The sequence below is a fragment of the Pagrus major genome, chromosome 3, assembly GCF_040436345.1.
Source record: "Pagrus major chromosome 3, Pma_NU_1.0".
NCBI lineage: Eukaryota > Metazoa > Chordata > Actinopteri > Spariformes > Sparidae > Pagrus > Pagrus major.
The window spans coordinates 12109599-12221416 of record NC_133217.1 but is presented as its reverse complement, the minus strand read 5'-3'; the positions used below and the strand labels follow the sequence as shown (position 1 = coordinate 12221416).

The window sequence follows — 111818 nt, the reverse complement described above, 5'->3', positions numbered from 1 at the left end:
TAAATGTAGGCTAAACAACTTTAAACGAGGACACTTTCAAAGGGCAGACACAACGCTAGGCTAATTTTTTTAGCTACTTCACCAGTAGTTGTTTATTAGCTAACATAGCTAAACAATGAATGAACAAATTAAGCAAATAGAGGTAAGATAAAGTCAGTCTTCATCATGTAACCAGCTCCAGAAGTAGACCTCAAACAGATTAGAAATGTACCTAACTTATTTTTATTTTTGAGTAACGTAACTATTTTACAGCAACAACCACAACAACCAACACATGTTCCTAAAAGCCCAAGTGATGTCATTAAATTGCTCATTTTGTTTAGAAAACACTCTTAAACCTGATATGTTCAGTTTATTGTCACTAAACACAGAAAAGCAGCCAATAATTCTTTTGTAAATCGACCAGGCGTATATGGTTGATAAATTAATTGTTTCACCGTTGCTCTGAATTCCTTTAAACCTGTTGTGGAATGTAGGAAACAATTTGTTCATTGCTAAAAGAAAAGTAGGAGTACAGATACAGTATGTGTTAATAATCTGTCTGGTCCAGTGACAGATTGTTTGGTGCTTTTTCCTCAGACACTCTGCTTGCAAAAGATGGCTTTACCCACAAGTGCTGACTGTCTGCTGAAACGCTGAGTAAGTGAGAGAAGTCGTGTGATTGCACCCAGACGGATTGAGCGAGTGGGTGAAGCAATGAGCATGTGTTTATGTGTTTTTTTAAACTTAATATCCATCTTTCTCTGATTAAGTTTTGCTTTTCAAGCCCTGCTAAGTCAGTTCACCTCTATTGTCCTTGTAGCTCTCCGAACCACCTTCATGCCTTGGATTTGTTTACCCAACAAAGCAAATTTCCTCCTTTGCATGGGCATGAGGCTGTCACTTCCTGCCTCGGCTTATTTCTATGGCAACAGAGAGAAGGGAAAACATAAAATAGAGGAAAAAATGGCTTTGAAAGGGAGAGTTAGAGTTGGGTGTGTCCAGAAACTTAGAACCGACAAAACTAATCACAGCGTTTGGAGCTTAAAGGAATGTTGGCCTCCTGCGTCAGGACCGACTGAGGGAGAATAGGTATTAATTGCTGACATTGCTGTGGTGTGTTTTTGGAAGTGGAACACACAGATTGCTATCAGGGTTTGCATCACAGATCTTTTCATTGTTAAACTCAGGTGGATTCCCGTGTACTTGTACCTGAGCAGTGCACAATTGTAGCCCAGAGGGGACACTCCCTGGAATACCTGACGCTACACACACAGATACAGTGAGGTAGCAAACCTGAAAACACACCATTCACACACTTATAATGACTTCCAGACATGTTCTACTAATGGCACAATTTTAATCTTATTTTACAAAAGGGGAACGATGGACAGGAGACAATGATACAGTCATAAATAAGATAATGGAACGGAAGACGATACGTGACACTTCTAAGTCTGTGTATGCCAGTCTAGCTATTAATATCCCCTATCACCTTTCTGCTTCACATTCCTCACGAGCAGATAATGTATGATAGTGTCATCTGTAGGTCAGATATGGTTACTGCACACAGAGCAGCTCTGAAACTGAAAAGCTGCTCCCTGCACCACTGTGAGTGAGCTTATGAGGACTTTGGTTTAACAACGGCACAGAGGACATGAATTAGTGCTTTAACTGAAGGTCTGCCACTTGCTTGGCTCTGTGGAATTTGACCTTGTGTGTGTATGGGGGGGAAATGAAGAGAGACGACACCCTTCAACTAGAGGGCCTCAAGAAGTTGAAGTGCCCTTAAGCAAGAAGACACTGACTCGGGTCCCTGTTCTATAGCTAAACGAGACCTCTGGTGCTGGGTTATAACACGCTGGTGTGGGTCCATACCAACTCCTCTGTATCTTCCACTCTGTGTTTACATATTAGTTAGAGATCATTAACTCATTTAAGTTGATTAAGCACCATTTTTTAGTGAAATGCACCATGTAAGCACAAAATAATAATATCTCTTCCACTTCTGTAGGGTAAAAATAAAGATACAGCCAGTAGTGGGGTATTTTAGCTTAGCACAAAAACAGGAAACAGCTGTTTAATCCAGATTATCTGATGCAGGATCAAAACTACCAGCAACTCTAAAGCTCACTAATAAACACATTATTACTGGTTTGTCTAATCCCTTCAATAAACAAAGTGTAAAATTGGCACATTATATTTTTATTAGCTGGGCTTCAGGTTTTGTATGAATTAAACAAAGCCTTTCCCACACATCTTCCACCCCATTCTTGTTCAATAGATTGGTTTTAACAACAAAACTGCTAGCTTAGCTATTTATATATGCTAAGCCGACCTGCTGCTGGCGGTATCTTTGCCATTCAAGAATCAAGATTACATTTTATTATGATTATACAACCACGATTGTACAACAAAATGATAGTTGTATTTCTTTCAAGATACTCACAAAAAACAATTACATAAATGGATGAATAAATATAATAAAATAAAAACATAAAACTACAAGCTACTTATTTCAGGCGAGGTGTGTAGGATAAATCTCCCAACTTGAGGACAGAAGCTACTCCGTAGTCTGGTGGCATAGGTTTCATTTACAACGGGAATAAACTTTTCACCATTTAAAACCATAATTAGTTGAAACTGTGCTGAAAAATAGCACCCACCAACAAATGATTAAATACATTTTGATGGGCCATTATGCAATTTTTTCCCCTGCTTTAATTATCTACTCTTACCTCATTCAATCCCCTCATTACATTGCCTAAAATTGCATACACTGCAGACCGTTTCAAACAGCTTTTCTTCTCGTCTGAACCCTTATGTCCCCACCACTTTTCAACACAAAGTAACAGCCTTGTCTCTTGGTATGGCAGCGAATACTTCTGTATTGCTTGCCAGACGCAGCAGCGTGACATGAGATATTTCTCATCTAATTCAGCCAGAAAGAACATATGCATTTCCCAAAATGTCGAACCATTCCTTTAAAACTTCATTTTAACTTCAGGCCTCAAGATGCGGTCACTCTGTAGCTGCCGTTTCAAGGTTTTAAGATGATATTGTTCACTTTGCCCAGCTGGTTATCAAGCCTTAATCTGGCCTCTCTGTGAAGAAGGAGGCAAGCTTCCCAGAAGAGATCAGTAGCACTTTATTCTGCTATTACTGTACTTTTTACTGTTTTCTCCTCGTGCTATAATGTTCCATGTCTGCAGAGGGCGATGTTGCACAGAAACAATGCAGTGTGGGGACTTGAGTCGACAGCTGCAGATCAGATGTCTCAGCTCTCTAAATTACTGAGTGGCGACTTTGTTTTAATGACTCACAGAGCCCACAGTTTTTGTGCTCTTGTTTGTTACTTGTTTTGCATCGCGTTAGCTTGTATACGTGCGCTTTTGTGCTCGCTTTCATGTTTTGGTGTGCTCGTGCAGCCCTGAATAGCCCGAGTGTTATCTTCTGTGCAGCTCAGTGATCTTAAGATCTCGAGGCATTACATTCTTTTTGTGTCATTATGTGATTGAGGCTGATTATGTGCATGCAGACAGTTTCTATCAAACTCCGTAGATCAAAGGCCCTCCCAATACACACTCACACACTCTATCCTTTACACTACCCTCCTTATTCCTCCTACTTATCTCCCCCTCCACTCTCTCTCCACCCTTTCAACAGGGCAATAGCATGCTCTCTAATTTTTTCCAGATGTCAAGTACCTCCCTTCCTCCTTTTCCCCACTCCATTCCCTCTGTTTTAAACTCTCACAGGCACGCTCGACATATTGGTCTCAACGACAAAACATGACCCCGGGAGGGTCAAGCAGGAGAAGTTGGAGCGCTCCCAAAGGGGAGAGGAATGCCGAAGCGAATGCGTTTCCCACGTCGCATGATGTGTTTGCGTTGCCACGATCGGCCGAGCTGCATTTTCAGGGTGCCGGCTGTTTGTGACACGCTGTTTTGCTCTCACTCTGATGAGATCATCCGTATGTTCTTTAACAAGAGTAGTGATTAGCAGAGAAGTGTCTTGGACTCTTTCTCTCCATCTTGCCCTCCTTTTCTACTTCCTGTGATGGGAACCAACTGTTGGAGCCGAGCAGTGGGAATGTGGACGTTTTCAGGCATGGGGCCCAGGTGTTCCCTCCACTCTTTGTCGATCATTTATATTCATTTCCGTGCACATGAAATGTGGCTTTTTACACATCTTTTGTGTAACATACAGTATGCAAAGCAGCATTTCAGTGGAGCTGCAGTCTCACAAGGGGATCGGGTCTCTTTCGCTGTTTCCCCCTAAGTGCATAAACACTCACTCATCCTCTCACAAACATTCAGGCACACACACACTCACCGTTAATGCATGTGAGCATGGACGAGATCTATGATTCCCAGCTCTAGCTAAAGCCCTTAATGATCCCAGCAGCTGTTGCTCATGTAAACTCTCCTCTCTCTCTCTCTCTCTCACACACACACACACACACACACACACAACCCACCTCCCCATTGCCTATTTTTCCTTCCCTTTGCTTTGCTCTCCCTTCTTTGTCCTTTCATTTTGATTCTGTAAAGCAACAAAAGAAACACTTAAAATAGAGGACTTCACATACTGCTAAACAAACACTCACAGATAGACGCACGTACGCTTTCCATCTCTGCCACACACAGGGATAATCTGTTATGAGTTTGAACCATTTCCTATTGATTAGAGCCCTGATGGAGGGCTAATCTGAGAGACAAAGCTGCTGTTAATCTTCATTGTGGCCCATCCCTTACACTGATTACTATGATAAGCTCCAGATATGTGCTAGTTTCATGCAGGGTCATGTTACCAGGACGTACAGATTGTCTCTCTGATGCATGCTAGGCCCACAGGGAAAAGAGAGCCGCTGAAGCCCCTGCATTCTGACATACAATAGGATGCACATGTTTCCACTAGCGCAACTTCCTGTGAGTTTGTGACTTTGCGTGAGGCTCATTAGTCCCTTACACTGTCAGTCCTGCTGCGTTTGGAGCATTTTGGTATGTCTGTATGGGAGGTATTCATGAGAAATGATCACTTCAAGAGAACCACCTGCTGTGTTTAATTTGATTTAACCTCTTTTTCACATTCATTCACATTCTTAGCATTCACTTACTGCGAAAATACGATGCATTTCATTTGGTCGCCTATTGGAGGAACTTCGGGTGAAACATCAGACGATACATCAGAGAGTAAGGAAGGAAGTTGGCGAAAATGTGACGAAACATAACTTGAATACAACTTTAAAACTTTACCTCGTCCATGTACATTGTGTTTGATTCACGTCAGGTATATTTTCATCGCAAATGCCGGTTGTTTAACAATGAAGACTCCAATGGTCCCGCTACTCTTATTTTCATTGTTGCGATTGAGAGACCTCCTAGCGACACAAATTACATACTGCGATTTTAATAATTAATGCACCAATCTAAGCAGCATTCGTATGTGTTTGCTCCAAGTTAGTTCCAATACCAGCAACCATTTCCACTCGCGGTCTACTTAAAGGAACAGTTAACCCAAAAAATGAAAAATTCAGTCATTATCGACTCACCCTCATTCAGATGGAAAGTCAGGTGAAGTTTCATAGACACTTCTGGAGCTTCACAGTATAAAAGCGTTGCAGCATTATTCTAATCAACTGCATTTACTGGGGGCTTGTTTTAAAAGGTAAAAAACAACTGATAAAATAAACATAAAACGTCTCCATACAACTCGTTCGATGTAATCCAGGTCGCCAGAAGCCCGGAGATCCCAAATTGATTCGAAAAGACATTAATTACACCCTTGTTGCACCTTGTGCACCCACTTCATACAGGGTGCGTTCTAACGCTTCTAGCTTAGCAGCTACAGTGAAGATTTTGGCTACAAAAGGTTTCAAACACCATCTTTTCAAATCCTGGGATCCTGGGGCTTCTGGAGACATACACCAGACAAGCTGTGTGGAGCCTTTTTATTAAATTGTAATTTTTTGGGTGGATTTACAATATAATCACTTGTTCTGGAGCCTACAACTGGATCATGATATCATTTCTCGCTCGTCATCATTGAATCGTAGGTGCTCAAACTGTACGCTACTCTGAGCACTTCCATGTCTTCTCTTCCAGGCTAACATAAAAGTTAAGTTCTTGACATTGGAAACTGCAGTTGACAGAACAGTCTTCACTCAAGGTCCACTTACTCGGAAAGTTTGAACACCTACGGATCCATAACAAACAAGGAAAGGACACTTAATCATCATAAAGTTGTGTCTTGAGTAAATGTATTAAATGCTTTCCAACTATGCTGAGGATACAGACTATGAAATATAAACCATGATGATTAATGATTCTTACTGTTGCTTGTCCAACTGCACATCATAAAAAACTACTTTATTCTTCCCTCTACACACACACACACACACACTTACTCTCCCTCTCTGTCTCTCACTCTCATTCATTGAAAAATGCTGTTTCAACTTCTAAAGATCATGCAGGAGAAACGTAACACTCCTCGTCGACCTACATACGCTGCAGCATCAGCTCGTTTACATGCACACACAAACTTACCTGCGCTGACCTGGATATTCTCTATTTCATGCAGACATACATCTGCGCACACACATAATTTGTCAGTCCCATGAAACAGGCACGTTCAGGTGCAGACAAATATACAAGCCCTTCTCTCCACCGGTTGAATCAGGTTTCTCTCTCCCACACACACACACACACACACTCTTTCTCTCCGCTGAGAGGCTGAAATGTCACATGGCCGGTTGATTGGACAGTGAGAGGCCCGCTGGGAAGGGGAGAGAGGTGATGAAAGGATGGACTGGTGAAACCGTTCTGCTGCCTTTATTGTGTGAAGGCACAGTGGCAGACAGCTCTGTACAGGGTCCTCAATGCCGCCTATTGTGCCAACTTCTCTGTGAATCTGGGTCAACTCCAGCGCACTTTTTTCCCTCACAACAATCTCTGTCTACATTAGTCTAACATTGCACTCACTTCCCTTCTGCTCTGATCCCCTGCTCGCCGATTGTTTTATCTTTCCATATCTCATTTACACTCTTGGAAATGAGTCCTTCGCCCATGTCCTCCTTCAAACGTTACAATACAGTTATGGTCAATTTATTTCTGATTTTACAGTGAAAGCCTGTCTATGCTGATGAAATCAGTACTCCTTTCCACTCTGACACAGACCAGGCGACTGCCATAAAACAACTGGACCGTCCCTCTGTGTCTGAGGCCAGATCAGACAGAGTGTTTTCTCAATGTGTGGGTTCCTCAGAGAAAGAGAAAGAGAGACCAGAAAGACAGAGGGGGGAGAAGAGATGCAGAAATACTATGGAGAAATGGCCCGGCAGGAAATGACCTCCCGGAGAGAGGGGGCTTCCCCAAGGGTTGTATTTCTCTCTGTCTTTCATACACAGACACTCACTCACACACAGCTATAATGTCTGACTATGATGTCTAGCAACAGATATGCATGAGAACGAGGCTGATCTTGCAGCGTGTTTGAGGCTTTTGGTCTGTGCTGGTAATGCAAGGAGCTGTAAGAGTCATCCATTAGCTCGGCTCTGGAAACCATTGCATCACTTGCTTCTCAAGGGAGGCTGCACGTTGTGTATAGGCTACATGAATATGTGTGTGTGACTTTGTGTGCATGAGTAAGTTAACTGCTTATTTTTCCCATGTTTGACAAGTCTCTATTCATAGACATTAACATCATGTGTTGCAATTGAGCATGTGTGTAGTTAAAATACAGAGAAGTTAAAATACTTTTGTGAGCTTAAAGTGATGGAAAAACTGCTGAAATAGTTTAATGAAAATAATAGATAGCTGTTTAAATACTTCACATTGACATTGTTAGCTCGCTAAAATGAATACATACACAGTTAAAATAGTTAGCTTAAATTAATGAATAGTTCACCAAAAGTAGGCTAGTCCGGGCCTAATGGATGAATAGCCTAGTTGAAATAGTTAAAGCTAAAGCTAGCTAGCTAAAAAAGAACAGTTTTAAGTTAAAAGTAGCTGATAGATAAACATTTTAAATAGTTTGCTAGCTAAAAGTAATGGCCTGTTAGGCTAGCTCAACATAGCCGAGGCTTAACGAATAAACAGTTGAAATAGTTTTGTAAAAGTAGGCTAATGAATAAAACGTTGGAACAGTAGCCTCGTCTAAAAGTACACGTAATGGATAAACAATTGCTTATGTATAGTGAATAGCTCAACATAATGAACAAACAGTTGAAATACAATATTCAGCTAAAAATAAAAATACATTTTGAAATGTTTACCAACAATTCTGTTGTATGAAAAAACAAAAGACTCACAAATCATTCCACTTTTATATTATTAAAATAAGGCATACTATATATCATACAGTTAAAAAAACTATAGGCCACATGATAGTCAACCTAGTGTTGATAAAGGGGTACTTGAGCTCTGTTGGGGGAGCTAGCTACTTTGTAAGCATAGCTTTGCAAGCTAGCCTATAGCCTGGGCTACACTGAAAGAAGCTGAACTGCAGCAGGAATACGCTTGAGAAAAATGTAGTTTGGTTAGAAAAAGTAGTTCAAACTACTTTGTGTGAACTGAAGTTAACAATGTGCATGCAAACGTCACGTGCAATCTAAGATTTACACTCAGTTCATGCAAAAATGACCCACTTGTGCAGGTCATACATAAACCAAAAACATCTAAATACCACCTGTTCTCTTGGAGACAGAGGGCAAGAAATGTCAGAGTGTAGTTGAGTCCAGGTGGGAATATTGCAGCAGCCAGGTAACTTCTCAATTAGCATGAACATTGTCAATTAACAGCAATAATAACTAGCACTTATGAGTAAATGGCACCTAATATATTCAAGTGATGAATGGATTGCCTGGGCATTGATAGACAGCGGTCAGGTTGAAGGACAAAGGGTTCAATTAGGTTATAGTAGAGAAGCAATGCTGAATTAGAAATAAAAAATAATTTCTTCACCAAAATAGCAACAAAGAAAAAAAGTAGGCTATAATTTCACTCATTGCATCACATGAAAATGTAGCTGACCTACTGCAAAATAGTTGAAATGTCGCTCACTGCTCTGTGTGACTGCTTGAGCTCATCTAACAGGGCTGCAGTCAGTAAAGGTTCTGATCTATAGATCAGACAGTGTGTATGTCAGCAATCGCTCTGCCTCATGTGCCATAAATGTGCAGATGTCTTGGCAGTAACGTGGCATTTTTGCTTTTCAAACCAGACTGGAACACAAACCTCCGTGCGCACTGCAGATAACCATCCCCTCTCTCTGCCGCACAGCTCTGTACAACACGCTCCATTCACCGCTGCATTTATTCCCCCGCTTTCAAGTTGGAGATCTTTAACTAAGATTTGGCACCTCTCTCCTCGTCGGTCTTAACACACGCTTCACGACCCGAATTCCTCATCTGCAAATGTGAACCATCTGTGCTCCTCGTGGCCCCATGCAGCAGCGCGGGGCGCGTTAATGAGAGGCTGGTAAACTGCAGTTTAGGCTGCGTGATGATGGTGATCCTACTGTACAGAGAGAGAGAGAGAGCGGACTGGTGTGTTGATTGTAGCTTAGAGTTACTTGTATGTATTCAGCGCTCAGATCTGATGTCCCACATCACTGTTCACCAGGCTGCAGCAGCTGTTTCGTGATTCCCACCCCACATCTTAACAAAACCAATGACAATATGAATTTTAAACATTTTTGCTGAGCTCGTTTTATGAGTGACTCTGCTTGGCTCTGTGTGCTCCCTGCTGCGAGGGAATCCAACTCTTCGGGTTTCTCTTGGGCTTCCGTGGGAAGGAGATCTTCCTGTCTGCTTTGTCCATACCAGGGATCCGATCCAGATCTCAGACCCCCGGTGGCTGCGGGGGCGCGCAGAAAACTCGGTCAAAGGGTTTCTCAACCTCTCTCTCCCTCCCTCTGTGTCGCTCTCTCTCTCTCTCTCACTGTAGAGTATCGTGTGTGTGTGTGTGTGTGTGTGTGTGTTTGATTACCTGCGTGAACGCGCAAAGTTCTGGGACTCGTGCGTCAAGGCTTGTGCACATCTGTTTTTGGCAGGGTCGCAGAGTTGCGTGGGAGGGACTATTTCAGTGTGTGTGTGTGTGTGTGTGTGTGTGTGTGTGTGTGTGTGTGTGTGTGTGTGTGTGAGCAGTCTGTAATTCGCAGCAGATGACCACTTGGGGGGATGGAGGCTTTACTGGGAGGTGAGCGTTTCCTCAGACAGCACCAGAGCGCGCTGCACAGATTAAGTCGCTGTGTGGATGATGCTGCTGAGTGATGGAGCCGTGTGCCTGATGTGTGCGCCACTTTTCAGAGCAACAAGTGGATTATGGACGAGTCGATCTCCAGCATGAGAGAGGAGAAGGGCGACTGCGCCTGAGCCACGCAAAGCGAATGTGCCAGCCTGCGCTGTCGGAATGGATAGCGGCAATTTCCCGACGGGGATCTGCTTTTTCCTCCTGGCGCTCAATGGATTTATCTCCTCCTCCTCCTCCTCCTCCTCCTCCTCCTCATCCTCACAAGTGACAAGCTTTTGTCCCGACCGCTGTGACTGTCAGCACCCGCAGCACCTCATGTGCACCAACCGCGGGCTGCGCGCCGTGCCCAAACCCGCCGCGCGTGTCTCCGAGGAGGCGCTCATCTTCAGCCTCGGGGGGAACTTCATCGGAAACATCTCTGCCTTCGACTTCACACGGTACAGTAACCTGGTGAGGTTGAATTTACAGTACAATCAAATCCAAACCATTCAGCCTAAAGCGTTTGAGAAGCTCTCCAAGTTGGAGGAGCTGTACCTGGGGCATAATCTTTTATCAAATATACCCGCCGGGACGTTACAACCCCTGAAGAAGTTAACTATCCTCTATGGGAATAATAATGACATGAAGAAAATCACTCCAGAACTGTTCGCCAATTTGGATAATCTGGTGAAACTGCGTCTGGACGGCAACTCACTAGAAGTCCTGCAGGACTCCGTTTTTAAAAGCTTGACCAGCCTACATTATCTCCACCTGGAATACAACAAGCTGCACCACATCCACAGAAACGCTTTCTCCAAACTCACCAACCTGCGCTTTCTAAACCTGGCGCACAACAAGCAGGCGGCCGTGCGCAGCGCCCTCACCTTCTCCCAGCTCAGAGCTCTGACAACCCTGCTGCTGTCCGAAAACGAGATCCAGCACGTCGGGAACCACGTCTTCCAAAATCTGAAAAAGCTGTCCACGCTGTCCCTCAGCAACAACAGGATCTCTCGCCTGGACAGCGAGGCTCTGAGGGGGCTGTCGAGCCTCAGGGAGCTTCTGATTGACGGCAACGAGCTGGAGGAAATCCCCGCCGGTCTCCTCGACTCCCTGGAGCGCGTCGAGGAGCTGGACTTCAGTCGCAACCGGATTTCCCAAGTGGACCCTTCTGCTTTTTCGCAGCTTAAGCATTTAAAGGTGCTGAAGCTGAAGAACAACATGCTCACCAGCCTGTCAGGAGACATTTTTGGACTCAACAACGCGCTTTACGACCTGGATCTCCATGGCAACAACTGGACGTGCGACTGTCGTCTGGAGGAGCTGAAGAGATGGATGACTGCTGCGCACTCTCAGGGCAAGTTGTTGACTGTTTTTGTGCAATGTCATCACCCGGCAACTCTGAGAGGGAAATATCTGGACTATGTGAATACTTCCCAGCTGCAGCCCCTCGGGAACTTGACCCACTTGTGCAGGAGCCAAGCTGGGCCTGAGGAGAGCCGGGGAGGGGGTGTGTTGGTAAAGGTCAAGGGGGAGGAGGCAAGAGGTGAGGAGAGAGGTGAAGAAGGCCAGGTGGAAGAGACAGAGTTGTTACAGGGAGACAGGGACGGGGTGATAATGAGGAAAGAGGGTGAGAAAACGAAAAGAGAGGGACAGGAGGAGGTGAGAATCCAGGGAGACCAAGGGGGTGTGGAGGTGGCAGCACTGGAAAGGAAGAAACCGAAGAAAGAGTCTCTCAGCCCAAGGTCACGACCTGCTACAGAGGCAACTAGGAAACGTGCCAAAGGCAGACAAAGGTCAAATGTCACTTCCAGAGCTGATCCACCATCTACTTCTTCACCAAGTCATGCTGGAATCCAGGAGAGAAACACCACAGATCCAAACACCGGGCCCACCACCACCACCACCACCATCTCTCCAGTCCAGTCCGGAGCAAGATTTGATCTCCTGAGGTCAGATCAGGACGAGGCTCTACCTGTAATCACAGATCCTTGTGTGTTCAACCGCCATTTCATCACTAATGTTTCAGTGGATCATGTGACATCGAGTACTGTCACCGTCTGCTGGACCACCAGGGATCATCACAGCTACGCACCAGGACCTGGGCCAGGCCTCGATGAAGTCCACTACCGGATTCTGTTCGACCGGTTCGGCACCCAAGATCGTTTCCCCCGCTACGTGTACACTCGTGGCACAGCTCGCTCCATAACCCTCAGAGAACTCAGCTCAGACGTGACCTACATGGTTTGTGTGGAAGGAGTAGTCGGAGGATCCGTGTGTCAAGTCGCACCCCGTGACCACTGCGCAGGGCTGGTCACTCTCCCTGGGGGGTTCAACCGAGGAGGTGTGCTGACCTCCGACCTCCAGCTGGTGACGGTGGCAACGCTGGCTGGGAACGCCGTGCTGCTGCTCGTCATTGGCAGCGTCTGGCTGGGCCGGAGCCTGAAGAGGAGGTTGCAGAAGAGGAAGTCGGCGGTGCACGTGAGGCACATGTACTCCACCAGACGACCATTTCGTCCGACCATGACGACGGCTTCGGTGTCCGCTGACTTCACCAGCTACCAAAGCAGCCGTCCGGCGCGGCTTGCACCCCTGGAGGAGGGGAACCTCATCGAGTTCCCTTGTGACCGCTTTCTGGACAGCAACAGTGTTCGCAGAGACAGTGACATGCAGAGATTCTCTGACTAGAGCCTTAAAAACTTGGGACTGTACAACAGGTTGTCCTCTCTCTTAAAGGAAGGGAGGCAGTTTTGGAGAAAGATAGTTGATTGTTGCATCTCATCCCAAGTTTGTCAAATACAGACAGTACAGTGCGACTCAACAATCAACTATCTTTCTCCAGAACCGTCTTCCCCACCTTTGGAAACATGGGTTTGTGTGGCTGTGAACAAACCAAGCCAACAATCCCACCACTTTGCGTTTCCTCTTTTCACTTGACCACAAGAAAACTTTTAAACGTGACAAAAGAACAGCTGAGCTCATCAGTGCCTTCTCAGACACCAGAGGAAGTCCAATCCCTCTGACTTCCTCTTCCTGCTTTGCGCCTTTCCGCTTTCATTTCCTTGCACCTGCGCTTGTGTTTTCTTGATTTGTTGCGATTGTTCAGTGTGTACGCATGAATAATTGATCACTGATTTCAACTATGGTGCTAATATTGAGTTCATAGACATCATATTGTCTCATATTTGTACAGCGTGTAATGATGGCTGCTGGTTGGCAGGAAAAAAAAGACACTTGTTTTGTATCACATCTATCACGTTTTATACTTTTACATATGATTTTGTATTACATGAAGAAGTAAAATCCCCAACAATGTGATTGATTCGTCTTCTGGATGATCTATTTTGGTGGCTTTTATATATATTTTACATGAGCAACTGATTACGTAAAGCACAAGAGAATTATATTTCTAGAGATGGGGGTAATGATGACGAAATCCTCATACGCCTCAGCTAAGCAGGCGAGACAGGTCAGGATGGACAGCAATATTATCATGTGAGCGAGTGGTACTATACATGTTTTAGGATACTTTATATCAAAAGGGGTCACTGGTAATATTAGCTTTAACATAATATTTTTCTTGCACTTTAAAATGAGGAGTGATTAATGGTATGAAGTGTGTTAAAGGGAGATCTAAACAGTGCGTGAGGGTGAGGAAGACAATAAAAATACTTATGTTAGAGAAGTGTGCATGAGCACCCATGCTTTTGCATGCGTGTCAAGATGAGGTCTGGCAATGGTTAAGCAGTTCCTTTGTTTGAGTAGACAGGGTGGAGTGCCTCCAACACCAAGTCCAAATCATAGACACAAACACACACTGACACACACACTTTCATGCACGTGAACTATTTTCATGTCACCAGTCGAGATGTCAGAATAGAAAGCTTTTGACATAAAAAAACATTCTGCATTGAAGAATTTGTCAAAGTTGGGTAACTTTGGGTAACTTGCGTTTACTGATGGTAAATACAGATGAATTATATATTTAATTAGATTAAATTATATACTGTATGTAATACACAACAAAAAGGCTGTAAATGTTTTGTTGTGTATTATATTAAGGATTTTTGCAAATACTTTTCCTTTCATAGTAGCGAAATATAAACAAGCTATGATGTACTTTGCTGACCACTCCAGTCATTATGGTCAACAGCCACTCACCAAACCAGTCACTAGATGGCAGACTAGACCATACTGTATGTACAGAAACTGACTGATAACTATAATCCTATTGGTTACAGCCAGAGGCTTACAAACAACAATTAAGAAACACAAGGAAATACCAGAATAATCTTTTCTTTTATTAACCCACAGGGATTGAGACAAGAGGTGCAGTTTCTATATGTATATACTGTCTTAGGGCAGTTAGAAAAAAGTGCCTGAAAGGAAATACTGTACAATCACGTTTTTAAATGGCTTTCAGAGACAGACATGGGCTTGATTTGAACAACATTTTTTTGTCTTCCTAGTATTAATTATTTGTAGAAAAATACATAGTTTTGATGAGCTGCTTCTGCATCGAAGAGAAGGCATAAGGTGTGCACTCGCAGATGCCCGGTTAGAAATATAAAACTAATATATATATAGGCTTTGTCAAAATTAGTGCAAGATATAAGAGCAAAAATACCGAAACAATGTGTTATGACTGTTTATGTGCATAGTCAGTGGGCAGCAGGCAATGGTTAGACATTTTCTGAATAAACACAGGATCCAGTTGCCATGTAACCATCACAGTTTTTAACAAGGCTTTCAGATAAGCTCATTTTCTGCACCTATTATGGAAATGTATCAGTATGTGGTTCTGGTCTCCTCTTGAACCAGAAAAGAAGATCGAAAAATACCTCAGTGTTCACATGGATTTATAAAGTCACCTAATCCAGTTCAGTATTTCATCTACAATGCAAAGATCCACAGCTGAGTGAGACTTTAGTGATGTTACGGCAGAAAGTTAATTCAGTCTGGTAGTATTCAGCCATCCAGTCCCCTCTCCCTCCTCTATACGGTTAGCGTCCAGGCTGGGGGTCGTGCCCTGTGTCGCCTCCGGCTGTCGAGGAGGTTGAGATGCTGTTGTGTTGGATGGCCTGCAGATGAGACCCGGACCTACAGGGGTAGGACTTCCTCCAGGGCTCATCCCTGCAGCTGGACACAGAGACAGCTGTCAATCAAAGTCCCTGATCCCTGTGTGGATCGTCCGTTTTTTGTGAGTGCGGTTTGTGAGCGTGCAGATGAATGAAAAGCCCACTACAGCTCAGATTACAGGAAAATATCTCTTTTATTTTAACAAATACAGGTAAAAAGACAACAATAGAAAATAGCACACATGCCAATATTGCATCCATCTTTGTTCTCTGAAGCTCAACACTTGGTTTAAACATAATGGCTGCTTCCATTTAAGCCACAAGGTGCAGTTTCTCTCAATCATTTTAAGTCACATACAGGTTCAGTTATTGTTGAAGGTTAGCTTTAGCCTGCCGGAGTGCAAGATGGGCATGGTCTGCATTTTGTTGCAAGCTAGCTTCATGCAAGGCAAAACAGCCAGTGCCAGAATTTTTAATTGCACTCCAGTATTTCAAACACCATCAAGGTCCGGTTCATTAAATGAGTATGAAAAATGACAAAGAAAAATAGATTCCTTTAAGTGGAGAGTTAAGAGTGCAGTGCTTTCCCCTGATTGGCTCTCCATAGGAATAAAAGTGCATGTACCAACATGTGGAGACAGTGGGGTTAAAAGCAGAGTTTTTACTCTTTAAGTGCTGTTTAGAATGAAACAGTTTAAGGTCCCTGTGTGTGCTGAGAGGTGGTTTGTCGTAACGAGACAAAAATGTAACCATGGCGTATTCCCTTATGTGCACATACAAGGTATCTGAATATACCCTCAGTGGTGGATGGAGATGATTGGTGTCTGGCGTCTGGAAAAGCTGGTGAGATTTCTAGAGAGAGGGTGCAGGGTAGAGGGGTTTTACTCACTGGGGTACCCCTGTGCCTCTCTCTGCCGGGCGGTGACAGGACAGTCCTTGTGGGTGAGCAGAATCTGCTTCAGTTGACCCACCTCCGACCTCAACGACGTCACCTCGTTCTGGAAAGACACAGAAACACTTAGTATCCTCTTAAGAGGTGTGGAGTGTGTCTGTGAGTGTGTGTGCTTGTCAGAGCGCGTCCCACCTGTAGCTGCAGGTTCGTGTGCGTCAGCTCTTCGGCTTTCTTCTCCAGCGATGACACCCATATTTTCCTTTTCTGTCGGCAGCGTGTGGCTGCAGCCCGGTTACGTTCCAGAAACTTTTGCCTGCGCTCGTCGGGGTCATGCTCTGTCGTCCTTCTGCGTCGTCCTCCTCCTGGACCGCTGCAGCTACCACCTGCCTGAAGTGCATGCTGGGAGTGGGAGGGCTGCATCTGCTGTGCAACAGGGGATAACTGCAAACAAAAAACAAACATTTAAAAAGTAAAATATGAAAAATCAGATCACTTGTAGCTTTTGACATTACCGAGTTGTTCAGTAAGTATAAAGTATCGCACCTGTGGTGGCACTGACAGGGGCGGTGCAGGAGGCGAGCCCTGGTGCAAGTGCGGAGGCGGTGATTGGTGAGCCGGTACATTCACATTCCCTGACTGGTGAAGCTGGTGGCTGTGGGCGCTTCCCGGATGCTGCGGAGGTGGAGGTGGAGCATGGCATCGCTGTTGGTTGTAGGTGAGGGGTGGAGCTGGAAGCTGTGAATGATGGTGATGAGGAGGATGAGGATGGTGTTGCAGCGGAGGTGCCTGATGACGCTGCAACATCATCTCCATCATGTGACCCACTGCCGTCGCGGGGTTGTTGATGGCAACCATTCCTGGGTGGTTCTGTTGGAAATGGTGATGGCTCAGTGTCTGTTTGGACCGCTGAGTTGAGATGAAGAGATCAAAAATATATATTAAGTTATGACATAAAACATAACACATTAAATACTACGTTCAGTGCTGGACTCAGAGACAGTGAGTTTTACTTGTCATTTCTTTAAGAACGATGGAGCCTCTAGGAATGTTACAGACAACAGAACTCAACTCTCAGATATGACAAGGACCTTGTATAAGAGGACATAGGAAGCTGAGTGATTGCATCCATCTTTCAAATCATGCTGAGTGCATGCTGAGATATGCAGGCCTAAGAAAGTCCCCACTTACACTAAATAGGAGCATGTTTTTGCAAGTAATGTCTTTACTGTTATTCATGGGAGGTTCAAATTTAAATGCTACACATTACTGGATTTTTTCATTATTAAATTATTATTACTGTTTATTATTGTTATTTGTTGTTAGATTCTGATTATTTTCACAGTTTTCTGCTACTGCTACCTACTAAACACACGGTATGTACTTTCTTCATTGTTAAACAACCACAAAAAAAATAAATAATAATAATTATCTGACATGACTCAGGTAGAAATTATTAGGTAATGTTTTATAGTCGTATTCACGTTGTGCTTAGTCACGTTCACTCCCTACCTCACTATCTCTGATGCATCATCTGGAGTTTCCACAGAAACAGTGAGAGCAACCAAACAAAACACTCTGTTACCCTGAGTAAAATGACCATATGAATAGAACTCAAGAAAATATAACAAGGTCTAGTACATTTAAATGCTGAAATGTTATATATTATATCTTCATTCACAGAATTTCTGGCTAAACTGAGAAAAAAGCTAACTCATGTCTATTTTCTCAAGTCCTTTTAGAAGTTCTTTCTTTAAAGTTTGAACATGAGGAGCAATATGAACATTTTTTACTTCAAAACATATTAAAAAAAAAAAAAGATTATCACCAGAAAGTGAAGAAACACCAGTGCAGACACCTATGTTAATATGCTAACCAGCTAGCCCCAGTTGTCCAAGGCTTCTGTGCTCATGGTGTAAACACCAACACTCTCCTACTGTCCTGAGCTCCTAGTCAAGTCAGTACCTCTACCAAACAGCACCTTTCAGGCCAGATTTACTATTTTAAGTATAAGTTGTAAAATTCAGGACCGTAATATATAACTTATTTCAAGTTATTCCCCTATTTATTGGAGAAAACTGAGAGAACACAAAACCCTGTTTCCAGAAATGTCTTATAAAACATAATATATTATAATATATCATAATATATTTTTGTATTTTACATACACGTATTTCATTTAGATCCTCCCTCTCACTGTCACTATGTTCTTCACAGAGCTATTAAACCATGTTTGAGTTGATATATTAAAACTAAACACTGTATATGAGGAGCTCCACATTAACCATAAATGAGCGGGTTTGACCCCCGATACCAGCTGAATTAGTAAGAGCAAATAAGCTCTGAACCTACAGGCCACTCCAGGTCAAACAACTTAAATAGCCACTTCCCACAGTATCTTATACGTCTATGTAACCAAATGTGTCAAAATTAAACTGATAACTGCTCTCAGACACAATCCAACACTCTGCCCATCACCACCATTTGTCCTAATGATCCACAACCATAAAGACAACTGCAGATAAGAGGGATAACGTGTTCCAATAAATGCTGCTGTCTGCAGCCTGATACCTTCACACTTTATCATTCCTGTGTATCATCTGACTAAACAGACTGTACAAGCTAAATTAAACCTCATCTCACCTTTCTCCTACGCTCAGCAGAGGAGAGGGAGAGGTCATGTTTAGAGCATGACATCACCCCCACCTCCCTGCCTGGCAATATTGCTATCTGTTCCCTGTTACACAATATTTCTTTAAGAGAAGAAGCAGATTTTTTCTCTCCCCCCTTCAACCATTCAGCGCCGAAAAAAAGGGAGTACATTTAGCGGGTGCCAAGGATGAGGTCACCGAGCTGTCTGCGCCAGCTTTACCAGCCAGCCAGGCTGCCAGTCAAACACGCACAGCTCCACACACACTGAACAGGACGGGACACGAGTATTTCAGCTCTGTTTACTACATAGAAACACCCTGACACTGGGGCCTGTGATTACATCATGGATCGCCTCGGACTGGATGACACACCACGTTGATATTTCTGTCTGGAGGGATCAGTGAATGAAGACACGAAACTGTACATGAAACACTGAGCCACTGTCAAACGTTTACTTTTCCACTAGAGCTGAGTGTGGAGTTACGGTACAACGGAGGGATGTTAATACACTGACAGTGGAGTTGTCTTTCACACCTTGGAAATGCAAAACACAACAGCTGATGAGAGTAAATGACAATAGAATAAAATAAAATTGGTCTGGAGAAAAAGAAGTGTATGTGTGTGCGGGTGTGAGAGAGTTTCAGATTTGAACCTGCGAGGCTCTGAAACCCGAAACCACTTTTCATTCGTCACTCTATATACAAGCTCTGCACATGAAGTCATAACCTGTGAGTGTGTGTGTGTGTGTGTGTGTGTGTGTGTGTGTGTGTGTGTGTGTGTGTGTGTTTGCGTGTGGACGCAGGGCAATTTCACAGTTTTCACTTTGAAGTTGCTTTTGATAGCACACATATATTTAACAATTCATACGACATGCCCCTAGAAAGAGGAAATGTAAAATTTACAAGGGGAGAGATTGAGAGCATGTTGACACAAGGAAAATAAAACAACCAAGAAAGCCAGAAAGAACGTGTACATTGTGACTTCCTGTGGCAGTGTATGCGTGTGTGTGTGTGAGTTCATGTGTGCTGAAGTGTAAAGTTACACTCTGTTTCCTGTCCATCCTGATTAGAAGGGAATAAGCCAGAGGCAGAGTGTGGTTTGTGGATTTCATTTAAGAGAAGAGATAACAATAGTGTAATCATAAAACGTTAAAGGGAAAGTTCAACTTTTTTTTGGAAATGCACTTATTTGCTTTCTGGCGCAGAGTTGGATAAGAAGTCTCTCTCATGCTGGTATGTTACATGTAATGCAAACGTGAAGCTACAGCCAGCAGATGGTTAGCTTAGCTTAGCCTAAAGACAGTGGGAAACAGCTAGCCTGGCTCTAAAGTTAACAAAGTCTGCCTGCATGAGTGGTTGTCAGCTGCCACCAGAAAGTTACTGCTCCTATCCAAGAAATAATCTGGCACGTAATCCCTAGTGAAACTGCAAATCATCGTTTTCACACTTTGCTTTTGAACAAATTTAACAAATTAAGTATAACATGTAAATCTGTGAGCTTTAAAGGTGCTGGTAGGCGGGTTTTGTCACCTTTGGCTAGCTGTTCCCCCTTGTTTCCAGTCTTTATGCTAAGCTTCTACTGGTAGCTTCAAGTTTACAGTACAAATATGACCTACATCTCAGCCAAAAAGCAGGTAAGTTCATTTCCCAAAATGTTAAACTATTTCTTTAAAGGGACAGCTCACCCCAAAAATCAAAAATTCATATTTTTCCTCCTACCTGTAGTGCTCTTTATCCATCTAAAATGTTTTGGGGTGAGTTACCGAGTTTTAGAGATACCTGCCGTAAAATGTCTTCCCTCTCTGATTATAATGTGTATAATGGAGCTAGATGGCACGTGGCTTTTGGTGCTCACCATACTTCACCATATCACCGCACAGAAGGAAGCGTGCATCTACTCGTGGATGAAATGCTTGAACTCCTGCAGACTGTAAACATTAATAAACACTTGGCTGAGCTGTAACGTCAGCCAGCTCTTTTTTAGCTTTGTTAGCTAGCCTCTCATCCACGAGTAGATTAACGCTTCCTTCTGCGTGGTGATACAGAAAGAAAATAGTTCCTCCTTCAAACAGCTCACAACATGGTCTGTAGATTATCTCAAGTTACTGGGTCATGACTTCTGGAAAGAGCGTTGCTGTTGAGTAAAATACATTTTTGCCGCTTTGAGCACCACAAGTCGAGTACCATCTAGTTCCGTCATATTTGAGAGAAGACAGACATCTCAACAGCTGATATCTCCATAACTCTGCAACTTGCACCAAAACAATCTAGACGAATGAATAGCAGTACGGTTAAGAGGAAAAATATGCAATTTGTATTTTTAAACTTTCCCTTTAAGACTCAGCTCTAGTTTAAAAACAGTAGCATTGGTATCAGTTTTCACAAAGCTGCAGTGTATGTGTACACAGTCTTTGGCAAGGCGTATTGTTATTCCCAGAGGAGAACGGAATAATCCAAAGACAGAGGAAGAAACTATCAGTGGTTCGAACTGACTGCTCCGTACCTGAGGCGAGGAACAGGAAGGGTTGTGTACAGGACCTGGTATACCCATTACACACGACATCTGCTTCTCTATCTGAAGGAGGGGAGAAAATTGACACAAAAATAACCTTTCAACCATAACAAGAAAAAGCTTCACCTCCGGTATAAAGAGCTCCACACAAGGTCACATCCATTTGGAGTTTGACACTTTTCATTAATTCATTCACAAGAGTGAAGTGAATTCTTCTGTCAGCCATGAATATTTCTAACTCACAGATCTTGACCACTTTCGGCCACTATACCTGCATCTATAAATCATAGTCCACGTGTGTCTGTATGTGAGTGAGGAACCGGTCTCCCATACTTACGGGCATGTGCTGAGCAGATGCCCCTTGCATGGCGGGGTCTGGCAGGGTGCCAGGTAAGGAGGCCGGCAGCGGTTGTCTGTGTCTGTTCCTCATGTGGAGGAGGGAGGACAGCGGCCCGGGAACCGGCCTGTGGTCAGCCACAAAGAGAGAGAGAGGGGCGAGTCATGCCAGAGAGCTATCCACAGCTACAGTTTCACTAATCCGGGTTCAGAGAGAGGTGCAAGTTGCAACATTTATAGCTGGGTCTTAATGGCAGATCGAGGTGAGACTGAGATAGATGGACATGGTTAAAAAAGGTCAATGTGGAAACCAGGGATGGATAAACAGATGACTTAAGTCAAACAGGTGAAAGAAGAGGGATAACTGACTTGATCTGTCACTTTAAATTTGCCCAAAATTTGCAGAACACCCCCTGCATTTTCTGAGTTACCCTAAGAGGTTACGTGTCTTGGAGATTTCTGCCGCAGAATTCTTTGTTTCGGGTGCTCAAAGCATGAAAAACAATGTAAGCTTTGTGTATTTTCAGAAACTATGTCCTATGATAATCCACAAATCTCAATGTGAACAGTTCTGTCTAACAAAAATATTCCCTATGAAAACTATGGTTCTTTGGATAATCCAGAATAACAGGGACATTGTTTTTAGAAAGAGTCGTTTCCAACTCAATGTTCTTTTCACCTGTTGTTCTGAGGTGAAGGCCGTGTTGCCAGGTTTGGTGGTTTACCTCCCAAATGGACTTCTTTTTATTTGATTGGTTGAGTAAGAAGTACTTTTGTGTATCATTTTGGTGTGCTTGAATCTGGATTATTTTCTTTCCCATTCAAATTATTTTTCATTCAGATAAATCTGTTCTATCTGATTAATGTGACAAAATATATTATTTTTAACTATTGTACCTGTGGTGGTTTTGGTTTGTCTGAATTTATACTATGAGAACTGAATACCGGAGGCCTGTCTTAAGAAACCGAATGCTTCATTTTTCTTATCACCTTCCTATTACGCCATAAAATTTAAGGTTAAGGTGAGGTGAAGTGATTAATGTTGTCTAGATGTAGGTATTTTTGCGACTAGGGCAAATAAATTGCACCATCCACCAGCCAAATGCTGGCTGCAAGTGGCTGATATTTTATTCATTTATTTAACCTTTTTTTTTTTTTTTTTTCATGAATGTTCCCATTGAGATTCAAAATCTCCCGGTCAAGACAGCAGCATACAATTTTCACATAAAGGAACAAACAAAAGGCAAAACAAACAGCAAAGACAATTTAAAGATCACTGGATGAAAAAGTTCATTTTGCACCTTGTACGCAAACCAAGCTGTGTGTGTATATGTGTGTGCCTGTTATTAAAAAAATTGCATTACACACCACTGGAGAAAAAAAAGGAGAAGAAAGGTTTGAGGTTCTTTTTGGGCTGTTTGGTGTCAGTCAAATCTGGCAACACTGGGTGGAGGATGTGTGAAATGTGGGCACATAAAACCAAAGCTACAAACCACTAGAAGCAAGTGAGAAAAAATGCTGTTTTATAATGTGGGTCGACAAACACTTCAAATCTGGACAAAAGAACCAACTGAATTAAAAATAGATAAATAAAAATGTTATTGTATGTGACCAAAAAGGCATAAACAGAGGTGTGAGGTGAAGCAATGACAATGGAAACTATGATGAGGTGACAAAAGAAAAAATAAACATAAATTTTGAGGAAAAGGCGACAGACTGAGAGGCAGCAGAGAAGCTCAGGGATCACAGCGGGGGACGTGGAGACCCGGGGTGCCATGTGCTGACCTAACCGCTCTGGCTCTCGTCCAATCGGACAGCGTGGGCCTCCGTGACCATGCTGAGGTCATCGGCAATGATGTCATCACTGAATCTGGGGTATGCGGCCCAACAAAGTACAGACAACAAAGTACAGGCAAACCAAAACAGCATTTCCTAACGTAACCACAACAAGTTCTGCTGGGCCCACAGCCAGACACTCAGAGACCAGGTCGCTATGGAAATCGGTGATAAACATGAGGGGAAACAGTCAGACACTCGATCCATGTTGTTCATGTAGCAACACTTAGCTGGTTTCACTGACCAACATGCTGTCTGGATTCAGCTGGCGCTGATTTACTGTACCATAACTGACTGTCAGCTCTCTCTCCTCTGACCCGTCATGTCCTATCAGGTCCTGGACAGATGTTCGGAGCCTATTATGTCACTGAACTTATTTGTACCTTGAGTCATCTAAACAACATCAGAGATTTGATAGATGCTTTGTTTGGCTTCAATATGTGTTGCGATCATAAGTCAGTTATAGGTCTGTTGATGGATGGTAAGAAGGCTTTAATTTTTTAAGACTGGGAATGAGAGAATGGTTATACAAAATATATATGTGAGGTGTACTGGTGACCTGGGGTGTTAAGGAACTTTGTCCACTGGTTTGAGACCTTTTTCTGGATGTTTATCCCTACCTCGCCTTATTTCCTGTCTGTCTCTACTGTCTACTCTCCAATAAAGGCATAAAATAGTACACAAAATAATAAAGAAAAACAAACAAAAATTTGCAGATGAAATGCTTCAAACAGTTATAATACTGAAAAAAGTTCAACAATTTGGCGATAGAAGCTGAAAAGGCAGAGGAAAATAGAAGAAGTTGATGTGTTAATTTGTGCGTATATATATACCAGTACTGGAAATGCTGCCGATAAGGCCTAAAATACTAGAATCAGTATCGGTATAAACAACCCTAATGATAAGCATGAATAAATTGTTTATTTTTATACAAAATTGATTTCTTTCTGCACAAGTAGTCCAACATTCATAGTCGACTAGCAACTTCAAACTTCAAACACATACTTAACTCACTAGTATATCCATACAGGGTAAGTAGTATACAGTTGCTTAAAAAAATAATCATATCATATCTATCATTAACTATCATAATCCAGTCACAGACATGCTGCCATTGGTGATCTTGCTTAAAATTTCAGATATTTCCAGTTGGAAAATTTGCACATTTCGGACAAAAACTGTGAAATATATAAATGTTGCAAAAGTGTTCTACACTTCTACAAAGTGTTTATTCTTACAGTTTAAAAACCTGCTCGTATTATCGTTAACAGTGCTACTATTTTCATTGCCTAAAGTCATGTGGAATTTTGATTAGTGAATAATTGAATACATTTAAATTCGACATGACTAAAATAGAAAAAAAAATTGTCAACAAACAGAAAGCTGCAAGTACAACTGGTGTGAAATCTTTCATTACACCCACAGTTTATCTAAAGGACATAAACCCAAATCCGAAGCTGAAATGTCAGGAAGAGAAAGAGCAGCTGTTGGTCAGATGAAAGACAGGAACTCCTCTAATCTAACTGGCTGATAACCAGGGAGCCGTGGAAGCTGCACGGGCTGCTGAGAGACTCCAGTCTGGTTCTGGGTCCTAACAGACATAACAGAGGCAGTGTTTGGGTGGCAGGGAGGGTAGTGTCAGTGGGTTTGAGTGGGTGTTGTGCATCTCTTTTGCAACGACTTTGTTCTCTCAGCAAATTGAAGTTAGATTTTTCCTCCTGCTTTCTCTCAGTTCATTAGTGCAGTGATAAATTATGCAGGGGGAAATGCCAGTCTGTGCGAGACAGAATGAGTTATAATACCTCCGAAACCGGATGGGCGAGACAGGGTAGAGGAGAGGAAGACAGAGTGAGAGAAGACAACATTAAAAGGAAATTTGTGTGCGTGTGCGATGAAGAGAATAAGTATCACTGTATACATTCAGATGGCTTTTGGTGAGTTTATATGCAGCCATGACTGTACTCACCCTGAGTGTGTGAGCATGGAAGGAGCCTGTGTGATGACTGAACCAGACTGGGAGGAGGACAGAGCTTGCTGGGCAGCCAGGCTGCAGCTGGAGGCCATCATGGTGCCATGAGACTGGGGATGCTGCAGCGGATGGGTCTGAGGATGGTGCAGCGGTGGCTGGGGGTGTGGGTGCTGGAGCTGAAGCTGGGGTTTGAGCTGGTTCATACAGGATGGCCCATTATGAGAAAGCGTCTGAGGGGGAGAAGTGGGTGGACAATCAGCTGGGAGCACTTAACACTGCTGTCAGTCAGTGTGGGATGTAACTAAGTACATTTACTCAAGTATTACACTTAGGTCCAATTTTGAGATACTTAACTTTAGTCCTTTCTTTTCGAACCACTTTATACTTTCTAATCCACTACATCTCGTGGGGAAATATTATACTTTTTACTCCACTACACTACATTTATCTGATAGCTTTTTGTTATTAGTTGCATTAGAAATTAAGATTTTAAACGCAAAACATATGAAGAGTTTTTAAAATTGTGATGTTTTGTTATAAAATGTACTGGCTACTAGGGACGCAAATTTTCAGCAATTTCTTTAATTGATAGTCGGCTGCTGTAACAATCAATTATTGGTTAATCATTACAAATATATTAACTATGTTGGATATTTTAAATTAGAAAAAACGTTTCAACCTCTGACTTGATCTCTGTTTGATGATAACCAGAGTAGGCTACATTGGGAGTCAAAATAAACAGCACCTCCATACTGAGGCGACAAAATGGCTAAAATGTGATAGCATCAGTTTGTATAAAATGTATTTTTGTGTTTCATAAATTAAAAATTACTTTTGTTTTGATTAAATGCATTTTCACATACCAGCATTGTATTTTATTTTTGATAAATTTGATAACCAAGTATTTGTAACAACATACATTTATGTGTTTGTGCCCATCTCTGACTGTCAGTTAATTCATTTGTAATCAGTTAAATTCTTAACACAGATTAATTAATTAATCATTAACATTCTTACTAGCAACTATTTTAAGTCATTTTCACGTGAAAACATTTCATGGTTCCAGCTTCTCAAATCTAAAAATTCTTTTTAATTATTTTAAATAATTTTTAGGTTATGACTGTTTGTTTGACAAGATAAATGTTTAATTATTTTCAGACTTTTTACAAAGCAAACACTCGATTAATGGCATTAATCAACTTGATTTTTTATACATGCGATTAATACCTGCATAAAAATAATCTAATGATATAATATATAAACGTTTAATCATCACAGAGATCATTTTTCTGCTTTGAGTACCTTTGTTATGTGTATATTTTCCTGATTATATTCACATACTTTTACCTAAAGTGGCAACAGACAACTTTTCCAACCCTAGTGTTTCCAAGTGGTATTATTGTTGGCTGTGCTGTTGCCACAGTTAACAACAACAACACAGGACAAATCGTTTGAGTTTGTTCAGTAATTTAGTCTGTTATAGAAATAGATCACCTGTTAACCGTCCTTTCCCCAAAATTGTACAGTGATATCAGTGTTTATAAGGAACCAATGTAAACGCAGATAGTTTCATTATTCTACATCCATTACATTGTGCAATCAACATTAACTTGTTTTAGTACTTTTATTGAAGTAACGGATCTGAATACTTCTTCCATCACTGGTGTTCAGTGATCTGAGGTGATTTTCATGTGTGTGTGCATGCATGCATGCATTTGTTTAGGTGTGTGTGTGTCTGCGTGTGCATGTGATGTCTAGCTGTTTAATTTACAGGGGAGAATGTGATCGCCCGGTGTGTCTTTCCTTGCAGCAGGTCAGATATCTGTAGCCGTCTAATTGGGTCTGACTACATTAATCTCCATCACATTCAAGTGTCACTCAAAAAGCTGACGGATCTCAGAAGAAAAAACACACCTATCAGCAATACTGCATGTGTCGGGTTGTGTCTTGATTTATGCTTTTTATCCTTCTTTGGTGAAAAGATAAAGAAATTCTTCTTTATTTTCAATTCACCTGTTTGCTCTTTTCCTCTTCTTGTGCTTGAAGAAACTCCTCCTCTATCTCTTTGAACAGACCAACCTCTTCACAGTTCTGCAAAAATCGGGTTGGCGTCGGAGTCTGGTCTGGAAACATCACATACAAATACACACACACACAAGAAGGGAAGACATGTTTAAGGCACAGACAGGCTTATTTGCTTTCTAAGTCGCCCGAGTTGTAATGCTGAGTCTCCTCTTAGCCGTGCTCTCTGTCTCTCTCTGTGATAACATCAGTCTGTCTCTCTGAGCCGTCTAAACATGCAGGGGTCAAAGGTCAGCCGGGCTCTTTGTTTTGACATGAGATTTCCTGCAGGAGGCGTGACAGGCTGCAGAGACAGAGACGCAGAGAGAGAGACGCAGAGGGAGAGTCTGGAGAGGTTAGATGTCACGCTGATGTTTACGTCCAGACACACAGCTGTTGCTATGGTTACAGACTGTCACGTGAAACTGTTCTGATGGCGAGTCTGGATTAAGGTGGTGCTGTCAAAAAAATACTCAGCCACTATCATGCAGTTATCCAGCATCCTTCATTAGCATCATAGAGGCTTTTACGTTTATAACAATAAAGCTGTTACGTACAACTGGATTAGGACACTGAAGCAAAAACATGTCTCAAAGCTGGCTACAAGATCGCTTGTTTTGCCTTCAAATAGCTGCAAATCTGTTTTATTTAAAGTCTCAGAGGAGTTAAGAACCACAGCATTAATAATTTGTAGTTGCATGCGGTGCACTTAAGGGTAAGATTGAGGGTTTTGAAAGCCATTTTTTTGTCTTATTCTTATTTTTGTGATTGCAAAAATGATGCAAAGAAGCATTTATACCATCATGGGACACAAAGTCTCCCTCTAAATCCCGTGATAATTTGATTCTCTTTGGGTTAGCAGCTCTTTGAGCTGGTTGACCCATTTTCTATCCACTTGAAAGAAGTGGAAGAAGATGAGGAATTTACAAAACCGGGTGCAGTTTTTATGTTACTGTGTAATCAAGTGGAAGTGATTCATCTATTTACTGGCTATCGATCGACAAATTTGGAATTATTTTTCAAGTTTAATTTAAATTGTTCTTGTTATTTTTCAAGCAAAAATGCAAAAGATTCACTAGTTCCAGCTTGTCAAATGTGATTATTCGCTGCTTTTCTCTGTATTTCATGATTGTAACCTTTTTTATTTTATTTATTTATGACTCTTTCTGACAAAACAGTTATTCGATTGTTCAAGAAAGTAATCGAAACATGAATGGGTAGTGGAAATTCTGGCTGGTTGCGGCCCTACTGTACTATATTTACATACATTACATACTGTACATACTTACATACAATAAGCCACTGTTCAGTAATGAATTGCACTGACTATCCTTCTGATACTACGATAATCCAGCAAACTAATATACTGTTACATTCACATCCTGGTGCACTAAATGGTGTAGTAAAGTCCTCCTTACATCAATTCTCCCACTATATTGTCTCCTACACCTAACTGCACTCCTGTCCCAAAATCCAAATAAAGAGTAAAATATTTAAGTTGTGTATTTTTAAATCAATGTGGGCCTTCACTGATGACATTTACCAGTTTGTTTGCTCTAATCTGATGGAGTACACTCACTGTACATGTTGCAACATGAGCGGCTCTGTTTCACAGCACAGACTATCTGAGGGAAGGAAGCCTGTATCGAGCTTATCTGATTTCATACTGTATAACGTAGCGTCATCATTTTTTCATCAAGCGCTGATCCTGAAAGGAGGTCACCACACACACACACACACACACACACACACACACACTGCAACATATAGCATGTCTAAGTAGGGAAAGAAAGAGGAGGGATTTTATGGTGAGCTAAGGGGCAAAAACTGCTAATTAAGAGTAAAACATCCCCAGGGGAATGGAGAAACCACATACTGTACACAAACATCACATTACAATGCTCTGCTTAATGTTAAATCAGAGTGAGAATTGTCAGGTTTTTGTTTTTCTTTACATTTGCGCTCCCTCACCTGTGAAAGCCGTATCCGCCTTGATGGAAGAGAACTTGAGGGTCATCTCATGCTTGTGTCTGTGGATGATCAGATGCTCCTCTAACTGGAAGCGCTGCAGCACAACGACAGTGAGAAAGACATGAAGAGATGTGTGCAGCTGTACAACACGACACATGGGATGAGATGTTTAGTTAAATTAGCTGGTACCTCTTAAAGTTGCCTAATCAGAACCTTTTTTTGTTGAATATTATATCACTCCAGGTGAAAAAGGAATGAAAGGGACTGTTTGTAATGTATACAATGTATAGATATTTTAAAAACCTCTTTGGAGCTGCAAAAATCAATCAGTGAATCAATTAGTTGTTTACTATCAATTCAATCAGCAACTATTCTGATAATCGATTAATCGGTTTGAGTAATTTTTTAAGAAGAAAAGACAAAATTCTCTGATTCCAGCTTTTTAAATATAAAGATTTTCTATTTTCTTTACTCTTCTGACAGTAAACTGAATATCTTTGGGTTGTGGACTAAACAAGACAGTTGAGGACATCATCTTGGGCTTTGGGAAACACTTATCGACATTTCTGACTATTTTCTGACATTTTATGGATCAAACAACTAATCAATCGAGAGAGTAATTGAAAAATGAATTGACAATGAAAATAATCATTAGATTCAGCCCTAAACCTCTTTATCTTTTCATTTCATCCCTTGGATCTTTTTCATTTTATCCTTTGGATTTCTTTTTCAGATTCTTATTTCTACTTTTATTCCAATTATAATTCTTTATGACACATCAGTCTTGAGGGTATGCCACCTTGCATTTCATCAAAAAATAAAATGTTAAATTTTGTGAATCCTATAATTATCAGCCAGGAAATATATTGCATCCAGTCTCTTTTCTACCAGTATAAAAAGACCAAGGCTACATGTTGTTCAGTTATACTTTCCACAGTTAATAATCATGTCATAATGACTTTTCTGCTATGTTAAATTATTTTATTTCACTTACAATATACTTTTTTTATTCTGTCAGGATTTATAATCTAGTTTGATAATGATAATCATCTATTTGCCTGCAAAACAATGTATTGCTATTATATTGTTATCATGGTATGAGAATATATATCGCCTTAGATTCTGAATATCAGTTTTATAAGCATTGTCTTTTCCTGGTTTTAAAGGCTGCTTTACAGTAAAGCAATGTCTTTTTCTGAACTTAAGAGACTGTTCTACTTATTCTAATTCTTGCCCTTACTGATTATTTAAAGGTGCACTACGTAGTTTTGGGGAAGAAATTTTAATCAGAAAATAAAAATCTTCATTGATTGATTTTCAAGACTTAGTAAAGTGAATAAACAAACTGTCCTGAAAGGACAACACAATTTCATACTGTTTTACTTTGTTTATATTTGGCGGACCCTGCCACCCTTCTAGCTTCAAACAGTGTTCTAGGGGCCTTATTTTCCTCTGAGGACAGCTTGATTATTCAGTTATAGACACACTGTATATTTATCAGATGAATACTTCTGAGTTAGTATAATTATCTTATTAATGTTGTAAATATTATCTTTGTGGGTTTGAATTACTTTTCCAAAACCACAGAGTGCACCTTTAAAAGAAATCTCATTGTGTTGAAGACCAGTAGTCACCCCTGTAACATTGTTGCAATGTTGATATCAAGGTATTTGGTCAAAAATATTGTGATATTTGGTTTTGTTGCTCACTCGTAGCACTTATGAAGAGCTTGTGAGGAGATTTCAAAGTATCAAGTTATATTATGTATTGCAATATAGCCTAAAATATTGCAATATTATTTTAAGGCCACATCACCCAGCCCTGAGATATAACACACACATATTGTATCCAACTGACCTGAGAGCAGCCCGGGGCGCCGCACACATAAGGCCTGTCCTGTTTGTCATTCATGTCATACACAAGCCTGCAACACAGAAGAAGCAAGAACAACACATTAACCTGCAGCCTCATCATGCTGTATGTAGGGAAGTCTTTCTTTGGTCACAGTTACTGTGCAATGATATCATTCAGCAGGAAGCCAGCAGTTCTCTGTTCTGTATTTTTATTTTCACAGAGACAATGCCCTCAGATACAGTTATCATCCTATTATTATGTCTTTATTGTGGAAGCGGTGTGTAATGAGGTAGATGCCAAAGCTGATGGATGTTTCACCCTGAGACACAACGTTATCTCGAGGAAAATGATCCCTTTGGTGCCAGCGGGAGCGCAGCAGTCATGGCTTCTGACAGCACCGCTATACAACTGCAGGCAGTCGTTTTATTAGGACAAGTGCTATAATACAAGTTGTTTGTGCGTTTCTCTAACTGGTTACTACACATTACTGAAAACATGCCAGCACCAGAAGGGCATCGAGATCTTACAGAGTCAGGATCATCACTCTTTTAGTCGTTGTTATGTAGCGAAGTGTAGTGTGATTGTTTCAGGCTACAATTAGGCTTTCATCTGGGCATCAGTTAATAATACGAGGGTGATGAGAGGATGCATGCTTTCCATGCATAACATAAAGTCATCATGAGGTAAAAATATCAACACAAACACAGAACAGAGCACACATGCGGCGCTAACCCAGGCTTGACCCACTCAGATCCTCACTGGAGATATTAAGCCAGTGATGGGGAGTAATTAGGACTAATTTGAAGTGAGAGCAAAGGAAGAAGCCTTCAACTCCCTGACCTCGGGCATTCCTCTGAGCTGAGTGTCACCAAAACAAGATTCACACACTTGTAGAGAGGACGCAGAGGTCAACAGTGTGACCCTTCCTTGACTTTTCATCCACCGACAACTGCCCAGAGGAGGAAGTGATCGAGAATTGATAAAGGAGGATGAGAACACTTATTCACAGGTACACACACACACACAAACACACACACACACGCTTTGAAACTTTGCGTGAGAGGAAAGCGCTGAGAAGACGCTAAAGTGGGTCCTGATGTTATGGGAAAGAGTGAGAGCGAGGGGAGAGAGAGGGAGAGGGCAAAAGTACACGCTTCCATAAGAAATGGAAAGTGTGTGCGGGGTGGAGGTGGGGGGGGTGGAGAGTGACATCAAGGTGATGGAGAGGGGAATGGAAAGGGCAAGTGGCAGTGTGAGAGAGAGAGAGAGAGAGAGAGAGAGAGAGACAGAGAGAGAAGGAGGGAGGAGGACACAATGGAAGAGAGGAGGAATGAGAGTGGGAGGCGGCAGAGGGAGGGAGGGCTGCACTGTATAGGCCTACTCCTCCTGACAGGTTTGAACCTGCCTCGGCCCCCATTTTCCAACCCCTGGCAAGTAGAGGTGACTTCATAGGTGTGTGTGAGAGTGTGTGTGTGTGTGTTTGTGTGCTAGGAAAAGGGAATGAGCAAGCGAACAAGTGTCCACAACACTACAATTAAAGACAGATAGAGGGATGTAGTTCACAAAAATCAGCTGAACAAAGGTATAAAAGTTTGATAGTTTTATATTTTTTTATGTAAGTGCAATGTACAGTGTGTAGCATTTGCAGTATGATTGACAGTGGCGGTATGAAGTGATATTTCAGAGATAAATGAGATAATTTAAAGACTGCCATCATTATCTTCAACAGTTTTTTTTTTTTTTTTTTTTACCTCTCTGTCCTCCTTTCAGTTGTACGAGATAAGCAGACTCAGCACTTTTCCAGCAAAACCGTCTGTCAGAGCGGTTACATCAATGCAGAGTGACGTCATCCTTAATACATAAATCCAACAACAGAGCGGACAACATGTTGCCAATTCAACACGGATTAATATCTTTGTGGCGACCGAATTAGAAGACTTTTTCCCGCTTTCTTCTCTGTCTGCTCGACACTTTATATCACAGCAGAAGTCGAATGACACAAAACACGCAGAACTTTAACTTAAAGAGAAAAAAAACAACCCAAGTTCAGCTTTTAAAAACGAGCCGACTTCAGCTACTCACTACTCCTCAAAGTTGCCATGTTTGATGGATGAATGTCAACAAAACGCCGCACCGCTCGCGCCGGCTCCGGGGCTCATTCAGCTCAAATGAGGCAGCGGTTCCGACCAGAAAAACTCCTCCGTCAGCGTCTCTGTGTGTCGCAAAAAAACACGCCGGTGCGTATCCTGTCCTTTACCGCTCCGGAGAACAACCTGTTCAACTCATAAACAAGCCCGGCACAGCTGTATGAAGAGTGCTGTCACACCCCCCAAATAGACGCTCTCGCTCAGCCCGTCCGCCGTGTGATGAGACTTCACCGGGACAGCTAGCCATACAAATTTTTTTTTAAAAAACTTCCCCCGTTAACTTTTCTAGCAGCGTGAAATAAATAAAATAACAGCGTGTGGGACACTGTGGTTAGCGTCAGTAAGCGTAAAGTTTTTTGTGAATGAAAGTAAATTGCGGAGGCTTACCTACAAGTAGAGAGGGACGAGCGGCGCTCCAGAGAGGAACCACGTTGGACTGGAGCGGGATTACAATACGATCTATTTACAGAAGCATTACATCACCCTCCCGGTGACGTCACGTGGGATTCCTGAACTTCTAAATCATTGCGGTCCCGTACGGAGAGAGGGGTTGAGAGGGGGGGGGGCGGGGTTATGACACCGGCCGGTAGGGGGATGAAACGGACGGGACAGCGACATGGTGGAGGTGGAGGTGGTGAAGGACCAGGACCAGTACCAGGACAGACGAGCAGAGTCAGACACACCAACCGCAACGTGACGGGACACGGGGCAGACCGGGTGGGCGGATGAAACCCAGGGATTTTTTTCCCCCCTCTCTCCCCACTTTCAGTGTCTGACTGTAAACGGGACGTCCCAGCGTCTGAATCGAGCCTGTATGCGTCAAAATGAGCAATAGCCCCCGAGGTTTTTTTTCTCTTTTTTTCAAAACTTTACACAGGGTGTTGATGTAGTTATATTATTCTTGGAGTAAAACTGGTAGCCTATTGTGAAACATAAACAAGCAATCTGCTGTGTAGAAAATAGGCCACGCTTTGTCCCAAACTGATCCTGATAAAAAAAGAAACTCAGAACATGAAAATGTTACTGCTACTGGTAATGCTAGAATGCAAATAATAATAATAATAATAATAACGTTTCATTATTGCTATTAAATATTCATGTATTATTAATAATAAATAGCTCAATTAGCCCTCTCTTTTAATCTCTGATGACCCCAAAAATTGTTTTGCCCACCTACCTCAAAACTCATTATTTATCTAATTGCGATCAAGATGTAACATTAAAACATTCATTTACCTACAAATTCTAAAAGAAATATTTACAGTTTAAAATGCACACTGTTCTTTAATATAATTATTTTTTATATATATTTCTATATACGTATAGGCCTACATATCATCCATCATTGTGACTGAAATGTCCTGCATGCTGTAGGCCTATACAATCATATAGTGTGCATAACGTCATGTATATAAAGTAATATACTAATTTATCCATTCAATATTAATTCTGTTGTACTATTTGTGTTTGTTTACAATTTACAGGAACATTTTGTATATAGACACTGTGTTATTAATCATTGTTGCTTTTTCATATAGCCTATATGTATATATACACCTACTTTTTATTTTAACCTATTTTATGGATGTAATATTTCCATGTTCATTTACATTTATCCTTATCAGCTTTAGCACCTTGTTTTTAGCTTTATGTCTACTTCTTCCTAGATACTTCTTGGATCTGTCTTTTAGGAACATTGAGAGTCAAATTACTTGTGCACTTATATAGCTGATTCCGATCTCTTTTTCAAAAGAAACCTGAGAATTAAAAAAAACCAAACATTTATTATTAGACAACCAAGCAACCAGCAGACAAGAAATAAACACATTTTATGTCAGGCAACCATCAATCAAGCAACTGAACTGAATTAACAGACATAATTATTCTACATATAGGGATTATAACACTTTAACATCTCCACAGGAGAGAGAATCTTTTTCCAAAGCCGCTTGTAGTTAATTCAGTTTGAAAGATGCATTTACCTGAATGTAGCGTATAGTCTTACTAAGGTTAGAGCAACCATGTGGGATATCTACAGTAACATCAGCTTATTATTGGATCATACATACTGTTGTTACAAGATTTATATGAGAGAAGCTACTTCAAAAGTGTCAGCAGTGGAGCGCCAGTGAGAAAGTGTAACACGTTGTGATAGACTGGGTCTATTGTTACCATCAGTACATCCACAGTCAGTACACACTGGCTGCTATTGTGTGTTTGATATGATGTCATAAGTCATCATCAGGGCAAGGAGTCTCACTTCTTCCTGACACAAGTTTGTGTCATATTTTATAGGAGCAGCTTCACAGTTAAGAAGTTGATTTCCATTGTATTTTGTATTAAAATATGAACTTTTCATACTTTGTATGGTTTGGTGGTTTTGATAGAGATGAGAAACAGATATGATTTGAAACATTCAGGCTTACATGCTTTTGGTTGTCAGTTAAGTGACACCAAAATCAACAATTGTTTTCAAAAACAACTAAATGCCCACTGTTATGAAATTTGATCAGATTGTTAACATGATGCCATGAAATCTCGACAAACTAAAAGGAGGGACTTTGGTCATTCACATCTCCACTGAGCTAATCCATGGAGTAATATCTCTGCCATGTTTGGTCAGCTTTCCGGTGAACAGAGGGATTTGGTTTTGTTGTGGTTGAAGTGCAGAATGGGACCCACCCAACCCTACTGACTCATCGTCCACCAATCGCCTAAGGTATTCAAATCCCAGCAGCCATGGCAACAAGAAGAAACAGGAAGTTGTGATGATGTCACTCTGTGTTTTGAGCTCTTCCCCCGTGTGGATGTGAATCACTGAGATTTGTTTTCAGTGAAGATAAGGGATGTTTTACAGCACGTGTGTGCGCAGAGTCACACTGAAGTGAAGTGTATGACGGCAGCCAGGAAGTCTCCGGCCGTTACCCAGGAGCAGACAATGCCACTGAGATTACAACTGCCTCCATAACTCAGTGGTTATACCAGCCATTACCATCTGGCATCTTTGCCTCGGTATAGCTTTTAACAGCCAGACTGGGAGCTTTAGAGCTGCCTGCCCAGAACCTGATGTCACCTTGTCTGTAAAAATATGGCGTTTCAGGTCAAAGGTCAAACAAACTTACTGACCTGAATCCCCATGTAGCATGATCCTCTCTGCACCTACATCTGGCTCAGCTGCCAAACTGTTAATTTGATGCATGGTGGTTTATGACTATTTCTATCGGTGAGGTGCAGAGTAATGTGGCACTAATGCGTGGCTTAATAAGTAACTGGAAACAGATACTTTAAGCAGCATCCATGTGTACGAGTTATATTCATCTGATTATATAATGAGATGGTTGGTGTTAAATTTGCATCCAGCTCTGCCCTCACATGCAGATCCACGCAAGAGCTGACCAAAAACTGAACATATATGTAAACAGAAATTGTTCGCCTGTCATTGCAATTTTTTTTTTTTTTATCCGAAAGCAGCTGATAATCAGAATATCTGTGCTAGTCTGAAATCAATCCCAAACTGTTACACTGTGCGCCACCCACAGACCTCAGATCAGATGATGTCATGCACCATAAACTCCTCTCTGTATCTCTCCTTCTCTCTCTTGCATTTCACAACACATGCTACCACTTCTCATTTACGTAATGGTGTCAGGAACTGCGTCACTGTCAGAGTTCTGATACAACATGTGTGCGTAATGAGTGTGTTTATGTTGAGTGTGTGTCTGCATGTTTGTGTGTAAGAGAGAACATCTGTGTTGGGCCAATGAAGTCACTGGATTTCTATACTGTACATGTGTAGACGCCGGTGATGTCATGTTGTTTGTGTAAGTGTATGTGTTTGGACTTACTTGAATCTGTGAATTGGAGTTTATTTAATGTTTTAATGTGTGTGTATGTGTTTCATTAGGTTGGGTAGAAAGAGGGCAGTCAGGAAAAGAGCGAGTGTGTTCCCAGGTCTTAAGGCTGTTTGCTGAAGTCACCAGCCAGTGGTTTATGACAGGCCGTTTTAACGCTCGATTAACAGGTCCAACACAGGCCAGCCGGCCCTGGTTAGCCAACCCCAGTGATTTAAGGACATTCTCCTCTCTCTGGGAGCCACACACACACACACACACACACATTACAAAGTCCTCTCCTCACCACTGAGCCATTACAGGGTAACATTAATCCGTTAACTTTATGGATGTAATAGATGCTGTTGTCAATGGGTTATGCAACCACTATAACTTAAACACACACACACACGCACACACACACACACACACACACACACACACACACACACAGGGATAGCTCTACATGAGGAGTTGTGCTGTAATGACACCAATTTATTTAGGGTTATCTGTGTGACTTTCCCAGGGATGGAAAAAGAAGCAACAATAATTTAAAATGCCACAAACACTCTGTATTTTCTGTTTTGGAGTGGTTGCAAGCTAAAGCGCTGACATGTTTTATAAACGTAAAAAGGATGGATCCTGACCATAACATGGCAATAATTTAATCTATTCCGTTAAAACAAAAACAAAAAAGCAAAGCAAGGAATGTATTTATATTGCACATTTCAAAGTGATTATGTAAAAGATATTTTAAAAGAAATACACCAGCGGGTATTTTTGCTAAGCACAAAATGAATGTTTGGAAAAATTGTAATCCACCAGCTATTTACCATCATGACTGTAAAGAGAAGAATGCAGATTGTCAGCAAATGTCCAGCTCACAACCAGTCATTATTCTGGGACTATGATGCTGCCACTCCTGAACTCTCGGTGACTCTGATCCTCCTCACAGTATCTGGATGACAGCTCAGACATGTTTATTAGCAAGCTCTCAGATCCTAATATGACTAATTGGCGCAAGTTAAGCATCAACTTTAAGACAAATGAACAGTATTTTAACTGCTGCCACTGATCTACAGTTAAAGGGGCTCCATGTAATAATTTGCAGCAATTTACATGTATTAATCACATTTTTATTGGCCAAAAGTGAGCAGATTGTAAGGTGACGTGAAAAATAAGAACTCGGACTGTGGATTTCTTTGTGAAGGACTCGGGCTGGATTTTCCGTGAGAGTCCAAAGTATGTGACTTTATGCACGTACTTGAGTGCCTCGTCTCAGTGCCTTTTTCTGTTCAGCTAACAGAGAGCAACCGTAGCTAACGTTAGTTTAGAAATGGAGTCTGCTAACATAAACTAACAACTGGCTTCCAGCACAACACAGAAGCTCCACAGAGCCCCTTTAAATACAATTTTACAGACCTTTGTGAATGTTCTGATACATATATTACTTATATTTAATTTGGATGAATGTAATATATCAAATAACACAGGATTAAATTAATTTACTTTAGTAAATACTGAAATCTTTCTATATTTGCAGGCCTAACTGGCTGGCTCTGATGCTATTAAAGGCTGTTTCACCATAAAGTAGGTCAACATAGTTAAGAAAAGTATGGTGTAATACAAATATAGAGATAAAGGAAAATCAATAAGAAAATATTGCACATCTTTGAATTCACTGACATATACGGAAGCCCTAAAGGGCCATGCATTCATACATTTTATTTCCTCCGTTTTCCAATGATAACGAGTTAATTTCATTTGTTTTCTAGAGATCTCGAGTTATTATCTCGAAATAACAACTGCTGTTTTCCCGAGACAATGGGATAACTTTCTCGAGATCTCGAGTTATTATCTCGAAATAACAACTGCCGTTTTCCCGAGATAACGGGATAATTTTCTCTAGATCTCGAGATAACGAAACTTTGTTTTCCCGAGATAACAATATAATTAATTCGAGATCTCGAGATAATGACTGTGATACGATAGGCCTGAGATTATGGAGATGCCCGGGACCTCGTAGCTGGTCAGCTACGTAGTTAATGACGAAATCAGGCTCACTTAGATTGCACCGTCGATATAGCTGAAGCCTTGCTAACCACCTTTTTAGATTACGCACACTAATGTGTATATTATCTGTAATAGCAAGGCATAATGCTATTTCAGCCTGTGTCAGGCCTTGATTGAAAAGATATGTGACGCGGTGAAAGATATGCTCCTCCTCTGACATTGCTACACTGAATGATGTTTTCTGCAATGATTTAATATACTACACTATGGTTTTGTTTTCTCAAGATCTCAAATTAATTATATCGTTATCTCAGGAAAACAAAGTTTCGTTATCTCGAGATCTAGAGAAAATTATCCCATTATCTCGGGAAAACAAAGTTTCGTTATCTCGAGATCTAGAGAAAATAATCCCGTTATCTCAGGAAAACAGCAGATATTTCAAGATAATATCTCGATAATATCTTGTTATTTCGAGATAATATCTCGATAATATCTTGTTATTTCGAGATAATATCTCGAAATAACAACTGCCGTTTTCTAACTCGAGATCTCGAGAAAACAAATGCAATTAACTCGTTATCACGGGAAAACGGAGGAAATAAAATGTATGAACGCATGGCCCTTTAGGGCTTCCGTAGACATATACAAATTGTGGAATGTATCATTAATTGAGATGTGAGGTATAAAGAAAACACTGAAAAACACATTTTGTTATTAAATTAATATATGTTAACAAACTACATTAGTGCTGCTTGATCAATATAAGCAAGAACACAATAATAGAAAAAAAATCAATAAGTCAGATTATGTTCTTAGCATCTTCCTGCACACTCTTGTTTACTCTGTTTTGCATATGTGTCAGTGTTTATTTGTATAATACATGCAAATGTGCTCAGATTTATTATTTATTATTTGAAATATATTCAAGTATATCTGATGTCATCTATAATGTCACAGGGCACAGATCCAGATCCCAACAGGTAGGCAGGTCGTGACGTAGGCTGCCACCAGCCAGCCCTCCCCCATCCCCACCCCCACCGTCCCGCCTGCCTCCCAGCTGCGTCCGCCGCTGTCCTGTCTGGCCGCCCGGTGTCTGCTCCGCCGCTCCGCGCTCTGCGGCGCTCCCACCCCGAACCCGAAGACTCTGCCTCCGCCTCGTTCACCGCCCCGGTCCCCCCCTCTATCCACCCGGTGAATGCACCAGCGCCGCAAACATGACGGGCATCGCCGCCGCTTCTTTCTTCTCCAATTCCTGCAGGTTCGGGGGCTGCGGTCTCCAGTTCGAGTCTCTCGCCGAGCTCATCGTCCACATCGAGGACAATCACATCGGTGAGTCGGGCCAGAGGGGGGAGACGGAGCTAGGCAGCTAGCTGGTGTTAGCTAGCGTCCTAGCTAGTTAGCCGCACGCATAGAGAGGCTCGGGGTTTGCATTCCGCTATTCCTGCCGCTCGCTCTCCGTCGAGGCTCGTCGGAGTGCGAGTTATATTCAGCAGCACGACTTTAATTGTCTTGGAAAACACTCTTTTCTCATGGAAATGAGTGACCGGCTTGTTTTACGCTGCAGTAGCCGTGATAGTTACCTTTTGCAGCGGTAACTCGAGGGCCGCGTAGGTCTCATAGGTGTAACTAGCATTCCGAGCAGGCAGCGGTTCCACGGCTAACATCGCAGAGCAGCCTGTGTGTGTTTACGTCTCCAGGCCTGATGCAGAGCAGCCGGGCTCCTCTCTCTCTCTCTCTCTCTCTCTCTCCCTCTCACACACACACACACACACATACACACACCGTTTGTGTATTGAGCTGCCAAAAGGTCTGTCAATTTTGTCACCTCAACGCGTTCAGACACCACCTTTTGTAACGCTTTCAGATAATGTCTGTGTCACTTAATTATCACTGACGCCTTTTCTATTCAGTGAAGTTGTGTCAGACGTTCATTGAGATGGTTATTTTCCTCCCACATGCACAAGCTTCAACTTGTTGCTCCGCTTAGTTCAGTAAAGCATGGCACCCGGCTTGTTATTATCACATTGTTAATGTGGAATAGTACAAAATCAGTCATTAAAGCAGCCTAATAAACATATTAGTGGTACTTTATTGAGAAACATAGTGTCTATGTTGGTGATAATTGAATGACAAATGTGGCTCCTCAAGAAAAACAGAGCAAATATTTTATTCGCACTGTTAACTAATGTCTTTACCGTACCTGTATGCCTCTTTTAGATGCACGCACAGTAAATAAATTGTTATTTTGTTATGTCAATTGCATTAGATGCACATTTAATCAAAAATACTACAGAAATTGCAAGAGCAAAACAAAAAACTGCAATTTTTGCCTAAATTTTGCCAGTGTGGTGCTGCAGAAATGCCCTGGACTATAAATCTCATTCTCCAGATGTAAGAAAACATGTTTGTTTGGTACAGACTCCAACAAACGTAGACTTTTCAGTGAAATTGAAAAGTCTAATGCCAAAACGATGATTCCCACTAATTGCGAATCATATCTCAACTGCAATATCTGTAAAAAAAAAAAAATCACACAGTCATTATTTTGTGTACTATACTCTGCAGCCCTAATTAGTATTGCCTAGTTTTGGATGAGGGACTGCTGCTGATTGCCCCCGAAAAGAACATTCAGATGTAGTCTCATTAGTACCCTGCAATGTTATGCTTGTTAAATATTTAACACTTTTTCCAAGCACAGTTCAAATGCTCACTTCTGCGACACACTCTGATAGATTGACCTATAATCCACTGTAGCAAATGACACTGAGGAAGAATCTCGGGAGTCGTGAACCACCAAAACACTCAATAATCGCTAACAAAGTTGATGTGGGCTAATCATTATTTGTGGTGTGTATCCATCCTCAGGAGGCTGTTTGGAGCGGTGGGGGTGAGAGGGGGTAGAATGGGATGCTTCATTGAGCCAGTCTCCATGGCAACGGGCCGTCTCTAAAGGGGTTGGGGGGCAGTATGTTTGGCTGAGTTATTGCACACCTGCTGTCTCGCTAACAAAGCGGCCCCAGAGCAGCCAGCTGTGGTGAGGACGATGTCACATCACATGTGAAGCAGGACTGATGTGCTGCTGAGGTTTAAAAAACGGGGGTTTAAGTTTGTGGGCGAGGAGAAAGTGGAGCAGTGTGGGTGGTGGCAGTGCTGTGGGCCACTCTTGGTCCTACCATATGCTCCATGGATAGCTTGCAAATGAGCCAAAAAAGGCGGGGGGAACATCATTGTGAATGGCCATTTTATTCTTACCTGTGGCAGTGTAGACCCCGATGTTTCCCCAAATCAGCCAGTAAACAAATTAAAGGATGCTAGCTGACTGAAAGGCATGAATAGATTTAGTCTTTTCACCCATGCAGCCAAAACCCCACAGACGCTGATATATGACCCATCTGGCTATTTGACCTTTGACCCCAACCGCCAGCTGAGCAGAATGGCGGTTTCCCACTCAGATCACTTGGATTAATGAGTTTCCCCTCTGCTCGCTTCAAGATCAGTCTAATCAATACCGCTCACAGATCAGTTACCACAGGGATAAATGTGACAGATGGAGGGGATTGAGGTGAGAGTAAGGGAGAGGAGGAGGGGAGGAGGGGTATTGGCATTTAGCTTTGATTTCCCCACTTTTACTTTTGAAATTGCGCAGCAGTGTGTGATCAACAATCAATCAAAAGATAAGTGAATTTGATCTTCTGAGCTGCTCCACATGAGACGTCAGATAAGCAGTTTGAGGCTTTGCAGATAACAGATTGCCGTGATTGTGGTCCGTCCTGCAGTGTGCAAATAGATTATAAAAAAGCAGCAGCTCGCAATGAATCAACTCATCCAGTGGTGACAACAGGCTTGTGGTGTCAGACATAAATAGCGGTGAAAAGTGAGTCAGTGGATCTCAGGTCAGGGTGCAGAAATCAGTGCGGGCCTGTGCTAGAAACAGATTAACATAGACTGTGCTGCCCTCTTGTGGTAGGACCTCCTATGTGCTGCACAGTCGAAAAATGTCTAGTTTTTTGCTCTGACTCTGGTTTGGCACACTGTATATTGTTGTTGTAGGGCTCCAAGTGACGATTATCAGGCCGATTATTTTCGAGATTTATAGTTTAGTCTATAAAATGTCTAAAAATTGTGAATAATGCCAACCAACTCTTCATTTACTGTCATAAATGACAAAGAAAAGAAGCAAGACTTTACATTTAGAAACTGGAACCAGCAAATGTTTGACTTTTTTGCTTGAAAAGTGACACAAATAATAAATCAGTTATCAAAACCAAAATGGAATAATATTCTTTTGAATGACTAATCGACTAAACAACTCACCTCTAGTTTCTTGTATCTTATTTGAAGCACAAAATAGCTGTCAGAAAACAGACCAGTTAACCCTTCGCTGTCTCTTTCATGAGAAAATCAGATAATATGCAAATCCTCATCGCTGACCTCATCCTACAAGAAAAGATAGCAGCCTTCCAATAACATACCTGTAATGTTTAGATTACAGCTGAACACAAAAGGAAGTGGGTTCGGTGAACTGTGTTTAGTGCGATGTTTGGTTGTTGACGAAGTCTTTGTGCGGTGGCTTTAGGTAAGGTCTGAGGAATGTAATGATGTCAGCCTGGCCTGCCCGTGTGCATGGCTGCGCTGCGCTGCACAAGCACATACCTGCCTCTTACCTCACCGAACAGGAGCCGAGAGGGAGGGGGAAAGGTCGAAAGAGATCAAAAGTGGGGAAGAGGTTTGAAAGAGAAGTTCAGAAAGGAAAAATACGGGTGTGAGCGCAGGGAAATCCCAAACACCTCAGCTTTGTTTGGACAGAATTAATGTGTCTTCATTTATTTTTTCCTCTGTATTTTTGGTTTTACAGATGTAATCAAAGGCTGAGGTGTGACCTGACATGAGGAGTCAGGTCATCATCAGGTTGTGATAATGTAGGCTCTGCTGAAGCATGCAGATAATTAACCTACAGTAACTTTTAAAGATGTTATCATTCAGCCCACAGGCAATGCTTGGCTGTGTTCCTCTATCTGCTCAGGAGAAAAGACAAACACAAATACAATATGGTGAAGCAGTTTTGACCTGTCTGTCACTAACAGGATTCTTCCTGTTGAACCTGGTGTTGTGAGGTTTTTTCAATCACAACATAATTGCATAGTTAAGGGGGTTTGGGTGAATTCCCAGAATTTGTCTGTGCACAGTTCCTTGGTTGGTGCCAGTAGGGATGAGTAATTACTGAATATTATTTTTTATTGACTGTATTGACAGGTGAAATCATTTTGTGGGGATTAGATCTTCAAAGCTGAGATGTTTAGTCAATAAATCAAGGAGATGACAAAAAATGACGCGTCAACATCTTTGATAAATGTTCATTGAAGTAATATTTCAAGTAAAAAGTTTCCCCGGTTCCTGTTCTCTCTTGTGAAGTAGAGCCTGACCGATATATTGGTTGGCTGATATTATCAGCTGATATTGGCCTATCACAGATATATTAGAATTCTTTACTCCTTAATACCAGTATCAGCATTGGCCACAAAAATCAAGTATCAGTCAAGCTTGACTGTGAAGATTTGCTGCTTTGTCTTACATTATAGTAAAATCTTTAATTTTGGGAAGGTTCTTAAGAGAAAACAAGGCAGTCGTAGTTGCCACCTTTGACTCTGGGAAGCTGTGGTATTTTAGGAGTGCCTGATATGGATTGCTTTCAGTCTATGCTAATAACTGATAATTACCTGCTTCTCATAGCCGATGTCGACAACCGATAATTAAAGTAAAACTTCCTAACCTGTGGTTTATGAACTCCTGAGGGTAAGAAAGACTAAGATGTAGTGAGCAAAGATGGATGATTTAATATTCCATAGCTCGGATTAGATTTGTTGTTTTAAAACACATTAATGAATCCAAGCCAACTTTAGATATTTAAGTTTAATATAATACGTTTTTTGCCTTTTACAATGGTTTGGCTTCTTGTAATGCATAACATTGGAGTAAGCGCAGGTCATACAAACATATGCTTGATTTTTTTTAATATAAGGCTGCATTATTAATTATTGTTTGGATTGAATGATTCATATATAAGTTGTTTGGTCTATAAAAAGTCATAAAAACCATTATGACAGTCGAGGGTGACGTCTTTAGATTTCTTTTCCGTCTGACCAGCGGTCTAAAATCTCAATTATTCAGTTTACAATCATATATAACAGAGAAAAGCAGCAAAATCCTCCCAATTTAGGAGATATTGTATCTTCAGCAAAAAAATACTTCAATTATTAATTGATAATCAGAATATTTGCTGATATATTATCTGTCAGTGGACTTGTTTATCGGACAACTTATTGTTTCATACATTTACTATATTTTGATTCCTTAAGTCTGTAAAATACCCTTAATACTGACTAAAACCATGTAGTCCAGCCCAAGATTCCAGATTGTTTCCCATCCTACTTTGAGAGGTGTGACACAGGAAGGGGTGTGTGTGTGTGTTTGTGCATGTGAGAGAGTGTGTTCACCATACTTCCCAAATGACCTGTCAGGGTGTAGCGGAGCAATTAGTGGATTGGCATCCCAAACTGGAAACTGCAGACCCTCTCTTTTCACGCTACACATACACACAGTCACACAGTTTGCCTTTCGGAAGTCGCAGGGCCCGAGCGCCCCACCAAGCCCTGGGAAGTGTAATTACAGAGAAGTTTGCCTTTTCCCCCACCCATATCCCCCCTGCTCCTCCTCCGCCTCTCCTCTCTTCTCCTCTCCCTCCATCCGGTTGCCTGCTGCTCTAGAAACACGTTAAAATGCTCTCTGTGGCTTAATTAGCAGGCTGCAAAACAAGCCATGCATTCTTGGCCTGGTTTCCACACATACACACGGACCTATACACATGTGTACATACATGCGGACTTCATGCACACGGTGTGTATTCAGCAGGGGGCAGCAGTGCACTGCTGGTCAGAGATGGATGTCTGTGTTGAAGGGAGTGGAGCGGCTGTTGATTGGTCCCCGCTTTTAATGACAGGAATGCTAATTAGAGAGATATTTATAGACCCCGGAGACCCTGCAATGTCTCAGACATGCAGCACACGTGCACAGAAACATGCACACAGACACACACATGCGGATGGAAAGAGTAGGCTGCTGTCAATGCACTGTGTACTGTAGGTTAAATGCAAAACTTGCGAACTAGACCGGTTAAAATTGGTATTCATGTAGCTTACTCTGTGTGTGTGTGTGTGTGTGTGTGTGTGTGTGTGTGTGTGTTTGTGTGTGGGATCAGCAGTGTGTTAGCTTCCTGTCCTGCTAGGTGAGCGGAAGTCGTAAAGCCGGTGAACATTTACTGCAGCTCTCTCTCTGCACCTGGCTTACTCCATTTCCATCAACACCCCGCCTCCCCTCTTCTCCACACACACGTGCACACACTTACCTCACCTTCAAGCAAAAAACCTGAGCTCCTTGTACATCCCGAGTTATTGACTCTGGCATTGTTTCTTCCTTCTTCTTCCTGCTAATACCTGGCCGTCAGACATTCACCTAAATGACATTTAGCTGACTCCAGCTGGAGTTACAGTGCTCTTGTATGTGTGTACTTACGAATATATCCTATGATTTATAAGGTGGACTCCTGGTTTTTGATTGCAGATATGATGATTACAATGAGTTGAAGATTAGTTGATAAATTAATTGATCAGTCACTGTAATAGATCTGATAACCAATTGTTGAAGTGGCTTATGAAGGAAAAATGGCGGAAATTCAGTGGATCCAGCTATGAGTTGCAACGATTAGTCGTTCTATTCTATTCAATCTACTAGTTGATTGAAAGAAAATGAATTGCCAACTATTTTGTTCTGTTATAATTGATGAATCATTCAGTCATTTTTCAAGCAAAAGAGTCAAACATTTGCTGATTCCAGCTTCTTAAATGAATGAATTTGCTGTTTTTCTTTGTCATTTAAGACAGTAAATGAAGAGTCTTTGGGTTTTGGACAGTTTGTTATACAGAAGAAGCGATTTGAAGACGTCACTGTGGGCTCATGTAAATTGCGACGAGCATTTTTCACATTTCTTTGGTCATTTTATTGAATAAATGATTGACCATGAACATAATCAGCAGAATAATCAATAATGAAAATAATGGCTGGTTGTAGTTGTTGTTGTTATAGTTCTGGCTTCTCAAATGGGATGTCCTGCTTTCCTCTGAGTAATGTGATTCTGAGTTAAACATGTTTGGGATATATACTTTTACTTGGACAAAACAAGCAATTTAAAGATGCCAAGTTAGGCTCTGTTTAAAGATGCACTGATCAACCGGGCAGGGACCAGAACCGGACAGTTTTCGGCATGGGCCCGTGATGACCGACAACCTGCAAATACTGTCAGATAGATCCGATTCTGTGCCGGTCACATTTTTCTGTGCCTGCCCCCCAACTGAACCACCAGCCCTAACTGAAAGAAAGAAAAATAATATGTTATGTTATTGACCCAAAATATGTGCACTTGTTTCATTGTCAGCTCAGCTTGAAGGTCTTCTTCCGTTTTGACCTTTCAAAATAAGAGTCCCAGAATACAAAGTGTAAATGCTTAGGAGAGGAAGTTAATTTTCACTTAAACATTTCAGTTACAGGCCATTCATACAGACTTCAATGTCATGTCTCGTGCCTCGACAGTGATGTAGGTCGATGAGTGTATGTGTGTGTGTGTGTTGTGTGTGTGTGTGCACGTGTACTAATGCATTTGCAGAGAGCTCTGGTCTCTACATCAGAGCAGCAGGTAGGATTATTAAGGCTCAGCTATAAAAGACTGTCAAAGACCTCCTCTGTGGACCACCTCAGTGTGTGTGAGCCTGTGTGTGTGTGTATGTGTTTATTGATGCATTCCCCTGCTATCTTTTTTCATCTCCCTGCCTTTTCCATGTTTTCACGTATATATTCACATGTATAGGAGGACTTGGCGGCAGCAGCAGTGCACATTTTCCTCAAGGTTGTTTTCCTGTTTGCTGTTCTCCTCGGTGTTCTCCTGCGCTGTGGGAAGTCTGCATTCTTTTTTAATTATGAGGTGTGAAAACCTAAAAAAAAACCAAAGGGCTAAGAAGGCCAACACACACTTGGGATTAGCTGGAAGGGAGCGTCCAGGAGTGTGTTGTTAATTGTACAGAGATGATCCAGTTCTTGGATGTGAATTGCAATACATCTGCCAGCTATTACATATAAAGCTGCAATTATACACACACACACACACACACACACACAGTCATAGCCATGCACGCCATGGCCGACTAGTTTTTGAGTGTGTCTCCCCCCTGAATGTTCACTCGTTGAACACTTGATGGCACTGGTACTTCACAGATGCACCCACCCGCAGTGTTTTCATGCACACTTGCCCCTGTTTTCCAGGGGGTGGGAGGTGGGGCTTTGAAGTTAACACTGCTCCCCTCAGGCACTGGAAGTCGCCTACTGTAGTGTGACTGACTTAGCAAGTCAACTGGAAAAAAGCACGTGTGTGTTTCGAGTAATACACTGTGCACATTCATCACGGCGTCCAAGTTGCTCTTTCACTCTCGGACAAGTTTCTCCTTTGCCACATTCAGACTCCAGCAATGATTAAGTAGTCTTGGGAAAGGCATTGGTAGTAAATTACAGAGAGGCTTGGCGCTGGCGTAATAATGCGCTGCTTATGAAAGTATCCGAAATGTATCTGCAGGCTCACGCATACTATGGAGTAATACAGAGGAGGCAGTGTGAGAAACATGCAGTAATCTATCAGCCAGTCTGGCAGGAAGAATAGATCTATGAGTCAGCTCCTTACTGCGAGCATTCACACAATATTTTCCCTCCACACGAAGCAGTGATTAATCTGAATGTCTCTCTCTCTTTCTTTCTCTCTCAGACACAGATCCGCGGGTCCTGGAGAAGCAGGAGCAACAGCAGCCCACCTATCTGGCCCTAAGCTACATCAACAGGTACGCACACATTCACACACACAAGCAAAGGTTTCCGTCCATAGAGGGCAGCATCGCTCCACCAGTGAAAGGCGCGTTTCTGTGTGAGAGTGTGCACATGTGGCTTGCGGAGAGCAGCTCGAATGACTGATGCCTTCCCATAGACACAGCTGTGACTCATCCACAGACCAGCACAGAAAACCACACAAGACAATCACTCCTGACTCCACGCTAATGGCACAGCCAAAGGCGCCTTTTCAGGATTACAGCATATGTGTGTTTTTTGTGCGGTGAACCGATGTGTCACTTGTCACTCAGTCCCCTGCTAAATCACACCAAAGTTGAGAATAATAACGGTAAAACAGAGAGAGCAAGAGAGGACGAGGTTTGTTTTCTGTGGTTATTGTTCAAGTGGCGAGCTTGTAAATGTCAGAGGCATTCGCTGCACAATGTTGTGATGACTGTGTGTATAACTGACTGGTTCATTCGGCAGCTCAGTTATGTCTTGTCCAACCTCAGGCTTCCCACTCAAAGTGTTCAGAACAGCCATAATCAGATGACATAAAACCTTAAATGCTCCCGTTAGAGCAACAAATAACACCATAGAAAGTGAGACAGCAGGGCTTGACAGGGACCAAAAAAAAAAATCAGCCCAGGTTATCAGGTGGCTGTGGAGTACACAATATTTAAACTCGAGCTATTTAGCTGTTCATCAAGTACAAGTAATTAATAAAAAAAAAGCTCTGAAGTCCGAGTATCATTTTAAACTACTTAGCGTGGAAGTAGCCCTGTATAAGCTTAAATTTACTGAAGTCTACAATGTTGTTCAATTCAATGCAAAGAGTAACAATCTAACGTAAAAGTATTATTTCATATTATTCTGTAAAAAGCTTCCAACTGTCTTTTTATACATTCAGGGGTAAAGAAAACAGGACACACATTTGCAGTTAAGGTTTAAATATCAGTAACGACATATATGACTGCATATTTGGACTTTATAATATTACAAAATAAAATTATAGTGGCCCCAAGTTGCGTCAGTCCACTGGGCAAATGTCCTAAATGCCAGTTTAGAAGTCCAGGACTGTTAGAAAGCGCATAAAAAAAGTAGAATATAAAAATACCACAGTAAAAAGGCTTAATTAATTAAAAAACTCTAAATTAGGCTTTAGTATAATGCCAGTTAACAACTGAACTGGGGCCTCATTTTGTAGTTTGGACCTTTATTCCTTTTTTAATAATAATACCAAAGTAATGGCTGAGATCTAGACAGGGCAGGAGACACCTGCAGTCAGCTGATCAGACAGGTTTTTAAACAAACCTGAACTCATTCGGGAGGCAAAACAAACTTGTTTTGTATCCAAACTGTCCGTCGTAAACATCCATCACAGCCTAAGACTGGCTTACTGGTTCAGTTTTCTCTGATCACACTTGCTGTAATTGTAGGTGCATAGTTTTCTTGTGCAGTAAGGGATCGTTACTGTCATCTTTTTCAGCTTTCTGGCATATTTGCAATCCCTCTGATTGTCTCACTGCTTGTTTATTGCCCAATTAGACTCTGCTGTAGCAGCGTCCGTGTGTTCCAAGATCTCAGCATTACAACTAATGATTATTTTCATTTTCGATTAATCTCTTGGTTATTTTCTTGAATAATCGATTAGTTGTTTGGTCTGTAGCATGTCAAAAAGTGGTTGATTAGACCAAAGCCCAAGATGACGCCCTCAAATGTCAAATGTTTTGTCCACAACCCAAAGATATTCAGTTTACTGTCACAGAGGAGTACAGAAACCCAGATGGAATCAGAGAATTTTGACAATTTTTCTTCAAAAATGACTCAAACCCATCAATCAATCATCAGGATATTTGGTGATTAATTTAATAGCTGACAGCTCATTGGTTAATTGATTAATTGTTGTAGCTCCAAAAACAGACATCATGACAGAAACAATGGCCAATGTAAATAAGACCCAATAATTATCCTTTAAGTTATAAATGATGATAATGGATTAAAATATTAAATATATTTTTTGGATAAAGTTTGGCACTGCAGTTGGTTCACTAGCATTGCCACCCTAGCATAAGCTACCCAAGCTGACATCAACATGGTGGTCAGATGGGAGCTTTGTTGTCTTTGCTGATGACTCCAACTTCTGTGTCATCAGGTTCATGACAGATGCGGCGCGCCGGGAACAGGAGACCATGAAGAAGAAGGCCACGCCCAAACTGTCCCTGTCCATCACTGGCGGAGTATCCAGGAACAGCACGGCCACGCCTCCTCGCCACACCAGCGGTAACCTGACGCCTCCCGTCACGCCCCCAATCACCCCCTCCTCCTCCTTCCGCAGCAGCACACCCACAGGTACGACAGGTGTGTGTGTTGAAATGTGTGCTTGAGACGAAGAAAGACGGATTGCTTATACCTGTGGAGTGAATGGGGGTGGTGGAACTGACTAATGCAAATTAAGCCTACTGGCGGTAACAGAAAAGGGCTTCCAGTTGTGATTGCCCCACCAGAAGCACATTTGTCAAATTCATACAGCGTACAGATGAGCAACAGATGAAGATATTTGTAAGGTGAATGGAATGCAGCTTATTTCCCAGCTGGTGACTGAGCAGAAATATTCACAACATAACTGAGAGCACGAGCCAGCTCACCTTTAACTCAGCAACGCAAGCTGGAACTGCTCACTTTAACTTTACTTTTCGTAATAGGTTAAAATATTTCGTCAAATATTTGAATCGAGAAGAGAACCAGAGTCAGGAGTGGATAGTGGAGAAACTTTAAACCCCAGCCCCTCTCTACTGCTGTTTGTGTGTGTGCGTGTGTGTTTGTGTGTTGTTTGTGTGTTGGGTTTGGTGGCCCCTGCAGTGAGCAGACCAGTCAACACTCTGCTAATTACATAGCAGCTGTCACACGGTGTGTTCATTGGGGCCGTGTGTTGCACAGCCCAGAAGCAGATGTCCAATTCCAGCCCAAATGGTTCCAAACGTAGTGTTAGGTCTGGGTACGCACACACACACACACACACGCACACACACTCACACGCACACGCCCTCTTTTGACATGTGCCAGGGTGCCATCCATTTCCTCATGCTGAGGTGCAGCATTTCCTGTGAGATGGTGGGGGGTCAGTGTGGCCTGTGTGTGTGTGTGTGTGTGTGTGTGTGTGTGTGTGTGTGTGTGTGTGTGTGTGTGTGTGTGTGTGTGTGTGTGTGTCTGTGTGTGTGCATACATGCGAGTGGAAAATGTTCTGCACTTAGCAAAGCACTTTTTCCAGGCTGAGCAATGGGGATCACTCCCACTTAATGATCTCTTTCTGAGTGCCAATCCCTGGGTTTTGACTCACAGGCACACACACACACGCTCGCACACACACGCACACCACTGCTGTTTTATCAGAGCCGTGCTTTCAGTGACATGTGGTCTGCTAATGAATCAAAGCCAGAGCAGAATATAGAGAAAACTATTAATAAAAGTCCCATATTGTTTCTGTTTGGTAAATTCCCAAGCCATGATGTGCTACTGGGTATGTCCCCATCCATATTTCATCCGGGCTGACTAGTGGATTTTTTGTTCTGCGTGTCTCCATCGTGCCTCCAGGCAGTGAGTATGATGAGGAGGAGGTAGACTACGAGGAGTCGGACAGTGACGAGTCGTGGACCACAGAAAGCGCCATCAGCTCCGAGTCCATCCTCAGCTCAATGTGCATGAACGGGGGAGAGGAGAAGCCGTTCGCCTGCCCCGTCCCCGGCTGTAAGAAGAGATACAAGGTAAGGCCACTCCGGAGTCAGGAGACGAGGTTTCAGATGAGCCCGCCCAAGTCCACACTGAAGCTTTTGTCTGAGTGTCACATGTTTGCACATAATATTTGGCAAAGTGCAATATAAATCCAGAAAGTCGTGATTAGAAGCAGTGATAAATGTATCAAAGTATATTTGCTTTGGTTGAATTATACTACAGCTGGTAACAAAAGCCTCATTCAGCTTGAAGTCCCCACTCTTTGATGAATGGACACTGTGGGAACATTACTCTCTTCTGCCCTTTTCAGACCAGAACAGTGACGTAGGATAAAGCCGTATTTGTTGTCGATCTGAGTCCACATCAACCGGACTTTTAAATGTGCTTTGTGAGAGTTTTTACTAAATTACAGAAGGATAGTTACCAGTGAAATCAGCAAACAGATACAGGGATGATTAAAAGCTACCACAGATAAAACAAATGGAGATTTAATAAAATTAACAGTCATCCTAAACAGCATAATGATTGTTACCCTACGGTCACACTGTTCTGGATGTTTACAGATCATAAATTCTGCTCCTCTTAAATGTGTCGTTTGAATGTGACTTGTCTGATTTATTTTTCATAAAGTTTTGGTGACCAAAAACTTTGGAAAGCCCCCGTCACACTGTCATGTTTTCTATTGTTAACATTGCAATGACCATTTTAAGTTTCCGAATCCTAATCAGTGTTAAGGCTACTGCACGTTAGCTTAGCTTAGCATGAAGATTAGAAACTGCTAGCCTGGTTCAGTCCAAAAGTAGCAAAATCTGCCCAGCAGCACCTCTAAAGTTCACGAAAAACGTAGCTTGTTTGTTCAGTCCATACAAAAATCAGTGTAACTGGCTATGACAGGCTATGTACTAGACTAACAAGAGCAGCAGGGATGACCTTTGATAGGCTTAGTTGAGGTTAGCAGCAGCCTGGTTCCCTGCCGATGAGGGTTAGCTCTGTGGCAAACACAAGCTCATGATACTTGTTTTTAACATTTTGTTCAGCAAGATAATCTACTGACTGGAACGGCACTATTATGGATTTTGAAGTGTAACTGACGTTTAGTGTCCCCGCCGACCTCTGTCTTCTCATTTAGCCACTTGTTGGGAACCGCCTTTTTAAAGACATAAATGCTTTATAATTCACATGTAGGGTATCTACTGACATACTTAATGTCTGCAGCTGTGTCTCAATTCGGGCGGTGCATCCTTCGAAAGATGCGGTCTACGAATTTGTTGCATTCATATACGGCAGACGAACTGAGCGTTGTAAAATGAGACGGTATAGTTTATGGGGAATTTCCGAATATACGTCACCAGCTCTCCCTGACCTTACCCTTGCTGTTGCCTAGCAAGCTTGACACTTTATGCTAAGCTAACCATCTTATTTGAGAGTGGATTGGGACACCTCAATGTAAAAGATTTGGTTTAATGCTCTGGTTTAGCAGTGTAGACCTGGGTTAATAAAAGATCATCTTGTGACTGCAGTCTGGTATGAAATGGTCAAACAAAGGTCATATTGGTGCTTGTGTGTAAGAAGTGTACTTACAACCCTTCCCTCCTCTCATGATCTGTCTCCTCATCCCCGTCTCTTCAGAATGTGAATGGTATCAAGTACCACGCCAAGAACGGCCACCGCACACAGATCCGTGTGAGGAAACCCTTCAAATGTCGCTGCGGCAAGAGCTACAAGACCTCGCAGGGCCTGAGACACCACACCATCAACTTCCACCCGCCCGTCTCCACCGAGATCCTGCGCAAGATTCAAGGCTAGAGGCCGTGGTCACACAGGTCAACGACCCCAAACATAGCCCTATCCTGACTTTCCTTACCCGACCCTTTTATATACCCATCCCACACACTAAAGGATCAAGTGCATGCTTTAAGTTGTTCTCATTTAGTTATTTTTTTTCCTCATCTTTTTGTTTGTTTTATATATTTTTTTTCTATCCATGTTATATCACTTGTATTTTTGAAAAACAAATGTATCTTTGTAGTATTTTTAATGTTGTACATTTGCACATTCGTATATGCTATCACGTTACTTTTTTTCTATTGTTTGACTTACATAAGGTGCTAACTGTAAAAAACAACAGAAAGAAAAGATAAAAAAACAAACGATATGAAAGAAGAGCGGGGGAAACTTAAAAGAAGGAGATGTGAAACAGGAAGTGCAAACAAGCCCTGCCCCTTTTTGAAGTTGACGACAGCGCTGATCTGAGCTCAGTAGCCGTTACACTCCCTTTCTACTCGCTGAGTTCGCCGAGCTTAGATCTGTTCCTTCGCAGTAACTTCTGGGGCCTAAGCGCAAGAGTTAAGTTATACTTTAAATAGATATATTGATATATAAACAATAGATATGTATGTGTACATAAAAATATATAAAAGTATTCATGAGCATATACATAAATAGTTACACTTTATTTTCAAGCTTTATTTTATATATTTTTGTCAGTGTTTTTAGATAGTGTTTTTTTCTATGTATCAATAAGTGTTCCTTTCATTCCTTTATTTGCTGAGAGGGCCAGTTTCGTCACCTCAGAGGTCAAACAGCTGGCTGACTTTAGGTTCAGAGAGTCACCACTTCCTAGAGATAAGGAGCCTTTAGGTTTTGACCCACTCTGGATCGATATTTTTGCTGTTGATCAGGAAGGGGACGCTCAACGCTGAACGTATTTGAACTCGGCCCAGGCCAGTAATCCAGATCTTCAACATTTCATCCCCACGGGAAGCCATCCATGTATTTCATATCTCCAGTGTTTCCTCATTCAGAGTGCCAGAGCTGTGAGACTTAGCTGTGAAAGCAGGTTAAGCATCATACTGTATTCCAGTTGCCAAGATCTTTGTTTTTGTTTATCCATGATTGTTGCCAACAGCTCTCCACTGCCAAACATTGACCATACCATGTGCCTGATGGGGAGGGAGGGGTGGGTGGGAGGGTAGGGAGGTCGCCAAACGCGCGGCAAAGATTTTCTTCTTCAGTGCGCGTCCAAAACGTGCGGATGTACTTCGACGGAATGTTTTCATGCATGCTTTCTGTGTCGTGTGTGAGAGAAGAGGGTGGATTTGTATTTGAAAGAGATTACCATCTACAACCTGTCATTTGTGTGTGTTGTAGACAAGAGCATTCCAGTTCATTGTGTGTATGTGTGTGTGAGAGCCGTGTATGTGTGCGTGTTTTCAGCAGTATCCAATTCATCAGCCTATAGAGTGTTACTGTATTCTGTGTTTCAGTGCTCAGATCTGTTACGTTTTCAGCACCAGGCCGCCGGTTCGACTCCTGTGGAGCAGGACGACCCGCCGGCTGGTTGCATCATGTAGAGTAGCGCTGGCCAGCGTGTTGCTCCAATCACTGGGGTTTCATCATTCATTGCCTCTAGAAAAACAAAAGCGGTGCAGTGCAGCACCGCGTGCCAAGACACATTGATTCATGACATGATTTCCATCATCATGCACAATGTTTCTTTTTATTCTGCAGAAGGCTCGAAGCCAGAGCTTTTCCTCTTTTGTTCATTTGATGGGTACAGTGATCTCTGACATGCACACACCCTCCTGTCCTCCAAGCTGCTGTTGCCAGGACATCTTTACAAGGCAGATTCCATTTTTTTCTGGCATTTGTTCATTTTAAAGGTGCAGGATGAAGAAATGTTGTTTAAAACGTTAAAAAAGTAACTAACACTATCAAGAGAATGTGAAAAAAAGACATCTGTGTAGTGCTGCAGAGATATCTACTGAAGTTAGCATGCTAACCAGCTAGCCCCGGACTGTACTTTTTCATAATGCCACTCTAAGATCCAGTCTGGACAGCTAGCTGCATGGCTAACTGAGCTGACTAGCAAACAGCATCTACAGTTAGCAGCAGTTAGCGGTTACTCTGGTGATATGCTGCCCCCTATTTGTATGAATTTGAGAGAACACCAATTCTTACATGTAGCACCTTTAAACCTGCAGTCGGTTAATCTACCAGTCGATCACAAGGAATCTACTTGCCAACTATTTTTTGATAATCGATTAATCGTTTTTCAAGCAAAAATGTCAAACATTTGCTAATTCCACCTTCTTAAATGTGAGGATTTGCTGCTTTTCTTTGTCATTTATGATAGTAAATGTAGTGTTGACGGGTTTTTGACTGTTGATTGGACAAAAGAAGCAATTTAAAAATGACACTTCAGACTCTGGTAAACTCTGATTAGCATAATTCACAATTCTTTCACATTTCATAGACCAAAAGATGATGAATAAATGAAAATGAAAATAAATAAATAATATGCAGATTAATGAAAATTAATCATAAGATGATTGCAGCCCCAGTTTACCTCACCCTACCAGTGCTACATAACAAATAAGCACAAATGTTGCCTGAAAGACATCCACGTCATGTTCTGAAGTGAACCAAGATCTCTAAAATCCCAGTATCAGTTTCAAAGTGTGGATGCACTCCCCTGAAAGTAAACCCAGAGATAATGGTTTGTGCGTGTGATAGAAAAGCTTCATTCCTGCCTCTCAGCGTAGGGGAAGTGTTTCCGTGGCTGGGATCAGAGCTGAGATGTGGATGGAGACTGAGAGTCTCCCGTCGTTGGGGAGTTCTGTCAAACACTCGTAAAAACCATCCCCGCTTCACAGACACCGCCGTCGCCATGGCAATAGTTTCAGCGTTTTTTTTTCTTTCAAACAGGGGGCCAATTGCAGTATTACACATATGGGAGAGGAGGAGCGGAGGCTGTGTGCACAAGGAGGAGTTATGTGAGGGCGGGGGTGTCAGTATACCGTGTACAGTGAATGTATTGTAACGTGCATCTGTTGTCAAGTGCTTTTAAATTATATTTTCGTATGTAACGTGGAGACCGAAGTTTCCTTTTTGTATGGGGGGACGACAGGTTCTGAGCAGAGTAACTTGTAAATGATGTCAAACTGTCTTTCTATATAAAAGAGAAGCTGCTTAAATGTAAACAGGAAATGACTGAAAAAAAAAAGAAAAATAAAGTAAAAAGCTCTGCAGCTCTGACTGAAGCTTGTGTTATTTCTTCCCTTCTCCACCCAAATAAAGACTGTATAGCTGAATGCATTTAGACAAGCTTACTTTATTCATAAAGATCTTTGCAATACACACCGTCCTGACATTCTCACATGAAAAGGGCTGCATTGGACACATGACACACACACATTTGCCTTGTGATTACTGGGCATGTGCAATTTTTAAAGCCTGAATACAACACTGTCAGGGGTCACTTTGTAATGACGGAAAATAGACAAGCAGTGGAGCCCTGTGGACACACATAGAAATGACACTCACTCGTGATGTGGACCTGCACACAAAGCATTGACTTTCTCTTCACAAGTCTAGTTTTAAAACGTGGAAGTACATAACAATAAAAGTGTCTGTTACTTTAGTGTCCTGCAGTCTTATTTGCCCAGCTTCTTACCGTCATTCTGTCATCACTAAAACATGAGGGAAGTTACAATGAGGGGGGGAGGCAGGGTCACGACAGTAACTCACAGGTCTCTCCACAACTTATACTCATTTTTCATATGTACAGTACATTCAGAATAAAGCCTTATTTAGTGCAGATACATGAAAACGTAGTGCTGTTTTTTGTTTCAACCATCTGACGTCTTTGCAAAACATCATCATACGTACAGTTGGACTGTAGTTTGGGAGAAATCACTTCCCATTCAAGTCAAAAAAATCTCCACCGCCGCCACCTTTCTTCGATGATATATACACACTTTTTAAGACATCGCATATTAAGATTTCGCTCTTCATTTACACTTAAAAAAATCTTTTTCTTATCTCTTCTGCCTTTCCATGCTCTTTGAATCATGGGGGGGAATTAAAAGATGAAGAAGTGTTGGCTGCTTTATCACAAGAAAATCCTACTTGTAAAGAAATATTCAGGGTTGTTAAAGAAAAGAGACATTAAATGTTTTCCCTTCAAATCCCTGGTTCCGGGGTCCTGCAATTTTGAACTGTTTTGAACAAAGAATAAATGCATGCACTACTAATGGTGCTTTTTGCCTGTTGAAGCAGAAGGATGAGCATGAAAATGATACAAAAACGTAAAGGACCATGGCACTATTCCAGAGTGTTAATGATCCTTTTACACATTGTGTATTAAGGTGAAATCTACCCTACTTCATAAACACCTTGGTGGAGTCACCGCCAAAGGATGAACTTCCTTTCAAAAGTGGACTACATTCTTTCTAACCTTTGTTAAGATTGCAAAAAAGTGCTCATGATTGTATATTAATAAGACGACTTAACCGAACCCCGATCAAAACGAACTAATAGCTGACGACACACATTTACCCATACAGCATATCTTGGTTCGCCCTCTGCGTCCTTCACTCGATCTGGTCGAAGTTGAGCACGTGGCCGTCGAAGTGCGTGAGGACGTGCCTCTCGAAGAGCTGCTGCTGGCAGTTTAGGGGGAACTGCTCGGAGCAGACGGGGCACACCTTCCAGTGGCTCTCCACGTGCTGCTCGAAGCTGCGCTGCTCGAAGTGCGGCGGGAAGATCACCTCGCATAACGGGCAGCGCTTGTGAACGCTGTCGGTCCTGGAGAAAGAAAAGGAGAGGATAAAGGCAGGTGAAACAGGGTAGATATAAATATATTTCCCTTCTTTTGTTACTATCAATCCAGGACTTCTATCCTTTTTTATGTTAAAAATAAAGAAGATCTTAACACTTACTGTGTCTGGGTTAGCACATACCTGGAGTCAAAGCAGAAGCTGCCCCTGGATTCACTACGTCTACTGGCCTGATGATCACAGGGTGGCTGAGCCCCGTCAGCAGCCTAGGAAACACAACACAACACAAACACACATAAAAGGATGGAAAATGATGGCCATCTGTTCACTCAAAGAGCTGTATGTAGGCACAAACAAAACCTCCAAAGATTTTACTAAAAAGGGAGAAAATCAGTTGAAAGGGGTAAGATATGGGTGAGTGGGAACGTGTTATGTTTCCATTTAAAGAACAATGTCACTCTTCAGTTTACTCCCACGCAACCAAAGATATAATCTGACAGACACAAACTGATCTTAGGTCTGTCCCTTTCGCAAAATCTCCCCTAATTACTCTCCAAGCCCTTGTTATCCTCGTCTCTCTTGAGCTCTGAGGGAGTGACGTTAATTAGAGCTTTATGCAAATTAGTTCAAAGCTTCATCTTTTAAGGGCAAGCTACTAATTCCCTTCATGCAGCGAGGAGGAGCACTCCAGAGACGAAGAGGGATTACAGTGACAGCAATTCTTTGGATGCTAAAAATGCAAAGCGAGGGTGGGAAGGCAAATGCTGGGATCACAGCTCGTCATTTCTCTTGCTTTAAAATGTGGATTAAGACCAATATGAGAATTTCCAAACATACTGCTGTACTGAGATCAAACTGATGCTGTGATGACTACTGTTATACTTGAGCATAGAACTTGAGAAAAAACACTAATTTGTTTGTAAGCGCTTACATTTTGTGGCTCCTGCGGTGGATGCTCAGTGCTCTCAGGGGGTGTCGTGGTGCGGGAGGGCTGGATGCAGACCACCTCTTGGTCCCAGCCTGGTGCCCCTGGGCCGGGACTCGGGGGCGTGATTGGGGGTGCACAGGGAGGGGCACAGGGTGGGGCCTCAGGCGGAGGACGGGACATGTGCTCAGGAGATAGCGCAACATCCACCCGGTCTAGAAGGACAGTAAGGCATGGAAGTGATGGAACAGCAGCTAATATAAACTTCCATATTTTTCAACCTGGAACCTATTTTCCCATGTTTTTGTGTCTAAGTGACTAATGGGGACAGCACATTTAGCAAGACCTCTGCAGCAAGCAGCCGCAAACGAGCTGCAAAGACATTTCAGACAGTCAATGTCGAGGTAGTATTTGCCACTGACAGGTTTGGATTGTTTTTTAAGTGTCTGGGAACATTACGAAAAGGATTCAGAGATAGACCTGTTTCTTAAAGAATAAGATCCATTTTGTTTAACCAGACACAGCTGCTGTTGCTCTCGCCAAAGCCACCAGACTCCATTTGCAGAAACAGTAATTTTATCATCGTAAAAAAACACACTTCGTTAAAACTTGACAGAAAAACAAAATTAAACTCACCAAAACCGTCTCGGTTCGTCTTTCCAATGTTCCAACAATCACCAACTCTGGTTTGGTCAAAATAAACCCTTAATTCATTGTGTTAGACTGGAAAATATCGAGGGAGAGTCTGAGCCTGTCAGTGGCAAAAACAAGTACCTAAAGTCGACATACTGTACTTTGACAGTCCACAATTGCCTGCAGGGATTAGATAAAAAAACAGGAAAATAGTATACAGGTTGAAAAATTCCAACGTCACCCTTTACGGAGAACAAACAGATGCAGAGGAAGGAATAATTTATCAGTGTTTTAATCCCTCCCACCTCTCGTAGTGTCAGTGGAGTAGGGATTCCCGTACTGCAGTTCGGCAGGCCTCTGTGGCACCAGCGGCGGAGGAGAGGGGTCCTGGGGGTACGGCAGTGGGTAGCGCAGCACCATCGGCTGCCTCATCTCAGCACACTGAACCCCAGCTTCCTGCTCCCTCTGCCTGGACACAAAGCGCTGCAGCTCCTGGAGGGGGAGACCAGACCCACCCCTGAGTGTCGCGGTACCTCAGAGGTATAAACTACATAAAGCCCTTTTCCATACATTTATCCATTACAACAGGGCTACCTGATTGAAGGTGTGTCTTTAACTGATGACGCGATTGCCTTGAGTCGATGGCGTTTAAAAGCAGCAGCCTACATCTTGCATACACACTTTCCATATCCTCATATGTTCTTACAAAAGATACACTGCAGCTTTAAATTTTCACACTCAACATATTTGTCATTATTTTCTTTATTTCAGATCGATGTCTACCTTTATATAGGCTGTAATTACTTTGTTTTCCAAGAGAAAGGGACTGATGAGAATAGCTGTGTAAAAGAAAGAAAGTCAGCCAGTGTTTCCATGCCACAGTTCCACTGTTGGAACCAGTATTTTCAGCTCAGAGTTAAGTTTCCCTCTACATTGTTCCTGCCCTTTGTGATTATATCTGAAGCAAGAGCATTAGTACCCTACTCATTACTGTAATGGGTGTCAGACTCTGGCTCCCTCTGCTCTGGCTTCGCTGATGGAGGCACTCGCCCTCTCCCTCTTTTTACCTCCCTCCTTCCTCTCGCTACCCCCCCCAACCCGACCTCCTCTTTTGATGACTTCATTAGTGCGATGCTATCAGGTTTAACATTTAAACCAGGGTTGGGAAGGTGAAACAGACACGTCGCTTGGCATTTGCACTGTCTAATGGCACTGTACCGATGGGCGACAGAAGCAAGTATAGATGTATTAATTAGCGGGTGGTGGGGAGTATGGAGAAGGGTAGGAATGGCTACAGAAAGAGTTCAAACGCTGCACTGAGGCACTCATAATTGAATGTGAAGATATTGCCATGGACTTCAATAGAGAGCCTACATTATCTACATTTCTACCATCAGAAGCTGTAAGTTGAGATGCAAATTTTATGTCTTTAAAACCAGATGGCTTTTCTTAAATAAAAACTATATCCTTAACTCACATTTATTGTAAAAACCTGCACGGTTTCAATTGTGCAGAGCTAATAAATCAATAGTGTTCACTCTGTGCTGCTGCTTTACCTCCTGTAGCTGCTCCTTGTCTCTGAGGGCCTGAGCCAGGTTGCGTTTCAGCTCCGTCACCTCGCTGGCTCGCTCTGCCATCTGCACCTACAGACGTGCATGGAAAAGAAAAGAAACACACAGTGACATCAGGGCAGAATTATAACAATGCACCCTGGAATTACTGTCTGTACAACAAATGACATTCATATCAATAATCAAATTCACAATCTGAAGAGGAGGCATGCCAGTAACTATGCCCGAGCTGCATCCATTTTTTTCAGTATTGATTAAAGATATCATATGTAACATTTCTGCATTTAAATGACTAAAAGCGACTTGACCTTTGTCAAATATTATAAGCCAAAGATATTCACTTTACAATGATGTACAACAGAGAAAACCTGCAAATTCTCACATTCTCACACTGAAGTAACTTTAGGATTATCAGCCCTGGCCGATTATCGGGGCTGATTTTCAGCATTTGTCAGATTATCGGTAACAGTCATTTTAAAAATATGCTACTGTGGCTCTGATGCAGCATCACAATTAATAATTTATAAACACTGAATAATATAATTCTGAAGTATATAGTAACAAAATCTATCAAATAAATGTGGTAGTCCACAATGCAAAAATATTCAGTTTATTGTCAAAGAGGAGTAATGAACAAGAATATATTCACATTTAAGCAGCTGGAATCAGAGAATTTGGTCTTTTTTTCCTAAAAATTACTCAAACAGATTAATCAATTATCAAAATATTTGGCAATTAATTTGATAGTTGACAACTAATCGATTAGATGTTACAGAATGTCTCTCTAGAATGTCAGAAAAAGTTGAAATATGCCCATTACTTTCACAAGGCGACGTCTTCAAATGTCTTGTTTTCCAGTCGACAGTACAAAACCAAAGACATTTAATTTTCTTTTATGTTGCCAGTTATTTTTTTTGTCAAATGATTAATGAATTAATAAACTCATGGTTTTAACTCATAACATAACTAAAATAACTCACTATAGCCTCACTCTTGCCTTCTTTTCCCTGCTTGGATTGGATTTTCAGGAAGACGAAGACGAATATCACTAGGCATACACACAGGCAAGCAAGTGAACATAATATTTGGTCAGTTGAGTTTTATTTAAGCTGGAGCGGTGTCAAATGTGTGGTGCTTACTGTAAAACACACAGCGAAAGCCACAGAACCAGGGCAGGCTGGAGGAGCGCTGCAGTCTGGAGTGGAGCGGGGGATCGTAGTAAATCTCTGACTCTCTAACAGGACTGACCCTGTGGGAGAGTTTACATGACTAGTTGCCTGCTCTTCTCTCATTTCATCCCATTACAAAGGTTCCAAATCCCCTCCTCTCTTGGTTTTTCTTTCTGCTTCATGTCTGTCTGTCTATTCTACTTTCTTCCCTCATAAATTCTCCTCCCGTCACTCTCTTTCATCTCCTTTTGTCCTCTCTCGCTCTCCCCTCTTTCATAAATTTACGGCGCAGCATTAGAGGGTTAAGTTCAGGTGAAAGGATTCTGCAACAGTGTATTTCTGTGCCCACCGCTCCCCTCCCACTCCTCTCTCCCTGTCTATTCCCCTCCCTGCTCCATCCTCTGGGTGGCTGATGTAAACAGCCGTAAAGCATGGCGTTCTGCGGCTGCCTCTCCTGTCAGTCTCCCGGGCCATTAAGAGCAGCTCGGGGGCCGGGGCACTCGCCTCAGACAGGAGACTCTATCAAAGACAGGGGAGAGCCTTATTTACAGCGCAGATAAACACACACTCACTCACGGAGATTAAAAGCCGGTAGGAACTTTGGCGGACTTTCGCACGCAAAATGCAACAGACCCAGAAAGACGCACATACCACACACATTGGCTCATGTGTGGCACGGATACGCTGGTTATGTGAGCACGCATGGAGTAACCCGGTAACTCTGGTACAGTAAATGCATGCTCAAGTAAACATTAAGAACATTCACTACTCTGTGATCAACTGCTATACTCAGTACCTTCAAAAAGCAACAGTAACTCTTTTTCAACAGATTTATCTCATTGTTTTTCTGCTTTGTTATAATTATTTGTACCATGTAACACTTATTTAACATTAATTTGCTATTTAACTGATTGAGTGATTTATTGCTGGTTCCAGCCATCAAATGCGAGGACATTGGTGGAAAGTAGCTAGGGACATTTACTTAAGTAGTGTACTTAACTACAATTTTGATGTAATTTACTTGAGTAGTTCCGTTTTCAGCTACTTTATACATAAATAATATGTACATAAATATTTTACTTTTTGTTCTACTACTTTTATCTGACAGTTACTAGTAACTTTACAAATCTGGGGCGACTGCTGGGCAACAAGAGAGAGGGAGATTGGTGGGACCCACTGTCCTCCCTTGCCACACCCCCACTGGGTGCCCTGGTAGTCCTGCTGTACAACCAGAGGGAGGGAGGGATTGCTACTGGCTGCTGTATTGTTTTGCAATTGTACATAGTCCAATCATTCATTGCCAAAGACATGAATTATTTTACAACAGAAGGAAAGCAGAAGTAACTCAAGTAAAAACAAATTGTATATGAATAATAGATGATGTACACATCTGATGTATTGATAACAGACACTGTTCACATCATCTTTTTCTTTGTTTTTTTTTAATATCGTGATAAATATCGTATTGTGGATTATTTATTGATACATGATCATGAGCCATTCAGCCACCTAACCAGTTTTAATACAATACAATACTTTTTGTTGCTAATACTTTTGTACTTTTGCTTAAGTATATTTTTTAAATGCAGGACTTTTACTTGTAAGAGAGTATGATAGTGGTACTGCTACCTTAACTCTGAATATCTTTCACCACTGGGATTTGCTGCATTTTCTCTGTTTTGTCTTATTGTAAATGTAATATCTTTGGTTTTTACACAGTTGTTTGGACATAATAACCTTTTTGAAGATGGCACCCTGGGTTTTGGGAATTTAGGATTAGCATTTCTTGCATCTGTTTTGTGACATATTATGGACTAAATGGACTACATCTAAATAAAAAAAATGGAGGTGAATCAATAATGGAAATAATTAGAATTCAAAGCCCTAATTTTGTATACACTGTTCATAAACATATGTCCTAACAGTGATTGCCACTGTGTACCTTTCACGACAAAATGTATTTATAAATGGAGTCAGAGGGACAAAATAACCTGTTAGGTAAGAAAAAGCTCCAAAACTAGTCCATTCTGGTTGGATTACAGCCTCACCACTTAATTCAAAACACTGGATTTTTTTGTGTATGTAATTACACTCAGTGATGGAAAATATCAAAATCAAATGGAGTGGAAAATTGACTTGTGAAATGGGAGAATGGGGATTACAGAACACTCTGATTCACTAAAAGTGTGTGAGAGTTACTATGTGCAATGAGGATAATAAGGAAAATTAATTTGTGCAGTCTCCTCTCACACTGTAGCATACGTGTAGATTTAACCTATAATCACTATGAAAATGCTGTGCTGCACTAGGGGTACAGTAACTGCCTTGCCTAAGGGCTCATACACAACAGTTGAGGAGCACTGATCCTTCATATTTCCAGCCTTTCTGTGTAAGTGTGTCTCTTACTCTGAACCGCTCCTCCTCATCAGCCAGCCGCTGTTTGAGCGTCTCATTGATCGCACACTGCTCCCTCCATTTCTCCTCCATCATCGCCAGCTCCTCCTCTACCGAGCGAGTCTGTTCCTTCTCTGCCTCCCCCATGCTCCTCCCCTCCAGATTATCCTTCTCCTCCTCGACACCCTCTTTCCCTGACATTTCCTCCTCACTGTTCTCTCGGGCGCTCTGCCCCTCATTCTCCACCTCAACCCAGCTCGTCATCCTCAGGCTCTCCTCCGGCAGGCTGTCCTTCTTCTCCTCCATCTCTTTGTCTTCTCTCTGTCTGTCCTCTCCTTGGTTTGCTTCTACCTCTACCTCTGCCTCCACCTCGGCCCTCTCCTTCTCTGTCTGCCTCTCTTCCTTCTCTGTGCTGATGTATAAATCGGCATGTGTGGATTCCCTGTTATTAAGTTCTGGAGTGATTGTCATCTCGGCGGCTTCTTGTAGGACTGCAGCGGCTATATTCCCTGTAGAGTAAGATTAGAGCACATAACATTACATAGTGAGCAGGACAGTCTTTGATTCAGGTAGTGACACTCAAAATCTAGTACTTTTTAACGATATTTCAGTACAATCACTTTTTGTGATTAGCATATAATATTGGTAATACATTTTTATTAAGAAGAAAATAACTGCGTTTTTTTTTCACTTGAAATAATAGGTTGCGTAATCACTATCCGTCACCAAGGCTCATCTACTTCTGCTTTGATTTACTTCCAACACTTCAAAGAAAGATCTTTGCTTATTTATCACCTTGTGGTTTTAAGATGTGCATGTTGGCATGTCTAGGTGATAAGCGATAGTGACAGCAAAGAAAGAGATTTGTTCAGTCAAGTGAAAGTGAGTCACAACATTTGCTGTTAATGATGTCATGCGACTGCATCGCATCACTGTCAACTGACGATACTGTTAGCAGAATTTCTTGTATTTCTACCTTTTTAATTGCATGATGCTTGATGTTTATCATTACACAACTGTTTTAAATGAGCTCAACTGTTTTTGAAAATATGTAATTACAGTTAACTTATAAGCATAACAACTTTACTACGTTGGTATGTGTGCGTGTACCTGCTGTTGGTGACTCTGGACTCGGGGTCAGTGGCTCCTGTGTTGTCTCGGTGGATGCATTTCTCTTTGGCTCCTGCAGAAAGAAACAATGTATCAACAGCATGTCTATTTCTATTTCTATTATTCAGGCATAAATTGCCACGTGTGTAATATTTCTTTTTATGAGTTTTACTACGCAGTACTCACCCCCTGTGACTCAGTTGTGTTTAGTTTGGCCACCTGCCTGCGGAGGCGCTGACACTCCCGGTACTTCTCCTTGTAGTGCTCAGCCGCCATGTGAAGACGCAGCTTCAGCTCCTCCACCTCTCTCTGCAGCTCGGCCTCAGCCTCTGACACCACCAAAATGCTAGGTGTCACCTCCCCACTGGTCCCAACACCCTAAGACAGAAGGAGAGCGCATTTTGAATATTAATATGAAAATTCCCTCAAGAAAATCCTGTTTCCATAGTTTACTTCAGAATTCCCACAGCATAGAAAATTAAAGACACAGATTCAGAATAAGGAGGTCGGACACTGACCACTTCCTTCTGTGCAGCGCTCCTCATCCGGTCTAGCTGGCTCTCCATGCGCTGGCACTCGGCCTGAGCATCGGCCAGACTGGCACGGAGCTTGTCGGCTTCTAAGCGGGCACGGTACAGCTCAGTCATCGTGTGGTCGCGGGCGCTGGCTGAGTCACGGAGCTCCGAGGCCAGCAGAGAGGCCTGCTGCCGGGATGCCTGGAGCTGCTCCTCTGCCTGACGGAGGAGCTCACGCACACGGGCCAGCTCTGCCTGAAGACAGAGAGGGAAATGATATGAATAGATAAACTGATTTCACCAAACAGACAGATAGAGAAACTTTTTTTTCGTGTGTTTCAATCAACCACTACTACCTTGTCAGCCTTGTGTGTCAGCAGCTCTTTCTCCAGGCTGTCCCGCTGGGCAACACAGGCCCTGAGCCTATCCAGCTCCTCCTGGAACTGGGCGATGGTCACCTCCCGGTTCAGCTCCACTGCCTTCAGCATCTGCAGCTCTGCACTCAGCTTAGTGTTCTCCAGCTCGGTGCTGCGAAGGTGGGCCTACACCCATGAGACAGCAAATAAAAAGAGAAAGAAGGACACACAGAAGAAGGACACACAGGCTTTGTTGATCAGAATGCACCTTTTCATTTTTCCACCCTTAAGAGCTTTTCCCCACCTTGTAGAGGTCTCTCTCATCCTTCTCGTTCTTCAGCTGGCTCTCCAGGCTGTCTCTCTCTGCTGTCAGCTTCTTCAGGCGGTCACGCAAACTGTGACATAAAGTGACGAAAATGCAGCTTCGTTCTTCAAACATATTTATCAACATTATTATATTACCCTGATTCTGTTTAGTAACTAAGTCAGAAGACCTTTATAATTAAACTAATTATACTAATAAAAGAGGGAGAGGCAAGCCAATAAAGCAATGCATGATAATATCTGTGGAATAAATATCCCCTTTGTTAAGCTTATTGAATTTGTACAGCGTCAGGGAGAAGCTGACTCAATTTAATCCTTCTTTTTGAGTCCATGGTATGTGCTTTGCATTATGTTGTCCACCCAGTGCAGACGAGTGGAATGAAGATGTTGAGGAACCAGAAGGCAGACAACTCCTCCGCAAAAGCAGTTATTTTAACAATCATGTCCTTACAGAAATGGATGACTCTGGATGACTGATGCTCACGTGTCCATTTGCACCACTCACCAATCGAGCTCCGTCTCCTTCTGCAGGCCTCTCTGGGTGACTCCCAGCAGGTCCTCCTCCAGCTGGCGGACCCGGTCCGTGGCCTCCGTCAGCCTCCTCCTCACCTCCTCCCTCTCCTCCGACAGGCCCTGCGATGAGCGCAGCAGATCCTGTGGGAGAGAGAAGCAGCTGTGGATCGCGGTGACAGGCGTGATAGCCAATCACAGCCGCTGAATAAGCGGGCTGAGCTCGGAAGAGGAGAAAGAGTGCTGGACAAAGTCAGGAGCTTATGTAATACTCATGATTTATCACAGATGGGAAGATTTAATGGGATGTGTGATGGTCATGTTCACATATGCTGTATGCATTTGTTTTTTATGTTTTATCCACATTGTATTTATCATGTACGTACACTGCCATTTTTTATGTACACCATTATTAAACCAAAGCAGTCTACTTCTTCAACAGCTGTAATGAAGGTCTTAGGTCCAGTTTTGATGATTTTGAATTGTACTGAAAATCTGAACTCAAGTAGAGTACAATCACATTTCTGAAATATTACTAAATTACAAGTAAAACTACTGGTATTGAAATAATACTTATTGTATTCTTCTAAGACACTACTCAGAGTTAAATGTTGATATTTAATTCATTATCAATAACAGGCATTCAGTCAAGTCTTCTCCTGCTGCAGAGTTTTACAGATTCCTTGTACATTAAAACATACTTTGCATTAAAAAAAACTCTGATTCTCATTTTTGTTGAAACTGTTTAGGATTTGCAGAATAATGCATACATTTGTGTAAATAGTGTATGATTTGTAGCTTCTAAATTTTGTTTAATTCATTTTTCATTTAGTTTCATTTTAAATGTCTCTGTTTCCTGCCTCTACAGCCTGTTTCTAGAGCAGCTGTAACGTGTGAATTTTCCCTCTGGCGAACAGTAAAGTCTTATCTCATCAATAACAAACACCAGTTACAAATTATGACTCCTGTGAGCCTTTTGATGGATGCAAAACACAAACAGCACCTGAAATTACTGAAATGTTCAAATCTTTGAGCGAACAGTAATGGTATGTTGTGAATGCATGCAGGAATAACCCGTCTAGTATATGTGAAGTCCTGCAAACAAATTCCTGCTAGCGCCCAACAGATCGTATAAGGTCTGTTTTCTCCATGTGGTTGGCCTGCGAAAGAAAAATGCCCTGTTTGAACTTGCTGCTAATCAGCAGCGAGGGACATTAAATCATCCACAGCTAATATTGGTTGTGACAGAACAACATACCTCTACACACACCCTTCTTTCTATTTGTAGAGCGCACACTCACTCACTCACTCACTCACTCAAGCACATGACAGCTACAGAAAGACAGACCCACAGGTCCACGTTCAAGGACATATGAAGACAGACAGACAGCAGAGTACAGCAATGAATCAGACTGAATGAATCAGTGCACATGCACACACCAATGCATACTCCGGCCTGTCTCCCTCTGGGCTTGGCTCTGCGCAGATTACTGTATGATTTTTACGGCTGGTGTTCGGGAAGCACTTTAGCAGTGCATAAAGACCTTATAAAAAGTGTAGTCGTAAAATTAGCAGCCACAAAATATGTACTTATGTTTTCATGTTAAACTGGAGATATTTTCATCAGCGGAGCAGGGGCTGACGCACCTATTGTAACTGCTCCTCAAAGAGAGACACACACCTACTCACACAAGTCATATATCTGCAGATGGACATGCCTGCTGAATGAAAAGCAGCACGGTAATAACAGTGTGTGAGTGCGTATTACCAGGTAATTTATGGCGATTTTGTCCTTCATAAAAGAAAAAGGAAAAAAAAAAAAAAAGCAGAGCAGCGAACTAACTCAAAGCAGCCTGCTCTTACTCTGAGCCAAGACCGCAGAGCTGCACTAGGGGGCGATAAGAGACTGGATTCAAACCCACCAACCCCTTGGCAAGTTTCACCTCTCCCCCCCTCTCTGATCTCATTGAGATTCCTTCTCATTGAGTTGACTGTTTGTAGGCATGTGTGCCAAGTTACTTCTTATCAAATGAGCAACTCATAAAACAATGAAATCCAAAATGTGACTCATCCTGGTGAATGAGTGAATCAGCAGGAAATAGAGCCAAAAAAGTTGATGAAATAACAAAAAAGATTTAATTCTGATCATGTAAATAATAATGAATGTATTTTGTTTACCTTGCTTTAGCAAAATAACTCATTGAAAATTGAGAGAGAGAAAGAGAGGGACAGACAGACAGACGGAGGAGAAAATAGACAGTGAGAAAGCAGTGGCCACTGAATCGCGTGACTGAGTGGTGTTTGTCCCTGAGGCTGGGCAGGGCTCTTTTTTCAGGCAGGCGGTTTTTGCGGACTACCCTCCTCTCATTCCACACACAGACTAAAAGGGTTTGCGAGCGGGTGGCATAATGAGTGTGTTTGTGTGCGCGCTTGTGCATGTGTGAATGCACATTAGAGGGGGGCCCTGTGGTGTGGAACCTGAATGTGAATGTGAGAGCGAAGGGGGGAGGCGAGTTTGTGTGCGCGTACAAGCGTGTGTGTGTGTTTGTGTGTTTGACGTCATGTTTGTTCACTCTGTGGTCGCGATGGCATCGTCCCTGACGCCAGATGCCCGAGAAAACTGTGTCCCAATTCCGTTCAGGCCCACTGAGCCAGGTCGTTAAAGAGGGAGAGAAAGACTGGCATGCACTGACACACACACACACACACACACACACACACACGGTGCGACTCTTTGTGTGTCTCTCAAACATAGTCACAGATTATTCATAAATTCGGCCCTTTGAAGTTTTCAGACCTGTGATCAATGGTGGGGAACTGGCTCCGCACTCACGTGCAAATAGAAACTGTCTGTTTATGTACAAACACACCCCGAGACATTTGCTTACAAATACACAGAAACTGATCTTGAACTCTTTAACTTTTTTCTGTTAACTGCAAAGTATATTTTTTTCCTAATTTGCTGAATTACTGAAGAATATATATATATATATATTTTTTTTTTACTTCTTTTGGATTAATAACAATTTATTTTTGTCATTTTTCAATCTATTTTGGAGATGATGCGGATTTGGAAGGGCTGGGACAAAGTTTCAAAAGCTGTACATCTCAATTTTGCACACGCTTTTGATTAGTAAGACTAAACCTTTATTTAATTATATTAATGTATTCACAAACTTCATCTACTTCCTGGCGTCACTCTCTCTAACCTGGTTGTGTGTCCGCAGCAGACAGCACGTCTCCCTCTCCTGCTCCCTCTCTCTAGCCAGTCGTTTCTGCTCCTCCTGCAGCTGCTGCTTCTCCTCCTGGAGGAGACGCATGGCCTTCATCAGCTCCCTGCGCTCCTGCTGCGCCTCCTCCACATGCTGCCGGCACAGAGGTAAGTATTGGTTAGAAACACAGAAAAGTAGAGATTTTTTTGGTCATATCTCTCCATTAAGTGTCATTTTAAAAACACCAGAAAAAAAGTTTATCCAAAGTCTCATATAAAATTCAATTTGAGTTGTATGATATGTGTGTGTTGGTCAGAGGTCACAGTTGGGTACAGAACAGAGCCTCTGGATCTGGTTTGCTATAGGAACCTTTCATGAGGGCCCAAGAACCAAAAAGATGGAAAACAAAACAAGAAATATCTTCATCTGGCGGGGTGTACCTCTAGCAGGCCAGTTTTGGTGGTGACGACCAGTATGTCAGAGTTGCTGTCGTCCTCGGTAACAGTCAGCAGCTCTTCGGTGGGTGTGGCTGACCTGAACTGGAAGGGCGTGCTGGCACCCCGAATGTCACCAGCATGCGTGACATAACAAAACTGGTAGAACTCTCCATCAGATTTCGGAACATAATAACCTGCAAAGAGATAAGAATGTGTGTTTGTGCGTTTGTGAAGCACCATTGGGTAGTATTTGAAGTAGGTCTGGCCAAAACATTTCTACAATATATCGACAATTATTATGCTTCAAAATGGAAAAAAGGTAGCGCTCTTAAAGTGGAAACTAGTGTTTCCAAGGGGGCATTATTGCTGCCGTTGTTACCATAAAGACAACTATATAGTTTTCTTTTTCTTCAGTGTAGTAACTACCAACAACACAGAACAAAACGTGGATTTATTCATTCATTTAGTTGTTAATTGAGATATGAAAGCCTGACTGGCCCAGTCAGCCCTTTCCCAGGAAATTTCGTGCCCAGTGGCAGACAAAATTGTATAGTGAAAGCGAAGTTTATGGGGAACCAATCTAATGCCAGTAGTGTCATTATTCAATTGCCATTACAAGGGACCACATGTATTAATTCTTCAACAGAGCGTTGTACATGAAAATGTAAGTGGTAGTCCCTTTATGCTACATAAGAAAAAATATTTTTGATGGTTGAGTGCAGAGTGAGGATGAGTTAAGGAGTTTCTCAGCTTTGTTTTTCAAAAAACAACATTCAATATTTGCATAGATGTCACATCATTTGTCACATGGTAATAAATCAAACAGCCCAAAGCCAAACTGTGAGACCTCACTAGAGCACATCATTCACATGTTAGGCCTGGGTCTCTGGGACGACCAAGGAGTAAGTGCAGAACATCCGGCAGCCAACCGGTTTTACTGACTACTGACACACCACAGCACGCTCTCATATTTTCACTGTGTAATATCTGACCGTTCCAGGCCCAGTAAAACCAGTTTGCAGGCCCTCAACCTGTAAGCGTGTGTGTGTGTGGTTTGAGAGGTGCTCAGGTCCCAGGCCGCCGTTTGCGGTTGTGTTCCCTTATTAAATAAAAGTGCTGGTTTTTATACGCGCCGTAAAATGGAGGAGTTACTTTGGAATACCCTGGGCCTGTAGAGTGGTTTACGTAGCTTGTGTGTGCATGTGTGAGAGTATGTGAGGTTGTGTGTGTGAGTGTGCGTACCTTGAAACACCACAGTCCTGTGCACAGTACTTCCTGGTTCATAGTTTTCAGGCATAGGAGACCAAAGGAAGGTGTAGTAATCTCTGGCTGTGCTCCAACCCACCTGAAGACATAATCCACAACGAAATGTTGATCCACGACAAAAAATAGTGCCCAACTGGACAGTGTAAAATAAGATATTTTGTGGAAAAAACATCATAAATTTCACATTTCCCTTTGCATTAACATAAATTGTTTATAACCAGATGACATTTTATTATTTTTCTTAATCCCGGAGTTTTAGAAACACGCTTAATGAAGAAAAGCTGGAGGATTACATACATGTTCAAGGCAAGAATGGAAACATTTAAACCATGCCCCCTCATTCTTCCACACACCTCCTCTTCCTCCTCTCTGCTTCCCCTCAGTTCCTGCCCCTTTCGGGCTCACACAAAAGAGGGGCAGCGAAGGTGTGAGAATGGGGTGGGGAGGGCACGGGTGTATGTGGCTTTGCGTGCGTGTGTGCACACATGCGCAGACTCGTGAGACGGCCGAGAACGACCCACGAGGAAACGAGAAGACGGGGGGGGGGGGAAAATGAGGGAAGAAAAGGTGAAAATTTTACACGAAATGGCAAGGGAGATGTAATTCCATGGATTTCATGTGTTGTTAGGTGACAGATGATGAAAGGGTGTAGTGAACATCATAACTCAGGTCCAGCGTCGTAAATCTGTCGCACACAACCGCACGCTCACGCACATACACACACCTCGTTTTAACTCACATGTGCCATACATGTTTGTGATGTTGCATAACTGCACTTCAGCTGTGGAGAACTCAACCACCTGTGGGACTTTTTTACGCTTTAAAAACGGAGAAAAAGCGGGCGCAAGAGAAAGTGTCTCGCTTGGACAGCTGCCACATAGTAATCATATTATATTACATGTTTAGACAGTTGGTTGACTGAGCTATACTGAAAATTATAGGATGCACCAGACACTGGGAGGGGCTACTAACGTTTGTTGAATTTTAAATGAGCCATAACTTTCAAAGATTAAATGATAACATGCCTGTAAATGTTTACCATGTTCACATAAAACTGTTTCTGCAGTTAAATATTTAAATAAACAATGATCAAATTGAAAGTTAGATGAATTTGAGAAAGAAAAGATGAAGAAGAATCAAGAAAAAAATAAGAATAGGCTGATAACGCATTTGGAAGCAACAGTAAATCAAATGAGCTACTCAAAACATTTGTCAAAGTGTATGTTTTGATAATGCTGTTGCACGATACATAATTGTAGTGTTTGCCTTATCAACCCATTACGCTGAGTATAATGCTATTCCAAACAAATGGGAGGTGTCAGCATGAAAACCCAGGCCAAGAACATTCTTTCCACATCCAGCAGCATCTCAGTGTGAGAGGTACGGCTGCGATGGCCTCCTGCCAAGTTGTGCTTGTGCTCACGTGTGTTTGCTTAAGACAGAAAAGACATAAATTATTTTGCTAATTGCAGAGTGAAGTTGACTGACATTTGGTTAGGTATGGTGTGGCATTCCAGCACGGTAGTGATGTTATAAAATAATCACAGGCAAGGCAGCTATCAATCATTCAGCCAAGGTGTGAGGGAACAGCATGATGACACGTTAATTATACACTCACACAACGGGTTTCTCCCTGCTGCCTCAACAAACATGCCACAACCAAAAAACCTCCACGGGGCTTTTTTAGGGAGTTGTGTGCGTGTGTGCATGTGTCCGCCATCAAACGCAAACTAACCAAGCTTTCAGTGGACAAACAAAGGAAATCAACAGAGCAGTTTACTGGTAATATGTGGAAAACAAAGAAAACTTGTCTAGCTTGATTAGTGTATACTCTGTTGAAGTTTACTGTGTATACACTGCATGCAAGCACTGTATGAGTGCACTACCATCTATGAGCAAGTTTGTTGTATCAGTATTCTTAATAATGGACTATGAACATTTTTAGCCACTAGGGGGTGTCTGTGCACAACTCAAATGAGCAGTGTCTGTCTGTGCAGTCTGAGTCATCCTCATAGCGAGTCAGCTCTGTTGCTCAGTTTCTCTCTGAGACAGGTAACGCCTATAGATGTACGGTAAGGTAAGAGGGGGAAAATGCTCTCTCCCTGAGTCATCTCTGCACAAAGGTTTTGCCTCCGGGAGGCAAAAAGACTCGCATGACAGAAGAGTAACATTTTCATCAACGTGTTGAACGTCAGTGATCAGTGGGAGAGTCAAATCTAATAAATTATTTTTAATGACACACCAACCTGTTGATTTTGACATTACCATCACCAAGCAGCCTGACAAACTTCAAGCCAAAACAAAGATTGATTAGATGATTATTATTTGTAAAGCAAACATAAATACTGAGCTCTTGACGCATGCCCAACAGACAAAAAATCATGAAATGAATGATGTTTTCTGATAAAATATATACATATAAGGCTGCAAAGATTAGTTGATTAATGGATTAGCCGATTGAAAGAAAGCTAATCACCAACTGTTTTGAAAATCAATTAATCACTTAATAAATCACATTTTTCAAGCAAAAATGTCCAACATTCTCTCATTACAGCTTGTTAAATGTAAGGATTTGCTGCCAGTCTTTTTTCATTTATTAAATCAAATTAAGAGCCTTTGGATGGTTGACTGGACAAAAGAAACAATTTGAACACATCACTTTGAGCTTTAGGAAAGTCTGATAAGCCATTTGCAATTGTTTGTCATTTTATAGACTAAACAATTAATCATGAAAATAATCAGCAGATTAACAGATAATTAAAATAACTGTTAGTTGCAACCCTGTATACACATTACCATGATTTTGCCAGAGATAAAGATCTCTGTGACAACAAAAAAGACAGACAAGTACGTCAAAAGAAGCACAGTCTGCTTGTTCCCTGACATTAAGCACCAACCATCAAACAGGTTTCATTAGCGCGGATTACAACAATTAAATTTTCCAATTGACTTTTTTCCACATAAACCCAGCGTCTTTATTCCTTTTTAATTGAGCTGGTGGATTTGAAGTCAGTTCTTAAACAACAATAAAATGTTTGTCTTTTGACTTTACGAGACATTAAGTTTCCTCGTTCACATTTCCTGTTAATTACGTGTGAGATTTGATGGCCTTGATAAAAGAGTGGAGCGGAGGTTGGTTAGCAGGAAGCAGAGAAAAGACTGATGGAAAGACAGAGGGCAACGAACAAGTGAAGTGGGGGGGGAAAGAGGTCCTAATAAGAATCAGAGTGGTTCGTAAAGAGCACCAAATGTTTGCCCCCCAGCGAGACCTACTGCAACCAGCCCACCATGTACACTCTTCCTCTTTCTGCATGCAGAGCAACCACACCAAAGCTTGTGGTGAGGCATTAGGCATGTAGGGAAGAGATGAACCATTAGTGTCAAGGCGGAAGTATGTGTTAATGTGCCAACTGCAAACCTATGGCCAATTAATAAAACCCTAACACATAATCCATGTTACAAACACTTATGTAATGGGCTGGGAATATTTCCAATCTATAATTATCTCTTAGTAACAAAAATGATTCAGATTAATAAAAGTCTGGTCCTTCATTGATCGTGCTGGACGATGTCTTTGAAGCCGCTGTGCTGTGCGTGACCTACCTTGAAGATGCCCACCCAGTCTTTCGGGTGGGGAGCGATGTAAGGGGTCAGGGTGTAGCGACACTCCAGGGGTGCCTGGGGCAGGAAACTCTTCCCCACATTCTGGAAGATGACGTGGGCAAAGTTGGACGTTTCCATGATGCTGACACTGCTGCCCGGTGATGAGTCCACCACCTGGAACGACGACATTGTTTCCTGTTGGTCACTTCATTTGTCTGTAAGACAAAGGAGATGGATAGACATAAAATTTCAGTATCACAAACACGCACAGCAGAAAGACAAATTGCGTAAAAAATATTAAAAAAGCAGGCTTCCAATAGCAAAGTCTGTAGATTGAGTTTCTATATGTTCTCTAAAAAATTTATATGGATTAAGTAAAGACCAAGTAGAGAAGGGGAACATGTATGCATGTGACAGCATACATCAACCTCCAGGGGGGTACTCCTATTTAAAAACAAGGCTCTAAGGTCTAAGGTGTTGTAAAGCCCTCTGTGGCAACTGACCTAAAATAGATCCATCCACCTGAAGCCGATCATATTACTGTATATCTTGTAATCTGCATTGTTACTGTACAAAGAAAACTTGTTTCACAGCTTCGCCTTTTAAGATAGTGCTCTCACCCAAGCAAGTGGTGCACTGTCCTTATATGCCACCAGGCCTGGGAAGAAGCGCTATGTTAGAGATGATTGATGAGCTTTGTGAAGTGCTGGAAAACAGATGAGTACTTAGATGATTCTGAATTCAAGAATTTAACTTCTAAGGGAGTATTTTTGGTTTTGTTCTTTTATCAAAAAAGGGAAGGACTTTACTTGTGAAAGTCAACTGACTAGTCATAATGACAAAGAATAATTCCAGGTTTCTCTCTACCAACTAAGTTTTTTATGGCACCACCACCTGAGCAAAATGAATGTAAAATCAATGTGGAGAGCATCAAAACTAAAAAATGGAAGATACCCCGTGCACAACACTGCTTTTCTTCTGGGTGTAACTAGCACTGGGCAAACCACAGAGGACCAATAAAGTCTTTATTTCATTCGCACCAGGATACGACTGACACAATTTGATTACCAATTACATTGAAAACAACATGAAGTGAACTACATGTTTTGCATGTTGCTTCATCAGATTCGCTCTGTACTTAATTGCCAACAGGTGTTTCTTTAAATAATCAGCAGAGAATCCAGTAAAGACACATTCAACAACAGGCAATAGCCACCACAATTCCACTGTACAAAACTACAAACGTACATTATTTCGTATTTTACATAAGATGAGGTCCCCAATTTAAAAAAAAAAAATCAAAACTAGATGACTTTTCCCAGATCTAATGGATGTAGTTAGTCCCAAGTAGATTCCTTCAGTAAGTTATCATTAAACTTTTTCATGTGTTATTTATCTGCTCTAGTTTTTCAAATGTTTTGTATACAGAAATAACAATGGTTAAAAATGGTGTGCAATTTCATATTACTATTAAAAAAGGTAACATTTTCTTGGTTTCTTCCACAAACCTAAGGAAAACACTGAGCTCAGCTTGTGACAACAGTGGTATTATGTGGCTCTTGTGGCTCTGGAGGAGCTTTGTCAAGTCAGAGTGACCGGGCAGCGACAATGTTGGGAAAGCTGCTTTATAGGACATAAAATGTCCAGTGTGTTTGGAGCCTGGCACATATTAGAGACTAAAAGGCTGGACATTTCTGCAGCATCACTTGCAAGTCATCCAGTGTTATGAAAATGCAGTACTAAATAGCTAGAGTACCCCTTTCAGTAAAGGATATTCTTCACCAAATTGAGATTGGCCACATCATCATGATTATGTTTGGTACAGATGCCAACAAATGTCACATCGTCATGACGTGAATCATACTGTAACATCTGTCAAAATAATCACAGTATGATGTTTTTTACCTGCCACAGTTGACATACTTAGATGCAGGTACTAAGCAGGTTATAATACTATCATAATAAATATATATTTTATAGATAAATGATAAATAGATAAACCACTAAACAAATCACCAGACTACTGAATGCCTCCAGTGATCTTATACTTCAAAGCTTTAAAGTGCATTTATCCGTGGCACAGTGAACCAGTCCTCCATGACACCACCACACCTCTGTGACTTGTCAGCTTACAGCAAGGCATCTGACTTTTCAGACCACAAACTGAGCCTTTAACGTTGTCAGGAGTATAGAAAGAGCATTTGTGAGTGTGTGTATCTTCTTGCTTTTTATTCAATCTCCCCGTATCACTGTCATGCATTCATATAATCCTGGCTGAGAGTAAAGCTAACACAACACATCCTCCTGCCCTAAATTACCATGTAGACCAACGCTGGACTCCTCAGTGAGACAAGTGAAAGTGAAAGTGACCAAGTCACAGCTGATGCTCGATTCAGCTAACCAGCTAACACAACATCGTCTGTACACCGAGCCACAGCGACCAACACTTAGCATGCGTATCACCAAATAGCTAACACACCGCTACGTCGTATAATACCACCCCAGTTAGCCAGAGGATAATCTTATTTACGGTGGCTAGGCAGCTAACATTAGCTCGTGAACAGGCCATGTCGTGTCAAGTCACTGGCTAGCTAAACATTATTCCAGTCGGTCAGCTAGCTGAGACAAGACACGGACATTACAGGCGTTAGTTTAGCTTGAAATTAAAAGAGTACCCTTTTCTTATGAATTCCACTTGCGAAAAAGAGTGAATTTCTGCCGGACAGGTCGATGTTTTTGCCACTGTCCCCGTTGTTGTCAAAGCTCTGACGATGATGCGTCTTCCTGAAGGAGCAAATGATGCTGAACTTCCGGGATGCTGAGCAGCACCAGTGATGCTGAGGAGGATGCTGAGGGGGGAGCAAGCAGTTGTTTTTATTGCTGGAGGAAACTCTATTAATTACTTAAGCTATTTAAATCAGTTTACCAATACAATTCCCTTGCTTTATAGATGTGTATCCCTGCTGATTTAAAACAACATAGCACGGTTCTTGTGAAGATCTTTTGCAGTCTGTAACTGTATACAATTCACTGCAAAACAAAATGCATACTGTACAGCTATTTTTATTCTGGTCAAGTATATAAATGCTACGGTTTTTGTTCATTTAGAGTGAATACTGTACTCACAGAAGCGGCTAAAGGGCATTAAGTAAAAGCACAGGATGTCCCGCCTTTGCCTCGTTCCCATTGGCTGCGAGAACTCACGGAGCGCTGCGATTGGCGGAAATCACAGGCAATCATAACAGTTCCGTTTGGCTTTCCTGGCTTGACAGCTGTCACTGTACGCCGAGGTCAAGGGGAAAGAAGCATGGCTGCGTTGTTTAGAGGGTCGCGAAATTTATTGCTAAGGTGGAATAAGCATGTCGACCTCGCCTTCGGTAACGTATTAGCTCATGTTGTCAGCCTCCTTGTGTCGTTTCTGTCCGTCAATGAATGCGTGTTCAGAGGGAAAAGCAAGCGGAACAGTCTCTGCTGCAGCCTGTTAGCTAGCTTGTTAGCCCTTTGAAGAAAGTGTGAATACTTGCTGTCCGTGCTTGTTAAGTGTTACAGGCTGGACACAGTGTCCCAGAGGTGGTCACCTGCTGTGTGCTGTTCACTCATGCAGTACATTAGGACAGACTAGACGTGAGCATTGTGAAATTTGGAGCAGTAGCCTGTGACAGCTAATTGTACCTGACAATGACATCTTTATAGACCTCTATGTGACTGTGTAACATCTATACTTGGTTCTGATTGTGTTTGTCTGCTTTAGGTGTTGCTAATGTCAATACAACATTTTGTTTCACACCACACAGCTTCATGGATTAGCCTTACATTGCATCACAGCCACAGCGCCCACACTATCCACTCCTCCCTGCCCATCCTACAAAACCAGACACAACAATGCTTTCTGAATCAGCAGCAGGGATGTTGATCTGACTGATCCGAGTTAAGATGCTACTTGAAATGTAGGGACCACTGACAGGATGCACTGCATGTAACTCTGGTATTGATATAGTCAGTGGTGCTGGTGGTCCACTATATTTTTTAATGTATCCTGGCATTACATTGCATTGTTTAGTTGAGCTAGAGGGAATCATTTATGTGAAGGTCCTTTCTCTAAAGGCCCCATTAGAGTGCTTGACCTTTTCCCTGTAAAACCTTAACAAAGTAGATAAACAGCCAGTTTCAAAGTCCACTGTGAGGTAATGCCAAACGCAGCTTCGAATGGGTTGACATACATGTTTAAAGGTATTAAGCATGGTTATTGTAATGTAAAAATAAATAGATATTTTGTGGATCTCTAGTAGCCAAGTAGTTTGTAATGAACTGATTAAAGGGTAGAAATTGATAAGTCATTGACTGCTTAATGCCTCCAATTGCCTTACACTTCAAAGCTAAGATTTCAAGTTAAATTATCTGTGGCAAAGATAGTTATTTTATTCTTAGCATGTAATGATAGTAAAAGTGCTAAAATGATTGAATTATCAATGGAAAAGGAATGAACAAGAAATCAATTGGTCTATTAATACAAATATTTTCCTGGTTTAGTGTTTTCAAATGTGAGGGTTTTCTCAGTTTTCTAAGTGTAAAATGATTACAATTTAAGTTTTAGACGTTCTCTAACAAAATACAAGATTTGAATACGTTACCTTGGATCTGGACAAATTGTAGAAAAGATAGACAAAACAATTAATCATGTTTTCTGAAACATGTTGTTAGCAGTAGTGTTATTGTCAAAGCTCCCTTTTTTCATCTTGGAAAAGGAAGCATTAGATCCAGACATGTTACAGTTCATGGAAGGCATGTATGTTTTGTAAAGATGATAAGCTAAACTCCTTAAACTCAGTTTAGGGAAAAATTGGTGTGATGACAAATTTTGGCCGCAATATGTCTGTCTGGAGGAGACAATTATTATTTTAATGTCATAGATCTTTGCATTATGGTAGGTACTCATCTTACTAGATGTCATTAACACATAACTTATTCCAAGCAAAGGAAGCAGCACCTGAACAAAATCTTTTTGTTTAACTACTTTTGGGCTAGTAGAGAATACAGTATCTTCCTAATGGTATTTTTTTATCATCTCCAAAACATAAGTAGTGTCAGTGTGGTATCTACCGTATAAGTTGAAGGGTTGAATTGAAGGTAAGGCTATGTGTTTGAGCTTCACAATCCAGGCTTAATCCTGTTGTTTTAGTCTGGTAGCTTCTAGCTCTGTTTAGTCTCTGTTCACCTGGATGGACCTTGGCTGAGCCAGCAGTGTTTAATAGCTTGGCCAGACTTCCCCAAAAGCTGGATACAAGTTAAAGCAGTGAGATTTGCTCTGTTGTTATCGATTCTAATTAAAGCATTTCCTTCTTCAAAATATTAGGATAGCAGCTTTTAACAGTCATTAACCATAGGAACTCAAGTTTTTCATAGCACTACTGATGGTGGAAAGTAGTTTTACTTTGAATTTCATCTGCTCTACAAATAATCTTACCTTGCCTTTATCTAGTAACCAGAATCAAACTAATCAACTGCACTGTCGAGAGTAAAATTACATTATTGATTGTACAAATTTTGTCTGAAATGTTTGTAATGTGTTTGTATTGCTCTGGACAGCAAAACAAAATGCCTCATGTTTTTTTATCACACCTCTAATGGCGTCTTTCTATCCTCCCTCAGTGTCGTCACGATCAATGGCCTCAAAAACCCCCGTGGGGTTTGTTGGTCTGGGAAACATGGGCAGTCCCATGGCCAAAAACCTGTTAAAGAACGGATATCCCGTTATTGCCACTGATGTCTTTCCTGGGTCTTGCAAGGAGCTGCAGGACATTGGTGCCCAGGTAACACTCTGTCAATAAGACAACACATATGGACATATGAACATTTAATAGAATATACTATATAACATATACAAATTATGATGAGTGTTAGCAAGGTTTTGGGGACCCATTCATTGAAATTACTGCAGTTTCTTTAGAGCAGTTAGTAAGTGAACATGTGTGTATAGTTGTTCATTAAGGTGTTTATTTTGTGACTTCTCCAACACTCAGGTAGTAGACTCTCCAGCAGAGGTGGCAGAGAAGGCAGACCGCATTATCACAATGCTTCCCTCTAGTCCCAACGTCATAGAAGTCTACACAGGCCCTAATGGCATCCTCAAGTAAGCAGACTTAAAAACCCCTCATGATAACTTTTTAAAAAGGGAGCAGTTTCAAGGTGTCTTACAAACACAACAGCTTGACGGGACTAAATGCTTTAATGCATTTAATTTGGCTTACTTTAGGAAGGTGAAGAAAGGAACGCTGTTGATTGACTCCTCTACCATCGACCCTTCGGTCTCAAAAGAGATGGCACTCGCGGCGGAGAAGATGGGGGCCGTGTTCATGGATGCTCCAGTGTCAGGAGGTAATGTGTCACCCAAAGAAAGAAAGCCTGCATGTGATTTTATAGCTCGGCTATTATAATTTGCTTTTCATAGTGCCCAACACTTAAGATCAACAAAAGTGAAAGATGATGTGCCTCATGCAAGCTGTATAGACAGTCTTTATTTCTCTCTTGAGGACCTTTGCCACTGGTCAGGGATTATATAAAGGGAGAGTAGGGTGAAGTGGCAGTATCAGAAGCAGGATCATACTGGCTAGTTTGTCCATTTACCAATAGTAGTGTTCGGCCTGTGACCCCTCAGCTTTACTTCTGAACTGTCTAACACTCTTTTGTATATCTAAACTATGGGACCTTTTGGGTTAGTGCTAGGACATGGGTTGTAATTACTGAGCAGGCCAGCCAGTAGGTGCCCTCTTGAGGTTTTATTGCTGCTTTTGACCAGGGGTCTTAAAGGCAAGGTTAAGGTTTGAAGTCCTCATTATGTCGGCGCTGTCTGCTTGTGACGGCTTCTTGACAGAGCACAGGATCGCCAGTCGTCCTTAATGGGCTGAGCCGCGGCGGAGAATCCCGTGTCAGAGCTTTTCATGTTGATGGAGCCGTAATGGCGGGTATCCCATGTTAGTGCCTTTCATGTCAGATAAAGAGTCATAAAGAGGAGAGAAACTGCCCTCACATGGAGTGCAGAAGAGGAGAGGAGAGAGATAAGACATGAAGGAGACACATCGCAGTAAAACTGTCCATCTCCCCGTCTTTCTCTTTCTGCCTTTTTAACTCTCTCATCCACACAATTCCTTCCATTCAGGTATGCAGGTGAGGTATGCTACATCCTGACACTCCTCCACATCTGACTACTACCTGTGATCATACTCTATTTGCTTTTTATTACACAATTCACACACAATGCACACTGTAGTCCCCGCACTCTCCCATACAAACACAGACTTGGCCCACACTGGCATGTTTACCAGCTGGCGTCTGGAGAACAGGCCGAGTGCAGTCAGCGAGATCAGAGCCTTAAGCCTGTTACTCTCTCTTAACACACACACTGTTTACATACTATAGACAGCGCACAGTTTGTGTGTGCAGTCCTCTGTGAAGGTTCTTCCTCTCCTGTCTCTTAACTAAGCCTCTTTTACTAGCCTGAGATGACCAATGATTTACCTGCTACCTCTGGCCTCTGCAACCAGCAGACACTCATGTGCATGTGCCCGCCCACCCAGCGTCACCTCGAGACAGCCATAAGTCATATCCATAAGTGCACTAGTTTCGCGCAGACAATTACACTTATTCAAAAGCAAGAATCAGTTATAATCAATTTATGTCATTTGTGGAGCAGAAATCTCAAACCTTGACTAGCTCCATCCCCTTCTATGTTTTATGTTATTTTAAATGGAAAAATGGGTTTGGACTGTGGGTCAGACAGAATAAGCATTTAAAAGATGTCCCCTAGTTCTTTAGGAACTTGAGATGGGCATTTTTCAATATTTCCTGACATTTTATCGACAAAACAGTAGACCCATTAATCTAGAAATAAGAATCAACTGATTGGTGAATAGATAAAGAAGTAGTCAGTTGCAGCTCTAAATTGCACACAGCAAGATAACAGCCCCACTCTGAGATAAGGAGTGGAAGTTGGTGGTGATGGTGTGACCTTGATAAGCCAGGCTAAACCTGTGGAAGTATCCAGGTCATGACAGAGGACAGCAACCTCATGGGAAATAGCAGAGACCGGATCCCCCCCACCCCCCCACCCCTCTTTCCACATCTCTGGTTGGGATATGAAGTAACATGCTCTCTTCCAACCAGGAGATGGCACCCTCCCCAAATAGGGCATTGTCATACTCATGAGGTTTGTGAGTGTGTGTGTATGAGTTACATCAGCACTTAATAGTTTTCATATTAATACTTCATGTAGCCAAATTAAATACAATATAACTTAAAAGTAAAATAGAAAATACTTCAAAACAGTAGCCGTTGTCTCAGATGGACTCCAGAGACGCACAGTAATCTAACTAAGCATGGCATTTGATAAGATTTTATTGATGCAGATATCATTATCAGTTCTGCTTATCAGTCCAATTCTTTATCGGTAATCTTATTGATTCCTGATCAATTTTTGTACAGTTGGCTGTAGCCTGAGAGCTAGGTGCTGCAGCATCTGTCTGCCATTATCTATAATGGATGAAAACAAATCTGCTGAGCCTGCCTGTGTGTCACTAACGTTATTATAACATAGGATATTTACCCTCAGTAATGTACATGCTGCAGGGAATTGATATGATTTTATTGATACCAGTGGCATTATCAATTGTGCTTATCAGTCTATCATCTATCTTTGTGAAATTAAGCCACACATTGGACCCTTCCTTTGTGTCTGCCATGACTCCTTATTGTTACAAGTTTACAGCGGTGTCGACACACGAGTTTGAAGTCATTGCTTTACAATGTGCAAGTGTCAGTAAATCATGCCAGCATTGATAAAAGGAACTGATTCTGACGGACTGGACAATTTGGAAATGGTTCTTAATGGTTACGGCTCTCCATTCCAATCCCTAAAAATGACAACATAATTCTATTCGATTTTTTCATATTATTTGTTACATCTTTAATGAACTGACTTAAGAAAGGCATCATCCAATTTAAATATTTTTTTCTTCGCTGAGGATAACAATACACTTAGCACAGACTTGTTGTGATCTCTCATACTCTTAAACATTTGCAGACACAGCCTGCTCTTTTTGTGGTTTCTGTATTTGTTCTTATTTTTAATTCAGATTTTTCTTTTGATATAAACTCAATCCTTTTGTGTGTGTGTGTGTGTGTGTGTGTGTGTGTGTGTGTGTGTGTGTGTGTGTGTGTGTGTGTGTGTGTGTGTGTGTGGTGTGAGGTGGCGTTTTTTACTCAGAAATGTCTGCGTGTGTGTGTGTGTGTGCGCGTGTGCGCGTGTGTATGTTGTGTGCGTCACCAGAGGTTTGGCAGCCAACCTTGGGATCTGTACAGCGGAGTCATAACCCTTTTTAAAAAGAGCAATCAAAAAAAACTTTCACTTTCTTCTCATGGGCATCCTGCTGCCTTTCGTTCTTGCACATTGACCAGTGTCTTGGCTTTAATCCTGCATGACCCAGCTGTGTCCTGGTATAAAACACACACACACACACACACACACACACACACATATCCACACATCCACACAGAGTTGTGATCTTTATGCAAACACTTTGCTGCGTAGACACAGTTATATTAACTTAGACACTGGTTCTTCAGGCATGCTAACATTTGCTTGCACACACACACTTCTACCACTGTCTGGTGTCATTAAAAGCGTCCGCATGCAAAGTTGACCCACAACAAAACAAGCTCTGATGTCACAGGCCCAGGGTGTTGGCACAGCGATGGCAAAAATAGGAGGTCTGGCTAGCAAGCGGCGGGGTCGTTAGCAGTAATTACCCAGAATGCATGTGTTTGTGTCTGTGTGCCCATGGTGGGCTGCCACATTGCTAACGGACGATGGCTTTAAAAAAGCCCTAAAAAACCTTTCATTGTGTTTTTCCCAGCGCTGGGAAAGTCAGCTATCGCTGCAAATAAAAGCAAGAAGGAGCCTAGCTGTTGTGGGACCATGGGTACTCAGGCTAATGTTGCTTGTTTGTGAGGTCTTATAATCCTCAGCTAACTACCTACTTAGGCTGAGTCTCAACACCACTCTAATCATATCCATACCACATGAAGTGAAGCCTGAGTGTTGCAGTGTGTCATTTGCCGACAGTTTGAACGTCATCCTCCAGCCTGTAGGAGCTTGTTCAAGCCAAGGCTGGCACCAGTTTGTTTATCAGACAACGCTGCCAATCCACTCCTCTGCCGACTGATAGGCGCTCTATTTCTCCCTCCAGACCCACAGGACCTGGGGCTTCTTTGACAACGATCAACTTTGACTCCAGCTTAAACTAACATTGCAAAGTCATTATTAGTTTTTAGTTCACTGCTTGCCCCAAGCAGTTTAGTTTATCTTTGAAGCTCTAAGTTAATTGTTGGATTAGAACTGATTGTCTGACAAAACAATCCTTTTTCTGGAGAGTTCAAATATTTCACACAGTCTTCACACTATTGTTTCTTAGATTAAGCCTGAACTCTGACGCTTAAAGTCCCCCCTGCATTCCAAAAATGTATTTTACTGCGTGTTCCTACAGTTGAATGTTTTAGTGTGCAGAATGATGTTTGTGCAGAGTTTGATATTAGACGGCTTTTTTATGTGCTCACTTTAAATCTAAAAAAATGTCAGATGTGGGTGTATAAGCAGATTTTTGTGATATCACAACTAGTTTGGAAGCCAATGGATGTCTAGTATACAACTAAACACAAGCATCATTTGGAGACTTGAAGCCTCCAGTGCACATCATGAATGCATTATTTAGAACTGGATACACCTGCACCGCCCAGCCTTGCTTATAATTTTGCCCAGTGGTCACTCATAATATCACAGCAAAAGATTCCCCTGTGGCCCAAAAAGGATTTTCCCCGTAGACTACTATTATAAAAGAGACGTCTGCAAAACTTTTTCCTTGCACCAGTGTGTGCATTACTACTGTTTTTTTGCCATGTGAACCAGGCAAGCAATTCTTATCGGACTGAATAGGAGCCATGTTTGGGTCTGGTTTCCTGTTTTAATTAATGCATCCATGCTCACATGCACTGAAACGTTTTTAGTGAAGTAGGAAACATTTATGTCCAGTATAGGTTTTGAAATGAAATATATTTGTAGATTCTGGATGCAACTTTTGGTGCAGATCCAGGATTTTTTTTTCTCACTATCTTTAACATTGCAAGTATTTCAACTTTTTTGGTAATTTCTCAGGGAATAATGCGTTGATCTAGATTTTTTCTTTTAAATCAGCCATATATAGGTGCCTGGTATCTGTGAGTGAATACAATTTGATGCAGATCCAAATAAAAATGAGAATCTAGTGGATTTAAATATTTTTTTGTTGATATTGGCTTAGGCTTAATTGAATTAAAGGGGACTGTTGGGTTCCATTCTAGCTTTCTCAATTAATATATTTGTTTGGTCTAAAAATGTCTGAAAATTGTCAAAAAAAGGTCTATCATAATTTCCTTAACTCCAAAGTGATACATTAAATTGTTTATTTTGTCAAACCAAATATCCAGAACTCGAAGATATCCAGATAATTATCACAGAACAAGACTAAAAGCAACAAATTCTCACTTTGGAGAACCTGGAACAAGGTAATGGTATTTTTGCTTAAACAGTTAATGGATAGTCTAAATAGTTGCCGATTAACTTCACTAATAGATTAATTGACTTGTCGTTGCAGCTCTAGTATGAACAATGTTCTCTCTTTCCCTCATTCTTCTATTCCATTTTTTCGCTCTATAGTGACCAGTGACATGAGATTTTGGGACTTTAATTGTGGGCTCTCGCAAAAAGTAGTGGACTTGCTATGGTTCCATTGTGGGAATTTTTGACAGGAAGATATAAAACAAGATATAAAACATAAGAAATTTCCCCATTTGCGGGACAAATAAAGGAATTCTGATTCTGATTCTGATAAATTTGACACTGGGCAACTAAATATAGTGGAGTGGTTGTCATAAGTCCAAAGAAAATCCTGCCATGGTACGTCTGGCCATAGGAAGGACCAGGAGAGCACTCAGGCCAACCTAATCCAGTCTGAGAATGGGATTAATTGAGAAGATGAGTCTGAGAGTCTGGAGGCCATTTAGTGAAGGCTGGTGATGATTCTCTGACACTGAGTTAAGGAATCAGGTTGGATGGGCAGAGGGTGGTGCTGTCGCAGTCTGTCATGTTGATGGCTTACCACTACTAGAGAGCGTCAGTGGTCCAAAGACTAGATTAGCATAACAAGCCTCTCACTGACGGGTCTTGGTGACATAGAGGGGGAAGGGGGGAACGAGTGGGAGGGAGGGAGGGAGGAAGGGTGCAGGGCGGTAAAGTGACCAGGGCTGGTGATGATGGAGGGCTGGTGACGGGGGCCTCTAGCTCATGCTCCAGATGGAGTTAGACCCACAGCAGCTGGGGACTGGCTCTCACATCCCTGCCCCATGTCATCTGCTGTGTATGAGTGTGTGTGCAGACAAATAGTCAGCTGGTGTATGAGTCAAGTAAAAGTCTCTGTCCGTCAAACAGAGACCAAACGTCACACTGCATGTCACTCAAACTTAAAGCAAATAAACGCTCTGTCTGTATGAAGGACAGTTTCTGCAACCACATGAGTGTGTGTGTGTGTGTGTGTGTGTGTGTGTGTGTGTGTGTCCGTCCCTTCCTGCTAACAGCCTAATTGGGGATCATTATTAACTTGCTCTATCCTAGATGAGTCTCATTGGACCAGGAAAAGGATTGATTGTGGATCTCTCCTGCTCCCTCCAGCCTCTGTCACCTACCATTGACCAGCCTCTCCCCTACAGAATAGAGCAGTTACTGATGATGATGATGATAATGATGATGATGAGGCCTGGCCTGGTGGTCAATGGACAGACATAGCAAACTAAACCCTTAAAGGGACACTTCACCCCAAAATCAAAAATACATATTTTTTCCTCTTACCTGTTGTGCTGTTTACCCACCTAGATTGTTTTGGTTTGAGATATCAGCCGTGGAGATGTCTGCCTTCTCTTGAATATAATGGAGTAAGATGGCACTCAGATTGCGGTGCTCAAACTGCCAAAAAACTCAACAGCAGTGTCTCTTTTCAGAAATCATGCCCCGGTTACTCAAGATAATCCACAGACCTTGTTGTGAGAAGTTTCATGTAGGATTTTTTAAAATTTCTATTTAACTACACCCGCCAAAAGTATCACTGCATGGGAGAAAGCGTACATCCACTCATGGACGAGAGGCTCATGCTTGTGGCAGTGCAGGATGTAAACATGATACAGCGATGGGTAAAGTTCGGTACATGAAAGCATGTGAATCCAAACAGGCCCTTCAAAATCCTCCACAGTTGTCTTGTTGGTCAAATTTTATTCATTTATTTATTTTATTTGACCTTTATTTGACCAGACAAGTCATTAAGAACAAATTCTTATTTACAATGGCAGCCTGGAGAGTAGCTGTCCTTACTCTCCTCATGTAATAAATGAAATGTGACTCTGGCAACTCTGTGACTCTGTTGCTGCTATACATGTAGGTAAGAGAAATGATATGTATTTCTGATTTTGGAGTGAACTGTCCCTTTAAAGCTGTTTTAACATTTATATACAAGAAACTATGTCGACATCTGTAAACTGAGCTTACTCTTCAACTGGCCTGACACCAAACCTAAACTTTCTCCAGTCGCCTTCTAACTCGAGGTTCTCATGGAGTATTTGTGTGCGGGAGTTCAGTTCTCATGGCTCTGCGCTTGTTAACTGGAGCCGATAAAGAGTCTGTTTTTAACATAACAGCGGAGCATTAGCAAAGTTGGCAGATAAACTGTTGAAAGTGCGCTTTTTAAAAAAAAAAATGTGTGTGTGAGCGATTTTGGTTAACGCGCGCTCTCGTACCGTTTCTCACTCTGTATCCGTTACGCTTTTTACAGGGCCTGTTTGGGTTTTTAATTTGTTTTAGAAAAAGATCTGCCCTTGGGTGTAATTATAATGGTGGACCACATGAGGCTGCGTTGTTGGCCTGTTAACATCCTACCCCCACTGGCTCACACTGCAGGCAGTCATCTCCCATTGACTCAAGGGGTGTTGCACTATGAAGTGTGAGGGCTCTTTTCAGCCTGAATTATAGATGAGTGCAGCCCAGCCAAAACTTTAACCTTACATGTGCATGTAGTTAAAAACCTAGTTGCAAACAGTGTAGTATATTGCCAGAGTTTGTTTACACCAACTGCATTTGGACATGGAAGGTATGACGTGAAATCTGGCGTATCCCTGAATCTCTGAGTAGTTACATTATCATTTTAGGAAATTAGGTGTTTGGAGGAGCTCTACTGTTTTTGAAGGTGTTGCTTAGCTCCAAGTGTTTTTCCGAACGCTCTCTGGGGGAAAAAGCAGGGTTGTGGCATGTTGTCAAATGCGTCATTCATTACCAAACTCTGGGAACATCCCCTTTTTCGTGTGTGTGTGTGTCTGCAACTGTGTGTGTTGTTTGCGTAGCCTCATATTCACAAATGTAGTTTAATTTAAACCCACCGCCAATAAAAAGTGCCTACTGGTTTACATGCGGCTCGTAACTCCGAGACACGGCCTCAGAAGCTCTAACTGACGTCTTATTGGCGGCCGCCTCTGGGATCTGCACCTGTCCCTGGTACACACACACAGATACTGCATGCACATGTACACAGACATTCTCACTTACTCTTTACATACACACACCACTTCAAACAGAGCCACTAGTTTAAAAGGTTATAAGGCTGTCATGAATTGCTTTGGTTGATGCTTTTTGTGAGTAATGAAAGAAGTGCTAATGAATTTAGTGTTCACTACAAACAGGCCAAACCAAAGTTGTTTCTCTGATCTTCCTTTGCCTTCACACCACCAGCTTCACCCTCTTATGTTCATGGTTAATGCCTGTCGTCGAAGCCTGCTGTTAAGCATCTGTCCTAATAGTGCTTGATTGCCTGCTTATTAACTTGAAACTTGTCAATAGCGGAGATCAGATGAAGGAGATGTCTGTGTGTGTCTGCAATAGGATGGAAGCTAACTTGCACACGGACCACACACAACTACACACACTCACAGGCACAAATATACACACTGTGCGGTACCTCCCCATACGTCATACAACATACTGCAGGAGTCACTTTGATTCTCCTCCTAATCCTTGCAACCAACACAGAAAAAGCCACAGAGTAGCTCATTAATGGTTCATCCAGCTTCATTATGCTCTGAGAATATTTGCGTTGAGGACGTGGGCACCCACTTCTCAGCCAATCAAAACTTGTCCTAAACCCTGGAGTTGGATGAGAGAAAGTGACCGAAGAGAGTTCCCAAGGGAATATTTCCTGTGAAAGCTTTGCCTGCTAGACATTGGAGTCTTCTGTCTTTCCTTTGTCTTTATTCCAAATCTACTCTTTCCCTGAAAGAGGTGGCAGTATGAAGTGTTTTAGCCCTTTGGAATAATTATATTTGACTCACTTTATTAATAGTATCTTGTGTGGCATTATATACATAACTTTTCCTCTTGTGGTTACCTTTTTAGTATTTTCATTCCTCCTTTACTCTCTCCTCTCCATCTCTCAACCCTGTATCTTCTATCATAGGTGCCCCCCACCCCTCTCTTTCTCTCTCTCACACACACACACACACCTTGTCTCCCCCCCTAGGGGGCGGTGTGTAGTTGTGCAGTGCTAACGATCCAGGACTGTCACTCCCGCTGGGATGGATGAGCCGGGCGGACCCGGCGCTCAGGAAGCCTCATTAGGATTCCTCTTTAATCCGTCTCTGACAGGACCAGTCCGGGAACGGGATGTCCCCCTCACACACACATACGCACACACACACACAAAAAAATACACGGTAGAAGCGTACACACTACATAGACATTATCATAGAATTATGACGTCGCCGCACAAACACATGTGTACTTTCGCTCAATGAACAGACTCACTGATACCCCCAACACACGCACACACACACATGCACACACACAAACACACACACACACACACACAGACACACAGACACACATTGTTATGCTAATGATGTGTTATTCTTCCACCAACAAGGATCTTCCATCATCCTGGTGTCACTGCCTATAGAAATCCACTACAGATCATAAGAGCTTATTATGGGTGATTAGTTAATTTGAGGGAGGGAGAGTTGGGAGGGATGCTGGGAGGTAGGAAGAGAAGGATCGTTCTCTGCTGTCGTCTCTACTTCTCTCTCTCTCTCTCTCTCTCTCTCATTCTCTCTCTTTCTGGCTTTCTCTCTTTGTCTCACTCTCCTTGCTCTCCTTAGTGAGATATATTGATCAGCACGTTGACTGTGTTATCAATAATCTCCTCTTTAGTCGTCCGCGAACAGTGATCTCCACTAATGAACCAGCGCAGTTGTCACACTGCTCTTTATTGTGTGTGTGTGTCTGTGTGTGTGTGCGGGTGTTTGCATTAGTCTTTAAAAGAGAGAAGCTCATCCTGAAGCTTGAAAACTAATAAATGAAATGTTTGAAAAAAGTTTCACCCTGAGTTAAACTTATACAACTCTTTGTATTTAAAGCAAACTCTACTTGAGTTATTTATTTATTTTTATCCGCAAAGTTATAATGACAGCATTGTCAAGAAAAGTTTGATGACTACTTAAGACATATACAATGTCATCAATCTCCTCACTAGTCTGACATTTAATAAAATCTTCATTATATCAAACTAAATTAGACTCAAACAAATTACTTCAGACGTGTAAGTGAGATAGAAAGGCCAACATTAAGTAACAAGAAGGGAACTAAATCTATCATGTCCGTGGTCTGTGGACCATATGTGTGTATGATTGGTGTGTGTGGTGGTCGTATGTTGAGCGTGTGTCCATAGGCAGCTGCCGCAGCGTGGGCTTTGGGCTTCATTATGTGGCCCTAATGACCTGCTGACAGCTCGACACTGACACACACACACACACACACACACACATATACAGTGTCGTGGTATCATCATACACTTGACAACCGTACAGCCAATTAAAGAAGGGGGAGGGGAATGAGATGTATATTTATGTTTATAGGGGATTATAAATATACAGTAAGTCTCCTCTCCTCTCCTCTCCTCTCCTCTCCTCTCCTCTCCTCTCCTCTCCTCTCCTCTCCTCTCCTCTCCTCTCCTCTCCTCTTCTCCCCTGTCCTCTCCTCTCCTCTGCAGTAAAGCCTGATAATGTGATTTCAGCTGTTTTGTCCCCAGCAATTCCCTTTTAATTATTAACACTGACATTATTAGGCTTTCACTATTAAGAGGCCTTTCATTAGGGCCAGACGACACCCTAAAGACACATATTCTGTCTCTCCCTCGCTCTCCTTCTCTGTCTTTCTTTCCTTTTTTGGGAGAATGGAAAAGTCTCTCCCTTTGCATGCATTAATGCAGCCTTTTGACTTCTAGAGTACTTTTCTACATATTGTGTACGTGTAAGATGTGCATTCTATGACGTTATTAAGTTATTGAACAAATGCCACATTTGTGATTATGTTGATATCTGTGCAGCCTTGGTTTGAAAATCTGGTTGTAGATCTGTTTTTTTTTATATAGCTTTCGGTAATTTGATACAATCGATTGTGGAAAAAGTATCATTTAAACATGCGGTATCAAAAAAGTATCGAAGTACCGATACTTTTGACAACCTTTGTATACAGTATGTGTCTACCAGATATCAATGTTTGAGGCTATTCAGTGAAGCACTTCAGGGACATTTCAGGGGAGACTCAGGCCGGCTGGGTCCATCCCACTCTGAAAAGGGGTTATTTCTGCATTAAGGACCCTGTGGAGTGGCTGAGGGGGGGTGAGGTTGCCTCCTACAACATGGCACGCTCCTTAAGCCATCAGGCATGGGGAGGGACGCCTAATTGAACATGATAAAGTGTAAAGTTAATTACCCCTCACGCCTGTCACTGATACCCCCATGAGGGGGGCTGGCCTCAGGCACAGCTGTTGGTGTGTGTGTGTGTGTGTGTGTGTGTGTGTGTGTGTGTGTGTGTGTGTGTGTGTGTGTGTGTGTGTGTGTGTGTGTGTGTGTGTGTGTGTGTGTGTGAGAGAGAGAGAGAGAGAGTAAGGGTGACAGGACAAAAGGCAAGGGCTCCCATGAGGGTTGTGCAGTGGATGATGGCAACAATCGGCTTTTAAAGATACCTCTGTCCCTCTGGTGCACCACTACTTAACACGCCTGTCCCACTATGAGTCTAACACACACACAGACACCCACAGAAAAGTACACAGCTGACCTTTTATACACAGTTGGTGGTGTGGAAACAGTCAAGTAGTTGATATATTGTGATCTTTTGTGTTGCAAATCCATATATTTTAGTTGGATTGTGCTCAGTAATGACTTATTTGTACATATTTAGAGTTTGGTAAAAATACAACTAATCAACCTTGTGTAGTTGCACAAGTTTGCAGTTTGTATAGTTGGGACAGACCGGATATATCGATTAAATGTTTGTACTATCAGGAACGGTATGTCTTCTCCTCAGTTAACCTCAGCACACTGTGTGTTCAGGTGTCGGGGCTGCCAGCTTAGCCAAACTGACCTTCATGGTAGGTGGAGTGGAGGAGGAATACAACGCCGCACAAGAGCTGCTCACCTGCATGGGAGCCAATGTTGTGTACTGTGGACAGGTCGGCACTGGACAGGTAAAGACATGCAATAATACACACACACACACATACAAAGGGGTACATACCTTCCTGCTTTTTAAACTGCATTTTCGCTCACATACTCAAAATGTCCTTTATTAAATAACTTAAATACAGACGGTATACGCACCTACTGTAGATTAGTCTATTTCATTGAAAGAAAAGCAAGTTTTTTTTTAGAAGTACCCATCCAGAAGAACTTATCAGAAACGAAGGACATCTTACTAAAAAAAAACAGATTTTGTCTTCAGTTTCATCTAAATGAAAAGTCAAAGCATTTCCTTTCAGTGAGACCATTAAACCTACCTCCTTCTATAGCTAATGTTTATGTACGTGAACATATAGAAATATTTAACTTCTGATGCTGAATGTTAAACTTGTTTTGAAAAATAAATCAATCATAAAAAAGAAAGATTTTACCTACTAATCCAGGAATGATCATCTTTCTAGGGAGTCTGTTCCAAAGCTGGATGTATGATTTAAATGTTCTTATATTTATGTATTTCATGTTGCCTTTCAAACCTCCTCATACTATATACATACACAGTAAAAGTGCCCTTTCCACTTTCTGGTCAACCCTCTGTAGGCCGCTAAGATCTGCAACAACATGCTCCTGGCCATTGGGATGATTGGGACCGCAGAGACCATGAACCTCGGCATCAGGTACTGTCAGCCAACGCTTTGCTAAGCTGCTTCCTACCTGTTATCCTAAAGGGGAAATGCAAGGATGAAAACCTGATTAACATTAGCAAGGCCAAGGTAGCTGTAACAGTTAATGGTAGAGCATAGAAATTCTGACACAAGGAAAGTTGTGAGTGAGATATTAAAAGTGTATATACAAAGAGTGGGCGATATGACCTAAACGTTTGTTTCACGGTATTTTTTGTTTCTGTTTTTTGCAATGACAGTATTATATAACGCTATTACAAAATTTAATGGAATACTACACTCAAACATAATTCTACCACTATATCTTAAAAAAGAAAAAAGATTTATTGAAAAAAGTTGTTTGTTTATTGGCTTCAAATAGGAATAAAAATGAGATATAGGCATACATATTATGGAGGAGTATCCTGCCTGATAAAGTAGGTTAACTCATGGAGTTAGATAAGGGACAGGATTAGGCATCTCAACATTTTTTTGGCAGAAACCCAAAGTATATTTATGTAAATAAGTACAATAGTCAGTCTACTTCAGGGCTTGTCTATCAAGGACATTTACACACAGCACAGAGCAGAGCTTTAATGTAACGTTAGCAACAAAGCCAGCTGAGCTTGCACTGCAGTATTAAATTCCAGAAAGAGCAACATGACAAAACAGTTTCCTATGTCTTACCTACTACTCTGGTAAAGGTAAAAATGTACAGGTTCGTTTGAACTGGGTAACGATCCATCCTCGAGCTTGAGTTTTGAAGCGAATCCTGCTTTTTATGTTTACAAGTTGTTGTTTTTATTTGGATCTGCTTCAGATTGTACTCACTTATAGATACTGGCCAACTAAAAAAAATGTTGAAAATCTCCCTAGCACACGTTAAAGAAATTGAAAAAAAAAAATGTTGGTCCCTTTATTCAGAGCCACAACAAAAGTTAGAGGGGTCTATTCTGGGCCGAGACCCATCCTCCATCCAAGTTTCATAGAAATCCATTCAGTAGTTTTTGTTTAAACCTGCTGACCAACCAACCAACCAACAAATGGACACACATGAAAATATAACCTCCTAGGCGGAGGTAATAAATAAAGACGTTCATTGGTTCTTGCAGACAACAACTGAGAATTTGGAGTGACTTGCTTGTACGTCCCACATGTTTGTGTTCCCGAAGTCGTCGTTACTGAATGCAACTCTATGAGTACTTGTTTAGCCCTCTAAGAGTATATTGACACAGCCAAAGTAAGCACATGAAGTACAGTATGCTATAACATTTATATCACAGTAATGATGGTATCGCAAAATTCATGTTATAGCAGAACATGACACCAGTGACACTGAAGAAACTGCCCATCCCTATTTTCCTGACTAAAACCTAAACCAACTAGGCCCTTAACGCAAATATGAGCTAGTAATCAAAACATGTTGTTGGCATACACAGTACGGTGAAGCCACATGTGAATGTGAAAATGTTGAAGTTTCCCAATGTTTGATTATAAGAAGCACAAGAACCATGAACTTAAAGGTGGCACGTTTGAGGCTTCCACGTTTTAGCCACGTATAAATTTGGCTTCAACCTCGCCCTTTGATATAGCCGTCACTATAAAAGCAATTACTATACCAGTGATATGGCTGTAACTGTGGCAATAATTTACTGCTTCAATACAGGTTTGGAAATGTATTGTGTGTATAGTGTGTGTGTAGTGTGTGTGTAAGTGTGTGTGTGTGTGTGTGTGTGTGTGTGTGTGTGTGTGTGTGTGTGTGTGTGTGTGTGTGTGTGTGTGTGTGTGTGTGTGTGGTTTATGGAAGTGTGAAGGGGTCAGCCCAGCCCCGAGTCAGGGAGATGGATGAGGGGGCGGAGCCAAAGACTCTGATTTACATCTGCTGATTGAGCTCTCACCAGCATCCTGCCACAACCCTGTCTCTGAGCACCGCCTAGAAATCCCATCATTCATCATGCCTCGTCCTGGCACAGAGCCTCTTTAGTCAGGACGCTGATGGGATATGAAGTCTTTTGAGTTAAACTGAAGCATTTTTGTATGATGTGAAATATTCAGCTCAACCAAAGATGTTGGACAGACTGTGAAACAAGTGTCTTAGCATCCAAATCTCATCATAGTACAAATTTCCCTTCAGTATCTCCCTTTTTTGGAAGTTGGGGTTCTTAAATTAGATTTCCCTCACATAAATTACCTTACCTGAGCTATTAAATTAGTTTTTCACCTTATTATCCAATCTAATTATACATATCCCCTGCCAATAATATGCTGTTTCCTCTGCTCTCCCTGTTATTATTATGTATTTTAATGGGTTTTGCAGCCTTAAAGGTGTGTGCGCCCAGTTGTGTGCGTGCATGTACGCGAATTGCTCTTCTCACAGTGCAGCTGTGTTAGTGCAGCTGATTTATCTGCGCTGAGACAGAGGAGGAAAATTGGCATGAGCAGTCGCACATAAATCCCCCCACTAGGCCTCTGAAATATGGAGGCATTAAGGGAGCAACACAGATTTACACATTGCCACACTGTCTCTGGTGCACACACACACACACACACACACACACTTGGACACACAGATTTACATCCACAGTCACTGAAGACAGCAGTTTTCTACCAAACTACAACAACTTCTACTCACCGTGCACATCATTATAATGTATGCCTATGAAACTACAGCATCCCTTCACTTTGAATGTGAATTATATTTTATATCTTTGCAAAACTGACCCATATTCAGTCTTGATTGTGTGTGCGTACATGCAAGTGTGTGTATGTGTGTGTGTTTCCATGTCTCCCCCCTATCTTACTAGCCAATCTCAGGGGCTTTATTATCGGGTTTGACAAAGACTGTCATCGTTTAGAGAGAGCCCACACCCGTAAATCTCCCATGCTGCATTGCGGCCCAGTCTCTTATGCAGAGAGGACGCTCTCTTAGGCGTATGTGTACGGACGCACACACTCACGCACACACACGACACACAGCCGACACAAAGGAGACTGAGCACTCACAGCCAATTTACAGGAAAACGGCAATAACATTTTATCATGCTGGACTTGGGCCTGATAGAGCTGCCCTTTCTTCAAATATGTGTGTGTGCTAGTGTTTCTCCTTACCTGTATATGGAGGCGAACTCACACACACACACACAGCTCTGTTCGTGGAGCTAATTTGTTGATCTCAGATGGAGGCTCGGGCCGTCTCCAACAGAGCGTGACGTTCTCTTAGTGCAAGGAATGGCCACGCATGACAATTATGAACACGCACACACACACACCCTGCCTTTCTGTCATCCTTTCGCTCCCTCTCTTTTGGCTTTTCTTTCCCATCCCTATTTGCTTTACCTCCTCATTTTATCCTTTTTCTTTTAATCCCTTCATCTCTTCTCTCTGCCTCCCTTCCACTCGCTGTAATTTCTGCACGCAGCCAACCAGTCAGTGGAAGAGGGGGATGAGAAGCTGTGGAGAGAGAGGCAGCGTTGATTTTAATGATGCACATGAAGATGAAAGGAGAGGAAGAAGAGGAGAGAGGCGACTGGCCCAAGAAGGGATATGAGGCTTTTACAGCTCACCTTGCACGCCTGTCTACCTGCACTCGTTCATGCATACGAGGCATGAAGTCACTGTCATTGAGGCACTTGCAGACAGGCACATATTTGCCCCGTTATTCATTTTATTGGGAGAACGACGGGCGAATCAAAGGGTATAACAAGACACGAGCCTTTGTGTTGAGCGACAGAAACCACACACATGAACACAGACACACATCTCTCCCCCTTTTAAATGAGTTGTGAGCATATGTTCCGATGAAGATTAAAGTTGGGTGATAAACGCGCTTGTTGCCTCTATAAATGGGACAGTAAATGCTTGTGTGTGTATATGTGCTCGTTAGCTCTTTAATGTAATAATAAATGGGGAACGGGCCAGGCTTCCTCTCCTGTGGCATCAGACGAGGACGAGGAGCTAATCGCAGTGAAACAGACAGTTAATATCAGCGCTGCAAATGAACTCCACCTGCTCGAGCTCCCCCAGCACGTAAACACATAAACACCCTCCCCACCTTATTTCCATCTCCATCCCTCTCACATTACTTTAATCTGCGGCGGCATCGCACAGCAACACGTTCGTCTCACCGTCCACGTCTTTGTGTGTTTATCCATGTCAATCTTGTTAAAGCGTGACATGTCCTCTTCTCCACGCAAATTACCGCAGGCGAGGAACAACACCACTGCGTCAGCTAATAACCACGGCCATGCGGGTGTGAGTGGTTATGTGTGTGTGTGCGTGATGGGAGCAGGAGGGGAACTTCATTGATTTATCGTTAACAGAGGACAACAGCTCCCCGTCAGCGTCTCTGGTCGCTATAACAAACGATCTGCGCGCTCGGACGCGCTTTATTGTAGCTCAGCCAGTAACCTTTTCAGCTGCTGACCCAGAACGCAGGGAGGGGCTGCCTGCTTGTGTGTGTGTGTGTGTGTGTGCATGTGCGCAGAGAAATGGGGGGTTTGTGCACGATGTCAAACATATGTCCCCCAGAGTCCTCAGACAGGGAGGTGTCAGCGGGGAAGACGAGGGGGTGGAAGAGGAGAGAGGCAGGATGGCGAAGGGTTGCTTGCAGACATAGAATAAAAAAGCCATCATCAGAGAGACTGCGAGCTAAAACACATGTTTACACACACACGCACGCACGCACGTAGTGTCACTTATGCCACATTTCCAAAACAGTCTGTTAAAAAAAACCAAGGGAGGGTTGAGAGAACACAAAAGAGACGAAGGGTAAGGGAGGAGGGAGAGACATGGAGAGAGTGTAAATGCAATTCCCATTCTTAATTAGTTAGTAGACAGCTAATAAAAACTGTGGTAGTAATGGCAGAATGAGAGCCAGGTGGAGGGAGGGAGAGGAGGGAAGGGAGGGAGGCTGCTGGCCTTAAGGACCTATGATGGTTTAATAGTCATATTGAGAGCAGAATAGAGTTACAGGCCCGTAAGTAACAGTGAGCTGAGGCAGCCAGGGCTTGATGTGGTCAGCTTTACACTGGCCTTAACCGTTAATATACAAAAGCTGCACTACACAGACGCTATAGTTACACCCTGCCTACTGTAATGGCTTGCTTCACTCCCTGCTTCTGTCTGCCCTGCGCTCTCTTTGTCTCATTTGCTTCTTCTCATCATAGCCAGGAGATTTGTCCTCTTGCATATGAAAGTGGGTTGCTGCTGCAAAATGGGGCAGCAAGGAGAAAGTGTACTTCTATACGTTGACAGCCAGGTTTATGGCTCCCCTGTGCTGCTTAACCACTTCTCCTCCTCCTCCTCCTCTACTTTCGTTTTTCATGAAAGAAGGATGATGAAGGATAGATGTGCTGGTAAACATCAATACTGCATTAGCCAGCATTACAAAGCCTTCAGCCATTAACACTGAGGAATGGTCACAGCCTAGCACGAGGTTCAATGGGGGTCACTGCAATCACCAGCCGCCCCACACCCATCTTTTTCCATCTTCTTCTCTTGCGTTTTGAGAATTAATTCCATAATCAGCGCCGATATCCCTCCCATCTCGCCTGTCCCATTTCCTACATCTTCCAGCAGAAATCTTTCTTTTTCTGTCACTACCAGCAGTTTTCCACCTCACGCTAAGTCGCTCTGGATTAGAACATTAGCTAAAATACTCAAAAATAACATGGACATGAAATCATCTTCGACACAAGTTGTTCTACGGGCTTACAATGGCTAATTTTGTCCAAAGTTTACCTGCTGCAGTAAGTGTGGCAGTAAACCTAATCCTTCAGACCTGGACATACACTCTACACCAGCAGATCTAGTGTGAAACAAAGACTCAGGTCTCAACCCTGATCTTGACAAGAGAATGTTGCAGGACTCATGTACCTAATCTGACCGTTGTACACTAATGTTTCTCCCTGTTACTAAGTCTGAAGGAGAATACTGACCTCCATCTTCTCCCTTTTTTCCCAGACTCGGTTTGGACCCCAAGCTGCTGGCAAAGATCCTCAACATGTCCTCAGGTCGTTGCTGGTCCAGCGACACGTACAATCCAGTTCCCGGCGTCATGGAGGGAGTCCCCTCAGCCAACAACTACCAGGGCGGCTTTGGAACCACGCTAATGGCCAAGGTACAACCTGCTCTCTGTGACTCTTTTTTTAAGAATGTAATACATTTTTATTTATTGAATTATTTCCTTTGGTTTTGTTTTGCTTAATTGATTGTTAAGGTTTTCTTTTATTCTTTCTGTTTAGCCTCAATAAATAATATAATTACTCTGAGGGCCAAATTGACTTCACGTCTTGTTCAGTCCATCCAACCATCGCTTAAGATATTCACAATAAAACAGAAAAGCAGCAAATCCTCACATCTGAGAAACTGTAAACACCAACTGATCGGTATTTTTCCCGGGATACATCACATCCATAATTCACCTAAATTATTCCCATTAAATCTTCTTGTATTTTCTGCAGATCAACTAGTCGAATCATCGCTTCAGCTACTACTCGTTCTCTTTTTCTTTTCTTTTCGTCCCTTTTTCAGTCAGTCTCTCAACCCTGTCATTTGCTTTGTCTCACTTTTAACTGTTCTTTTGTCTCTGTGATACTGCTGCTCTCCTCTTCACCATCCCATCTGTGACTTATTGTGTGCCACTTCAATTTACTGTCTCTGCATTAGCTGGTTCAGCCTGTGCCTGTGTGTATTATTTAGGGTGTCTGGGTGTCTATTAATTCACTTGCAATGTGTGCTCTGCATTAGCCTGGCTAGTTCTATCACACTCAACCAAACTTAAGAAAATCTAATAGAATTGTCTGCTGTTAGCCAAGCAAAAGGCATAACAATGTTAGTCTGCCTGTCTGACACTCTTCCTCTGTTTCTCTCTGTGTCTAGGATCTGGGTTTGGCTCAGAACACTGCCACCAACACTAAGACACCCATCCCTCTGGGCTCCCTCGCCCACCAGATCTTTCGAGTCATGTGCTCCCGCGGCTACGCTAACAAGGACTTCTCATCCGTCTTCCAATTCCTACGTGAGGAGGAAGGCCAGTGAATGGAGGGGGATGTTACCACACACACACACACACACACACATACATATACGCACCACAACCACACACCCCAGTGCCCCTTATCCCACTATGCTCAGGAGAGACTAAGGCCTTGCCCTCAGGCACAGATCTGTGATCCAATTAACATACTGTATGTCGACGCATGTCCCCTCATTGCATTAGCCGAATCATATTTTCAGTTCACCGCCCCCCCCTTGCATGGGGGAAATGCTAAAACTGACCTTAGATCAGTATCTAGAGACAAAGCAACTCTCTTCGCAGTCTGAGGGGCCAGAGTGGAAAATGAGAAGTAGGATGAGGCACTGCCGGTTTACATGTAACGATGCAAATAATATGTGGTTTTCAAGGATGATTGATGAGTAATAAGTGCATGGTTGTTCAAGGTTTTGCTTTTTGCCTGGTACCCAAATGGCTCAGACCTGTCCCTGTCAAACGAAAGAGGACAAGAAAAAAATAAAATAAAATAAAAACAAGCTACAGTAAGGATTCACATATTGATGGAAATGTCATTGAAGAGACAGTGTAAGAGAGTGCAGAGTTAGATTACCCTTTCTCCAAAAGAATACAAAATCCCATATTCACAGCACTACATAAAATGCTGCTTTTCCACTGCAGGTTACGGCTCAACTCACCTGTAACAGGTACTTCTGTCTACCTCCTTTTCCACCACAGGTACTTTTGCCTTGACGTAGGCGTGATTCTTACCTGATCATCATAGCAGCGTTGCGACCCCCTTCACTTTTCCAACATTTAGGGAACAACTCTTACTATGGTCATGCGAAGCCTTTATTCAGTGAGAAATTGTCCCCTACACTGCACATTTACTGTTAAACTAACAACTTCACTGTTAATCTGTTCCTCTGCCCACACTGACCGTCACTCTCTGCCACTCGCTCTCTCTCACTCAACACACACTCACTGAGCACACACAAAGGACCTACACTACTCTGATCATGTTTTCACATCACTTTTTAGTATTGGGTCAGCTAATTTGAAACCACAACTGAGGTGATACAAAAAAGTACCTGTTAACAGGTACAGTACATTTCACAATGGAAAAAGAAAAGAAGAGGTTGAGAGAGTCAAGTCGAGTTGAGTTGTGCCGTAGCCTGTAGTGAATTAACAGCTCAAGGTAACCAAAACTGGCCACAGTGTGGGCTCAAAGTTTGCTTGTTTGTTACATTTGTCAGTTTTTGGCAGGAAGCTGTTTGATTCAGTCATCCTGCCAGCATACGTATTTTCATTTGTTGATTTCCAATCATTCAGTTTGTTGTTTACCTTGTGAATACACTTCAGTTACAATAGTTTCAGTCCTTTGGTGCATGTAGGTCACCACTCACTGAATCACCAGTTCTGCTTCGGTTTAAATGCTGTGATATACTATATCCTGTTATTTTTGCACTGTGTGCATCGCAGAGCGATGTGCCGGGCCATTTTGATACAGTTACAGAATATCTTTAAACTTACCTCTCTTCTCTATAGTCTTCATCTGCTTATCGAGCCACTGGAGTATTATTCGTGACCAACACTGTTTAAATTTTATACTGTTCACTACAAAATGTTGTTCTCACTGTCAAGCACTTTCTCTTGGCCGTTTTTACTTTATTAAAGTGTCCGCAGATATTTCTCCTCTCTCTCTCTCTCTCTTCCTCTCTCTGTCTTTGTCTCTCTCCCAGCTTGCAAGACATCTGTGTAAAGTGTAAGTGAGGAACGGTTCCTCCCTGCTCTGAGCAAATGTACATATTGTATATTTCATATTGTTGTGTAGTATTGAAGAGGAATATAAATGGACTGTCACTTTTTTTTAGTAAAATTCATTAATAGTGTCTACAGTTTGTCTTTGCTCTGTGAAGCAGATCCTCAGTCACACTGTAGCCTAAAATAAAAGATGTTCTGTGTATTTCGTGTTTGTCTGGTTTTGTCAGATTAAGTACAGTATGTTGCTGAAGATGTAACACCTGTCGTTCAAAGTATAATTCTTTATAGCACATACTCATCTCTCAGTGTTGAAGTTATTGACATAGGTGCACAATGAAAATAGAGCTTACAAATAACACTTGGTGGTGATTAGGTCAGTAAATACAGAGCTTTTGAGAGGGTGGTGCACTGGTCTATTGAACTGATAAGAACACAGATACCAAAAATGCTTCATAGTCCCACTACTGAAATACTTAAACAATACTTAAACTGGCAATAGACCAGTTTTTGCTTTAACCTATCATTATGAAGTAAATGTTGACTATAGAATAATTACACCATCTGCGTTTAGATTGGTTCCCTCTAAACCTTGTTATTTACTGTGCAATTTTGTCTGCCAGCGGGCACAAAATCTCCCGGGAAAAATGGCTGACTGGTGAACCAGTCAGGCTGGCAGCTAGGCACCATTTCCATCTGCTGTCACGTCTCCATTATAGACTAAATAAGTAAATAAACTCTGTTGTTGGTAGTTTCCACTCTGAAGAAATCTGAGCGCAATCTGGTTATCTTTCAAACAGTGGCACCAAAAATAATCCCACATGGGGTGCAGAGGGGTTGTTGTCAGTTATATACAACATTTTAAACATATTGTGTGTGTTCTTGTACAAAGTCAATAGTATAAAAATAGTGTATTAGCAACTCAAGATCTGGTGTAGCCATGTTTACTTAAAAATGGAGCCATATGAAGAAACAAGTATAATGCACCCACTTCTGTTTATTCACTACCTACAGTAGTGTCTACAAGTATCTAGCTAGCAGTTCCTTGCTAACATGAAAATGAGTAGAGTCACGACTGAGCAGTTGATTCAAATTAATATTCTACTTATTTTTTTAACTTAGTTTCAAGTTCAGTGAACTCGTTTTGGTCTGCTTAACATTTTCAGCACACACAAGAAGACTTTGAACTGATCACAGTTTTTTAAAGCAGCAGGGAAACTTAGGTTTTTAAAGTTTAACCAGATTGAAACTGTACCGTGTAGTGCCAGAGGCAAGGTTCAGAGGGATTTATCCTCTGGAGACCCTGAATGTCTCTCCAACATTTGGTGGCAATAATTGTTGAGATATTTCCTTAAGTCAGTGGGTTAGGGTCATAAATCAGCAGCCTATTTCTATTTTGCTCATGCGTTAAGCTTTACTTAGCTTTAATTTCTACTTAAAGTTGCAATATGTCAAATTCATACTCCGAACAAACAGCGGGCAACATTTCACCAGAGTAACTGTTAATTGCTGCTAATTGTTGCTGCTGTTTGCTAATAAACTCAGTTAGCCATGCAGCTAGCGGTCCAAACTGGGAGGTTAGAGTGGTACTATAAACATGACAGGGCCAGGGCTAGCTAGTTATCATGCTAACGTCCGATATCTCTGCAACACATTACATAGATTTCGTCAACACTCTTATTTCTTCATATTCTGTTGTTAGTTTTAACTAATTTTTGGATGCTTTAAACTAAAATGCTTACATATTGCACCTAACATCAACTGTGACTGCATTTAGTGTTCGCAGAAAAGTTAACATTTGTTATCTACCCTATGTGCTCATTACTTCCATCCCGGGATCCCCTCTTAGTTGCTCTCCCTGAAGTTTCTTCCATTTTTACTGATAAGGTTTTATTAAGTGATGTTTTTCCTCATTCAGGTCAAGGTTTTAGGGTCAAGGGATAAATTATGTCATATGTTGTCCAGATTGTGAAGCCCCCCCCACGGCCAAGCTTGTGTTTTGTACTATAGAAACAAACTTGGTGTCTAAACAGGTAAGGTGAACAACAGCACAAACTCAAAATACTGTGAAATCTCTTGGTATTTCTACTGTATTTGTCTCATCATACGTGTACAGTGTCTCAGAGGCTGTTACACCAGTCTTCTTTAGCTTGGAGTTTGATCCAGCCATCCAGCTCTTCAGTGGGCTGTTGTTCCACTGTTCCTCCAAAGCTCTTCAGCAGGCGCTCACATAACACTTAACGTCAGTCGGGGAGAAATAGCAGCACTAATCTCAGAATGATGCCCTTATTTCCATCATTACAATGAAATGAGAGGAAAAAAACAAATGTGGTTTTGTTTTTATTTTACTCCCCTTTTTTTCTGAGGGCTGGTGTTTCTTCGCGACATTTTATGGAGCTGCTGTCGTCTAAGTGGCAGCCACAGTTGTTGCAGACTGCGGCGAGCCGTTGGTGGCAGGGGTTGTGTCGTGGGCTTGTGACTCACTCTGTTATTGTTCTTTGGGAAGTATGCACTTGCCTCAGCTGTGTGCTTTAAAGGTTGTGCTCATCTGATTAAAAAAAGTGAAGTACCTCTAGGTTTAGATGAAGTAGCAACAGATGTCACATATCTATTCCAATGAAAAACCATGTGAGGCAGGATTTGGTAATTTTCTAGCCTCTACCACCATCTTGGCCTTTGCAGACAATAGACTCATCTTCCTGAGGTCTTGCTAAAGAAGAGCTACGCCTCTGGCCTGGCCCGCCGAATTAGGCAGCGTAGCTGATTCATATTTGGGTGTTTTAATTTGCCTGTGTTTTATAGCAGGCTGCTGAGCCGGCGGTTTCCTCATTAAAGGACACATGAAAGCAGGCTGTAAAGGAGCCTTGGTGAGACCGGCCTGCGCTGACGTCTGAAGGGGACGCAAGCGACCGAAGGACCGACCGAGTCTCGAGCCAGCCGGTCTGAGACGGAGGGCCTCACCCTCTCCACCAGGCAGCCAGTGGCGGGACACCAGACACACCGCACTGAATTGTGTCCACACCAGGACACCAAGTCTGATGTGTCAGCAGGAGTTCACTGTTTGATTTAAGACGTGTTTTTGTATTGTGGGATTTGAAAAGTCTGACTATTCTCAGCTGAGATATGACCTTTTCAACTTTTTCAGGCATTAAACAACCCTTTTTCTGATCATAGTATCAGGACACACACATGAAGCTGAGCTCAACTGGTCTTGAAATTAAATTTAAGTACATTATACACAGATGATCAAGTGTTGTATCCTTCCTATTCCTGCTGGTATAGGAGTCTGCTGCTCAAGCTTTGAAGTTAATTGCCCACTTGGTAAACCCCCCCTCTTTGCCATTTAGAGAATAAAACAGCCTCGGCTCTGAGAGCTGCTGCTGTGATAAATACCTGAGGCAACAGCGTTCATTATTTCACCATTATAACTGCTGGTGGATCCTCTCGCCTGTTTAACGACTCGCTCTTTAAGGAAGTAAGAGGCGGTGGGGTCACGGGCGGCGCAGGGGAGGGGAGGCGAGGCTCCTCTAAGCACCCCGTGATTCATATCAAGCGCACGCTAAGTGGCATGTGGCTAAATTAGCGGCTGGAATCGAGCAGGTATAATAGCTAACCCGGCGGTGCGTAACGAGCCACTGTCTCACTGTGTAGTAATGCGGCCTTGATAACTTTTACATGAACCCACCAATAATAGTCAGCTCTCGCTAGCCCAGATCCACACCCACAGTGTCTGCACATCAGCACAACACCCACACAAGTCTTCTTCCTGTTTTGTAGACAACATTCTCCCATCCTGAGTCATTGACTCCGCTTAGGTTCATTAGTGAAGATTATTCTATTGCAGACAGCAGGTCATAACGGCTGCTTATTATAACCATGAGGTCGTCATTAGAATATCTGTGGGGGTGTAGTGAGTTGTTGTGAAACACGGAGCCACTTCCTGGGTAGAGGGTGTCATCACAACAATATGAGTAGACGTCTGAAGGAGAAAGGACTTGGTGTAGTTTTCACTTACTTTCACTCTGCTTTTGTGACTCCAAGCTGGACGTGTGGCGTTCAAAGACCTGCAAACAATTCAATCACTGTGTCCCCTGATTTCTAAGACTTCACCATCCTCCAACATTGTATTGATTCATTCATACTTCCCTTCCTGCTCTGGCTTTTTCTCTCCTTCTCTTTTTTACACTTCTCTCTTCACATTACCCCCCACGCACCCTCTGTCACCTGTGAATAACGACAATATGCACACTCTATTCATCACAGGCTACTGCACATGCTCAGTAGCTCTTCATTATATTAATTACTCTCATTGGAAGAGTGATCATCAGCCCCCGTCAGAATCCATCACCGCCCGGTTCCCACAGAGACCCGGGCCGGTAAATAATCACCGGTGTCGGTAACAGGGCTCCGGCCCTGCCGGTCCCGTCGGACCCACCAGGGTGGCCCCTAAATACCCAGGGGGGTGCAGCTCACACTGAGACACATTCATCTCTGCCAGTGGAGAAGGTAGCTGTAGGGCTGGTTCTAGAGGCTGCTGGGTGAGAGTATAGTTAAGGTAGTCTGAGGGAATAATGCATTCAGTCTTACAACTACCTCTGAAAAGGTGTATGAGCTTCTGTGGATTAATCTGTCTGGGGCAATAATGGCATCAAATGAAAAATGAGATCTAGAGACCAAACAAATACAAAAACTTTACTAAACCAACCATGAGGGAGACCACAGGGTCGACTTCACACCAAGTCTGCTCCATGTGGTTCATCAGACTGTCGTCAGACGAAAACTATGCCACTGAAGCTGAGGTCACACCAAGAATATACAGCAAGACACCTGACTAATAGTGATGAATTGATCCAACTTTTTCCCCAATACCGATACCTCTGCTAATGATCCAATACCAACTTAGAAGTCTTTTTACCTACTGCACAGAACTCATTTTTATGGTGGGTAACAGGAGGGCAGGGCCTGCTGTGGCACATAAAACTGAGTCAGAGGTCGGTCACGACTGAACGAATGTAAATGATAGCAGAAGCAGAGAATGTCAGGTGGTTGAGCTGTAAGGATCTTCCTTTTTGACGCCAAAATCTGCGACATTGTTTGATGTTTTGAAGTTACTCAAACACTGTATGTCTAAATGCATTTTGGTTTCAAGGATAAGATTAAAGATTATTCAGCTTTTTTTTGTCAACACCAAACTGTGTATCTAATAGAGCCAACATGAGCTATCTGTGGTACATATTTACATCACTTTCCTTGCATAGTATTTCTGATTTACAAGACTTTTTTTTTAAACACTTTTCAAAGATTTAGGGACTCAATACACCAAACTCCATCCTCTAGTTGTTGTGATGGCCTCATCTTGCTCTGTTTAAACCTCTCTTCATGGCCAATTGACCTGATAGCTCACTCTTGTCTCTTGCTAATTGAACAGAGAAGGAAGAGGAAGAGAGAAAGAGAGAGAGAGAAAACGATGGGGGCTGAGGAGGAAGGAATGAAGTGATGGAGGATGAGTGAGAGCAGAGAAGCGAGGGGTGGTGTAGCATGCGAGGCCTCATTGATTAGGTGGTGAGCGGTGCAATGTTTCTCTCCTGACGCTTACACGCATTAAGGCTACATAAACACCCATAATTGGTTCGTTTAGAGCAGAGTGGAGGGAAACAGCACTCGTGCACACACAAACAGCAATCATTGTCTGTATCTGTGTGAGAAATATATATAGAGAGAGAAACGAGGAGCAAAATTAAATGCTCATAAAAAGGCGTCACAAGCCTGCAGAGTGGTTGGTGTGGGTGGAAAGATGTCCATGGATGTGTGTGTGAGTGCGTGTGTGTTACGTGTCCCAGTGCTGTACTAAGCAGGAATGATAAAACCATCCTCAGAGACTTGGGATGACAATAACACTCACTTCAGGGAGAGGAAGAAATGGGAGGGATGCCGCTGACTGTGACAAATTAGCTCTCAAATATCGAGGTAGCCAATTGGCTGTGGGCGTCAGGAGGGAGAGATACGGTTGGCTAGCTGAGTTGATGGATAGTTATTATGCCATTCTATTAAAAGAAGCTGCAACTTTGGGGCTTTGCAGTTCAATGGTGAGCTGCTCGGCACGGTCATGTGGGATCCTGCAAAGTGTGTGTAGCGTGCTCATCTGTGCATATGCACTGTTCCGTCTATGTCCTGGAACGTA

General features: G+C 42.1%; 4 protein-coding genes and 1 pseudogene across 5 annotated transcripts; 3 read left to right on the top strand and 2 right to left on the bottom strand.

The window, feature by feature from the left end:
* Positions 1–10391: 10391 nt before the first annotated feature.
* Positions 10392–13431, top strand: tril (TLR4 interactor with leucine-rich repeats). Its single transcript, XM_073463507.1, has one exon. It carries the CDS (start codon positions 10392–10394, stop codon positions 12894–12896), a length of 2505 nt encoding a protein of 834 aa, XP_073319608.1. The 3' UTR covers positions 12897–13431.
* Positions 13432–15204: 1773 nt separating this feature from the next.
* Positions 15205–31422, bottom strand: LOC140993896 (cyclic AMP-responsive element-binding protein 5-like; annotated as a pseudogene).
* Positions 31423–40470: 9048 nt separating this feature from the next.
* jazf1a (JAZF zinc finger 1a) lies at positions 40471–55947 on the top strand. The gene is made up of 5 exons (XM_073463282.1): positions 40471–40684; positions 49218–49290; positions 51432–51628; positions 52871–53040; positions 54638–55947. The coding sequence occupies exons 1-5, from the start codon at positions 40570–40572 to the stop codon at positions 54812–54814; spliced, it is 732 nt and encodes a 243-aa protein (XP_073319383.1). The 5' UTR covers positions 40471–40569; the 3' UTR covers positions 54815–55947.
* A 2154-nt stretch (positions 55948–58101) lies between these two features.
* On the bottom strand, positions 58102–80355 carry tax1bp1a (Tax1 (human T-cell leukemia virus type I) binding protein 1a). Of its 2 annotated transcripts, XM_073463530.1 has the most exons (17): positions 80269–80355; positions 77594–77808; positions 73967–74069; positions 72728–72918; positions 72285–72440; positions 69071–69219; positions 68546–68636; positions 68242–68427; positions 67889–68140; positions 67557–67748; positions 67371–67443; positions 66273–66769; positions 62683–62769; positions 61432–61618; positions 60500–60708; positions 59752–59834; positions 58102–59596 (listed from the first exon to the last, which is right to left on the bottom strand). In XM_073463530.1, the coding sequence occupies exons 2-17, from the start codon at positions 77780–77782 to the stop codon at positions 59383–59385; spliced, it is 2859 nt and encodes a 952-aa protein (XP_073319631.1). In that variant the 5' UTR covers positions 77783–77808; positions 80269–80355; the 3' UTR covers positions 58102–59382. The 2 variants fall into 2 exon arrangements, with proteins under 2 accessions (XP_073319631.1, XP_073319632.1); XM_073463531.1 differs by lacking the exons at positions 58102–59596; positions 59752–59834; positions 60500–60708 and adding an exon at positions 61162–61244.
* Positions 80356–80855: 500 nt separating this feature from the next.
* On the top strand, positions 80856–105842 carry hibadha (3-hydroxyisobutyrate dehydrogenase a). Its single transcript, XM_073462944.1, has 8 exons — positions 80856–80970; positions 83243–83403; positions 83614–83723; positions 83847–83968; positions 96101–96234; positions 96824–96900; positions 102847–103003; positions 103765–105842. Exons 1-8 carry the CDS (start codon positions 80901–80903, stop codon positions 103921–103923), a joined length of 990 nt encoding a protein of 329 aa, XP_073319045.1. The 5' UTR covers positions 80856–80900; the 3' UTR covers positions 103924–105842.
* Positions 105843–111818: the final 5976 nt, after the last annotated feature.

Bases quoted from the DNA above. Each gene is read 5' to 3' on its own strand.
- tax1bp1a (XM_073463530.1), bottom strand. From the start codon at position 77,782: ATGTCGTCGTTCCAGGTGGTGGACTCATCACCGGGCAGCAGTGTCAGC. The intron at 72,441-72,727 runs GTACACCCCGCC...CTGTGCCGGCAG, and splicing joins CCAAAACTGGCCTGCTAGAG to CATGTGGAGGAGGCGCAGCA. The intron at 68,141-68,241 runs GTAGTAGTGGTT...CTCTGTCTTCAG, and splicing joins TGACACACAAGGCTGACAAG to GCAGAGCTGGCCCGTGTGCG.
- jazf1a (XM_073463282.1), top strand. From the start codon at position 40,570: ATGACGGGCATCGCCGCCGCTTCTTTCTTCTCCAATTCCTGCAGGTTC. The intron at 40,685-49,217 runs GTGAGTCGGGCC...TTTCTCTCTCAG, and splicing joins CATCGAGGACAATCACATCG to ACACAGATCCGCGGGTCCTG. The intron at 49,291-51,431 runs GTACGCACACAT...CTGTGTCATCAG, and splicing joins GCCCTAAGCTACATCAACAG to GTTCATGACAGATGCGGCGC.
- tril (XM_073463507.1), top strand. From the start codon at position 10,392: ATGGATAGCGGCAATTTCCCGACGGGGATCTGCTTTTTCCTCCTGGCG.
- hibadha (XM_073462944.1), top strand. From the start codon at position 80,901: ATGGCTGCGTTGTTTAGAGGGTCGCGAAATTTATTGCTAAGGTGGAAT. The intron at 80,971-83,242 runs GTAACGTATTAG...ATCCTCCCTCAG, and splicing joins GCATGTCGACCTCGCCTTCG to TGTCGTCACGATCAATGGCC. The intron at 103,004-103,764 runs GTACAACCTGCT...CTCTGTGTCTAG, and splicing joins GAACCACGCTAATGGCCAAG to GATCTGGGTTTGGCTCAGAA.